The following is a 144,179-nucleotide window of genomic DNA, read 5'->3' as shown; positions in this document are numbered from 1 at the left end:
CCATGATGCATTGCACTGCCACTAAGCCCAAACCTACCACACCCACTCCAAAACACACCCAAACCCCTCCCTCCTCTATCTTCAAAAAGATTTGTGATGTCATTTCTGTCCAACCTCCTCTTTTACATTTGTCCAACCCACACTCCATGACACCCAGATAGATAGAAAGATAGATAAATAGATAGATATGGGATGGATAGATAGATACATACAGATATATCTATATATCTATGTCTATTTCCATAGATATGTCCATATCCATGTTTCTAAACCCCTTCACCCCTGGAGTTTTTTTCGTTTATCGCTCCCCTTCTTTCCAGAGCCATAATGTTTCCGTCAATATGGCCATGTGAGGGCTTATCTTTTGCGGGACAAGTTCTACTTTTGAACGACACACCATTGGTTTTACCATGTCGTGTAACAGAAAATGTGAAAAAAAGTCAAAGTGCGATGAAATTGCAAAAAAAGTGCAATCCCACACTTTTTTTTTTGCTTGGCTTTTTTGCTAGGTTCACTAAATGCTAAGGCTGTGTGCACACGTTGCGGATTTGATTGCAGATCCGCAGGGTTTTTTGCTGCACAGAATTGCATCAAATCCACATTGTAGTGCTCAACCAATGTAAGTCTATGGGAGCTGCAGACTTGTTGTGCACATGCTGCGGAAAAAGCCGCACCGAAACGCAGCTTTGTTTTTCCGCAGCATGTCCCTTTCTTTTGTGCCGAACTGCAGCGTTTCTGCACCCTTAAACTTTCATTGAGTCGGGCACATCCGCAGCAAAACCGCAGATGTAAAAAAGATCTGCAGTTTAGAAGCGGATGTGGGTCCGAGAAACGCTGCAATTCGGGAGGAGGGAAGTGTGTGGGCGGTGACGGTGTGCATGTATGTGTGTGCAGACGGGGTCTGCGGGCTGTTCGGATATGTGCGGCGCTGTGCGGGGCTGTTCAGGTGTGTGCGGGGTCTGCGGGCTGTTCGGATGTGTGCGGGTCTGTTCAGATGTGTGCGGCGCTGTACGGGACTGTTCGGGTGTGTGCGGGACTGTTCAGTTGTGTGCGGGACTGTTCAGGTGTGTGCAGGGCTGTGCAGGGGGTCTTTTGGGGTGTGTGTGCAGGCATCATCCGATGGGACTACAAGTACACTGTATCCAATCTGCAGCTAATTTGGATGTAATCCGGACAGTGGCCACACACCCTTCACTATCCATACATCTATCAATAAATATATCTATCCACATATATCTATAGATAGATATAGGAATAGATAGATGTATGCATCTATAGATCTATCTATATGTAGCTCTGTCTATCCTTTTCATCTATCATCTATATGTCTATCTATCTGTGTGTAATTGAGTGTGGGTTGGACAAATGTAAAAGAGGAGGTTGTACAATAATGACATCACAAATCTTTTTTTGTTCAATAATACATCTTTATTTAGCTTTCAAAAATGCATACAAAAACACGCAAAAACTGCACCAAAAAAAATTAAAAATGCATCAAAAGCATGCAAAAACTGCATGAAAGCCGCACCAAAAACTGTATCAAAACCGCACCAAAAACTGCATCAAAACCGCAGCAAAAACTGCATCATAATTGCACCAAAAACTGCATCAAAACCACACCAAATACTGCATCAAAACTTCACCAAAAACTGCATAAAAAAGCATAAAAAACCTGAATCAAAACCACGCAAAAAACCGCACCAAATACTGCAGCAAAAACTGAATCAATACCGCGCAAAAACCACACCAAGAACTGCATCAAAACCACACAAAAAACCTGCATCAAAACCACGCAAAAAAACGTGAAAAAATTTTGGAAAAAATGCATCAAAAACGCAGCTGCATTTTCTGCAAGGAGATGCAGATTTTGTGCAGAAAATTCTGCACCCAAATCTGCAACATGGGCATAAACAGCATAAAAATGACCTGCCATTATGATTCTCCAGGTCATTACGAGTTCATAGACACCAAACACGTCTAGGTTATATTTTATCCAAGTGGTAAAAAAAAATTCCAAACTTTGCTAAAAAGAAATAAAATAATTGCGCCATTTTCCGATACCCATAGCTTCTATATTTTCTGAGATATCGGGTCAGGTGAGGGCTAATTTTTTGCGTGCCGAGCTGACGTTTTTAATGATTCCACTTTTGTGCAGATACGTTCTTTTGATCGACTGTTACTGCATTTTAATGCAATGTCACGGCGACCAAAAAAACATAATTTTGGCTTTTGATTTTTTTTTCTCGCTATGCCGTTTAGCGATTATGTAAATTTTTTTGTTGTATTGAAAACAGCTGACATGTTGCGGCTTTGAAGTGGGCTCAACGCCGAAGCCCACCTCAAAGTGTGGGGATACTGCCAGCTGATGTACTATTCCGTCAGCTGGCAGAAAGGGGTTAATGAACAATATGTTTCAGTTAAAAAAAAACGGCGTGGGCTCCCGCGAAATCTTCTGCGCCAGAGGGGGAAAGCCGGTGGCCGGGGGCCAATATTTGTAGCCTGGGAAGGGGGTAATACCCATGGCCCCTCTCTAGGCTATGAATATCAGCCCGCAGCTGTCTGTGTAGCCTTTACTGGCTATTAAAATAGGGGAACCCCCCAAAAAATGATGTGGGGTCCCCCTATATTTTATAGCCAGAAAGGCTATGCAGACAGCTGCGGGCTGATATTCATAGCCTAGAGAGGGGCCATGGATATTGGCCTCCCCCGGCTACAAATACCAGTCCACAGCCACCCCAGAAATGGCACATCTGTGAGATGCGCCAATTCCGGCACTTAGCCCCTCTCTTCCCACTCCCGAGTAGCGGTGGGATATGGGGTAATAAGGGGTTAATGTCACCTTATTATTGCAAGGTGACATTAAGCCGGGTTAATAATGGAGAGGTGTCAATATGACGCCTATCCATTATTAATCCTATAGTAGTGAAAGAGTTAAAAAAATAAGACAAAGCCAGAAAAAAGTATTTTAATGTTCCTCATTTAACCATACTTACCATACTTCAGCGCCTGCAAAAAACGTAAAATAATAAACCGTATACTCCCTGTCTGACACAGTCCAATTAATAACGAGTGTCCAACGACGATCTCCCCTACAGAACAGTGACATCGGGTGATGTCACTGCTTTATAGGACCCTCAGTGACACACAGACAGGAGACAATGGATCCTGCAGTGCATCACTGAGAGGTTACTATAGTTCACTGGTCTCACTTTATGGCAAAAAGCTGTGTTGGAACTTTCTCACACAGCAATGCCAAAAGTGAGACTAGGGACTATTTTCTCACAGGGGCGTAGGAATACATTGTGGGGACTACATTGTGGAAGGATACCTTCCATTATTGTATTCCTGGACCCCCTGGAGAGCGGTCGCATCAGCTGATGCTGCTGCTCTCCACCTGAGATCGTGGAGGGACACTCGTTTTAATTGGATTTCTGCGAATCAGGGAGTATATTGTTTGTTTATTATTTTAATATTTTTTACAGGTGACAATGGCTTCGGGGAACAAAGTGACAAGTGATGGTGAATATGTACTCTATGTCATATGTACTGTATGTCTATATGTATGTTCTATGTATGTACTGTATGTATGTACTGTATGTGGCATGTCGCATGATGTCACATGTTGCATGTTGCATGCTGCATATCGTCGCATGGTGCATGTCGTCACATGTTGCATGTTGTTGCATGCGTCACATGTCGCATGCTGCATGTCACGTCGCATGGTACATGTCGCATGATGTAACATGTTGCATGTCGCATGCTGCATGTCGCATGCTGCATGTCGCCGCATGGCGCATGTTGTCACATGGTACAGTACTTGTCGTCGCATGTCACATGCTGCATGTTGCCACATGCTGCATGCCGCATGTTGTCACACATCACATGCTGTATGCCGCATGTTTCGCATGTCGCATGCTGCATGTCACATGTTGTCACATGTCGCATGCTGCATGTCGCATGATGTCACATGTTGCATGTTGCATGTCGCATGGTGCATGTCGCATGATGTCACATGCTGCATATCGTCGCATGGTGCATGTCGTCACATGTTGCATGTTGTCGCATGCCGTCACATGTCGCATGCTGCATGTCACATGTCGCATGTCGCATGATGTAACATGTTGCATGTCGCATGCTGCATGTCGCCGCATGGCGCATGGTGCATGTTGTCACATGGTACAGTACTTGTCGTCGCATGTCACATGCTGCATGTCGCATGTTGCCGCATGCTGCATGCCGCATGTTGTCACACATCACATGCTGCATGCCGCATGTTTCGCATGTCGCATGCTGCATGCTGCATGTTGCATGCTGCATGTTGTCACATGTTGCATGCTGCATGTCGCATGATGTCACATGTTGCATGTCGCATGTCGTCGCATGATACATGTCGTCGCATGTCGCATGGTGCATGTCGCATGATGTCACATGCTGCATATCGTCGCATGGTGCATGTCATCACATGTTGCATGTTGTCGCATGCCGTCACATGTCACATGCTGCATGTCACATGTTGCATGCTGCATGTCACATGTCGCATGGTGCATGTCGCATGATGTAACATGTTGCATATCACATGCTGCATGTCATCGCATGGCGCATGTCGCCGCATGGCGCATGTTGTCACATGGTACAGTACTTGTCGTCGCATGTCACATGCATGTCGCATGTTGCCGCATGCCGCATGTTGTCACACATCACATGCTGCATGCCGCATGTTTCGCATGTCACATGCTGCATTTTGTCACATGTCACATGCTGCATGTCACATGCTGCATGTCGCATGCTGTCACATGTTGCATGTCGCATGTCGTCGCATGGTACATGTCGTCGCATGTCGCATGTCGCACGGTGCATGTTGCATGATGACACATGTTGCATGTCACATGCTGCATGTTTTTGCATGGCACAAGTCGCCGCATGTCGCAAGGTGCATGTCATCACATCGTACATGTTGCATGTCGCATGCTGCATGTAGCATGTTGTCGCATGTTGCATGCTGCATGTCGCATGTTGTCACATGCTGCATGTCGCATGTTGTCACATGTCACATGCTGCATGTCGCATGTTGTCACATGTCGCATGCTTCATGTCACATGTCGCATGGTGCATCTCGCATGTTGTCACATGTCGCATGCTGCATGTCACATGTTGATGTCACATGGTGCATGTTGTCACATGTTGCATGTCATCGCATGTTGCATGTCGTTGCATAGTACATGTCGTCTCATATCGCATGCTGCATGTCGCATGTTGTCACATGCTGCATGTCGCATAGAGCATGTAACATGTTGTCACATGTTGCATGTTGTCGCATGTCGCCGCATGCTGCATGTTGTCGCATGCTGCATGTCGCATGTTGTCACATGTCATAGCATGTTGCATGTCATCACATGTTGCATGTCGCATGGTGCATGTTCTATGTATGTATATACAGTCATGGTCAAAAGTATTCACACCCCTGCAATTCTGTCAGATAATACTCAGTTTCTTCCTGAAAATGTTTGCAAACACACATTCTTTGTTATTATTATCTTCATTTAATTTGTCTTAAATGAAAAAAACACAAAAAGATTTGTTCTAAAGCCAAATTGGATATAATTCCACACGAAACATAAAAAAGATGGTGGACAAAAGTATTGGCACTGTTCGAAAAATCATGTAATGCTTCTCTAATTTGTGTAATTAACAGCACCTGTAACTTACCTGTGGCACCTAACAGGTGTTGGCAATAACTAAATCACACTTGCAGCCAGTTGACATGGATTAAAGTTGACTCAACCTCTGTCCTGTGTCCTTGTGTACCACATTGAACATGGAGAAAAGAAAGAAGACCAATGAACTGTCTCAGGACTTGAGAAACCAAATTGTGAAGAAGCATGAGCAATCTCAAGGCTATAAGTCCATCTCCAAAGACCTGAATGTTCCTGTGTCTACCGTGCGCAGTGTCATCAAGAAGTTTAAAGCCCATGGCACTGTGGCTAACCTCCCTAGATGTGGACGGAAAAGAAAAATTGACAAGAGATTTCAACGCAAGATTGTGCGGATGTTGGATAAAGAACCTCTACTAACATCCAAACAAGTTCAAGCTGCCCTGCAGTCCGAGGGTACCACAGTGTCAACCCTTACTATCCGTTGGCAATTTTCAAAATTTGTATTGTTATGCTCTTAAATCAGAGTGATATGTCACACAAAATAGTTAATAAATAACATTTTCCACATGTCTACTTTACATCAGCACAATTTTGGAAACAAAATTTTTTTTGTTAGCGAGTTATAAGGGTTACAAGTTGACCAGCAATTTCTCATTTTTACAACACCATTTTTTTTTAGGGACCACATCACATTTGAAGTAATTTTGAGGGGTCAATATGATAGAAAATAACCAAGTTTGACACCATTCTAAAAACTGCACCCCTCAAGGTGCTCAAAACCACATTCAAGAAGTTTATTAACCCTTTACATGATTCACAGGAACTGAAACAATGTGGAACGAAAAAATGAACATTTAACTTTTTTTGCAAACATTTTAATTCAGAACCATTTTTTTTATTTTTAAAATTGTAAAAACATAAATTTAACGATAAGTTTTGTTGTGCAATTTCTCCTGAATACACCGATAAACCACATGTGGGGGTAAACCACTGTTTGGGCGCACCGCAGAACTTGGAAGAGAAGGAGTGCCGTTTGACTTTTTCAATGCAGAATTGGCTGGAATTGACATCGGATGCCATGTAATGTTTAGAGAGCCCTTGATGTTCCTAAACATTGGAAACGCTCCACAAGTGACACCATTTTGGAAACTAGACCCTTTATGGAACTTAACTAGATGTGTGGTGAGCACTTTAAACCCCCAGGTGCTTCACGGAAGTTTATAACGTAGAGCCGTGAAAATAAAAAATCACATTTTTTCTACAAAAATGATCTTTTTGCCCCAAAATTTTTATTTTCACAAGGGTAACAGGAGAAATTAGACCACAAAAGTTGTTGTGCAATTTCTCTTGAGTACGTCAATACCCCATATGTGGGGGTAAACCACTGTTTGGGTGCACCGCAGAGCTTGGAAGAGAAGGAGTGCCATTTTACTTTTTCAATGTAGAATTGTCTGGAATTGAGATCGGACGCCATGTCGCGTTTGGAGAGCCCCTGATGTGCCTAAACAGTGCAAACCCCCCACAAATGACACCATTTTGGAAACTAGACCTGTTAAGGAACTTACAGGGGTTGGACAAAATAATGGAAACACCTAACGTTTTGGCATCATAATCTTCGAACATGTGATAAACATGCAAACCGTGACATATGGTAATGTTTTGTAGTTGATTATTTGTGTTATGTGATATGTGTATGTAAATTATTAGTTTGTTTTGCATAATTGTAAGAACATTGATGAGAACCTGATACCAATGGCAGACCTCTCAGATTTTCAAAGAGGCCAAATTGTTGGTGCTCTTATGGCAGGCGCTAGTGTAACAAAGTGCCCGATTGTTTGGCGTGTCAAGAGGTACTATCTCCAAAGTAATGACTGCATTTGAAAGAGAAGGAAAAATGTCCGCAGCAAAGCACAGGTCCGGCCGAAAGTCAAAGTTGACTGAAAGAGACCGTCGGACTGTAAAGCGAATTGTGAGAGAGGATCGCAAGACCACGGCTCCGAAAATCACTGCTGAGCTCAATGAACACCTGCAGAACCCAGTTTCCACTAAAACTGTTAGTCGGGAGCTGCACAAATCTGGATTCCATGGAAGAGCTGCAATTAGAAAACCGCTGCTCTCACTGACAAATGTTTCCAAGCGTTTAGAGTGGTGTAGAAACCTCCAGAATTGGTCCCTCGAGCAGTGGAAACATGTGATATTCTAAGACGAATCATCGTTTACCCTATTTCCGACCTCTGGCCGAATGTACGTTTGGTTTGGAGACAGCCGAAAGAAGCATTCCATCCAGATTGCCTTCTCCCAACCGTAAAACATGGTGGAGGTTTTGTGATGATCTGGGGTGCTATTTCATGGAGATCCGCTGGGCCAATGATATCCCTTTATGGAAGAATTAACAGCCGAGATTATTTAGGCATTTTGGGCAACCAAGTGCATCCAATGGTTCAAGCACTGTTCCCGGAGGGGAACGCCATCTTTCAAGATGATAATGCACCAATTCATGCAGCTAGAATCGTTAAAGCATGGCAAGAGGAACATTTTAATGAAGTTGAGCATCTCATCTGGCCCCCACAATCCCCAGACCTCAACATTATTGAGCATTTATGGTCGTATTTAGGGATTCAAGTTAGACGTTGATTTCCGCCGCCATCGTCGCTCAAAGAACTGGAGGGTGTTTTAACTCCAGAATGGGCTAAAATGCCTTTGGAAACAATTCACACCTTGTATGAATCCATACCTCGGAGAATTGAGGTTGTAATCGCCGCAAAAGGTGGACCTACACCATATTAAACTAACTTTTGTTGATGTTTCCAGGTGTTTCCATTATTTTGTCCAACCCTTGTATCTAGATGTGTGGTGAGCACTTTAAACCCCCAGGTGCTTCATGGAAGTTTATAACGTAGAGCCGTGAAAATGAAAAATCACATTTTTTTCTACATAAATGATCTTTTTGCCCCAAGATTTTTATTTTGACAAGGGTAACAGGAGAAATTAGACCACAAAACTTGTGCAATTCCTCCTGAGTACGTCAATACCCCATATGTGGGGGTAAACCACTGGTTGGGTGCTCTGCAGAGCTTGGAAGAGAAGAATTGCCATTTTACTTTTTCAATGTAGAATTGGCTGAAATTGAGATCGGACCCCATGCCACATTTGGTGAACCCCTGATGTGCCTAAACAGTGGAAACCCCTCACAAATGACACCATTTTGGAAACTAGACCCCTTAAGGAACTTATGTAGATGTGTGGTGAGCACTTTAAACCCCCAGGTGCTTCACAGAAGTTTATAACGTAGAGCCATGAAAATAAAAAAAATCACATTTTTTCTACAAAAATGATCTTTTTGCCTCAAAATTTTTATTTTGACAAGGGTAACAGGAGAAATTAGACCAAAAAAGTTGTGCAATTTCTCCTGAGTACGTCGATACCCCATATGTGGGGGTAAACAACTGTTTGGGTGCACCGCAGAGCTTGGAAGAGAAGGAGTGCCGTTTTACTTTTTCAATGTAGAATTGGCTGGAATTGAGATCGGACACCATGTCGCGTTTGGAGAGCCACTGATGTGCCTAAACATTGAAATCCCGCACAAGTGACACCATTTTGTAAACTAGACCCCTTAAGGAACTTATCTAGATGTGTGGTGAGCACATTAAACCCCAAAGTGCTTCACAAAAATTTATAACGTAGAGCCGTGAAAATAAAAAAATCCTTTTTTTCCCTCAAAAATGATTTTTTAGCCTACAATTTTTTATTTTCTCAAGGGTAAAGGAGACATTGGACCCCAAAATCTGTTGACCTGTTTGTTCTGAGTACGCTGATATCCCATATGTGGGGGGGCACTGTTTAGGTACATCAGGAGCTCTGCAAATGCAACATGACGCCCGCAGACCATCCCATCAAAGTCTGCATTCCAAGCGGCGCTCCTTGCCTTCCAAGCCCTGTTGGGTGCCCAAACAGTGCCCCTTCACATGTGGGATATCAGCGTACTCAGAATAAACCCCCCACAAGTGACCCCATTTTGGAAACTAGACCCCCCAAAGAGCTTATCTAGATGTGTGGTGAGCACTATGAACCCCCAACTGCTTCACATAAGTTTATAATGTAGCGCCATGAAAACTAAAAAAATCATATTTTTTCCACAAAAATGATCTTTTCACCCCCAAATTTTTACTTTCACAAGGGTAACAGGAGAGATTGGACCCCAAAATTTATTGTGCAATTTATGCTGAGTAGGCTAATACCCCATATGTGGGGGTAAACCACTGTTTGGGCGCATGGCAGAGCTCGGAAAGGAAGGAGCGCAGTTTTGGAATGCAGACTTTGATAGAATGGTCTGCGGGCGTTTGCAGAGCCCCCAATGTACCTAAACAGTAGAAACCCCCCCACAAGTGACCCCATTTTGGAAACCAGACCCCCCAAGGAACTTATCTAGATGTGTGGTGAGAACTTTGCATTATAAACTTCTGTGAAGCACTTTCCACAAAAAAAGATTTTTTAGCCCCCAAGTTTTTATTTTCACAAGGGTAACAGGAGAAATTGGACCCCAAAAGTTGTTGTCCAATTTATCTCGAGTACGCTGATGCCCCATATGTGGGGGTAAACCACTGTTTGGGCGCACGACAGAGCTCAGAAGGGAGGGAGCACCATTTGACTTTGAGCGCAAAATTGGCTGTGGCGTTTAGAGACCCCCTGATGTACCTAAACAGTGGAAACCCCCCAATTCTAACTCCAACACTAACCCCAACACACCCCTAACCCTAATCCCAACACGATCCATGATCCTAATAACAATCCTAACCCCCAAAACACCTCTAACCCTAATCCCAAAGCTAACCATAACCCTAATCAAAACCCTAAACCCAACACACCCCTAATCCTAATCTCAACCCTAACCTCAAAACCTAACCCTAATCCCAAACCTAACCCTAATCCCAAATGTAACCCTAATGCCAACCCTAATCCAAACCCTAATCCCAACTCTAACCCTAACTTTAGCCCAAACCCTAACTTTAGCCCTAAACCTAGCCCCAACCCTAACCCTAGCTTTAGCCCCTAACCCTAGCCCTAACTCTAACCCTAAGGCTATGTGCACACGTTGTGGATTTTTCTGCAGATCCGCAGCGTTTACGCAGCTGCGGGTTCCGCAGCAGTTTCCCATGAGTTTACAGTACAATGTAAACCTATGGGAAACCTAAAACGCTGTACCCATGTTGCGGAAGAATCCATGCCGAAACACGGCGGTTTACATTCCGCAGCATGTCACTTCTTTCTGCGGATTCCGCAGTGGTTTTACACCTGCTCCATAACAGAAAACCGCAGATGTAAAACCGCAGGGGAATCTGCACAAAAACCACGGTACATCCGTGATAAATCCGCAGAAAAAACGCAGCGTTTTGGCCCTGCGGATTTATCAAATCTGCTGCGGAAAAATCAGCAAAGAACCATTCTACGTGTTCACATATCCTAACCCTACCCCTAACCCTAACCCTACCCCTAACCCTAATTGGAAAATAGAAATACATACATTTTTTTATTATTTTTTCCCTTACGAAGGGGGTGATAAAGGGGGGGTTATTTACTATTTTTTTTATTTTGATCACTGTGATAGGATCTCACAGTGACCAAAATAAAACGAGAGGAAGAATTTTCCTCAGCCGGCCGGCAGATCATGGCGGGTGCACTGCGCATGCGCCCGCCATTTTCTTACCGGAGCAAGAAGCCAGCGGCCAGCAAAAGAAGCAGGAGGACCCAGGGGCACCGGAAAGTATAACAGGGTCCCCCGATCCCCCTATTTCTCTGTCCACTGATGTGCGATCACATCAGAGGACAGAGAATGACATCGCTTTTTTTTTTTTTTTTTTGCGGTCGCCGGTAAACAGTTAATTACTGGTGATCGTAAAAACCGACCACGATCATGTTCTTTGGGGTCTCGGCTACCCCCGGCAGCCGAGACCCCAAAGATCTTCCGGGTGTCGGGTGGCAGGCGCACTGCGCATGTGCCCGCCATTTTTTCCCAGAAAAAGATGGCAGCTCCCATCGGGAGCCACGAGGAGCACCGGAGGAGATAGGTAAGTATCGGGGGGCGATCTGGGACCCCATTTCTCTGTCCTCCGATGTGCGTTCACATCGGAGAACAGAGAAATTAAATGGCAAATCGCGTTTTTTTTGTTGTTGCGACCGCCGGTAAACAGTTAATTACCAGCGATCGCAACTCGGGGGTCAGTAAAACCCCCCCCGAATCATGTTCTCTGGGGTCTCGGCTACCCCTGGCAACCGAGACCCCAGAGAAAATCTGACTCTGGGGGCGCTATTCACTTTTTCCACAACGCCGTTAATTAATGGCGCTCTTGTTTAAGTACCCTTAACTGCCGCCGTTAAAAGGCGTATTGGCGGTCGTTAAGGGTTTAAACATCCCTTGTGTTTGAATGCTGGCGTAAGGAGGGTGATTGTAATCTAGCGTAGTGCGGCGCCGTGCTTTCAAATCCCATGTCTGGGTGGTTAGTGGCGTCCGCCAGTGCGGCACCGCATGCACTCTCGTGCTACTATATTATTATTTCTGTTACGTGTGGTAGTCCGTCATTGCTTAGCAGCAGGTTCCATCTCTGCACGGTGGACCCCGGGCTGCGAACGCACCTTCCTTTTCTCTAATTATTTGGTGCGTTCCACTAGCCCTAACATACTAGCGCCAGGGTCTGGCTAAGTAATCACGGATGAACAGCAATTGCAGGGATACATCGAGCTGCTGGAGGCCAGGTTGGCGGCTCTCGAGCGTGCGACCACAGCGGTGGATGTTACCGTAATAGCTGTTCAGGCAGCTAGCGTGGCTGCGTCAGCTTTACCCACTGCCATCTCTGTTCTGACCTTATCTCACCTACCGCTGCCAGAGAAATACTCTGGAGACAGTAAATCCTGTAGGGGATTCGTGAGCCAGTGCGGTATTCACCTCGAGCTCCTGGCTGCACGTTTTTGTCAAAGAGCGGGCAAAGGTGGGATTCATAATTTCTCTGCTGTCGAACAAGGGCATTGGAGTGGGCTACGCCACTGTGGGACGATCATGTGGTGCAGAGTGCTCCTTGGTGTTTGAGCACTCTGAAACAGGTCTTTTTAGGACCCCAAGTCACTCATGATACGGCGCTCCAACTGCTGGCATTGACTCAGGGTTCATCCATGGTCAGCCATTTTGCCATCCACTTCCGGACATTAGCGTCTGAGCTGGAATGGTTAAAGGAGGTACACTAGACACGGAGACATTTTCCTCTAAATTGTCCTTCAAGGGGAAAATTACCATAGTGTAACAATATATAGGTACTAAGGAATCTGATAGCTTGGGATAAAACCAGTCTGAGAGCAAAGCTGCAGTAAAAGATGTATTTTAACAAAACAGAAATGCAAACAGAATCAACATAGATATTTCTGCAATTGTAACGAGGTGCTCAGCACAATATGGTAAACAGAAAAGCAAACAGTACTAACACAGATATTTCTGCAATTGTAACAAGGTGCTCAGCACAATATGGTAAACAGAAAAGCAAACAGAAGTAACACAGATATTCCTGCAATTGTGACGAGATGCTCAGCACAATATAGTAAATCACAGCACAGTGGATTGCGGGACGCGACCGCTAATATGAACCAGTCCAGCAAAGATATGACGAGGGGGCAAACAAGCCACTTGACAAGGAAGTCCAGTAGATTATTAGTGGAAATGCACACAGTACTTAAACTAGGGAATCCAGCAGAAGTGAAGTAGAAATGCACACAGTACTTGATGAGGAAATCCAGCAAAACTTGATCCCACGTGCGCACAGCACTTGATTGTGGAAGTTCCATAATATGCAGCTGGTGCATTGAGCATGAAGTCCTGGTGAAAGAGGATGAAGGGAAAAAGAGGGAGAACGCTATCTAAGCGTAGTAGATAAGTACAAAACACTCTTGGTGAGAAAAGCAACACTGGAATCTTGCTCACCTGGTGTGGTTGTGCAAAGAGGCACAACACTGGGAAAAGCTTAGCAAACAAGGGAAATCCTTCCACAGGTGTGCTGCCAGTCGCAGCAGTTCCAGAGGTGAGATGCAGCTCAAAGGGGCGAGGCAGTCCCCCGACTAGTGAGCAGCTGAAGCAGGGAGTTTCCCAGACCACAGGCAGAAGCTCAGGAGCCAGCAGCACAAAATACTGAAGCACAGAACACCACATGACTCGGACTTAAATAATCAGGACAGACAGGAAGTTCCATGACAGGGTGAGATCCAAGACCCCATCTTGGATCAGGGCAAACAGGAACAAGGGAAGTCCGGAATCCTTACACATAGGCCCATCCACTCTTATGGTAGAGCTTTGCCTGGACTCCGGGGCGGAAGGCAATTTCATGTCATCTGCTTTCGCCCAGCATCACGCAATACGCCTGGTGATGCTCGCCAAACCTGTGACCGTTCGAGTGGTAAATGGGTCGACACTACCCTCACAGATTACACATCAGACCATTCCATTCACTCTTTCTATGTCTCCATCACATCAGGAGATTATCTCCCTATTAGTCATTCCTGAGGGAATTCATGAGGTCCTGTTGGGGATACCATGGCTTCGCTATCATTCTCCTCATACAGAGTGGTCCTCAGGGAAAATTTTGGGATGAAGTAAATGTGAGGGTAGATGTCAGAGGGAGTGCGTTCAGGTTGCTTCTACAGAGATACCCGCAGATCTTTCCTCTCTCCCCAAGCCCTATTGGTCCTATGCGGATGTGTTCTCCAAAAGGGCTGCGGAGACCCTTCCGCCTCACCGCCCCTATGACTGTCCTATTGACCTCTTGCCTGGTGCTGAGCCTCCCCGGGGTCGAGTCTATCCGTTATCTCTCCCGGAGACAGAGGCAATGTCCTGGTACATTAAAGAGAATCTGGCAAGAGGATTCATTAGGAAGTCAGTGTCACCTGCAGGGGCCGGGTTCTTCTTCGTGCAGAAGAAGAATGGAGAACTACGTCCATTCATAGACTTGGGTCTTGACGCCATTACCGTTAAGAATAAATACCCACTACCACTGATATTTGAGCTTTTTGATAGGCTACGGGGAGCAAGGGTATTTACTAAGTTAGATCTGCGGTGTTCTTACAACTTTATTTGCATCCATGAGGGGGACGAACGGAAGACGGCTTTTAACACCAGGGATGGGCACTTTGAATATCTGGTGATGCCCTTCGGGCTCTGTAATGCACCAGCTGTTTTCCAAGACTTTGTGAATGACATCTTCCAGGAGATGCTCACCACCTCGGTCGTAGTCTGTCTGGATGATATTCTCATCTATTCTCCAGATATCGACTCCCCTCGGAGAGATGTTCGCAAAGTCTTCGACCTCTTAGGGGCAAACTCCCTCTACGCCAAGTTGGAGAAGTGTGTGTTTGAGCAGGAGTCCTTGCCTTTCCTTGGCTATATCATCTCTGCCCAGGGATTGGCTATGCCTCATCCGTTGGTGCTGGAGTAGTCCTCTTCCAAAAGGATGCTCAATGTCGGAAGTATCCTTGCTTTTTCATCTCCAAGACCTTTTCACCAGTGGAGAGGAATTATTCCATCGGGGACAGGCAGTTGCTAGCCATGAAGTTGGCTTTCTCAGAGTGGAGACATCTCTTGGAGGGAGCTCGCTTTCCCTTCCAAGTGTTCAGAGACCACAAGAACTTGGTGTACTTACAGACAGCCCAGTGGCTGAATTCTCGCCAGGCTAGATGGTCCCTGTTCTTCTCCTGGGTCCATTTTACTCTCCATTTTCTCTCCAGTGAGAAGAACATTCGTGCCGACGCTCTCTCTCGCTCCGTAGTGTCATCTGAGGAGGAGGAGGAGCCTCGGCTTATTGTTCCTTCTGAGAGCCTGAGAACTGTGGCTCCGGTTTCGCTAGAGTCTGTGCCCCCAGGCAAGACTTTCGTTCCATCTAATTTGCGACCAGAGGTTCTCTCTTGGGCTCACTCGTCCAGGGTGCGTGGACATTTTGGGACCAAGAGGACATCTGAGCTTTTGGCGAGGACGTACTGGTGGCCGCAAATGGCCCGTGATGTCGGGGACTATATTCGGGCATGTGTCTCCTGCGCCAAGAATCGGTCTCCTCGGCAACGGCCTGCTGGGCAACTTTACCCCCTGCCGGTGGCAGACTGGCCCTGGGAGATGGTCGGGATGGACTTCGTGGTGGGCTTACCCAAGTCTCGTAACTGCACCATTATCTGGGTTGTCACCGATCATTTCTCTAAGATGGTGCACTTGGTGCCGCTTCTACGGTTACCTTCGGCACGGGCCTTGGCGGCGTTGTTCATTAAACATATTTTCCGTTTACATGGCATGCCTGATAAAATTGTCAGTGATCGGGGTCCCTAGTTCGCGTCTCTGTTTTGGAGAGAGCTCTGTCGTTTACTCAGCATAGAACTAAATCTCTCCTCGGCATATCATCCGGAGATGAATGAGTTGGTAGAGAGGGCCAACCAGACTCTGGTGACATATTTGCGACATTTTGTCTCTGCTAGGCAGGATGACTGGGCATCTTTGCTACCTTGGGCAGAATTTGCTCTGAACAATGCCGTAGCTGATTCCACTGGGCAGACTCCTTTTCTCCTTAATTACGGCCAGCATCATGTCCCTGTGGCCATGCCCATGCCCGTGTCATCCACTGATTCCAGGGTGGCAGACTGGGCAGTGGAGCCACGTGACGTTTGGGACTGCACACAGGATGCTATTCGGGCTTCCAAGGAGAGAATGAGGGTTTCTGCCGATGTTCACCGGCACCCCGCTCCGACCTTCACTCCTGGCGACTTAGTGTGGCTCTCTACCCGTAACATCAGGCTGCGAGTTGAGTCCACTAAGTTTGCGCCTCACTACATTGGTCCTTTCAAGGTTCTGGAACAAGTTAACCCTGTGGTCTACTGTTAGGCTATTCCTCCATGCCTTGGTATCACCGACACCTTCCACGTTTCCCTCTTAAAGCCCGTCTATGTGTTTTGTTTTCTGAATCATCTGCCGGGACATCGGGTTTGTCCACGGATGAGTACGAGGTGAATGCTATCATGGGGTGCAAGGTAGTACGTGGCAAAAAATACTATCTGGTGGACTGGAAGGGCCACGGTCCTGAGGACTGAACCAGGGAACCTGTAGAGCACATTCGGGCTCCGCTGCTCATTGCAGCCTTTGAGCTTAGTGAGGCCCAAGGGGGGGGGGCCCTGGGAGGGGGGTAATGTTAGGAGTCGAGTTCCCGCCGCTGCACAGGGGGAATCTCGTACCATGTCTGTTGCGGTCTCTCATTCTGCATCAGCCACAGTGGAGCCTGCTCAGCAGAGACGTTGGTCCCAGCGGCTCGCTCAGTCTGATTCTGTGCAAAGGGTTACTGTTTCCTTTCCAGGCTCTGCCATTGTAGCCTGTACTGATCAGCGGCAAGCAGACGTCTCTGGGACTAAGTCCTGCTTTTTCCCTTCTGAGCATGCCCAAAGGAAGACCTCTCAGTGGAGGTCTGGGGTCACATGCTCAGGTACTGCTGCAGCTCCTATTGGTCCTCTAGGAAGGTCTGACGTTGCTCAGTTACTGTAGCAGTTCTCATTGGTCCTCTAGGAAGGTCCTGAACTTGCGGCAGCTATAAAAGGTTTGCATGGTCGCACAGCCATGCGCTAGTATACACTTGTTTATGTGTGTGTGTGTTGTGAGTGAAAGTCGCTCTTTAAACATTTTCTCCCTTGTGTTTGAATGCTTGCGTAAGGAGGGTGATTGTAATCTAGCGCCCAACTTGTTACCAACACAAGTACACAAACAGCATCTATTGCTGTGACCGCCAGTGCGGCGCCGAGCGCTATCACCGCGCTTTCCAAACCCATGTCTGGGTGGTTAGTGGCGTCCGCCAGTGCGGCACCACATGCACTCTCGTGCTACTATATTATTATTTCTGTTATGTGTGGTACTGCGGCCCTGTGACATAAAACAGGGTTCGCTTCTTTCACACAGGGTGAAGTTAACCCGTCTGTGTATCCAAATTGTAACGCCATATAGTCCGTCATTGCTTAGCAGCAGGTTCCATCTCTGCACGGTGGACCCCAGGCTGCGAACGCACCTTATTCTTTTTCTCAAATTATTTGGTGCGTTCTGCTAGCCCTAACACAGGTGCTGTTAATTACACAAATTAGAGAAGCATCACATGATTTTTCGAACAGTGCCAATACTTTTGTCCACCCCCTTTTTTATGTTTGGTGTGAAATTATATCCAATTTGGCTTTAGGACAATTCTTTTTGTGTTTTTTCATTTAAGACAAATTAAATGAAGATAATAACGAAAAATTTGTGTTTGCAATCATTTTCAGGAAGAAATTGAGTATTATCTGACAGAATTGCAGGGGTGTCAATACTTTTGGCCACAACTGTATCTGCGTGCTCCAAGTTTGTGCATTGTACACCGGTGTACCTCTTTTTCTGCCGTGTGATACTCTAGTTCTATACCGGAGGTTTTTGCATTTTATTAAAAAAAAAACAGGCCACATATTTTACAGTGTGGTATTTCCGTGACAGCCCTCATATATCTGTGTGCTCCAAGTTTGTGCATTGTAAACCAGTGTACCTCTTTTTTTTTGCTATCTGATACTCTAATTCTATACATCAGTATTTAGTAGTGTTGAGCGATACCTCCCGATATCAGGAAATATTGAATCGGATTGGTTCGGACCGATACCACAAAAATATCGGATATCGCCGATTTCGATACCGGAGAAAACCAATGCAAGTCAATGGGATACAAATATCGCAATTAAAATAAACCCTTTCTTTCCTTGTAGGTTAATTCTACATGAAGTAAAATAACTAAGAATAATGTAGAATGTATTGGGGGAGGTAGAGGAGACATTAAAGGCATAGAGGTTTAGCCCAATCAAATGGAATAGCAGGAATTGGTTTTTTTTTTTTAGACGTTCGGAGTTACAAAGATATTGACTATCTTAAGCTTTTTTATATTTTGGCAGATATTTATGTTTCACTACTTCCATGCTCTTCACCTTTTTTACTTCTCCCACACTTTCTCCTTCATCATCTTCAGCAGCAGCAGCAGCATCTTTTTCATCAACTTCTGCTTCACCTTATTCATCTTCTTCTTCTTCACCTTCTTCCTATTATTTTTTTTTTACATTCTTCATATTCTTCTTATTCAACCATTATTCTTCTTCATATTCTACTTCTTAATCTTCTTAATATTCTTCTTCTTCATCATATTCTTATTGTGACAGGCATTCCTGTAGTTGTCATCTATAAAATTTTGAAGATTACACCTTCCGTTTTGCCTGTCACAAAAGATTTACAACAGGATTTGTCTGCGTTCAGTTTTGCCTGCAGCAGCAGGTTTTTTCCATGGGCACCACGAGGAGGAACGGACTCACCCCCATACACTGCTTAGTCTTCTTCTGCTTATAATTTACATAATATATTTTGCTCTGATTTTTAGTCTTATGCTTCATGTTCTTCTGCTTTTTGTTCTGCAGCTTCTTGTTCTTCTGCTTCTTGGTTTTCTGTCTCTTGTTCTTCTGTATCTTGGTGGTTGTCTTCTTGTTCTTTGTCTTTTTGGTCATCTTCTTCAGGGTCATCTTCTTGGTCATCTCCGGGGTCGTCATCTCCAGGGTCGTCGTCTTCTTCGGGGTGGTCTTCAGAATCATCATCTCCGGGGTCGTCGTCTCCGGGGTCGTCGTCTTCTTCGGGGTGGTCTTCAAAAACCATTTAAAAAAGCTTGAACTTGGAAATGTAGCAGAAGGTACAAGAAGGCTGAGGAACTGCCGAGAACCAGCTGACGGTACTGGAACCCGGATGGGTAGCCGAAGGTACAAGAGCCAATGGAACTACCGAGGACCAGCTGATGGTACTGGAACCCGGATACTAAGCAGGAGGCACCCATGCCAGAAAGCACTACCAAGGTCCACCAGACATTGGTGGAACTCGGATACCGAGAAAGAGGCACCTAAGCCAAAGGATCTGCCTGGAACCACCTGACGGTACTGGAACCAGGATGGGTAGCTGAAGGTGCAAGAGCCAATGGAACTAACGATGACCAGCTGATGGCACTGGAACCCGGTTACTAAGCAGGAGGTACCCGTGCTAGAAAGCACTACCAAGGACCACCAGACGTTGGTGGAACGTTGGTGGAACTCGGATACTGAGAAAGAGGCACCTAAGCCAAAGGCTCTGCCTGGAACTAGCTGACGGTACTGGAACGCGGATGGGTAGCAGAAGGTACAAGAGCCAATGGAACTAACGAGGACCAGCTGATGGTACTGGAACCCGGTTACTAAGCAGGAGGTACCCATGCCAGAAAGCACTACCAAGGACCACCAGACGTTGGTGGAACTCGGATACCGAGAAAGAGGCACCTAAGCCAAAGGCTCTGCCTGGAACGAGCTGACGGTACTGGAACCCAGTGGGGCCTATTCAAGATTGACATCCAAAGAACCAACTAATGGTGCTGGAACTCAGATAGGCAGCAGAAGGTCCAAATGAAAAAAAAATTGCAAGGTTGCGAGCCAGCTGGAGTTACCGAAAACCTACAGTCCTACAGGGGGAGCTTGTCCTATTGTCACCATGGAACCAGCCTTCATTGCCAGATCCCGCAGCCCACATAGGAAGCACCTAAATGGCAGGCAACATAGTCGGCTAACCCGACTGCAACCCGATAGAACAACGTATTGGAGGCAAAGTGACCTTGACACTACCCGGAAACAGCTGGCGTGCTTGAACCAGGCTGGGCAGGAGGGAGTATCCGTGTCAAAGACACTGCCGAGAACCAGCTGATGGTACTGGAACCCGGATGGGTAGCAGAAGGTACAAGAACCAATGGAACTAATGAGGACCAGCTGATGGTACTGGAACCCAGTTACTAAGCAGGAGGTACCCGTGCCAGAAAGCACTACCAAGGACCACCAGACGTTGGAGGTACTCAGATACCGAGAAAGAGGCACCTAAGCCAAAGGCTCTGCCTGGAACCAGCTGACAGTACTGGAACCAGGATGGGTAGCAGAAGGTACAAGAGCCAAAGACACTGCCGAGAACCAGCTGATGGTACTGGAACCCGGATGGGTAGCCGAAGGTACAAGAGCCAATGGAACTACCGAGGACCAGCTGATGGTACTGGAACCCAGTTACTAAGCAGGAGGTACCCATCCCAGAGAGCTCTACCAAGGACCACCAGACGTTGGTGGAACTCGGATACTGAGAAGGAGGCACCTAAGCCAAAGGCTCTGCCTGGAACCACCTGACGGTACTGGAACCCGGATGGGTAGCAGAAGGTACAAGAGCCAATGGAACTACCGAGGACCAGCTTACGGTACTGGAACCCAGATGGGTAGCAGAAGGTACAAGAGCCAATGGAACTAACGAGGACCAGCTGATGGTACTGGAACCCGGTTACTAAGCAGGAGGTACCCGTGCCAGAAAGCACTACCAAGGACCACCAGACGTTGGTGGAACTCGGATACCGAGAAAGAGGCACCTAAGCCAAAGGCTCTGCCTAGAACCAGCTGACGGTACTGGAACCCAGGGAGACCTATTCAAGATTGACTTCCAAAGAACCAGCTAATGCTGCTGGAACTCAGATAGGCAGCAGAAGGTCCACATGAAAAAAAATTGCAAGGTTGCGAGCCAGCCGAAGTTACCGAAAACCCACAGTCCTACAGGGGGAGCTTGTCCTATTGGCACTACGGAACCAGCCTTCATTGCCAGATCCCGCAGCCCACATAGTAAGCACCTAAACTGCAGGCAACATAGTCGGCTAACCCAACCACAACCCAATAGGACAACGTATTGGAGGAAAAGTGACCTTGAGCAAGTTTAATATCTGTACTAGTGTGTGTGGACGGAGCAGAAGAAAATGCCGGATACACATCAGGGGATCAGCTGACATCACTGAACCCCAATAACATGGCAGCAAGTGTTGACTATGCAGAGGGCACTTCTGAGCAGCAACTGGCAGTGTTGGAGCCCAGGGTCAATGCTAGAAACAGAGTGTAGCCAGAGGCCTAATTGGAGCAAGTTTAATATCTGTACTAGTGTGAGTGTGGACGGAGCAGGAGAAATTGCTGGATACACAGCAGGGGTTCAGCTGACGTTACTGAACCCCAATTACAGAGGAGCACGTGTTGACTGTGCAGAAGGCACTTCTGAGCAGTAACTGGCAGTGTTGGAGCCCAGGGTCAATGCTAGAAACAGAGTGTAGCCAGAGGCCTAATTGGAGCAAGTTTAATATCGGTACTAGTGTGAGTGTGGACAGAGCAGGAGAAATTGCCGGATAGACAGCAGGGTGTCAGCTGACGTTACTGAACCCCAATAACACGGCAGCACGTGTTGACTGTGCAGACGGCACTTCTGAGCAGCAACTGGCAGTGTTGGAGCCCAGGGTCAATGCTAGAAAAAGAGTGTAGCCAGAGGCCTAATTGGAGCAAGTTTAATATCTGTATTATTGTGAGTGTGGACGGAGCAGGAGAAAATGCCAGATACACAGCAGGGGATCAGCTGACGTTACTGAACCCCAATAACACGGCAGCAAGTGTTGACTATGCAGACGCCACTTCTGAGCTGGAACTGGTGGTGTTGGAGCCCATGGTCAAATGATATAAACAGAGTGTAGCCAGAGGCTTAATTGGAGCAAGTTTAATATCTGTACTAGTGTGAGTGTGGACGGAGCAGAAGAAATTGCCAGTTACACAGCAGGGGATCAGCTGACGTTACTGAACCCCAATAACACGGCAGCAAGTATTAACTATGCAGACGCCACTTCTGAACTGCAACTGGTGGTATTGGAGCCCATGGTCAAATGCTAGAAACAGTGTAGCCAGAGGCCTAATTGGAGCAAGTTTAATATCTGTACTATTGTGAGTGTGGACGGAGCAGGAGAAATTGCCAGATACACAGCAGAGGATCAGCTGACGGTACTGAACCCCAATATTACGGCAGAAAGTGTTGACTGTGCAGACGACACTTCTGAGCAGCAACTGGTGGTGTTGGAGCCTAGGGTCAATGATAGAAACAGAGTGTAGCCAGAGGCTTAATTGGAGCAAGTTTAATGTCTGTACCAGTGTGAGTGTGGACGGCGTCGGAGAAATTGCGGATACACAGCAGGGAATCAGCTGACGGTACTGAACCCCAATAACACGGCAGCAAGTGCTGACTGTGCAGACGGCACTTCTGAGCAGCAACTGGCAGTGTTGGAGCCCAGGGTCAATGCTAGAAACAGCGTGTAGCCAGAGGCCTAATTGGAGCAAGTTTAATATCTGTACTATTGTGAGTGTGGACGGAGCAGGAGAAATTGCCAGATACACAGCAGGGGACCAGCTGACGTTACTGAACCCCAATAACACGGCAGCAAGTGTTGACTGTGCAAACGGCACTTCTGAGCAGCAACTGGCCGTGTTGGAGCCCAGGGTCAATCTAAAAACAGAGTGTAGCCAGAGGCTCAATTGGAGCAAGTTTAATATCTGTACTAGCGTGAGTGTGGAAGGAGCAGGAGAAATTGCCGGATACACTGCAAGGGATCAGCTGACGTTACTCAACCCCAATAACATGGCAGCAAGTGTTGACTATGCAGACACCACGTCTGAGCTGCAACCGGTAGTTTTGGAGCCCAGGGTCAATGCTAGAAACAGCATGTAGCCAGAGGCTAATTGGAGCAAGTTTAATATCTGTACTAGTGTGAGTGTGGAAGGAGCAGGAGTAATTTCTAGATACACAGCAGGGGATCAGCTGACGTTACTGAACCCCAATAACAGGAGCAAGTGTTGACTGTGCAGACGGCACTTCTGAGTAGCAACTGGCGGTGTTGAAGCCCAGGGTCAATGCTAGGAACAGCGTGTAGCCAGAGGCCTAATTGGAGCAAGTTTAATATCTGTACTAGTGTGAGTGTGGACGGAGCAGTTGAAATTGCCGGATACACAGCAGGGGATCAGCTGACGTTACTGAACCCCAAAAACAGAGGAGCAAGTGTTGACTGTGCAGACGGCACTTCTGAGCAGCAATTGGCGGTGTTGAAGCCCAGGGTCAATGCTAGGAACAGCGTGTAGCAAGAGGCCTAATTGGAGCAAGTTTAATATCTGTACTAGTGTGAGTGTGGACGGAGCAGTTGAAATTGCCGGATACACAGCAGGGGATCAGCTGACGTTACTGAACCCCAATAACATGGCAGCAAGTGTTGACTGTGCAGACGGCACTTCTGAGCAGCAACTGGCAGAGTTGGAGCCCACGGTCAATGCTAGAAACAGAGTGTAGCCAGAGGCCTAATTGGAGCAAGTTTAATATCTACTAGGGTGAGTGCAGACGGAGCAGTTGAAATTGCCGGATACACAGCAGGAACCAGCTGACGTTACTGAACCCCAATAACATGGCAGCAAGTGTTGACTATGCAGACACCACTTCTGAACAGCAACCGGCGGTGTTGTAGCCCAGGGTCAAATGTTAGAAACAGAGTGTAGCCAGAGGCCTAGTTGAAGCAAGTTTAATATCTGTACTATTGTGAGTGTGGACGGAGCAGGAGAAATTGCCAGATACACAGCAGGGGATCAGCTGACGTTACAGGACACCAATAACATGGCTGCAAGTGCTGACTGTGCAGATGGCACTTCTGAGCAGCAACTGGTGGTGTTGGAGCCCAGGGTCAATGCTAGAAACAGTGTGTAGCCAGAGGCCTAATTGGAGCAAGTTTAATATCTGTACTAGTGTGACTGTGGTAGGAGCAGGAGAAATTGCTGAATACACAGCAGGGGATCAGCTGACTTTACTGAACCCCAATAACATGGCAGCAAGTGATGACTAAGCAGACGGCACTTCTGAGCAGCAACTGGCGCTGTTGGAGCCCACGGTCAATGCTAGAAACAGCGTGTAGCCAGAGGTCCAATTGGAGCAAGATTAATATCTGTACTATTGTGAGTGTGGATGGAGCAGGAGGAATTGCCAGATACACAGCAGGAGATCAGCTGACTTTACTGAACCCCAATAACATGGCAGCAAGTGATGACTAAGCAGACGGCACTTCTGAGCAGCAACTGGCGCTGTTGGAGCCCACGGTCAATGCTAGAAACAGCATGCAGGCAGAGGCCTAATTGGAGCAAGTTTAATATCTGTACTAGTGTGACTGTGGAAGGAGCAGGAGAAATTGCCGGATACACAGCAGGGGATCAGCTGATGTTACTGAACCCCAATAACAGAGGAGCAAGTGTTGACTGTGCAGACGGCACTTCTGAGCAGCAACTGGCGGTGTTGGAGCCAAGGGTCAATGCTGGAATCAGAGTGTAGCCAGAGGCTTAATTGGAGCATGTTTAATATCTGTACTAGTGTGACTGTGGAGGGAGCAGGAGAAATTGCCGGATACACAGCAGGTGATCAGCTGACGTTACTGAACCCCAATGACATGGCAGCAAGTGTTGAATGTGCAGACGCCACTTCGGAGCAGCAACCGGCGGTGTTGTAGCCCAGGGTGAAATACTAGAAACAGAGTGTAGCCAGAGGCCTAGTTGAAGCAAGTTTAATATCTGTACTACTGTAAGTGTGAACGGAGCAGGAGAAATTGCCAGATACACAGCAGGGGATCAGCTGACGTTACTGAACCCCAATAACAGAGGAGCAAGTGTTGACTGTGCAGATGGCACTTCTGAGCAGCAACTGGCGGTGTTGGAGCCAAGGGTCAATGCTAGAAACAGCATGTAGCCAGAGGCCTAATTGAAGCAAGTTTAATATCTGTACTATTGTGAGTGTGGACGGAGCAGGAGAAATTGCCAGATACACAGCAGGGGATCAGCTGACGTTACTGAACCCCAATAACAGAGGAGCACGTGTTGACTGTGCAGATGGCACTTCTGAGCAGCAACTGACAGTGTTGGAGCCCAGGGTCAATGCTAGAAACAGAGTGTAGCCAGAGGCCTAATTGCAGCAAGTTTAATATCCCTACTCCCTACTAATGTGAGTGTGGACGGAGCAGGAGAAATTGCCGGATACACAGCAATGGATCAGCTGACATTACTGAACCCCAATAACATGGCAGCAAGTGTTGACTATGCAGACGCCACTTCTGAGCTGCAACCGACGGTGTTGGAGCCCAGGGTAAATGCTAGAAACAGCGTGTAGCCACAGGCCTAATTGGAGCAAGTTTAATATCTGTACTAGTGTGACTGTGGAAGGTGAAGGAGAAATTGCCGGATACACAGCAGGGGATCAGCTGATGTTACTGAACCCCAATAACAGAGGAGCAAGTGTTGACTGTGCAGACGGCACTTCTGAGCAGCAACTGGCGGTGTTGGAGCCCACGGTCAATGCTAGAAACAGAGTGTAGCCAGAGGCCTAATTGGAGCAAGTTTAATATCTGTACTAGTGTGAGTGCAGACGGAGCAGTTGAAATTGCCGAATACACAGCAGGGGATCAGCTGACGTTACTGAACCCCAATAACATGGCAGCAAGTGTTGACTATGCAGATGCCACTTCTGAGCAGCAACTGGCGGTGTTGTAGCCCAGGGTCAAATACTAAAAACAGAGTGTAGCCAGATGCCTAGTTGGAGCAAGTTTAATATCTGTACTATTGTGAGTGTGAACGGAGCAGGAGAAATTGCCAGATACACAGCAGGGGATCAGCTGACGTTACTGAACCCCAATAACAAAGGAGCAAGTGTTGACTGTGCAGATGGCACTTCTGAGCAACTGGCGGTGTTGGAGCCCAGGGTCAATGCTAGAAACAGCGTGTAGCCACAGGCCTAATTGGAGCAAGTTTAATATCTGTACTAGTGTGAGTGTAGATGGAGATGGAGAAATTGCCAGATACACAGCAGGGGATCAGCTGACGTTACTGAACCCCAATAACAGAGGAGCAAGTGTTGACTGTGCAGATGGCATTTCTGAGCAGCAACTGTCGGTGCTGGAGCCAAGGGTCAATGCTAGAAACAGCGTGTAGCCAGATGCCTAATTGGAGCAAGTTTAATATCTGTACTATTGTGAGTGTGGACGGAGCAGGAGAAATTGCCAGACACACAGCAGGGGATCAGCTGACGTTACTGAACCTCAATAACAGAGGAGCAAGTGTTGACTGTGCAGACGGCACTTCTGAGCAGCAACTGGCAGTGTTGTAGCCCAGGGTCAATGCTAGAAACAGCGTGTAGCCAGAGGCCTAATAGGAGCAAGTTTAACCTTTTCACGACATGCGCCGTACATGTACTGCGCATGCCGTGAATCCCCTTTGATGTGGGCTCCGGCGGTGAGCCCACATGAAAGTCGCGACATGTCAGCTTTTTTGTACAGCTGACATGTGTGCGCCACAGCGGAGGGTGAAATCGCTATTCACCCGCCGCTATTAACCTGTTAAATGCCGCTGTCAAACGCAGACAGCGGCATTTAACTAAAGCTTCCGGCTGGGTGGCCGGAAATGACCTCATCGCCAACCCCTGTCACATGATTGGGGGTCAGCGATGTGTCAGGACAGTAACCATAGAGGTCCTTGAGACCTCTATGGTTACTGATGCAGGCCTGCTGTGAGCGCCCCCCTGTGGTCGGCGCTCACAGCACACTTGCATTTCAGCTACATAGCAGCGATCTGATGATCGCTGCTATGTAGCTGAGCCGATCGAGCTGTGCCAGTTTCTAGCCTCCCATGGAGGCTATTGAAGCATGGCACAGGTAAAAAAAAAATGTTTTAAAAAATATAAAAAACATAAAAGTTTAAATCACCCCCTTTCGCCCCATCCTAAATAAAACAATAAAAAAAAAAAATCAAACCTTCACGTATTTGGTATCGCCGCATTCAGAATCGCCCGATCTATGAATAAAAAAAAGCATTAACCTGATCGCTAAATAGCGTAGTGAGAAAAAAATTTGAAACGCCAGAATTACGTTTTTTTGGTCACCGCAACATTGCATTAAAATGCAATAACGGGCGATCAAAAGAACATATCTGCACAAAGGTGATATTATTAAAAATATCAGCTCGGCTAGCAAAAAATAAGCCCTCAACCGACCCCAGATCACGAAAAATGGAGACGCTTCGGGTATCGGAAAATGGCACTTTTTTTTTTTTTTTTTTTAAAGCAAAGTTTTGAATTTTTTTTCACCACTTGGATAAAAAATAACCTAGACATATTAGGTGTCTATGAACTCGAAATAACCTAGAGAATCACAGTGGCAGGTCAGTTTTAGCATTTAGTGAACCTAGCAAAAAAGCCAAACAAAAAACAAGTGTGGGATTGCCCTTTTTTTGCAATTTCACTGCACTTGGAATTTTTTTCCCATTTTCTAGTAAAAGACATGGTAAAAACAATGGTGTTTTTCAAAAGTACAACTCGTCCCGCAAAAAATAAGCCTTCACATGGACATATTGACGGAAAAATAAAAAAGTTATGGCTCTAGGAAAAAGGGGAGTGAAAAACGAAAACGCAAAAACGAAAAAGGGCCGCGACTTGAAGGGGTTAATATCTATACTATTGTGAGTGTGGACGGAGCAGGACAAATTGCGAGTTACACAGCAGGGGATTAGCTGACGTTACTGAACCCCAATAACAGAGGAGCAAGTGTTGACTGTGCAGATGGCACTTCTGAGCAGCAACTGGCAGTGTTGGAGCCCAGGGTCAATGCTAGAAACAGCGTGTAGCCAGAGGCCTAATTGGAGCAAGTTTAATTTCTATACTATTGTGAGTGTGGACGGATCAGGAGAAATTGCCAGACACACAGCAGGAATTCAGCTGTCGTTACTGAACCCCAATAACATGGCAGCAAGTGTTGACTGTGCAGACGGCATTTCTGAGCAGCAACTGGCGGTGTTGGAGCCAGGGTCAGTGCTAGAAACAGCGTGTAGCCAGAGCCTAATTGGAGCAAGTTTAATATCTGTACAATTGTGAGTGTGGACGGAGCTGGAGAAATTGCCAGATACACAGCAGGGGATCAGCTGACGTTACTGAACCCCAATAACAGAGGAGCAAGTGTTGACTGTGCAGATGGCACTTCTGAGCAGCAACTGGTGGTGTTGGAGCCCAGGGTCAAATACTAGAAACAGAGTGTAGCCAGAGGCCTAGTTGGAGCAAGTTTAATATCTGTACTATTGTGAGTGTGGACGGAGTAGGAGAAATTGCCAGATACACAGCAGGGGATCAGCTGACGTTACTGAACCCCAATAACACGGCAGCAAGTGTTGACTATGCAGACGCCACTTCTGAGCTGCAACTGGTGGTGTTGGAGCCCATGGTCAAATGCTAGAAACAGAGTGTAGCCAGAGGCTTAATTGGAGCAAGTTTAATATCTGTACTAGTGTGAGTGTGGACGGAGCAGGAGAAATTGCCGGATACACGGCAGGGGATCAGCTGACGGTACTGACCCCCAATAACAGAGGAGCAAGTGTTGACTGTGCAGACGGCACTCCTGAGCAGAAACTGGCAGTGTTGGGGCCCCGGGTCAATGCTAGAAACAGAGTGTAGCCAGAGGCCTAATTGCAGCAAGTATAATATCCGTACTAGTGTGAGTGTGGACGGAGCAGTTGAAATTGCCGGATACACAGCACGGGATCAGCTGACGTTACTGAACCCCAATAACATGGCAGCAAGTGTTGACTATGCAGACGCCACTTCTGGGCTGCAAACGGCGGTGTTGGAGCCCAGGGTCAAATGCTTGAAACAGAGTGTAGCCAGAGGCCTAATTGGAGCAAGTTTAATATCTGTACTCGTGTGACTGTGGACGGAGTAGGAGAAATTGCCAGATACACAGCAGGGGATCAGCTGATGTTACTGAACACCAATAACAGAGGAGCAAGTGTTGACTGTGCAGACGGCACTTCTGAGCAGCAACTGGTGGTGTTGGAGCCCAGGGTCAATGCTAGAAACAGCATGTAGCCAGAGGCATAATTGGAGCAAGATTAACCCCTTCACCCCCAAGGGTGGTTTGCACGTTAATGACCAGGCCAATTTTTACAATTCTGACCACTGTCCCTTTATGAGGTTATAACTCTGGAACGCTTCAACGGTTCTTGGCGATTCTGACAGTGTTTTCTTGTGACATATTGTACTTCATGATAGTGGTAAAATTTCTTCGATATATCTTGCGTTTATTTGTGAAAAAAACAGATATTTAGCAAAAATTATGAAAATTTCGCAATTTTCCAAATTTGAATTTTTATGCCCTTAAATCACAGACATATGTCACGCAAAATACTTAATAAGTAACATTTCCCACATGTCCACTTTACATCAGCACAATTTTGGAACCAAAATTTTTTTTTGTTAGGGAGTTATAAGGGTTAAAAGTTGACCAGAAATTTCTCATTTTTACAACACCATTTTTTTTTAGGGACCACATCTCATTTGAAGTCATTTTGAGGGGTCTATATGATAGAAAATACCCAAGTGTGACACCATACTAAAAACTGCACCCCTCAAGGTACTCAAAACCACTTTCAAGAAGTTTATTAACCATTCAGGTGTTTCACAGGAATTTTTGGAATGTTTAAATAAAAATGAACATTTAACTTTTTTTCACACAAAATTTATTTCAGCTCCAATTTGTTTTATTTTACCAAGGGTAACAGTTGAAAATGGACCCCAAAAGTTGTTGTACAATTTGTCCTGAGTACGCTGATACCCCATATGTGGGGGTAAACCACTGTTTGTGCGCATGGCAGAGCTCAGAAGGGAAGGAGCGCCATTTGACTTTTCAATGCAAAATTGACTGGAATTGAGATGGGACGCCATGTTGCATTTGGAGAGCCCCTGATGTGCCTAAACATTGAAACCCCCCACAAGTGACACCATTTTGGAAAGTAGACCGCCTAAGGAACTTACCTAGAGGTGTGGTGAGCACTTTGACCCACCAAGTGCTTCACAGAAGTTTATAATGCAGAGCCGTAAAAATAAAAAATCATATTTTTTCACAAAAATGATCTTTTTGCCCCCAATTTTTTATTTTCCCAAGGGTAAGAGAAGAAATTTGACCCCAAAAATTGTTGTGCAATTTGTCCTGAGTACGCTGATACCCCATATGTGGGGGTAAACCATTGTTTGGGCGCAGGGCAGAGCTTGTAAGGGAAGGAGCGCCATTTCACTTTTCAATGCAAAATTGACTGGAATTGAGATGGGACGCCATGTTGCGTTTGGAGAGCCCATGATGTGCCTAAACATTGAAACCCCCCACAAGTGACACCATTTTGGAAAGTAGACCCCTTAAGGAACTTATCTAGATGTGTGTTGAGCACTTTGACCCAACAAGTGCTTCACAGAAATTTATAATGCAGAGCCGTAAAAATAAAAAATCATATTTTTTCACAAAAATGATCTTTTCGCCCCCATTTTTTTATTTTCCCAAGGGTAAGAGAAGAAATTAGACCACAAAAGTTGTTGTGCAATTTGTCCTAAGTACGACGATACCCCATATGTGGGGGTAAACCACTGTTTGGGCGCATAGCAGAGCTCGGAAGGGAAGGAGCGCCATTTGACTTTTCAAAGCAAAATTGACTGGAATTAAGATGGGACGCCATGTTGCGTTTGGAGAGCCCCTGATGTGCCTAAACATTAAAAAAAAACCACAAGTGACACCATTTTGGAAATTAGACCCCCTAAGGAACTTATCTAGATGTATTTTGAGAGCTTTGAACCCCCAAGTGTTTCACTACAGTTTATAACGCAGAGCCGTGAAAATAAAAATTCTTTTTTTTTCACAAAAATGATTTTTTAGCCCCCAGTTTTGTATTTTCACAAGGGTATCAGGATAAATTGGACCCCAAAAGTTGTTGTCCAATTTGTCCTGAGTACGCTGATACCCCATATGTGGGGGGGAACCACTGTTTGGGTGCATGACAGAGCTCGGAAGGGAAGGAGCGCCATTTGGAATGCAGACTTAAATGGATTAATCTGCAGGCATCATGTTGCATTTGCAGAGCCCCTGATGTACCCAAACAGTACAAACCCCCCACAAGTGACCACATGTTGAAAACTAGACCCCCCAAGGAACTTATCTAGATGTGTTGTGAGAACTTTGAACCCCCAAGTGTTTCACTACAGTTTACAAAGCAGAGCTGTGAAAATAAAAAATCCTTTTTTTTCCCACAAAACTTATTTTTTAGCCCCCAGTTTTGTATTTTCCCAAGGGCAACAGGAGAAATTTGACCCCAAAACATGTTGTCCAATTTGTCCTGAGTACGCCGATACCCCATATGTTGGGGTAAACCCCTGTTTGGGCACACGGGAGAGCTCTGAAGGGAAGGAGCACTGTTTTACTTTTTCAACGCAGAATTGGCTGGAATTGAGATCGGATGCCATGTCCCGTTTGGAGAGCCCCTGATGTGCCTAAACAGTGGAACCCCCCCAATTATAACTGAAACCCTAATCCAAACACACCCCTTACCCTAATCCCAACAGTAAACCTAACCACACCTCTAACCCAGACACACCCCTAACCCTAATCCCAACCCTATTCCAAACGTAAATGTAATCCGTACCCTAACTTTAGCCCCAACCCTAACTGTAGCCTTAACCCTAGCCCCAACCCTAGCCCTAACCCTAGCCCTAACCCTAGCAATAACCCTAGCCTTAACCCTAGCCCTAGCCCTAACCCTAGCCCTAACCCTAGCCCTAACCCTAATGGGAAAATGCAGGTGATGAAGGGGGGTTTGATTTACTTTTATAGCATTTTTTATAGCAGATTTTTATGATTGGCAGCCGTCACACACTGAAAGACGCTTTTTATTGCAAAAAATATTTTTTGCGTTTCCACATTTTGAGAGCTATTTTTCCATATTTGAGTCCACGGAGTCATGTGAGGTCTTGTTCTTTGCGGGACGAGTTGATGTTTTTATTGGTAACATTTTCGGGCATGTGACATTTTTTGATCGCTTTTTATTCCGATTTTTGTGAGGCAGAATGATCAAAAACCAGTTATTCATGAATTTCTTTTGGGGGAGGCATTTATACCGTTCCGCGTTTGGTAAAATTGATAAAGCAGTTTTATTCTTCGGGTCAGTACGATTACAGCGATACCTCATTTATATAATTTTTTTTATGTTTTGGCGCTTTTATACGATAAAAATTATTTTATAGAAAAAATAATTATTTTGGTATCGCTTTATTCTCAGGACTATAACTTTTTTATTTTTTTGCTGATGATGCTGTATGGTAGCTTGTTTTTTTGCGGGACAAGATGATGTTTTCAGCGGTACCATGGTTATTTATATCTGTCTTTTTGATCGCGTGTTATTCCACCTTTTGTTCTGCGGTATGGTAATAAAGCGTTGTTTTTTGCCTCGTTTTTTTTTTTCTTACGGTGTTGACTGAAGTGGTTAGCTAATGGGGCAGTTTTATAGGTTGGGTCGTTACGGACGTGGCGATATAAAGAAATGTATTAATGGGAATAATATATATATTTTTCTCTTTATTTAGGATTTTTTTTTTTTTTTTTTACACTTGTGGAAATTTTCTTTTTTTACTTTTTTACTTTGTCCCAGTGGGGGACTTTACAGATCGGTGATCTGACAGTGTGCACAGCACTCTGTCAGATCACCGATCTGCCTCACAGCACTGCAGGCTTACCAGCGCCTGCTCTGAGCAGGCACTCGGTAAGCCACCTCCCTCCCTGCAGGACCCGGATGCCGTGGCCATCTTGGATCCGGGACCTGCAGCAAGGACGGAGGTAGGAGACCCTCAGAGCAACGCGATCACATCGCGTTGCTCTGGGGGTCTCAGGGAAGCACGCAGGGAGCCCCCTCCCTGCGCGATGCTTCCCTATACCGCCGGCACACCGGGGTGTGCCGGGGGTTAATGTGCCGGGGGCGGTCCGTGACCGCTCCTGGCACATAGTGCCGGATGTCAGCTGCGATATGCCGCGCTCTCCCCGTGAGCGCGGCCGATCGCGTATGACGTACTATCCCGTCGGTGGTCATACCCTCCGCAACAACGACCGATGGAACACATTATGAATAGCGAACGATGCTGGGAGATCCAAACGGAAAGATACAGGGTTAAGAATCTCCGAGATCCTATAAGGACCGATGAACCGAGGCTTGAACTTAGGAGAAGAGACCTTCATAGGGACAAAACGAGAAGACAACCACACCAAGTCCCCAACAAGAAGTCGGGGACCAACGCGGCGACGGCGATTAGCAAACTGCTGAGTCTTCTCCTGAGATAACTTCAAATTGTCCACCACCTGATTCCAAATGTGATGTAGCCTGTCCACCACCACGTCCACTCCAGGACAATCCGAAGACTCCACCTGACCAGAGGAAAAATGAGGATGAAACCCCGAATTACAAAAAAAAGGAGAGACCAACGTGGCCGAACTAGCCCGATTATTAAGAGCAAATTCGGCCAGTGGCAAAAAAGCAACCCAGTCATCCTGATCAGCAGAAACAAAACACCTCAAATAAGTTTCCAAGGTCTGATTAGTTCGCTCCGTCTGGCCATTCGTCTGAGGATGGAATGCAGACGAGAAAGACAAATCAATGCCCATCTTGGCACAAAACGTCCGCCAAAATCTAGACACAAACTGGGATCCCCTGTCAGAAACGATATTCTCCGGAATCCCATGCAAACGAACCACGTTCTGAAAAAACAAAGGAACGAACTCAGAGGAGGAGGGCAACTTAGGCAAGGGCACCAAATGAACCATCTTAGAAAAGCGGTCACACACAACCCAGATAACGGACATTTTCTGTGAAACCGGGAGATCAGAAATAAAATCCATGGAAATGTGCGTCCAAGGCCTCTTCGGGATGGGCAAGGATAACAACAACCCACTAGCCCGTGAACAGCAAGGCTTAGCTCGAGCACACACTTCACAAGACTGCACAAAGGTACGCACATCCCTAGACAAGGAAGGCCACCAAAAAGACCTGGCCACCAAGTCTCTTGTACCAAATATTCCAGGATGACCAGCCAACACAGAAGAATGGACCTCGGAGATGACTCTACTGGTCCAATCATCCGGAACAAACAGTCTTTCTGGTGGACATCGATCCGGTTTATCCACCTGAAACTCCTGCAATGCGCGTCGCAAGTCTGGGGATACGGCGGACAATATTACCCCATCCCTAAGGATACCAGCAGGCCCAGTGTCTCCAGGAGAGTCAGGCACAAAACTCCTGGAAAGAGCATCTGCCTTCACATTCTTTGAACCTGGCAGGTATGAAACCACGAAATTGAAACGAGAAAAAAATAACGACCAACGAGCCTGTCTAGGATTCAAACGCCTGGCAGACTCAAGGTAAGTGAGATTCTTGTGATCAGTCAAGACCACCACGCGATGTTTAGCACCCTCAAGCCAATGACGCCACTCCTCAAATGCCCACTTCATGGCCAAAAGCTCCCGATTACCCACATCATAATTGCACTCGGCGGCCGAGAATTTTCTAGAGAAGAAAGCACATGGCTTCATCACCGAGCCATTAGAACTTCTCTGTGACAAAACCGCCCCCGCTCCAATCTCGGAAGCATCAACCTCCACCTGGAAAGGAAGTGAAACATCTGGTTGACACAACACAGGAGCAGAAGAAAACCGGCGCTTAAGTTCCCGAAAGGCCTCCACGGCCGCAGGAGACCAATCAGCAACATCAGCACCCTTTTTAGTCAAATCAGTCAAAGGTTTAACAATACTGGAAAAATTAGCAATGAACCGACGATAAAAATTAGCAAACCCCAAGAACTTCTGAAGGCTCTTAACAGATGTAGGTTGTGTCCAGTCACAAATAGCCTGAACCTTAACGGGATCCATCTCAATAGTAGAAGGAGAAAAAATGTACCCCAAAAAAGAAATCTTCTGGACTCCGAAGAGACACTTTGAGCCCTTCACAAACAGAGAATTGGCCCGCAAAACTTGAAACACCTTCCTGACCTGTAGAACATGAGACTCCCAGTCATCAGAAAACACCAAAATATCATCCAAATACACAATCATAAACTTATCCAGATATTCACGGAAAATATTGTGCATAAAGGACTGAAAGACTGACGGAGCATTGGAGAGTCCAAAAGGCATTACCAAATACTCAAAATGGCCCTCAGGCGTATTAAATGCGGTTTTCCACTCATCACCCTGTTTTATCCGCACCAGATTATACGCACCACGAAGATCTATTTTAGTGAACCACCTAGCCCCCTTAATGCGAGCAAACAAATCAGTAAATAATGGCAATGGATACTGGTATTTGACTGTAATCTTATTCAGAAGGCGATAATCTATACAAGGCCTCAGGGAACCATCTTTTTTTGCCACGAAAAAAAAACCTGCTCCCAGAGGGGACGAAGATGGACGAATATGTCCCTTTTCCAAGGACTCCTTAATATAATTCCGCATAGCAGTATGCTCTGGCAGTGACAGATTAAATAAACGACCCTTAGGGAACTTACTGCCAGGAATCAATTCTATAGCACAGTTACACTCTCTATGGGGAGGGAGCGAATTGAGCTTAGGATCCTCAAAAACATCCCTATAATCCGACAAAAACGCAGGGATCTCCGAAGGAGTAGATGAAGCTATAGAAATCGGAGGTGCATCATCATGAACCCCGTGACATCCCCAGCTTAGCACAGACATTGTTTTCCAGTCCAGGACAGGATTATGAGTTTGTAACCATGGCAGACCAAGCACTAGTACATCATGTAAATTATACAGTACAAGGAAGCGAATCACCTCCTGATGAACGGGAGTCATGCGCATGGTCACTTGTGTCCAATACTGCGGTTTATTCATAGCCAATGGTGTAGAATCAATTCCTTTCAGAGGAATAGGAACTTCCAGAGGCTCTAGACTAAAACCGCAGCGTTTAGCAAATGACCAATCCATAAGACTCAGGGCAGCGCCTGAATCCACATAGGCATCGACGGAAATGGAAGACAGTGAAAAAATCAGAGTCACAGACAAAATGAACTTAGACTGCAGAGTATCAATGGCAAAAGATTTATCAACCCTTTTTGTGCGTTTAGAGCATGCTGATATAACATGAGCTGAATCACCACAATAAAAACACAAACCATTTTTCCGCCTATAATTTTGCCGTTCACTTCTGGACTGAATTCTATCACATTGCATAGTCTCAGGTGCCTGTTCAGAAGACACCGCCAACTGGTGCACGGGTTTGCGCTCCCGTAAACGCCGATCAATCTGAATGGCCATAGCCATAGACTCATTCAGACCTGTAGGCGCAGGGAACCCCACCATAATATCCTTAATGGCCTCAGAAAGACCATTTCTGAAGTTTGCAGCCAGGGCGCACTCATTCCACTGAGTAAGCACCGACCATTTCCGAAATTTCTGACAATATATTTCCGCTTCATCATGCCCCTGAGAGAGGGCTAATAAAGCCTTTTCAGCCTGAATCTCTAGGTTAGGTTCCTCATAGAGCAATCCCAATGCCAGAAAAAACGCATCCACACTTAGCAATGCAGGATCCCCTGGTGCCAATGCAAATGCCCAATTCTGAGGGTCGCCCCGTAGGAACGATATAACAATCTTGACCTGTTGAGCAGGGTCTCCAGAGGAGCGAGATTTCAAAGAGAGAAACAATTTACAATTGTTCCTGAAATTCAGGAAGGTAGATCTATCTCCAGAAAAAAACTCTGGAATAGGAATTCTAGGTTCAGACATGGGAGTGTGAACAACGAAATCCTGTATGTTTTGAACCTTTGCCGCGAGATTACTCAGGCTGGAAGCCAAACTCTGGACATCCATGATAAACAGCTAAGATCAGAGCCATTCAAGGGTTAAGAGGAGGTAAGAAGCAGCTAGACAGCAATTAAGGGCTAGGCAGCAAAACTCTGAAGGAAAAAAAAAAAAAAAAAATTTCCTTGAACACTTCTTTTTCTCCTGCTTCAGCCCAAACAATTAACACTTTGTGGGCCGGCTATACTGTCATGAATCCCCAATGGCTAGGGATAGCACAGGATGAGCAAAGTATAATAAATATCGGACGAGCTCTAGGGTGATGGAACCTGGGCTGACCGCTGCCCTACGCCAGACAAACGCAACTAGAGATAGCCAGGGAGCGTGCCTACGTTGGTTCTAGACGCCACGCACCAGCCTAAGAGCTAACTAGTACTGCAGAGAAAACAAAGACCTCACTTGCCTCCAGAGGAATTAACCCCAAAGATATAGTTGCCCCCCACATGTATTGACGGTGAAATGAGAGGAAGGCACACACATAGAGATGATGTATATAGCTTTAGCAAATAGAGGCCCGCTGAAACTAGAAAGCAGAATGACACAAAAGGGGACTGAGCGGTCAGCAAAAAACCCTAATCAAAAAAACCATCCTGAGATTACAAGAACCCATGTGCCAACTCATGGCACATGGGGAGAACCTCAGTCCACTAGAGCAACCAGCTAACAAAGAGACATTCTAAGCAAGCTGGACAAAAAAAACCAAACAACTGAAAATCAGCACTTAGCTTATCCTGAAAGATCTGGGAGCAGGTAGGCAGGAACCAAACAGAGCACATCTGAACACATTGATAGCCGGCAAGGGAAATGACAGAGAGGCCAGGTAAAATAGGAAACACCCAGCCTCTGATGGACAGATGGAAACCAAAGGCCGCAACCCACCAAAGTCACCCAGTACCAGCAGTAACCACCAGAGGGAGCCCGCAAACAGAATCCACAACAGGTGAGGTAAGTATGAAGAACTTTTTTGTTTTCTTTATAAAATAAATTTAATGGTGGGTAACTGCAAGTTATGAAGTGGGGGGTGTAAGGAGGCTGCACATGATAGAATTTGTGGGTTAAAGGAGACTGCACATGATGGAGTGAGGGGGTAAGTGGGGCTGCACATGAAGGTTGAGTGGGGCTGTACATGATGGAGTGGGGCTGCACATGATGAAGGGGAGTGGGGCTGCACATGATAGTTTAGTGGATAAAGGAGACTCCACATGATGAAGTGGGGAGAGTGGGGCTGTACATGATGGAATGGGGCAGCACATGAAGGGGGATTGTGCATGATGAAGGGGGAGTGGGGCTGCACATGAAGCGGGGGGTAAGGGGGACTGCACATGATGAAGTGGGGGGTAAGGGGGACTGCACATGAAGTGGGGGTAATGGGGACTGCACATGATAAAGTGGAGTGTAAGATGGACTGCACATGAAGTGGGGGGTAAGGGTGACTGCACATAATGAAGTGGGGGGTAAGGGGACTGCACATGATGAAGTGGGGGGTAAGGGGACTGCACATGATGAAGTGGGAGAAGGGGACTGCAGGACTGCACATGATGAAGTGTGTCTGATGTGGGACTGCTCATGATGAAATGGAAGGGGGATAGGGGGCTGCAAATGATGAAGGGTCACTGCAGATGAAGTGAGGGGGTAATCGGGGACTGCAATGAATGAAGTAAGGGGACTTCAAATTAAAGTGGGGGACTGCAAAATTATAAATTCAGTGTGAGGGACAGGGGACAGCAATTTAATTGAAGGTGGGGAGAGCAAATGATCAATTGAAGAGGGTGGGGAGAGCAAATGATGATCTAGGGGAAGAACAAATAATGAATTTTAAGGGTGGGGAAGTGAATGATGTATTGAATGTGGGGTAGAGCAGTTGATAATGAATAGAGGGTGAGAGAAAGACATGACAATGAATTGGGGTGGGAGGGGCATGTAACTATAATGAATCGGGGTTAGGGTTAGAGTGGTAGGTACATAGTGGGGGGCGTTGAGGATGAAGTGACTGGTAATGAATTGGGGGAAAGAGTACAGGTGCTAATTAATTTATATATTAAATGGGGAAAGTGGCTATTTATAGTTAGTGGGTGCACAGTGGTGGATTATAATTTATATTTGGAATGGTCAGTTAATAATAATAATTATAATAATTTTTTTTCTATAGTGCCAACACTTTACATTTTAGAGGGGACTTGTACAGACAATGGACATTAAGCATAACAATAAACACATAGATCAACAGATACCAAAAGGAATGAGGGCCCTGCTCGCAAGCTTACAATCTATGAGGTTGCATAATAACCAATTATATATTTTGTGGGTGCACCTCTGTATTCAGATGTCTAGTGTACACCATGTTCCAAATTATTATGCAAATTGGATTTAAGTGTCATAAAGATTTAATTGTTTTGTTTTTCAAATAAACTCGTGGATGGTATTGTGTCTCAGGGCTCAATGGATCACTGAAATCAATCTTAAACACATGTGATCATTAGTTTTCCAGGTGATTCTAATTAAAGAAAAACTACTTAAAAATTATGTTCCACATTATAAAGCAGACCACAGGTTTCAAGCAAAATGGGACATAAAAAGGATCTCTCTGCTGCTGAAAAGCATTAAATAGTGCAATGCCTTGGTCAAAGTATGAAAACATTAGATATTTCACGAAAACTTAAGAGTGATCATCATACTGTGAAGAGATGTGTGACTGAAACAGAGCACAGACAGAGTTCATGCAGATAAAGGCATAATGAGGAAGGTTTCTGCCAGACAAATTCATTGGATAAAGAGAGCAGCTGCCAAAATACCATTACAAAGCAGCAAACAGTTATTTGAAGCTGCTGGTGCCTCTGGAGTCCTTCGAACCTCAAGGTGTAGGATCCTTCAAAGGCTTGCTGTGGTGCATAAACCTACTATTCGGCCACCCCTAAACAGTGTTCACAAGCCGAAACGGTTGCAGTGGGCCCAGACACACATGAAGACTGATTTCCAAACAGTCTTGTTTACTGATGAGTGTCGAGCAACCCTGGGTGGTCCAGATGGATGGAGTAGTGGATGGTTGGTGGATGGCCACCATGTCCCAACAAGGCTGCAACGTCAGCAAGGAGATGGAGGAGTAATGTTTTGGGCTGGAATCATGGGGAAACAGCTGGAAGGGCCCTTTAAGATACCTGAAGGTTTGAAAATGACCTCGGCAAAGTATATAGAGTTTCTGACTGACAACTTTCTTCCATGGTATAAAAATCATCTTCATGCATGTCAATGCACCATCTCATGCTGAAAAGAATAACTCTGAGTCATTGGCTGCTATGGGCATAAAAGGAGATAAACTCATGGTATTGCCACCATCTTCCCCTGACCTCAACCCTATACAGAACCTTTGGAGTATCATCAAGCAAAAGATCTATGAGGGTGAGAGGCAGTTCACATCAAAACAGCAGTTCTGGGAGGCTATTCTGACTTCATGCAAAGAAATACAAGCAGAAACTCTCCAAATACTCACAAGTTCAATGGAGGCGAGAATTGTGAAGGTGACAACAAAGAAGGGTTCCTATGGTAACATGTGACTTGGCCTGTTAGGATGTTTTGGAGTTAAATAGCTTTTTTTTTCAGTGAATGTGACCTCCTAATGCTGCATATTCCACAAATTAGCATTTTCAGTTCTTTAAAACAGATCAAATGTTTAGAAATTCTACTGTGCCTAATAATTTGGAACAGTGCATTTTGAGTTTTTATTCATTTTGGAGATTATACTGTTATCATTGGGAGGTTTCTCCAATAAAATTCGATGTATACTCTAACGGGTGATGACTTTTATTAGACTGACTGTCATTTGCACCGACCATTTAGGAAAATCTGAGAAAAATATAATTTGCATAATAATTTGGTACATGGTGTAGAAAAAAGGGAAAACGTGGGGAATGTGGTCTGGAAGCCGTGCTCTAGGTAACTGTGTTATTTTATGCAGAGACGAGTCCTGGCTGGAAGAAGTGATGGCAGTCTGTGCTGGATGAAAATGAAAAGCAAAGATCAAGGACTTCAGCTAGAGACGTCACTAGTGAGTCAGTGTATTACCTGTACACTGACACTATACACTGTATACTATATACAAAGCTCCTATGTATAATGTCACTGGCAGTGGTGATCACTGTATTACCTGTACACTGACACCTTATACAGATCTCCTGTGCATAATGTCACCAGTGATCACTGTAATATCTTTACACTGACCGTAAATACAGAGTTCCTGTATACAATGGCACTTAGTGTTGTGCTTTTTTAAAATTAATGATCAGTATTGTAGTATACAAGTAGTAAAAGTTGTACACTCCCTGACAGAAGTAATGTCGTTTATCCATGTTATGTAAATAAAAGCTTATAACCAGAAGTTAAATTCATCCATTGGTTGCATAAATTATTCTTTTGAAAGCTGAAACCTTCCAAAATGTGGTTTAGGTTAAGAAAATAAATTGACATCAATGCAGAAATATTGATCAGTTAATGGACACAGAATGGTCAGATTTTAGCAAGACAAAAGTTTTGTCGCCTGGTCATATAATGCACCCAATCCTAGATTACATCCTCACCTGTGCTCAGTAAATGATCGGGTTTTTAGTGTGTGTGTATAAAAAGAAACCCAGCACCCCAGACCTTCATTTGCACTGCAACTTGAGCTCTTGACAACATGCCAAAAATAAACCCTGCGACCAAAGCCTGGATTATCAAGAGGCTGAAGACCAGATCCACTGCAGAGGTGGCGGGCACCTTTAATGTGTCTCAGCGTCAAGTACAAAGAATTAAAAAAAAGATTTGAAGAGACTGGATGTCACGGGGGTACTGGGTAGACTACAGCTGATTACCCGGACCCCGCAAGACAACTGCTCAGGAGGAATGTTTGTTGGTTAGAAAATCCAAAGCAAGCCCCTCTTCCACAGCAGTAGAGCTCCAACAGGTCTGGTCACCTCAAGTCCCTGTGTCAACTAGTTAAATTCACCGCACGTGACACGCCGATCATTAGCAAGGCGCGGGAGCGCCGCTTGCCATAACAGACACTGCAGGTCCACACTGCTGGACAGGATATTCCATAGGCGGACATTTAGATTACAATAGAGCTTATATTGCACCGCTGGGACTTTCCGCCTTCTCTGTGTATCACTATCTTAGCTGGAACAAGCGATTACGTGACAAAGGCTCTGGTTGAGCTGAAACGTATATAAAAAATCACAGATGCTGTAATATTCTGTTACGCTCCCAGTTTATGTATAATAAATTTATACCAGACTTTGCATAAGAAACCTAGAGAGAGTGCAGTGAATTTAACTTTTACTGTTATTCTGGGCCATTGGTCCGTTACACAAGCACCTCACCATATTAAGGCTGAGTGCACACCTAAACCTTTACCTGTGTCAACTAGAACAGTTTGTAGGATTCTGTCTCAAAATGGCCTCCATGGTCGAATCAGTGCCCAGAAGCCAGCACTAAACAAAAGGCAAATAAAAAACCGTGTGGCATTTGCAAACTCCCACAGCCTGCTAAATAGATGGACCCTGGAAAAGTGGCAGAAGATGGATTTCTCTTCAGTAGAATTACACCACAGCTGCCACAAACACTGCAGGAGACCTACTGGAGCCCGTATGGATCCAAAATACACCCAGAAGACAGTTAAATTTGGTGGTTGAAAGATCATGGTCTGGGGTTACATTCAGTATGGGGGTGTGCGAAACATTTGCAAGGTGGAAGGCAATATCAATAGCCTAAAATATCAAGAAGTATTAGCTGCCTCTTATATTCCAAATCATAAAAGAGGTCAAATTCTGCAGCAGGATGGTGCTCCATCTCATACATCCATCTCTACAACAAAGTTCCTCCAGGCAAAAAAGATCAAGGTGCTCAAGGACTGGCCAGCCCAGTCACCAGACATGAACATCATTGAGCATGTTTGGGGTAGGATGAAAGAGGAAGCTTGGAAGACAAAACCAAAGAATCTAGAGGAGCACCACAACTTCATTCACCAATGTTATGCAACATATATTTGTATTTTAAGTTAATTATTTGTCTGTGGGCAACAAAAATGTTGTCTTGCCAAAATCTGTCCATTCTGTGTCCATTAACTGATCAATATTTCTGCTTTGATAACAATTTATTTTCTTAACCTAAATCACATTTTGGAGGGTTCCAGCTTTCAAAAGAATAACTTATACAACCAATGGATGAATTTAACATCAGGTTATAAGCTTTTATTTACATAACATGGATAAGCGACATAACTTCTGTCAGGGAGTGTATGGTGGCATCATTGGTCTTTGTATAGAATGTAGTTTCATGTAGAGGTAATGGTGATATTATAATATTATGTATTCTCTGTGTAGTGGTGATAGTACTAGGCACTGTGTAGCTGTATTGTTGTATGTTTGTAAGTAAGCTCCGTTATGGCACCATATCTAAGCAATAAGCTTGGTTCTGGTACTCTATCAATGTAGTAATCTAGATTATGGTACTGTATGTATGTCGTAATCTCAGTTCTGCTCCAGTTTCTATGTAGCAGACTTGGTTCCATGTAGTAGACTTATTAAGCTCGGTTCAGCTCCCTTATCTCTGTAGTAAGCTCGGTTCTGCTCCCATATCTCTGCAGTAAGCTCGGTTCTGCTCCCATATCTCTGTAGTAAGCTCGGTTCTGCTCCCTTCTCTCTCTAGTAAGCTTGGTTCTGATCCCTTATCTCTGTAGTATGCTAGGTTCTGCTCCCATATCTCTGTAGGAAGTTTGGTTCTGCTCCCATATCTCTGTAGTAAGGTCGATTCTGTTCCCATATCTCTGTAGTAAGCTCGGTTCTGCTCCCTTCTCTCTCTAGTAAGCTTGGTTCTGATCCCTTATCTCTGTAGTATGCTAGGTTCTGCTCCCATATCTCTGTAGTAAGTTTGGTTCTGCTCCCATATCTCTGTAGTAAGGTTGATTCTGTTCCCATATCTCTGCAGTAAGCTCGGTTCTGCTCCCATTTCTCTGCACTAAGCTCGGTTCTGCTCCCATATCTCTGTAGTAAGCTTGGTTCTGCTCCCATATCTTTGCACTAAGCTCGGTTCTGCGTCCATATTTCTGTAGTAAACTCAGTTCTGTTCCCATATCTCTGTAGTAAGCTCGTTTCTGCTTCCTTATCTCTGTAGTAAGCTCGTTTCTGCTGCCATATCTCTGTAGTAAGCTCGGTTCTGTTCCCCTATCTCTGTAGTAAGCTTGGTTCTGCTCCCATATCCTTGTTGTTAGCTCGGTTCTGCTCCCATATCTCTGTAGTAAGCTCAGTTCTGCTCCCATATCTTTGCAGTAAGCTCGGTTCGGCTCCCATATCTCTGAATCTAGTAAGTTCAGTTCTGCTCCCATATCTCTATAATAAGCTCTGTTCTGCTCCCATATCTCTGTAGTAAGCTCTGTTCTGCTCACATATCTCTGTAGTAAGCTCCGTTCTGTTCCCATATCTCTGGAGTAAGCTCGATTCTGCTCCCATATCTATGCAGCAAGCTCCGTTCAGTTCCCATATCTGTGTACCAGCCTGTTTTTAAAGCCTGTTATCTCTGCTACTTTAATGCAGTGGCCAGATATAAGCAGGGAAAAGGAAGGCCACCGCAACACGAGGGCCACTGCCTTGTGATTGCCCCCCAGGCTGAAAATTGCCAGCCAGCCCCTGGGCAGCACATGAAGGGGGATTGTGCATGATGAAGGGGGAGTGGGGCTGCACATGAAGTGGGGGGTAAGGGGGACTGCACATGATGAAGTGGGGGGTAAGGGGGACTGCACATGAAGTGGGGGTAATGGGGACTGCACATGATAAAGTGGAGTGTAAGATGGACTGCACATGAAGTGGGGGGTAAGGGTGACTGCACATAATGAAGTGGGGGGTAAGGGGACTGCACATGATGAAGTGGGGGGTAAGGGGACTGCACATGATGAAGTGGGAGAAGGGGACTGCAGGACTGCACATGATGAAGTGTGTCTGATGTGGGACTGCTCATGATGAAATGGAAGGGGGATAGGGGGCTGCAAATGATGAAGGGTCACTGCAGATGAAGTGAGGGGGTAATCGGGGACTGCAATGAATGAAGTAAGGGGACTTCAAATTAAAGTGGGGGACTGCAAAATTATAAATTCAGTGTGAGGGACAGGGGACAGCAATTTAATTGAAGGTGGGGAGAGCAAATGATCAATTGAAGAGGGTGGGGAGAGCAAATGATGATCTAGGGGAAGAACAAATAATGAATTTTAAGGGTGGGGAAGTAAATGATGTATTGAATGTGGGGTAGAGCAGTTGATAATGAATAGAGGGTGAGAGAGAAAGACATGACAATGAATTGGGGTGGGAGGGGCATGTAACTATAATGAATCGGGGTTAGGGTTAGAGTGGTAGGTACATAGTGGGGGGCGTTGAGGATGAAGTGACTGGTAATGAATTGGGGGAAAGAGTACAGGTGCTAATTAATTTATATATTAAATGGGGAAAGTGGCTATTTATAGTTAGTGGGTGCACAGTGGTGGATTATAATTTATATTTGGAATGGTCAGTTAATAATAATAATTATAATAATTTTTTTTCTATAGTGCCAACACTTTACATTTTAGAGGGGACTTGTACAGACAATGGACATTAAGCATAACAATAAACACATAGATCAACAGATACCAAAAGGAATGAGGGCCCTGCTCGCAAGCTTACAATCTATGAGGTTGCATAATAACCAATTATATATTTTGTGGGTGCACCTCTGTATTCAGATGTCTAGTGTACACCATGTTCCAAATTATTATGCAAATTGGATTTAAGTGTCATAAAGATTTAATTGTTTTGTTTTTCAAATAAACTCGTGGATGGTATTGTGTCTCAGGGCTCAATGGATCACTGAAATCAATCTTAAACACATGTGATCATTAGTTTTCCAGGTGATTCTAATTAAAGAAAAACTACTTAAAAATTATGTTCCACATTATAAAGCAGACCACAGGTTTCAAGCAAAATGGGACATAAAAAGGATCTCTCTGCTGCTGAAAAGCATTAAATAGTGCAATGCCTTGGTCAAAGTATGAAAACATTAGATATTTCACGAAAACTTAAGAGTGATCATCATACTGTGAAGAGATGTGTGACTGAAACAGAGCACAGACAGAGTTCATGCAGATAAAGGCATAATGAGGAAGGTTTCTGCCAGACAAATTCATTGGATAAAGAGAGCAGCTGCCAAAATACCATTACAAAGCAGCAAACAGTTATTTGAAGCTGCTGGTGCCTCTGGAGTCCTTCGAACCTCAAGGTGTAGGATCCTTCAAAGGCTTGCTGTGGTGCATAAACCTACTATTCGGCCACCCCTAAACAGTGTTCACAAGCCGAAACGGTTGCAGTGGGCCCAGACACACATGAAGACTGATTTCCAAACAGTCTTGTTTACTGATGAGTGTCGAGCAACCCTGGGTGGTCCAGATGGATGGAGTAGTGGATGGTTGGTGGATGGCCACCATGTCCCAACAAGGCTGCAACGTCAGCAAGGAGATGGAGGAGTAATGTTTTGGGCTGGAATCATGGGGAAACAGCTGGAAGGGCCCTTTAAGATACCTGAAGGTTTGAAAATGACCTCGGCAAAGTATATAGAGTTTCTGACTGACAACTTTCTTCCATGGTATAAAAATCATCTTCATGCATGTCAATGCACCATCTCATGCTGAAAAGAATAACTCTGAGTCATTGGCTGCTATGGGCATAAAAGGAGATAAACTCATGGTATTGCCACCATCTTCCCCTGACCTCAACCCTATACAGAACCTTTGGAGTATCATCAAGCAAAAGATCTATGAGGGTGAGAGGCAGTTCACATCAAAACAGCAGTTCTGGGAGGCTATTCTGACTTCATGCAAAGAAATACAAGCAGAAACTCTCCAAATACTCACAAGTTCAATGGAGGCGAGAATTGTGAAGGTGACAACAAAGAAGGGTTCCTATGGTAACATGTGACTTGGCCTGTTAGGATGTTTTGGAGTTAAATAGCTTTTTTTTTCAGTGAATGTGACCTCCTAATGCTGCATATTCCACAAATTAGCATTTTCAGTTCTTTAAAACAGATCAAATGTTTAGAAATTCTACTGTGACTAATAATTTGGAACAGTGCATTTTGAGTTTTTATTCATTTTGGAGATTATACTGTTATCATTGGGAGGTTTCTCCAATAAAATTCGATGTATACTCTAACGGGTGATGACTTTTATTAGACTGACTGTCATTTGCACCGACCATTTAGGAAAATCTGAGAAAAATCTAATTTGCATAATAATTTGGTACATGGTGTAGAAAAAAGGGAAAAAGTGGGGAATGTGGTCTGGAAGCCGTGCTCTAGGTAACTGTGTTATTTTATGCAGAGACGAGTCCTGGCTGGAAGAAGTGATGGCAGTCTGTGCTGGATGAAAATGAAAAGCAAAGATCAAGGACTTCAGCTAGAGACGTCACTAGTGAGTCAGTGTATTACCTGTACACTGACACTATACACTGTATACTATATACAAAGCTCCTATGTATAATGTCACTGGCAGTGGTGATCACTGTATTACCTGTACACTGACACCTTATACAGATCTCCTGTGCATAATATCACCAGTGATCACTGTAATATCTTTACACTGACCGTAAATACAGAGTTCCTGTATACAATGGCACTTAGTGTTGTGCTTTTTTAAAATTAATGATCAGTATTGTAGTATACAAGTAGTAAAAGTTGTACACTCCCTGACAGAAGTAATGTCGTTTATCCATGTTATGTAAATAAAAGCTTATAACCAGAAGTTAAATTCATCCATTGGTTGCATAAATTATTCTTTTGAAAGCTGAAACCTTCCAAAATGTGGTTTAGGTTAAGAAAATAAATTGACATCAATGCAGAAATATTGATCAGTTAATGGACACAGAATGGTCAGATTTTAGCAAGACAAAAGTTTTGTCGCCTGGTCATATAATGCACCCAATCCTAGATTACATCCTCACCTGTGCTCAGTAAATGATCGGGTTTTTAGTGTGTGTGTATAAAAAGAAACCCAGCACCCCAGACCTTCATTTGCACTGCAACTTGAGCTCTTGACAACATGCCAAATATAAACCCTGCGACCAAAGCCTGGATTATCAAGAGGCTGAAGACCAGATCCACTGCAGAGGTGGCGGGCACCTTTAATGTGTCTCAGCGTCAAGTACAAAGAATTAAAAAAAAAGATTTGAAGAGACTGGATGTCACGGGGGTACTGGGTAGACTACAGCTGATTACCCGGACCCCGCAAGACAACTGCTCAGGAGGAATGTTTGTTGGTTAGAAAATCCAAAGCAAGCCCCTCTTCCACAGCAGTAGAGCTCCAACAGGTCTGGTCACCTCAAGTCCCTGTGTCAACTAGTTAAATTCACCGCACGTGACACGCCGATCATTAGCAAGGCGCGGGAGCGCCGCTTGCCATAACAGACACTGCAGGTCCACACTGCTGGACAGGATATTCCATAGGCGGACATTTAGATTACAATAGAGCTTATATTGCACCGCTGGGACTTTCCGCCTTCTCTGTGTATCACTATCTTAGCTGGAACAAGCGATTACGTGACAAAGGCTCTGGTTGAGCTGAAACGTATATAAAAAATCACAGATGCTGTAATATTCTGTTACGCTCCCAGTTTATGTATAATAAATTTATACCAGACTTTGCATAAGAAACCTAGAGAGAGTGCAGTGAATTTAACTTTTACTGTTATTCTGGGCCATTGGTCCGTTACACAAGCACCTCACCATATTAAGGCTGAGTGCACACCTAAACCTTTACCTGTGTCAACTAGAACAGTTTGTAGGATTCTGTCTCAAAATGGCCTCCATGGTCGAATCAGTGCCCAGAAGCCAGCACTAAACAAAAGGCAAATAAAAAACCGTGTGGCATTTGCAAACTCCCACAGCCTGCTAAATAGATGGACCCTGGAAAAGTGGCAGAAGATGGATTTCTCTTCAGTAGAATTACACCACAGCTGCCACAAACACTGCAGGAGACCTACTGGAGCCCGTATGGATCCAAAATACACCCAGAAGACAGTTAAATTTGGTGGTTGAAAGATCATGGTCTGGGGTTACATTCAGTATGGGGGTGTGCGAAACATTTGCAAGGTGGAAGGCAATATCAATAGCCTAAAATATCAAGAAGTATTAGCTGCCTCTTATATTCCAAATCATAAAAGAGGTCAAATTCTGCAGCAGGATGGTGCTCCATCTCATACATCCATCTCTACAACAAAGTTCCTCCAGGCAAAAAAGATCAAGGTGCTCAAGGACTGGCCAGCCCAGTCACCAGACATGAACATCATTGAGCATGTTTGGGGTAGGATGAAAGAGGAAGCTTGGAAGACAAAACCAAAGAATCTAGAGGAGCACCACAACTTCATTCACCAATGTTATGCAACATATATTTGTATTTTAAGTTAATTATTTGTCTGTGGGCAACAAAAATGTTGTCTTGCCAAAATCTGTCCATTCTGTGTCCATTAACTGATCAATATTTCTGCTTTGATAACAATTTATTTTCTTAACCTAAATCACATTTTGGAGGGTTCCAGCTTTCAAAAGAATAACTTATACAACCAATGGATGAATTTAACATCAGGTTATAAGCTTTTATTTACATAACATGGATAAGCGACATAACTTCTGTCAGGGAGTGTATGGTGGCATCATTGGTCTTTGTATAGAATGTAGTTTCATGTAGAGGTAATGGTGATATTATAATATTATGTATTCTCTGTGTAGTGGTGATAGTACTAGGCACTGTGTAGCTGTATTGTTGTATGTTTGTAAGTAAGCTCCGTTATGGCACCATATCTAAGCAATAAGCTTGGTTCTGGTACTCTATCAATGTAGTAATCTAGATTATGGTACTGTATGTATGTCGTAATCTCAGTTCTGCTCCAGTTTCTATGTAGCAGACTTGGTTCCATGTAGTAGACTTATTAAGCTCGGTTCAGCTCCCTTATCTCTGTAGTAAGCTCGGTTCTGCTCCCATATCTCTGCAGTAAGCTCGGTTCTGCTCCCATATCTCTGTAGTAAGCTCGGTTCTGCTCCCTTCTCTCTCTAGTAAGCTTGGTTCTGATCCCTTATCTCTGTAGTATGCTAGGTTCTGCTCCCATATCTCTGTAGGAAGTTTGGTTCTGCTCCCATATCTCTGTAGTAAGGTCGATTCTGTTCCCATATCTCTGTAGTAAGCTCGGTTCTGCTCCCTTCTCTCTCTAGTAAGCTTGGTTCTGATCCCTTATCTCTGTAGTATGCTAGGTTCTGCTCCCATATCTCTGTAGTAAGTTTGGTTCTGCTCCCATATCTCTGTAGTAAGGTTGATTCTGTTCCCATATCTCTGCAGTAAGCTCGGTTCTGCTCCCATTTCTCTGCACTAAGCTCGGTTCTGCTCCCATATCTCTGTAGTAAGCTTGGTTCTGCTCCCATATCTTTGCACTAAGCTCGGTTCTGCGTCCATATTTCTGTAGTAAACTCAGTTCTGTTCCCATATCTCTGTAGTAAGCTCGTTTCTGCTTCCTTATCTCTGTAGTAAGCTCGTTTCTGCTGCCATATCTCTGTAGTAAGCTCGGTTCTGTTCCCCTATCTCTGTAGTAAGCTTGGTTCTGCTCCCATATCCTTGTTGTTAGCTCGGTTCTGCTCCCATATCTCTGTAGTAAGCTCAGTTCTGCTCCCATATCTTTGCAGTAAGCTCGGTTCGGCTCCCATATCTCTGAATCTAGTAAGTTCAGTTCTGCTCCCATATCTCTATAATAAGCTCTGTTCTGCTCCCATATCTCTGTAGTAAGCTCTGTTCTGCTCACATATCTCTGTAGTAAGCTCCGTTCTGTTCCCATATCTCTGGAGTAAGCTCGATTCTGCTCCCATATCTATGCAGCAAGCTCCGTTCAGTTCCCATATCTGTGTACCAGCCTGTTTTTAAAGCCTGTTATCTCTGCTACTTTAATGCAGTGGCCAGATATAAGCAGGGAAAAGGAAGGCCACCGCAACACGAGGGCCACTGCCTTGTGATTGCCCCCCAGGCTGAAAATTGCCAGCCAGCCCCTGGTTGGAGCCCAGGGTCAATGCTAGAAATAGAGTGTAGCCAGAGGCCTAATTGGAGCAAGTTTAATATCTGTACTATTGTGAGTGTGGACAGAGCAGCAGATATTGCCAGATACACAGCAGGGGATCAGCTGACATTACTGAACCCCAATAACATGGCAGCAAGTGTTGACTGTGCAGACGGCACTTCTGAGCAGCAACTGGCAGAGTTGGAGCCCATGGTCAATGCTAGAAACAGAGTGTAGCCAGAGTCCTAATTGGAGCAAGTTGTAATAATTATAGGGGATAACTCAGGAGACTCTTTGCTTTGAACAAGACAACTACAGGACACAGTTTTATAAGTGGTAAAGTCTATATTATCACAAGGTGATTCAAACAGGTGCAGAGAGAAACTCAAGTCCACAACACTTGGTGTAATATTAAATGCAGCTTAGCAGTCTATAGGAAACTTCAGAGGAAAATACAATCAAGCAGAAAGTCTATGAAGCACAGTTATTCTTCAGGATACTTGTCACGAATAAATCCTTGTCTTAGTCCAAACACAAATAGATATGCTTATAAGGCAGTTCAAATCATATCTTAGCTCAATCAGGGAGGCCTGGTTAATAGTCTCAGGTTTTTGTAGAGCAGAAACAGCTTACATGTCCAGCAAATGAGATGGGAGTAAACACGAGCAGCAGATGAAGGAGGATTACTGGAAACTGGTGTATGCAGCAGGAACTCAGAGCAGAGTAGCAGGATCACCACACAGGTTCACAGGAGCAGGAATATAGCCAGGGAGTAATCAGAGGTCAGGAGCTGGATGCAAGGCAGAATACTCCAGCACAGACTGAAGGCTGATGTGGAGTTTTATAGCAGGAAGACACAGTGCACATGAGACAAAAGACGCCATCATGGAAAAGGGCAGTAATGCACAAAAGGTAAACAATGTTCAGAGTCGTGACACAAGTTTAATATCTGTACTAGTGTGAGTGTGGATGGAGCAGGAGAAATTGCCGAACACACAGCAGGGGATCAGCTGCCATTACTGAACCCCAATAACATGGCAGCAAGTGTTGACTGTGCAGACAGCACTTCTGAGCAACTGGCAGAGTTGGAGCCCAGGATCAATGCTAGAAACAGAGTGTAGCCAGAGGCCTAATTGGAGCAAGTTTAATATCTGTACTAGTGTGAGTGTGGACAGAGCAGGAGAAATTGCCGGATACACAGCAGGGGTTCAGCTGACTTTATTGAACCCCAATAACATGGCAGCAAGTGTTGACTGTGCAGACAGCACTTCTGAGCAGCAACTAGCGTTGTTGGAGCACAGGGTCAATGCTAGAAACAGAGTGTAGCGAGGCCTAATTGGAGCAAGTTTAATATCTGTACTAGTTTGAGTGTGGATGGAGCAGGAGATATTGCCGGATACACAGCAGGGGATCAGCTGACGTTACTGAACCCCAATAAGTGGAAAGAGGTGTGGAGAAGAAGGAGGAGGAGTAGAGAGGTGTGGAGGAGAGAGAGAGAGATAAAAAAGTGTGGAGAAAGAGGAGAGGAAAGGAGAGAGAGAGTGAAGAAAGAGGAGAGAAAGAGTGACAGAGAAAGAGGAGGATAGAGAAGAGAATTCCTCCCCCTTCTGTGCAGTCTGAGAGGGCATGGCTGGAACAATGATGCCTTCACCCTGTAGGGAGGGACGGGGTGTGCCACATACTGCGCAAATCTCCCTATACCATGGATTCTGTTGAGAGCAGACTGCACATGTCTAATATCTCCCGTCCCCATATGGGGAGGCGCTGATGGCTTAACACCTTTCCCCATCTTACATACATAAAAATCACTTCCTGGTTTGCTCAAATATCTTTCTGTACCACCTAAACGATGTAAGCTCTGCTGCTACTTTATACCAGGTATTAGCATTCAGCAATTTAACATCAACTAACTTCCCTTATTTTCCTTTCTCAATACGTAGTGCCATTCTGATGGATTTCCCACATACTTTATACCTTCTAAAATTCTTCACATACTTAACACCTTTTTGTTCTGCCACTATCTGGGGAGGGGGGGCAGTTTGTTCTCCAGGAATATAAAACAAAAAACACTCCTGTATGCCCATCTTACTCCCCATGGCAAAAACAAAAAACAAACAAGAAAGGAAAAACCAACAATAAAAACTCCAAAAAGATCGGTATATAATCAAAAAAAAGAAAAAACTGCAAAAAGATTGGTATAAAAAAAAAGAAAAGAAAACTTCAAAAAAGTTGGCACAAGAAGACAAACTTAAAATTTTGATACAGAAAGAAAAACTGCAAAAAGGAAAAACTTTAAAGAGTAAAAAGTTAAAACAGCTTTTTTAACACTTTGTCTGTGCTCAAACGCAGTCAGACACACACACTTCCCCTTTCTCATGCTGCTGTATCCAAAGTCACTGAAATCACGTATCTAAAAACAAGTAGCTCACAACAATAATGATCGATACCACTTAGATTCACTTCTTCAAAAATTGCTACGCTGTACCTATCACTTATCTCAGAATGTAGAAACAGAAAATAGCAAAAAACAGATGTGACAGTGTGATTTACAATGGATATATCTTTGCTAACAGCAAAAGGAGAAGTGCTGTAAAGAAAAAAAAACACTTTCCTTTATAACTGTATGAACTTAAAGCAACAGTACATGACATGAACAAAACAGACACAGATGTCCGAGAGAAACCGATGCCCTTTTTATTATTCTGTGGCAGGTGCTAACTGCTCTGGGAACAGACTACTGCCAATCGCACTGGGCACACCTATGCCCGGGCTGCCTGAGTGAAAAGCACAAGCGGGGATCCTACCGCCTCGGTCATCCTAACTGGCTCGCCGGCGCTACGGGAATCTGCGGTAGCCCTGTAATTTATCACTACCCGAGCCTGGAGCCTGGGACTACCTGTCCCTCCTATGCATGAGAATCCTGCAATAACTTATCGAGCAATTTGACCTCCTGCCGTCTGTTACCCAGCCACCACAAACAATCCAACTGTCTCCCGGATCTACACAAACATGGAACACATACACGGCACACAGCAGACACCTTGACTTATATCCAAGAGTTTGGATACGGGCTTGGACATTTTACACTACCTAGGAAAGTGGTGGTGACCACACCTGAATGGCAAGAGGTATAGACCTGGACCAGGCACAGGGGACTTTCAGGTAAGATGATAACATTTTCTCACCTTACTTATGGAGCTGCGCAGTCTCCGTCCCGTGAGCCAAGGCCGTGGACAACACCTTCAACTCTCCGGTCAGCAGGGTCCCCGTGCATTTCGTCCATTGCTCCGCATGCAGGTGCCAGATGTTATGGAAATTTGGCTAAATCTATCTCTGTGTGTGCTGCGGCCATTCCAAATTAGACTAAGTATTTTGATCGCTCAAGAATGAGACTGCACATCATTGTGACAATAATATTCCACCAATACTAATGATTTATTGTACATACATGGTTTTATAATTGCATATAGAAAGGAGGTGGTTAGGGGTGGTTAGTTAATTACCATATTGTCAAGCTCCTCTGTTATTGTTTATCTAAATATATATGGAATATTGTGATTAATGCACATATGGATGCTGATTAAGCAACTAAAATGTAGCTGTCTGCATCTTTCTGCATCTAGGACAAAGTTGAGACATGTGATCACCATTTAGTACATCTGGTGTTGTTCCGCTTTATGGCTGGAAATCCACAAACAGTCTATCTATCTTATATCAGTTTATGTCAGCCATTTTAAGCAATTGATTATAGTGTATATATTAGCTGTGGATATATGAGTATACATGAGTATATATAATTATATAGGAGTATATATGCAAGTGAGATCTATATGATATATATTTCCATCACAATCCCCCCCTTAGATATCACTTTCCCTAATCCTGGTCTCCTGTCCCAAAGCACTGCAACTCTTTTATGCTGCCGGTGAGATGACGCATGCCTAGAGCATACACCCCCCTCCGTACAGACTTTTCGCAAATGGGCAGTCAGGAGATCTGTCCCTAACTGGGGTTCGTTGCAATCAGTCTCTTAAGGTACCGTCACACTCAGCATCTTTGCAACGAGAACGACAACAATCCGTGACGTTGCAGCATCCTGGATAGCGATCTCGTTGTGTTTGACACGCAGCAGCGATCTGGATCCCGCTGTGCCATCGCTGGTGGGAGCTAGAAGTCCAGAACTTTATTTCGTCGCCAGGTTGTCGTGTATCATCATGTTTGACATCAAAAGCAACGACGCTAACAATGGATGTAATGGAGCTAACAACCAGCGAGAACGAGAAGTGAGTCGCCGTTACGTCACTGGATCACTCCTGCATCGTTCTGGAGTTGCTGTGTTTGACGTCTCTACAGCGACCTAAACAGCGACGCTCCAGCGATCTAGTTTAGGTCGGCTCGTTGTCTATATCGCCGCAGCGTCGCTGAGTGTGATGGTACCTTAAGTCAACAGCATGTGTAGTCAGTGGTGTGTATTCTTTATCAGGTAGGTCATCTATCCTGTCAGGCAGGGCATCAACAACATCATTCTGGCCTGGGTGTCATCCTCTGGTAGGGGAGCTTTCTTGCAATGCGGTGCATGGATCCAAGTGGGTCTTCCCTCCAATTTCACACAGGTTGGTGTCATCAGCAGCACTTGGAAAGGACCATCAAATCTGGGATCAAGTGGTGTTCTCCTTACAAACTTTTTCACCAACACCCAGTCTCCTGGCTTCAAGGAGTGCGTACCGGACACTGAATCTGGATCTGGCAAGGAAGAAAAAACCTTGAGAATGGATGTTAGCAAGTTTCTTGGTGAGTTCAATTACATAAGCAGACAAAGTATCATATTGCATAGTCAGCTGCTGAGGGAAGAATACCCCTAAACTGGGACTAGACCCAAACAAAATTTCAAATGGTGACAGCTTTTCTGGGCCTTTAGGAGTGTGCCTAACACTAAGTAGTGTGATTGGGAGTGTCTCCTGACATGGTTTGTTTGTCTCTTGGGCAACTTTCAACATCCTGTTCTTAAGTGTCCCATTCAGTCTTTCCACTTTCTCGCTACTCTGGGGATTGTAGGGAGTGTGTAGGCCTGTCTGACCCTACTGCTGACCAGATCTCCCGTGTGAGATTCGCTGTGAATGCGGGTCCCTGGTCACTCTCTATCATGTCTGGGACCCCATATCTGCATATCTCATCTCCGAGAGTAGCTTCTTTTCATTAGTCATTGCTGACTGATTCCTCACTGGGAAAACTTCTGGCCATCCTAAGAACACGTCCACGACCACAAGGGCATATTCGAATCCCCCACTTGGCGACGTCTCGATGTGGTCTATCTGGATCCTCTGGAAGGGGTACAGTGGTCTGGCAAGATGATGTGTGGGAACTTTCTCCATTCTTCCAGGGTTGCGTTTTCCGCCGGTCAAACAGCTGCTAGTGAACGTGACTGTTAGGGTGGAGATCCCTGGAGCAAACCAATAAGCACCAATCAGATCATTCATCTGTGTCTTTGATCTGTGTGTGGGCCTATGTGCCCACTGGACCACCATAGGGTACATGCTTCGGGGTAAGCAGGGTTTGTAGTCCATTGTGTATACCCTTCCTTCTTCATGTGTTGCTCCATTCTGCATCCAGCATTCCTTCTTGTCCTTTGGGGCTTGCTCTTGCAGGTTTTTGAGCAGATCCCAGGATGTAATCTGGTCAGGTTTCTTGACTTCAGTCGTCATGTAGTAGCCGTCCGGCTCTACTACCGCTCCCACTTCTCCATTTTGTCTTCCTTTGGCTCCTTCTTTGGCTGCCATATCCGCCATGTTATTGCCCCGTGCCTCTACTGTGTTCAATTTTCCATGTGCTTTGACTTTTAGTATTGCCACCATTTTTGGAAGTTGGAATGCGTCCAGCAGGTCCTTGATGGCTCCATGATCCTTCACGGTTGTTCCGCTTGCTGTGATGAAGTCCCTTGCAGCCCAGATGGGTCCAAAGTCATGTGCTATGCCATGCGAGTACCTTGAATCGGTATATATGTTCGCAGTCATGTCTTCTGCCATCTGGTAGGACTTCGTCAGCGCTACCAGTTCTGCTTCCTGGGCTGACAGATTAGGCGGCAGACTTCTGGACCACAGGATCTCTTGATTGCTAGTCACTGCATATCCTGTGTTGAATCTTCCTTCATCATCTGCAAATCTGGAGCCATCCACATAGAGGATCAACTCTGGGTTGGTCAGTGGCTCTTCTGCCACCTTGGGTAGTCCTGCTGTTTCCAGTTGCATGATGCTGAAGCAATCGTGGTCATCCATCCGGAGCAAATCCAGATTCCTGCAGAAGGTATCATGCAGATTTTGATCAGAATTTTGATCTGAGGGTCCATATCTGTATCCCCCTTGGGAGTGGGCGTAGAGTGGACGGGTTGAGGACTGTGCATCTGGAGATGGTGACATTGTCGGGCAGGAGTAGAGTGCACTGGAGGCAAAAATGCCTGGCGGTGGAGAGATGTTTTGGCTGGGTTTGTTTGAGGATTGTGTGTGCTGCAAATGCTGCTCTCATGCAGGAGGGGGCTCCCCTTGCAACAGGATCCAGGTGAGATGAAAAGTAGCCTAAAGGTCTCTGCTTTCCCCCTGAAGCTGAGTCAGGACTCCAATAGCAAGGCCTTCTTTTTCTATCAGGTAGAGACGGAATGGCTTCTCATAGTCAGGTAGGCCTAGTGATGGCACTGAGACTACAGAGCCTTGTAACTTCTTGAATGAGCTGAAGGCTGCATCTGTCAGGAGGAACGGGGTTACGTTGACGCAATCATACAGAGGCTGCATTAGGACTGAGGCATCAGGGATACAGGCTCTGCAATACGAAACTAGACCAAGGAAGGCTTGTAGCACCTTTGGAGTTGTTGGAGAAACCATCTTCTCCACTGTGGTCTTCCGGCCATCTGTTAGGTGTTTTGTATGGTGAGCAATACAGTGTCCCTGGAATGTAACTCTCTTCAGACACCACTGGACTTTGTTCTTTGAGACCTTGCAGTGCTGCTTCACCAGGTAGAGTAGGAGAGACAAGGAATGGGAATTACACGTGTCAAAGTCAACTGCACAAAGGAGTAGATTGTCCACGTATTGTAGCAGGGTTAATTCTGCATGTTCTGTGACCCAGTTGGTACTGGGACATTGCTTTGGTGAATTGTGAGGGGCTGTTCTGGGCCCCCTGGGGCATCACCGCCCATGTGTACTGCGCCCCCTGATGTGTGAAGGCAAACAGGAACTGGTCGTCTGGATGAAGGGGAACATTGAAGAAAGCATTAGCCAGGTCGAACACTGTGAACACTGTTGCTGTGGAAGGCACACTTGAGAGCAGAGTGTGCGGATTCAGCACAATTGGGGTTTCAAATACTGTAGCGTCATTCATGGCTCTTAGGTCATGCACCATTCTGAACTTGGCTGGCTCTCCTTTTACAGTCTTTTTCTTGACAGGGAAAAGCGGGGTATTGCTAAGAGACGTGCAGGGGATAACGACCCATATTTCCAGAAACACCTTCAGTTGGTCTGAGTCAGCTTGACTCTGGGCGATGGACAGGGGATACTGGGCCTAATGAGGATATGGAGTGCCTGGCTTCAGTGATACCCACACTGGGGCAACTTGAGGTTTTCCCACATCCTGGGGTCCCTTAGACCATAGACTTTCTGGTACTACGTCCAGTACCTCCTTGGGTAGGCCTCTGTCGGTTTTTTGAGGTTCTTGTAGGGCTGCCAGCATGATTCTTCTTGGGTCAGGGATGAAGAAAGTGTCACGGTCCCATCTTCCTGGAAAACTGTGGTCACCTTCAGCTTCTGCAGTAGGTCCGCTCCCAGCAGATTGAGTGGCAGGTCTCTGATACCACAAACTTGGACAGGATAGAGTGTCCTGGCTGAGTGCACACGCTCAGAGGCTTTGTAAGCTGAGAATGTCTGACTTGACCATCAATGCCCATGTGAGACACAGAGGATTCTGATAGGCAGGTGGGATCGGGGAGTTCCACAGGTCTCATCACACTTCTGGCTGCACCGGTGTGCAGAAGAAAAGATCTGACAACGCCATCCACTTTCAGGGTAATTTGAGGTATTGGTCCTGCAGATGGGGTTTTACATGTCAGGAGCGTAGTGTTTGGCGGACCTGGCTTGCTTGCCCCTGTCCTATGGATGGGGTACTCCACTGCTTTCTGTACTTCTTCCTTGACCTGTTTCTCTGGACCAACTCTTGGGTTGCATGTGTGCTCTGCACTGGTTCCGGAAATGACCAAACTTGCCACAGTTGTAACACTTGACACTTCTCTGTCCTTGTAGGGTGGTTTGCGCTTCCAGGTCAGTGGTCACCATGAGAGGGGCCGTCTTCTGTACTCCCTTTGGTTACTGTGGACAACGGCATCATGGGCACTGTAGCAGCAGCGGGGTCCGGCCTGCTGATGGAAGCTGTGGGCCCTGCGGGGCCTGGTGGTAAGATGGGGTCTGCAGGTGCATATGTGGCGAGGCCCGGGGGTGCCATGAGACTGGCAGCTGCATCCAACCCAAGGTCTTGGGGCATTACAGGGGCTGCGGCTGCATCTGCCACCACTTCTTCCCCCTGGCTTGACATAGCTTCTCCCCTTTGCTAACCTTATTGAGGTCAGTGTCTCCTCTCCAAAGTCTGCAGCAGTTCTGCCGGTGTGTTGCTCGGCACTTTGCAGCGTCTTCACTTCTGGCTCCCCTTCCGGCGTTCTCAGCAGCGCGGCACCCGTTTCCTTCTTCGTGCTCTTTCCAGCTGGCTCTACCCATGAAGGTATGTCTCTTCTTCCCTCGCGCTTTTCGTGACACTATAATGGCAGCAGTTTTGGCAGCAATTTGGCAATAAACAGTCTGTTAGGCGCACATGGCCCATTTTGCTGGGTTAGTCTACTGCTATTGACCTGTACTTGGGCCAAGCCACTATCAGTGGTTTCCTGATTGGCTGTCTTAGTCCATGCACAAAGGCCTGTGCCAACATTTGCCTGTGTATCTGGTCATGAATGGTGAAGCCCAAGTCTTGGAATACTTGCATTACTCCACCATGAAACTTCTTTACAGACTCTGTCTTGTCTTGGCTCATGTCATGAAAGCTGAGGGCTTGTCCTGCCAATCTGCCTTTAGCCCACTCTCTGAGGTGTTCAATTAGCTGTGGCCCTGACTCCCAAGCGTGTACATCTAATTCTGCTGGCAGATTGAATTGTACCTTCATGATTGGCCAGAGTGCATCACCTGCTTTTATTTCCATTTATGGCCCAGAGATCATTGCCAGGTGGCTGCATATGTTCGCTGGTTCTGCTACATTCTTCGGTAAAATGGCATGGGGTGAAGTGTACATAGTGTAATGGTGGGGCCTCTATCTGCCCCTGCATTCTTGGTGCCTGTGGGTTTCTTTTCCTAGTACTGGGCAGCATGTATGATGTTCCCTCTTCATCTTCATCAGAGGAATAGTTGTGATAGCGTGTGCTAAGGTCATACACTGGCTGATTTTTGGACTTAGAGGTTGCCTTTTTGTGTGAAGATGTCTCCCCTCTTGCTGAAGCATAGGCTTATAGTTCTATGTTGGTGTGAATGTAGGCAGCTCTGACCAGTGCTGAAGTTGTACATTATCAGCAGTTGGTGATGTCAGTCCTCCCCCCTCTGCACCCAGGGCTGAGCTGTCCGCTGCCTGATGTGTCTGGGGGTTGCCTACTGCATTGTGTGTGGGGGGATTTTCACATTCTTTCCCTGATATCACAACTGGCAATGGCTGGACTGGAAGAAGAAGAAGGAGAAGGAGAAGATGAGAGGTGTGGAGGAGAGAAGAGGAGGAGATGAGAGGTGTGGAGGAGAGAAGAGGAAGAGATGAGAGGTGTGGAGATGGATGTAGCGAAGGAAGAGCAGGAGGAGATAGGTGTGGTATGGTAGTGAAGAAGGAGGAGAGAAAAAGGGTGAGTGAAGAAAGAGGAAAGAGGTGTGGAGAAGAAAGAGGAAAGAGGTGTGGAGAAGAAAGAGGAGGAGTAGAGAGGTGTGGAGGAGAGAGATAGAGAGAGAGAAAGAAAAAAGTGAGGAGAAAGAGGAGAGAAAGAGTGACAGAGAAATAGGAGGATAAGAGAAGAGAATTCATCCCCCTTCTGTGCAGTCTGAGAGGGCATGGTTGGAACAATGATGCCTTCTCCCTGTAGGGAGGGACAGGGTGCGCCACATACTGCGCAAATCTCCCTATACCATGGATTCTGTTGAGAGGAGACTGCACATGTCTAATATCTCCCGTCCCCGTATGGGGAGGCACTGATGGCTTAATACCTTTCCCCATCTTACATACATAAAAATCACTTCCTGGTTTGCTCACATATCTTTCTGAACCACCTAAACGATGTAAGCTCTCTCTGCTGCTACTTTATACCAGGTATTAGCATTCAGCAATTTAACATTAACTAATTTCCCTTATTTTCCTTTCTCAATACGTCATGCCGTTCTGATAGATTTCCCACATACTTTATACCTTCTAAAATTCTTCACATACTTAACACTTTCTTGTTCTGCCACTGTCTGGGGGGGGGGGGGGGGGCAGTTTGCTCTCCAGGAATATAAAAAAAAAAAATCACTCCTGTATGCCCATCTTACTTGCCAAAAATTGCTACGCTGTAGCTAGCACTTATCTCAGAATGTAGAAACAGAAAATAGCAAAAAACAGATGTGACAGTGTGATTTACACTGGATATATCTTTGCTAACAGCAAAAGGAGAAGTGCTGAAAAGAAAAAAAAACACTTTCCTTTATAACTGTATGGACTTAAAGCAACAGTACATGACAAACAAAACAGATACAGATGTCCGGGAGAAACCGATGCCCTCTTTATTATTCTGTGGCAGGTGCTAACTGCTCTGGGAACAGACTACTGCCAATCCCACTAGGCACACCTGTACCCGGGCCGCCTGAGTGACAAGCACAAGCGGGGATCCTACCGCTCCGGTCAGGTCATCCTAACTGGCTCACCGGTGCTATGGGAATCTGCAGTAGCCCTCTAATTTATCACTACCTGAGCCTGGAGCCTGGGACTACCTGTCCCTCCTATGCACGAGAATCCTGCAATAACTTATCGAGCGATTTGACCTCCTGCCATCTGTTACCCAGCCACCAGAAACAATCCAACTGTCTCCCGGATCTACACAAACATGGAACACATACACGGCACACAGCGGACACCTTGACTTACATCCCAGAGTTTGGATACGGGCTTGGACTTTTTACACTACCTGGGAAAGCGGTGGTGACCACACCTGACCGGCAAGAGGTATAGACCCGGACCAGGCACAAGGGGACTTTCAGGTAAGATGATAACATTTTCTTACCTTACTTATGGAGCTGCGCAGTCTCCGTCCCGTGAGCCAAGGCCGTGGCCAACACCTCCGACTCTCCGGTCAGCAGGGTCCCAGTGCATTTCATCCATTGCTCCGTGTGCAGGCGCCAGATGTTATGGAAATTTGGTTTGGATAAATCTATCCCTGTGTGTGCTGCGGCTGTTCCCAATTAGACTGAGTATTTTGATCGGTCAAGAATGAGACTGCACACCATTGTGACAATAACATTACACCAATACTGATGATTTATTGTACATACATGGTTTTATAATTGCATATAGAAAGGAGGTGGTTAGGGGTGGTTAGTTAATTACCATATTGTCAAGCTCCTGTGTTATTGGTTATCTAAATATATATGGAATATTGTGATTAATGCACATATGAATGCTGATTAAGCAACTAAAATGTAGCTGTCTGCATCTTTCTGCATCTAGCACAAAGTTGAGACATGTGATCACCATTTAGTACATCTGGTGTTGTTCCGCTTTATGGCTAGAAATCCACAAACAGTCTGTCTAGCTTATATCAGTTTGTCAGCCATTTTAAGCAATTGATTATAGTGTATATATTAGCTGTGGATATATGAGTATACATGAGTATATATAATTATATAGGAGTATATATGCAAGTGAGATCTATATGATATATATTTCCATCACACATACAAGATTGGGGGGGAGCAGAGCTAGTGTCTGCCCCTGCCCAGGGATCAATTGTACTCGCTTCTTACAGAAGTGAGTACAATTGAGGCTCTGACTGCCCGGTCAGAGCGACATGAGCAGCGTGATCAGATCATGTGATCATGCTGCTGACGTCGCTCTCTCGCACTGCAGAGGCGAACACTGGTAGTAAGTGCTCCAGTGGAGCTGAAGACACCGAAGATTAAGTGCACGGAGGGAGGGACAATTGGAGTGGGGATGGAGGGATTTATTGTGTGTGGGGACAATTTGAGTGAGGATAGGGGGATTTATTATGTGTGGGGAGAATTGGAGTGGGGATGGGGGGATGTAATGTGTGCGGGAGATTTGAGGACACAAAATTAAAAGCAAAGGGGGAGATGGGGAAACAATACAGGGCAATGAGGGCCATGTATGATGAAACAGTACTGGGGAATGAGGGGCATGTATGAGGAAACAGTACTGGGGAATGGGGGGCATGTATGAGAAAACAATACTGGGGAATGGGGGGCATGTATGAGGAAACAGTATGGGGGAATGGGGGGCATGTATGAGGAAACAGTTCTGGGGAATGGGGGCATGTATGAGGAAACAGTACTGGGGAATGGGTGCAGACAGTATGAGGAGCGAACGGCGGAATGTATGTGGACACTGTGAGTAGAGATGTGAAAAATCTATGTAGAAAGAGTATGGGGAGTGAAGGTGATGGGATGTGTGCAGACACAGTATGTGGAGTCAGGTGAGCAGGCAGTATAGAAAGTGAGGGGGTAAATATATGTTGAGACAGTATGGTGAACAGGAGGAGTGAGAGAGGAGACAGTATGAGGGAGGGGAATAGTATGATGAGACAGTATGGGGGAGAAAAGTAAGAGGGCACAGAATAGAACCTGAGTAGTGGGGGCGTAGCATGGGGGGACAGTGTAAGGGCACAGCCAGGAGGGGACAGTATACCAAGGAGGTTGAGTGTGATGAGAGAGTACAGTATAAATACTGGGCCCTATAGGTGGGACACAGTGTGAGAGGACAGTGTGAAGAGGGGGCCGGTATGGAAAGGAGAGGTCAGTGTAAAGAGCATGTACCATAAGAGGGACAGTGTGGGGGTCATATTTTGTGCAGACAATATAGTGAGGGGCAAGTTTTTATTCAGGAGCATTATAATGACACTTGTATCTTTAAGGGCGTCATGTGGAAATTTTCTGCAAAAAAGCAGAGAAGATGGAAGTCTGCAGAGACGGCTGTGGATGAGAAAACTCATCATGGGGTCTGGACAAGATGAAGAAAAGAAGAACGACTCCAGAGACGACGTCATCTGTAAGATAACTGGATGTAAATGTTATTTGTGATACTAACTAACTCTCATGTTTTTATTTATGTCAGGAGCATTAAAGGGGATGTCCAGGTTTGTAATGTGTCTGCAGTCATTCTTTGTGACTGCAGACTTCTGAGTTCTCACAATGCGCACTGCACGCTGTCAGAATTCTCTCGTGCTGGCGATTTACATACATGCGGTCACGTGCTGACTAGACATGTGTGGCCTCACTCTATGAAAATGAACTGAGTGAGGCCGAGCACATTTAGTCAGAATGTGGCCAGAGGTATACAAATCACATGCTTGTGCTGACATGACTGTCCACTGGCAAGGGAGAATCTTAAATGTGTGCAGTGCATTAGTTGTGAGAATTCAGAAGCCTGCAATGTCAGGATTCAGCTCTGTAGGTTCCAGTAGTCGTCACATGGACACCTCACTCATATGTGACTTTCATACTTATGGTCCTGTAACAACGAGCTTCTCTTCCTGCTTCTCTCAGTTTTTCACTGAACATTGAGAGCATTAGGGTGAGGAACTCGTGGGCACATGACTAAGTGTGCAAATCGCATATGTCTGTCCTTGGTGGGGGGGGGGGGCGCTAAAATGAATTCTTGCCCCTGGAGCGCCCCCACACCGCCGCAGGGCCGAGGGGTACCCGGAGCCGGGCTTCTAGTTCTCAGTCTCGGGGTTGTCACGGTGGCTAGACCCGGTCCGTGGCCCTGTCCGTCAGTGGGGGACGTCCGGTGTAATAGGTGGTAGTAATGATAGCGGTGGAGCGGTGCAGTTGTGGGGTGTAAGTCGCGGTAAATAACGAGGACACCAGGTTGCAGTCTCTTTACCTCTTTACTGGAGATCTCTGAGTCCTCAGTCCAGAACACGGTTCACCAGGCTACGCAAGTCCGGCCGGTCCAATGGCACCTCCAGAGTTCTCCTCTCAGGTGGAAATCTGTGCCTTCCTTCTAGCGCTATGTGTTGTAGTCCTTCCCTGCTGTGCTTACGGAAAGTAACCCCACAACGGTTGTGTCTGTTTCTTAAGTTCCCTCACAACTCGATTTGATGTTCCTCTGTAATCCACCCCTTCCCTGTATTCAGGTTGGAATGGCACCCGTTTGTCAGGTAGGCCTGGAGTTCTTCCGGGACCCTAGAGTCGCCCCTCTCCCGCAATTGCCCCCCAAGACTTCATAGGTGATATGTGGTAGACAGCCCGCCTGAGACCGACTGTCCTGCCGCTGTTTGGAGTATGGCTTGAAGCTGTATTCTAATCCACTCCCTCGGCGTTCCGGCCACCGGTATTGCGCCTCAGTAGGGTGCTGCCTCTTTCAACAAAACCCCTGCTGGTATTCTCCTTCTGCTTGATCTCGTTTCTCACTCAGCACAATCTGTCTCGCTTCTAGTCCTTTCCTTGAGTCCCGCCGCTTCCAGGAGCCTGCGCGGACCCGTTACGTTCTTTCAATGCCAAGCCTCTGCCAGGATCCCACCCCTGGCAGAGACCCTACAGTCTCTCCCTTCACAACACCCCCTGCCACAGGGTGTTGCTCCGTTCAATCCCGTCAGCGTTCTCTCTAACTTTCTGCCTGACCCCCAGTTTACCCACTATGGTGGGGAGTGGCCTAATGAATAGCACCCTTAGCTCCCCCCGGAGGCCCAGCTGTGAAACATATTGGTGTCTGTGATACCTGATTGGAGGAACTCCTTCAGTGCCATCGAACGTACCATGGCTCCCCTTAGCGGCGAAGCCACAGTACTGCAACGACCAGAACTCTGGGGCGCTGCACTCCCCCCTGGTTAAACACAGTACTCCGGGACTGGGAAGAAAAACAACAATACAGATTAGTAAACAGACATACAATTTTGTTGAGTGCAAAACAATAAGTATACTTGAACAGGCTTCCCTTTATGGGAGGTGAGGACACTTTTAACGTTACAAACATGGTCAACATCATAAATTACAGGCTATGCATAACTCCTGTTACCCAACCGGGTATTCTACTTAGTGCAAATTCTGAAACAATAAATTAACATTGCCTTTAGGAAACATACACTCTTAGTTTACCAAAGGCCTTCCTATAATCACATTACAGGGTAGGTAACTTCACATTCTCCTACTTTGAACCTGCAGGACCGCCTGTCCCTATGGCACCAGACCTACTGCCTCTCCTTTCTTTTACAGGACCGCCCTGTTCATCCAGGGCCTACTGCCTTTCTCTACTATACATGGTATAGACATAACATTCCTTTCGTTTAAAGAACTCTGAGCCAGCTCTACTCGGCTCCTTTAAGGACTCACTCTCTAACCCCTACGGGTTCACTCTCTGTCCTTAGTAACAAAGTAACTTTCAATGGGGACGCGGGGTTTACCTTCTATCCTCACCTTCATTATTACTTTGCTTACTTTCAACTATGCAGACCTCTATCTCTACCCCTACGGGCTCTCTGCATCTTTTCTTTCTGCAAAACATTATTTAGACATTTCAACAAATTCAACACATATAACTTAGCATGTAAAACAGTTACATTTCTTTTCAAGGCATCATTATGGCTTTACTGTTCTGCAACAGTATCTCTCTCAAGTTCAGTTTCTCACATCCCCTTTAAGAGGAGACCAAGTCTTTCTAAGGTAGCTCGTCTTCTCAGCCTACCAGCCCACGCAAAGGTTCCGGTATGGTATCTTCGCAAAGTGTCTTTAACTAGAACCGGTAGGAAAGATATCTTCACAAAGTGTCTTTGGCTCAAACAAATAGGGCAAATATCTTCGCAAAGTGTCTTTGGCTAAAACCAGTAGGGAGCACCTTTAAGAAGGTGCAAACTATTTACAAGGGAAGTTCGAATCATGCACCGTCCATGATTTCTGCAGTTTGTATAACTTTTGTGCAACAACTTCAGAAAAGGAAAACAAACAAAGAGGATCCCGGGTCAACAGAGGGATCCATTAACCCTGGGCGGGTTTAGCAGCAACTTAAAGGAATAAAAGACAAACAGTAACTATTTACATTTTCATAAAGCAATAAAATCTTACTGGGGTTCTGCAGAAGGCGGCCTCTTATCCGGCCTCACCAGGCCAACAGATCGCCCCGGTGAGCCAGGACGCCGTTCCGGTCCCAGTAATGATAAAATCCCTCGCCGGGAGGTCCTCCTTGTCGGCAGGTGCACCCGTCCCTCCGGGGCACGGCAAGGCTGGGCTTCCCGGGGTTCCGCAGGGCCGGGCTCTGCTGCTTTCCCCACTGAATCAGCTCCTTCTGGTGTTCCGGCAGCAGCCTGGAGGGCAACGCATCGTTGGACACCTCGGGCAAACCAGCCCGTCTCGCCAGTGTCCCTCCTCCACCTCGTGTAAGTGACGGCGTCTCCCGGCTCCAGGTCACGATCGAGCCTCCCGCTGCAAGGCTCCACCTCCTCCCGATCCACGCGGACCTGCAGCGGCTCTCCAATTTCCTGAATCACCCCTCTTCCATACCGGGGGTTAAAGGCCACCACTACACCCCAGTGTGAGGACGGGATCTCTGGAGCGCTGGTCAAGTCAACCTGTTCCGCAGGCTGGGGTCGGCTCCTCCATGCGGCCATCAGACGCCGCAGATGTTCAGCATCTGGTGAAATCTTCAAGTCCGGCGTCGGTGACATGCCTCCAGCCACGGCCGGGTGGATGGCGACAGGGGACACTGGGGACAGACGAATCTCTGTGGGCTGGCCTAGCCGTGTAAGTACGTGGGCATCGGCCCTCAGCCGGCGGGCTAGCTGTCGGGCCTCGGCCGCAGCCACACGTTCTGCAGACAGCGGCAAAGGAGGTCGACCCATTGGTGGCTCTGTGAGGGTCAGGCCCCGCAGCGTTGGCATCTTGGAGGCTGTCTCGGGTTGCGCAGCCTCGGGCCGGACCGGGTCAGCTCCGCGTGGTGCTCCTGGTGTCGCCATCTTTATTTGTCCTCCAATGTCCTCTTTTCGCGGTCTCTTTCGTGGGCGGCCCCGTCCCCATGGTCTCCACCCTCCGACCAGGATCAGGAGGCGGACTTCGGCTGTTGACGGGCACGTCCTCAGGGCACAGAAATACTTAGACTGGGCGGCCATTGCTGTTCGCGCTCTCCAGCTTGTCTACGCCCACTCCACGCCCCTCTTCTCTTCCTGCGCTCTCCTCAGCGCTGCAATGGCGGCGGATTTTGGCGGCAAATGGCACAGCACAGTCTTTTCAATAAAGTACGGTTCAAGTACAGTAAATCACAGTCTCTAGGCACACATGACCTGATTCTTCAGGCTTAAGTAGATCCTGTTCGTGACGCCAAATTGGAGCGCCCCCACACCGCCGCAGGGCCGAGGGGTACCCGGAGCCGGGCTTCTAGTTCTCAGTCTCGGGGTTGTCACGGTGGCTAGACCCGGTCCGTGGCCCTGTCCGTCAGTGGGGGACGTCCGGTGTAATAGGTGGTAGTAATGATAGCGGTGGAGCGGTGCAGTTGTGGGGTGTAAGTCGCGGTAAATAACGAGGACACCAGGTTGCAGTCTCTTTACCTCTTTACTGGAGATCTCTGAGTCCTCAGTCCAGAACACGGTTCACCAGGCTACGCAAGTCCGGCCGGTCCAATGGCACCTCCAGAGTTCTCCTCTCAGGTGGAAATCTGTGCCTTCCTTCTAGCGCTATGTGTTGTAGTCCTTCCCTGCTGTGCTTACGGAAAGTAACCCCACAACGGTTGTGTCTGTTTCTTAAGTTCCCTCACAACTCGATTTGATGTTCCTCTGTAATCCACCCCTTCCCTGTATTCAGGTTGGAATGGCACCCGTTTGTCAGGTAGGCCTGGAGTTCTTCCGGGACCCTAGAGTCGCCCCTCTCCCGCAATTGCCCCCCAAGACTTCATAGGTGATATGTGGTAGACAGCCCGCCTGAGACCGACTGTCCTGCCACTGTTTGGAGTATGGCTTGAAGCTGTATTCTAATCCACTCCCTCGGCGTTCCGGCCACCGGTATTGCGCCTCAGCAGGGTGCTGCCTCTTTCAACAAAACCCCTGCTGGTATTCTCCTTCTGCTTGATCTCGTTTCTCACTCAGCACAATCTGTCTCGCTTCTAGTCCTTTCCTTGAGTCCCGCCGCTTCCAGGAGCCTGCGCGGACCCGTTACGTTCTTTCAATGCCAAGCCTCTGCCAGGATCCCACCCCTGGCAGAGACCCTACAGTCTCTCCCTTCACAACACCCCCTGCCACAGGGTGTTGCTCCGTTCAATCCCGTCAGCGTTCTCTCTAACTTTCTGCCTGACCCCCAGTTTACCCACTATGGTGGGGAGTGGCCTAATGAATAGCACCCTTAGCTCCCCCCGGAGGCCCAGCTGTGAAACATATTGGTGTCTGTGATACCTGATTGGAGGAACTCCTTCAGTGCCATCGAACGTACCATGGCTCCCCTTAGCGGCGAAGCCACAGTACTGCAACGACCAGAACTCTGGGGCGCTGCACCCCTGGTGCCAGAAACCCTAGATACACCTCTGCCGGCATGCTACTGCGAGCGGCGATTACCGGGTACGGTGGAGGGATGTCTGTGCACAGTGTAGCACAGGCAGTGAGGCAGGGACTGAGGGTGTGCACTGAGAGAGAATGGAGACCCAGATACTGCCCGTCCCTGCAACACCATAGCCTGGAGCCCTTATTATCGTAGGAATACGTCAGGTAATAAATTGTTTTTCTAAAGCTTTATAGTGTAGTTTTAGGTCAGAGGGATGGTTAGGAATGAGCTAGCAAGGTTCAGGGACAGGTAGTGATGGCTACTTGCGGACATGTGCGGCACTTGCTGTTTTGCACTTGCGGTGAGACAAAAAAACACTGCTAGCAGCATTTTTTTTTCTATTTCTGCAAGTACCGCATTTGCCGGCTCGCGGCAAAACCGCAAGTGCCGCACATGTCCACAAGTCCCATAAGGAATGAATGAGGCCGACACAGTGTTGCCGTAAGTGATCCGTTACGCGGCAAATGCAGAAAAACTGCCGGATCTGCTGCAAAAGGCTACTTTCACATCAGCGATTTTTGCTAAAGTCACTGCCGATAGTGTCATACTCACCAAAGGGGGAGGCAGCACTAAAAGTGCCTAGGGCAGCAGAAACTCTAAATACGGCCCTGTATATAGGGTGTCAAAATATGGTCATTTACAGGTGTTAGGGCCTCAAAGATAGAGTCCACTATATAGGAGGTTGTATAATATTGCTTTGAATGTTTAAAGGGCCACTGTCACCCCCTCCAGCCGTTATAAACTAAAAGAGCCACCTTGTGCAGCAGTAATGCTGCAGTCTAACAAGGTGGCTCTTTTAGTTTTTGATTCAGTTATTCCCTCAATAAAGCGTTTTAAAATTTGTACAAAATAACCTGTCCTTAGACCTGGAGGCGGTCCGAAGCTTCCTCTGTGAATCTCCCAACTGCCGTCACTCTTCTCTTCTGGGGATGTGGTCGCCGCCCCCTGCGCGCTGTTTCTTCTTAAATCCGGCGCCTGCGCTGTGCATGCCTGCCTGGGGCAGGCACAGTCTTCATTGTCCGTCATAGGTCAGATGCAGGGTGCCTGACTGCGCCTGTGCGGGCAGTGCGGCCACCCTGTTGCTGAATCCCCGCCCCGCACTGTGTTATTCATTATGCACAGTGCGGGGCTGGGGTTCCTGGGCATGCGCACTGCGCTGTTCAGACGCTCCCCCGGTCCCCCGCCTTCCAGCGTTGCCATAATATACAGGTTTCCTTGCCAGCGTTTGGAATGAAGCAGCCGCAAATAACAACGCTGGAAGGTGGGGGAGCTGGGGGAGCGTCTGAGCTGGGGGAGCGTCTGAACAGCGCAGTGCGCATGCCCAGGAACCCCAGCCCCGCACTGTGCATAATGAATAACACAGTGTGGGGCGGGGATTCAGCAACAGGGTTGCCGCACTGCCCGCACAGGCGCAGTCAGGCACCCTGCATCTGACCAATGACAGACAATGAAGACTGCGCCTGCCCCAGGCAGGCACGCACAGCGCAGGCGCCGGATTTAAGAAGAAACAGCGCACAGGGGGCGGTGACCACATCCCCAGAAGAGAAGAGTGACGGCCATTGGGAGATTCACAGAGGAAGCTTCGGACCGCCTCCAGGTCTAAGGACAGGTTATTTTGTACAAATTTTAAAACGCTTTATTGAGGGAATAACTGAATCAAAAACTAAAAGAGCCACCTTGTTAGACTGCAGCATTACTGCTGCACAAGGTGGCTCTTTTAGTTTATAACGGCTGGAGGGGGTGACAGTGGCCCTTTAATTATTATTTGTGGCGCATCTAAGTGCGGTGGGTTTATCGCATTCATGGGTTATATTTCACATGTTTGTTTTTAAATGTTTTTAGTGTTTTAGTGTGGTGTTTAATTAATAACTACTAATTTATAGGTGGTCCCTGACATTTTAGCATGTTTCTTTCTCTTTCTATATAGCATCCCTATATACAGCACAGCACCCCCCACATACAGCACAGCACCCCCACATACAGCAACCCCATATACAGCACAGGACCCCCATATACAATCCAGCAGAGTACCGCCATATATAGCACCCTGATATACAACATAGCACTGCCATATACAGCACAGCACCACCATATTCAGCATGACAGCACCCCCTAAATACAGCACAGCACCCCCATATACAGCACCTCCATATGCAGCACAGCACCCCCATATACAGCACAACACCGCCATATACGGCACCCCCATATACAGCCCCCCCATATACAGCACATCACCGCCATATAGCACCCCCATATACAGCACCCCTCATATACAGCATAGCACCACCACATACAACACATCACCCCCATATACAGCACAGCACCACATATACAATACAGCAGAGCACCACCATATACAGCACAGCCATACACAGCACCCCCATATACAGCACAGCAACCCTCATATACAGCACAGAACCCCCATATACAGCACAGAAGCCCCATATACAGCACAGAACCCCCATATACAGCACCCCCATATACAGAACAGCACCACCATATACAAAACAGCACCCCCATATACAGCACAGCACCCCCCATATACAGCACAGCACCCCCATATATAGCACAGCACCCCCATATACAATACAGCACCCCTATATACAATACAGCACACCCATATACAATAAAGACCCAAATACACAAGACCCCTCATATACTGCACAAGACACCTCATATACAGCACAGGACCCCCATATACAGCACAGCACCCCTTTATACAGCACAGGACCCCTCTATACAGCACAGGATCCCTCATATACAGCACAGCAGCCCTCATATACAGCACAGGACCCCTCATATACAGCACAAGACCCCTCATATACAGCACAGGACCCCCATATACAGCACAGCACCCCTATATACAGCACAGGACCCCTCTATACAGCACAGAACCCCTCATATACAGTACAGCACCCCCATATACACCACAGCACCCCCCATATATAGCACCTGGAGTCTGATGAACACAGACACAGTCACTTGATGCAGAGAGGTAGAACGACTCATGGATGGACCAATTATTCACACTCCCTGGCGGGAGGGGGCAGAGGAGGCAGAGTGCATTGCTTATGTATTGAAAGTGAAAGTGGTACCAGGCAGCCTCCTCCCTTTCAAGTCCAGACTGCAGCTTGTTCTTCTGACTCACTGACAACACACAGGAATGAAGGAGCAGGGCACCAAGTTATCTGACTGCAGGGGGCGGCGCCGCACTGCCACCCCGTCTTCGCAGACTCCCTGCCGCCTGAGGCAAAGTGCTCTACTGGCCTCATTATAGGTGCGCCCCTGCCTCTATGTCTTCTGATGGTAGAATCACAAACATTAACATTAAATCTGAAATTAAGGAGAGAGAGCGTACATAGGGTGATAAAAGTGATAATTTGGATGACAATACACAGTAGGTGCACTCACCTTTAGAGGTTGTGAAAAGTCACAACCCCTTGCAGAATGTGAGAAGAAACAGTGGTCGCAGAAGACTCCCGTGGATAACAATGTGACAAAAAGGAAGGAAAAGACCGGGTTTCTCAATGTATCCGCGCTGACCACACACGATGGAAATGTTCTTGAAAACTTTATAGTGTCAACGCGTTTCGTGCGAATCTGCCACTTCCTTAGGGCCAAAAATTTGGCTCTGAGGAAGTGGCAGATTGCCACGAAACGCGTTGGCACAATAAAGTTTTCAAGAACATTTCCATCATGCGTGGTCAGCGCGGATACATTGAGAAACCCGGTCTTCGCCTTCCTTGTTTGAAACATTAACATTAGTGATGGGCGAGCACTAAAATGCTCAGGTGCTCGTTGCCCGGGTCGAGCAAATTGGAATCCTCGGGTACTCGGCCAGAACAACGAGCCCAATGTAAGTTTATGGGAGACCCGGGTATTTTTACCGTGACCCCCCCGGGGGTCCTTTTAAGGTCTAAAAACATCTGAAAATGATGGAAACACTGCTCAAATGACACAGTAACCTCATGGGGATCGCCCCGGAAGCATTCCTGACTCCTAGTTCACAGCTATAATCATTTTTTTCCGAGATTCATGTCATTTTTCCCGGAGCCACAAAAACACATCAAAACAAAACCAAAACGGGTTTTGCTTGGAAATATATCAAAGTACATCCTTTGCAGGTTAATGACATGCCTGTAAGGCCAAATATTTAACCCAAGACCGAAAATTTCCTCTCCCACTTAGGCTTAGTTCAGAAGCAGCGTTTTTGAAGTGTTTTTCAACTTTAACATTTCTTTCAACCACTACAAATACATTCACTGGGAAATGTCATTGTAGCATTTAACAATCCTAGCTGGCCATGTGGTGTGTGACACATAAGCAGACCCACCTTGTTTCATTTACGAAGGAGGGACTCTTAAAGTCACAGAGCCTATTTTTACTGGTGCATCAGGCGGCATTAATCTTCTTAAAGGGCCTTTATGAAACAGTGGGTCTCCTAAGATGTTGTAGCCTATGCTGTGAGTGGATGAGCAGCCAACAATTACGACGCACCACAATACCCCTGTCATAAGATGTCCAGGGGGGACTCCTGAAAAAGTGTTGCATTGAATTCAAGGCCTGCCCTGCTACCAATTCATATGCACCCGAATAAGCCTTTGAACCCACATACTGGATGTGCCCATGAAAATCCACTTCACAATATGCATTTTGTGCTCCACACTCCTTTGTTTTACACATTGGCGGCAAGGCCAGCCCTGTTGCATAGTCAGTCATTGTCATGTCGGACGCTGTTCATACTAGGGCGTTTGACAGACAGCGGTAATTCCGCATTTGTCCACTATGCGCTCAGTGACGTCGGCTAGATTTTGTCTAGATGGTCCGGGGTTAATTTAGCTGGTGCTCGGATTGGAAGCTGGGTCACGCCCACTGCCTTTAAATTGTTCTTCTGAACATTGGGCGTCACCGATTATAGCTTCTGTCTTGTACTTGGTTATCTCGGTCTGGAGTGGTGGTCTAGGAAAAGGAGTATCGTGTCTGGTGGTGTATATTTCCCTTTGTCATATTTTCCTCCTTCCTATATTTGTATTTGTTTTGCCCTGTGCACTTATTGTGTATTCCTGAGTGACTGCGGCGTGGTGTATATTTTCCGTTATCCTTGTCTGTGCTAACTGTGGGTATTGGTTAGTGGTATCTTCACTGGGTGGTGGGTGGAGGTTTCAGCCTAGTGTTGAAACAGGAGACAGGGTGAGGGTGGAGGCCCAGACATGCACACCATCAGTGTAATCTCTGGGAGAGGGTCAGTCAGGGTTTCCCAGAGTTGAGGGAAATCGCAGGGGCCTGGGTTATTAGCTCTTGCCTACCTAGGCTTCCCATGACATTATAATTGGCCAACATTATTTGAATTCCATGGATTCCATGACTTCCGTAACCCGCCAGTTGAGGGCGCTGTTCCTACAGGTCACTGAGTTGAGGGGGGCAGTGCAGCAACAGGGACTAGCAGTATCTAATTTGCAAGCTGGAGTGGCAGGTAGAGTTGCTGAGCCTAAGTTTCCTTTGCCTGAAAGGTTTGCTGGGGAACGCAGTAAATTTGTTACTTTTCGTGAAGCTTGCAAACTTTATTTTCGTATGCGCCCGATCTCCTCAGGTAATGAGGCTTAGCGTGTGGGTCTGGTGTTGTCATTACTAAACGGGGATCCTCAAGCATGGGGGTTTTCTTTGCCTTCTGATTCTGCTGCATTTAACTCAGTGGAGAGTTTTTTTTCTGCTCTTGGAGACATTTACGATGATCCTGACAGAATGGCTCTAGCAGAATCTAAGATACGCACTATTCGACAGGGGGAGCGTGTTGCAGCGGATTTCTGTTCTGAATTTCGCCGCTGGGCGGTCGACACTCAGTGGAATGATCCCGCGCTGCGGAGTCAGTTTATTCATGGGGTTTCTGGAAGGGTTAAAGAAGCTCTCCTGATGTATAAGGCTCCTGTATCTCTGGATTCTGCTACGAGTCTTGTTGTCCGCATTGATCGCCGTTTGCGTCAGGGGGAGCCTGAGACGCCGCCTATGGGAGAAGGTGTAGGTTCACGTGAGGTTGCTGCAGGTGAGCCCATGGAGCCTAGGCAAATCGCAGGGGTGTCACATGTTAAGCATCGAGCCCCTGTGCTCAAGAAGCAGGGAGCCTGTTTTTACTGTGGTAAAACTGGTAATTTTGTTAACATTTGTCCTCTGCTGTCTAGGAAAAAATGCAACGGCGGAAAAGTTCTAAGCTCAGAAGGTGTGGAGGAGACCAATCTGAGCTTATGCATATCCTCCATGGTGGTTTCTCAATGCATGCTCCCTGCCAAAGTTATTATCGCTGGCAGAGAGCTGCCAATCACTATTTTTGTGGATAGTGGTTCTGCCACAAATCTCATTGATGAGGAGTTTGCACGCACAGCAGGTTTTAGGATCGAAAAACTGCCTCATCCTATCCGCGTGGTCACCATCAATGCAGCTCCTCTCTCACAGGGGGAGATTACTGAGTTTGTGGCTGAGGTGAAACTCCACATTGGGGTTCTACATTCCGAGCAGGTTACATGTAAGGTGCTCAGGAATCTTCCTGCACAGGTGGTTTTGGGTTTTCCATGGTTGTCTATGCACAACCCGGTTATCGATTGAAAAACTCAGGACATAATTCTGTGGAGCGAATTCTGCCAGGAGAATTGCCTGGCCACATGTGTGTCTGCTGTGACTTCAAGCGTTCCTGAGTCACTTCGGGATTTTGAGGGTATGTTCTCTCAGAAGGGTTGTTCAGAGTTGCCACCACATCGCTCCTATGACTGTACTATCAGGTTTAAACCAGGGGCCAAATTGCCTAAAGCAAGGATGTTTAACATCTCCGGTCCGGAGAGACAAGCGTTAAAGGATTACATTGCTGACAGTTTGAGCAAAGGGCACATCAGGCCTTCATCCTCGCCTGTGACAGCAGGGTTCTTCTTTGTTAAGAAGAAAGATGGCGGACTACGCCCGTGTCTGGATTTCAGGGAGTTGAACCAGATTACGGTTCGTGATCCATACCCTATGCCACTGATACCAGATTTGTTCAACCAGGTGGCAGGTGCTTAGTGGTTTACCAAGCTTGACCTCAGGGGGGCGTATAACCTCATAAGAGTCCGTCAAGGTGATGAGTGGAATACGGCTTTTAATACCCCTGAGGGTCATTTTGAAAATTTGGTGATGCCATTTGGGTTGACAAACGCACCAGCAGTGTTCCAACATTTCATAAATGATGTGTTCTCGCATGTTTTGGGGAAATTCGTTATTGTATACCTGGATGACATTCTCATATATTCTTGCGACCGTGATACTCATTTAGATCATGTCAGGCAGGTGTTACAGCTTCTCCGTGAGAATAAGCTCTATGCAAAACTTGAGAAATGTGTATTTTCGGTTCAGGAGTTGCCTTTCTTGGGTTATATTGTGTCAGCTTCTGGGTTTAAAATGGACGCCGCTAAGGTGCAAGCGGTGTTGCGTTGGTAACGGCCTGATAACCTAAAAGCACTTCAGCGGTTCCTTGGGTTTTCTAACTACTATAGGAAGTTTATCAAGGATTTTTCTATCATTGCTAAACCACTAACAGACATGACTAAAAAGGGTACCAATTTCTCTGTTTGGCCTGAGGCCGCTGTACGCGCATTTGAATTTCTTAAGAACAGTTTTGTTTCAGCCCCAATTCTTGTACAGCCAGACGTATCGAAACCTTTTGTTGTGGAAGTCGATGCGTCTGAGGTTGGTGTGGGGGCGGTGTTGTCACAAGGCTCATCCTTGAGTGATTTGCATCCTTGCGCCTATTTCTCCAAGAAACTGTCGTCTGCCGAACATAACTACGATATCGGCAACAGGGAGTTGTTGGCAATCAAGTTGGCCTTTGAGGAATGGTGACATTTCTTGGAGGGGTCGGTTCATCAGGTTACAGTAATTACCGACCATAAGAATTTGCTTTATTTGGAGTCTGCCAAGCGTCTATCTCCCAGGCAGGCTCGCTGGGCATTGTTTTTCACGCGGTTCAACTTTGTTGTTACTTACAGACCTGGGTCTAAAAACACTAAGGCGGACGCTCTGTCCAGGTGTTTTCCGGGGGGAGAACCTCGGGAAGATCCAGTACCCATCCTCCAAAAGGGTGTTGTGGTTTCGGCTCTCTCAACCGAGGTTGAGGCTGAGATTGCCGAGGCTCAGGAGGAGGTACCATCTGAGTTTCCCATCAACAAATCGTTTGTACCGCTTCATCTCCACTTAAAAGTTTTGGCGGCGCATCATGATGCTGTCCTGGCTGGCCACCCAGGGGTCAGGGGTACTTTGGAGTTGGTGTCACGTCGGTTTTGGTGGCCCAAAATCCGACAGTACGTGGTCTCATACGTATCAGCTTGCACCACATGCGCTAGGGCTAAGACGCCCCGGTCCCGTCCTGTTGGCACACTACTTCCTCTCGAGGTACCTAGTAAGCCTTGGACGGAGATCTCCATGGATTTTATCACTGACTTGCCTTCCTCAGCTGGCAACACGGTCATTTTGGTGATTGTTGATCGGTTCTCAAAAATGTCGCATTTTGTGTCTTTGCCTTCGTTGCCTAACGCTAAGACTTTGGCTCAGGTATTTGTGCAGGAGGTGGTCAGACTTCATGGGGTTCCGTCTGACATCGTTTCTGATAGAGGTACTCAGTTTGTGGCAAAATTTTGGAAAGCGTTTTGCTCACGGCTGGGGATCAAGTTGTCTCATTCTTCGGCGTTTCATCCTCAGTCGAATGGTCAGACCGAGCGTATGAACCAAAATTTGGAGCAGTACTTACGCTGCTTTGTTTCTGATAACCAGGAGGAGTGGTCGACGTTCCTTCCTTTGGCTGAGTTTGCCATCAATAATCACCGCCAGGAGTCTTCTGGGGAGTCTCCGTTTTTTTGTGTTTACGGGCTACATCCTCAATTTTGTACTTTGAGTCAGGGGGGCTCTTCCGACGTCCCGGAGGAAGACCAGTTAGGAACACAATTGTCGTCAGCCTGGAGGAGAGTTAAGCAGCGCTTGTTGAGCGTGGGTGCTAGGTACAAACGTTTGGCTGACAGTAGGCGTGTGCCAGGTCCGGATCTGAGTGTGGATGACTGGGTGTGGTTATCCACAAAAAACATAAGGCTCAAAATACCATCCCTTAAATTGGGTCCTAGGTTTATTGGTCCATTTAAGGTCACCGCTGTCATTAACCCAGTAGCTTACCGATTGGAGCTTCCTACGATGTATAAGATACAAAACGTGTTCCATAGATCGTTGCTAAAAAAGATGGTGGGTCTTGTGGACGCAACACCGATGCCTCCTCCAGTCTTGGTGGATGGTAATTTGGAATTTGAAGTCTCCAAGGTGGTTGACTCTCGTGTGGTGCGCCGCACCTTACAGTACTTGGTACACTGGCGTGGTTATGGGCCGGAGGAGAGGTCTTGGGTACCAGCCTTGGACATTCATGCGGATCGGCTGGTCAGTATGTTTCATCGCCGCCATCCGGACAAGCCGGGTCCTATAAGTCGTGAGGGCCCTGGGGTCCCTCGTAGAAGGCGGGGTACTGTCATGTCGGATGCTGTTCATACTAGGGTGTTTGACAGACAGCGGTAATTCCGCTTTTGTCCACTATGCGCTCATTGGCGTCGGCTAGATTTTCTCTAGCTGGTCCGGGGTTAATTTAGCTGGTGCACGGATTGGAAGCTGGGTCACGCCCACTGCCTTTAAATTGTTCTTCTAAACATTGGGCGTCGCCGATTATAGCTTCTGTCTTGTGCTTGGTTATCTCGGTCTGGAGTGGTGGTCTAGGAAAAGGAGTATCGTGTCTGGTGGTGTATATTTCCCTTTGTCATATTTTCCTCCTTCCTATATTTGTATTTGTTTTGCCCTGTGCACTTATTGTGTATTCCTGAGTGACTGCGGCGTGGTGCATATTTTCCGTTATCCTTGTCTGTGCTAACTGTGGGTATTGGTTAGTGGTATCTTCACTGGGTGGTGGGTGGAGGTTTCAGCCTAGGGTTGAAACAGGAGACAGGGTGAGGGTGGAGGCCCAGACATGCACACCATCAGTGTAAACTCTGGGAGAGGGTCAGTCAGGGTTTCCCAGAGTTGAGGGAAATCGCAGAGGCCTGGGTTATTAGCTCTTGCCTACCTAGGCTTCCCGTGACAGTCATATGCACCCCATTAGGCCTTGGAACCCACATACTGGATGGGAGTATGAAAATCCACTTCACAGTATGCATTTTGTGCTCCATACTCCTTTGTTTTATACATTGACAGGAAGGTGAGCCCTGCTGCATAGTCATATGCACCCCATTAGGCCTTGGAACCCACATACTGGATGTGACCATGAAAATTCACTTCACAATATGCATTTTGTACTCCTGTACTCCTTGGTTTTACACATTGGCGGCAAGGCCAGCCCTGCTGCATAGTCAGTCATATGCACCCCATTAGGCCTTGGAACCCACATTCTGGATGGGGCCATAAAAATCCACTTCACGATATGCATTTTGTGCTCCATACTCCTTTGTTTTATACATTGGCAGGAAGGCGAGCCCTGCTGCATAGTCATATGCACCCCATTAGGCCTTGGAACCCACATACTGGATGTGCCCAAGAAAATCCACTTCACAATATGCATTTTGTGCTCCATTCTCCTTTGTTTTATACATTAGCATGAAGGCGAGCCCTGCAGCATAGTCATATACACCCCATTAGGCCTTGGAACCCACATACTGGATGGGCCTAGGAAAATCCACTTCACAATATGCATTTTGTGCTCCATACTCCTTTGTTTTATACATTGGCAGCAATGCCAGCCCTGCTGCATAGTCAGTTATATGCACCCCATTAGGCCTTGGAACCCACATACTGGATGGGCCCAGGAAAATCCACTTCACAATATGCATTTTGTGCTCCGTACCCCTCTGTTTTAAAGATTGGCGGCAAGGCCAGCCCTGCTGCATAGTCAGTCATATGCACCCCATGAGGCCTTGGAACCCACATACTGGATGGGCCCAGGCAAATCCACTTCACAATATGCATTTTGTGCTCCATACTTCTTTGTTTTATACATTGGCAGGAAAGCGAGCCTTGCTGCATAGTGATATGCAACCCATTAGGCTTTGGAACCCACATACTGGATGGGCCCAGGAAAATCCACTTCACAATATGCATTTTGTGCTCCATACTCCTTTCTTTTATACATTGGCAGGAAGGCGAGCCCTGCTGCATAGTCATATGCACCCCATTAGGCCTTGGAACCCACATACTGGATGGGCCCAGGAAAATTCACTCGTATTTTTCAATGGTATGATGGTTCCCTCTTTGCACAATTATTTACAGGAAAATTTGGCAACTGTGCTTGCCATGTTTTTAACACTAAAGTTCAGATACGGTTTTAGATAAGGCTATTCCTTGCAATACAAATCAATTTCATTGCAAACTACAAAATTCAAGGAATCCAAAGATTGAATAGTTTGCGTGCGTACATTTCTGTATATGTTAACAATAACATACAAAGGTTAATAAGTTCATATAAGGATTACAGAAATATACGGATTATGTATATATGAAGATTAACTACATACAGTATAGTTAGGTCATCACCAAGAGGCTTTTAACCCCTTTACCCCCAAGGGTGGTTTGCATGTTAATGACCGGGCCAATTTTTACAATTCTGACCACTGTCCCTTTATGAGGTTATAACTCTGGAATTCTTCAACGGATCCCAGTGATTCTGACACTGTTTTCTCGTGACATATTTGGCTTCATGACAGTGGTAACTTTTTTATATATTATCTGCGTTTATTTGTGAAAAAAATGGAAATTTGGCAAAAATTTTGAAAATTTCACAATTTTCCAACTTTGAATTTTTATGCCCTTAAATCACAGAGATATGTCACACAAAATACTTAATAAGTAACATTTCGCACATGTCTACTTTACATCAGCACAATTTTGGAACCAATTTTTTTTTTGTTAGGGAGTTATAAGGGTTAAAAGTTGACCAGCAATTTCTTATTTTTACAACACCATTTTTTTTTAGGGACCACATCACATTTGAACTCATTTTGAGGGGTCTATCTGATAAAAAATAACCAAGTGTAACACCATTCCGAAAACTGCTCCCCTCAAGGTGCTTAAAACCGCATTCAAGAAGTTTATTAACCCTTCAGGTGTTTCACAGGAATTTTTGGAATGTTTAAAAAAAAATGAACATTTAACTTTTTTTCACAAAAAATTTATTTCAGCTCCAATTTGTTTTATTTTACCAAGGGCAACAGGAGAAAATGGACCCCAAAAGCTGTTGAACCATTTGTCCTGAGTACGCCGATACCCCATATGTGGGGGTAAACCACTGTTTGGGCGCATGGCAGAGCTCGGAAGGGAAGGAGCGCCATTTGACTTTTCAATGCAAAATTGACTGGAATTGAGATGGGACGCCATGTTACGTTTGGAGAGCCCCTGATGTGCCTAAACATTGAAACCCCACACAAGTGACACCATTTTGGAAAGTAGACCCCCTAAGGAACTTATCTAGATGTGTGGTGAGCACTTTGACCAACCAAGTGCTTCACAGAAGTTTATAATGCAGAGCCGTAAAAATAAAAAATCATATTTTTTCACAAAAATGATATTTTCGCCCCCAATTTTTTATTTTTCCAAGGGTAAGAGAAGAAATTGGACCCCAACAGTTGTTGTACAATTTGTCCTGAGTATGCTGATACCCCATATGTGGGGGTAAACCACTGTTTGGGTGCAAGGGAGAGATCGGAAGGGAAGGAGCGCCGTTTGACTTTTCAATGCAAAATTGACAGGAATTGAGATGGGACGCCATGTTGTGTTTGGAGAGCCCCAGACGTGCCTAAACATTGAAAACCCCCACAAGTGACACCATTTTGGAAAGTAGACCCCCTAAAGAACTTATCTAGATGTGTGGTGAGCACTTTGACCCATTAAGTGATTCACAGAAGTTTATAATGCAGAGCCGTAAAAATAAAAAATAATTTTTTCACAAAAATGATATTTTCGCCCCCAATTTTTTATTTTCCCAAGGGTAAGAGAAGAAATTGGACCCAAAAAGTTGTTGTACTATTTGTTCTGAGTACGCTGATACCCCATATGTGGGGGTAAACCACTGTTTAGGTGCAAGGGAGAGCTCGGAAGGGAAGGAGCGCCGTTTGACTTTTCAATGCAAAATTGACAGGATTTGAGATGGGACACCATGTTGCGTTTGGAGAGCCACTGATGTGCCTAAACATTGAAACCCCCCACAAGTGACACCATTTTGGAAAGTAGACCCCTAAGGAACTTATCTAGATGTGTGGTGAGCACTTTGACCCACCATGTGTGTCACAGAAGTTTATAATGTAGAGCCATAAAAATAATAAAAAATTCCCACAAAAATTATTTTTTAGCCCCCAGTTTTGTATTTTTCTAAGGGTAGCAGTTGAAATTGAACCCCAAAGGTTGTTTTCCAATTTGTCCTGAGTACGCTGATACCCAATATGTGGGGGTAACCACATGGGTGCATGGCAGAGCTCGGAAGGGAAGGAGCGCCATTTGGAATGCAAACTTAGATGATTGGTCTGCAGGTGTCACGTTGCATTCGCAGAGCCCCTGATGTAACTAAACATTGAAACCGACCACAAGTGACCCCATATTGGAAACTAGACCCCCCAAGGAACTTATTGAGATGTGTTGTGAGAACTTTGAACCCCCAGGTGTTTCACTACAGTTTATAACGCAGAGCCATGAAAATAAAAAATCTTTTTTTTTCCACAAAAATTATATTTTAGCCCCCAGTTTTGTATTTTCCAAGGGTAACAGGAGAAATTGGACCCCAAAAGTTGTTATCCAATGTGTCCGGAGTACACTGATACCCCATATGTTGGGGTAAACCCCTGTTTGGGCACACAGGAGAGCTCGGAAGGGAAGGGGCACTGTTTTACTTTTTCAACGCAGAATTGGCTGGAATTGAGATCGGACGCCATGTCGCTTTTGGAGAGCCCCTGATGTGCCTAAACAGTGGAAACTCACCAATTATAACTGAAACCCTAATCCAAACACACCCCTAACCCTAATCTCAAGGATAACCCTAACCAGACCACTAACCCTGACACAACCCTAACCCTATTCCCAACCGTAAATGTAATCCAAACCCTAATCCTAACTTTAGCCCCAACCCTAACTTTAGCCCCAACCCTAACTTTAGCCCCAACCCTAACTGTAGCCCTAATCCTAGCCCCAACCCTAACCCTAGCCCTAACCCTAACCCTAGCCCTAACCCTAATGGGAAAATGTAAATAAATACATTTTTTTAATTTTTTAATTTTTCCCTAACTAAGGGGGTGATGAAGGGGGGTTTGATTTACTTTTATTGTTGCTTTTTTAGCGGATTTTTATGATTGGCAGCCGTAACACTAAAAGACGCTTTTTATTGCAAAAAATATTTTTTGCGTTACCACATTTCGAGGGCTATAATTTTTCCATATTTTGGTCCACAGAGTCATGTGAGGTCTTCTTTTTTGCAGGACGAGTTGACGTTTTTATTTGTACCATTTTCGGGCACGTGACTTTTTTTGATCGCTTTTTATTCCGATTTTTGTGAGGCAGAATGACTAAAAAACAGCTATTTATGAATTTCTTTTGGGGGGGCGTTTATACCATTCCGCGTTTGGTAAAATGGATAAAGCAGTCTTCTTCTTTGGGTCAGTACGATTACAGCGATACCTCATTTATATCATTTTTTTATATTTTGGCGCTTTTATATGATAAAAACTATTTTATAGAAAAAATAATTATTTTTGCATCGCTTTATTCTGAGGACTATAACTTTTTTATTTTTTCGCTGATTATGCTGTATGGTGGCTCATTTTTTGCGGGACAAGATGACGTTTTCAGCGTTACCATGGTTATTTATATCCGTCTTTTTCTTCGCGTTTTATTCCACTTTTTGTTCGGCAGTATGATAATAAAGCATTGTTTTTTGCCTTGTATTTTTTTTTTTTTTTTAACGGTGTTCACTGAAGGGGTTAACTAGTGGGACATTTTTATAGGTTGGGTCCTTATGGATGCGGCGATATTAAATATGTGTACTTTTATTGTTTTTCTTTATTATTTAGATAAAGGAATGTATTTATTGGAGCAATTTTTTTTATTATTATTATTTATTTTGGAATTATTTTTTTTTTCACACATGTAATTTTTTTTTTTTTAACTTTTTTACTTTGCCCCAGGGGGGGACATCACAGTAAAGTGACAGATCGCTGATCTGACACTTTACTGTGCACTGTATCAGATCAGCGATCTGACATTCACAGCAGGGAGGCTTCCCGGTGCCTGCTTTGAGCAGGCGCTTGGTGTTATGACCCCAATGGCGAGGGTCTCAGAGATATCGGCAAGTCTGCGAAGTACAAAAATCCAGCTCATAGGGCAGTGGTAACTGGGTTGACCATATATCTACTCCTAACGCCAACACTAGAAGTAGCCGGGGAACATGCCTACGTTGGTCGCTAGATGTCTCGCGCCAGCCGGAGAGCTAACTACCCCTAGAAGAGGAAAACAAAGACCTCTCTTGCCTCCAGAGAAAAGACCCCAAAAGTTGGATACAAGCCCCCCACAAATAATAACGGTGAGGTAAGAGGAAATGACAAACACAGAGATGAACTAGGTTTAGCAAAGAGAGGCCCACTTACTAATAGCAGAATGTAGTAAGATAACTTATATGGTCAACAAAAACCCTATCAAAAATCCACACTGGAGATTCAAGAACCCCCGAACCGTCTAACGGCCCGGGGGGAGAACTCCAGCCTCCCTAGAGCTTCCAGCAAGGATAGGATGCAGATTATGTACAAGCTGGACAAAAATGCAAACAAAAACAAATAGCAAAAAGCAAGAAAGCAGACTTAGCTTAATCAAGCAGGAACCAGGATCAGAAGACAAGAGCACTACAGATTAGCTCTGATATCAACGTTGCCAGGCATTGAACTGAAGGTCCAGGGAGCTTATATAGCAACACCCCTGACCTAACGACCCAGGTGAGCATACAAGGAATGAATGACATACCCAGAGTCAAATCACTAGTAGCCACTAGAGGGAGCCAAAAGGTAAATTCACAACAGCTTGGTAAGCCACCTCCCTGCAGGACCCGGATGCAGGAGGAGGTAAGAGACCCTCGCAGCAATGCGATCACATTGCGTTGCTCCGAGGGTCTCAGGGAAGCACGCAGGGAGCCCCCTCCCTGCGCGATGCTTCCCTGTACTGCCGGAACACTGCGATCATGTTTGATCGCAGTGTGCCGGGTGTTAATGTGCCGGGAGCGGTCTGTGACCGCTCCTGGCACATAGTGCCGGATGTCATCTGCAATAGTCAGCTGACACCTGCCTGCGATCGGCCGCGCTTCCCCCGTGAGCACGGCCGATCGCTCTGGACGTACTATTCCGTCCTTGGGAAGTAAGGCCCACCCCACATGGATGGAATAGCACGTCCAATGGCAGAAAGGGGTTAAACATCATCCGTCTGGAATATCAGAGAAGCAACACCAAGACAGAGAACCCCTGGGAGATTACCTACACTGCATGGGCATCCCCAATTATGCAGGTATCAGCACACTGTACATGTACAGGTACCCCAGTTTTGGCATCTGTCTTAGTCATGTTTCTCTTGTCTTATATAGTTAATGGCACTATGTAGTAACTCTAGTTTTACCCACACCTTCAAGTGTCTACTTTTCAAGGTTGGATGAAAATGAGATCATGAAGTCATCAGACAAGGGGCCATAAACCCCTAGAAAATAAACGCCACAAGGATTTAGATCAAACCACCACCGGCATAGTTTCCCTAAACCTTAATGTTTTACAATGACAAACAGTTAACATATAGTGGCTTAGAACTGTTTGTGAAGTTAATAAACAAACATTTATCAAGATTGTGTCACTATGAGCATTGTCTGTCACATCTGTAAATGTTTTACAAGAAATGCAGCTATGTGATTGTCTGAATGCATTCAGTATACAGTCGTTAAATCTTGGCTACAAATCGCCATTTGTATATTTGCCATTTGTACATTTGAGGCAGACAAAATTAAGGCTCGCAAGTAGTGTTGAGCATTCCGATACCGCAAGTTTCGGTTATCGGCCGATACTTGCGGGTATCGGAATTCCGATACCGAGATCCGATACTTTTGTGGTATCGGGAATCGGTATCGGGATTAATATCAATGTGTAAAATAAAGAATTAAAATAAAAAATAGGGATATACTCACCTCTCCGGCGGCTCCTGGACTTTACCGCCGTAACCGGGAGCCGTTGTACCTAAGAATGCGCGCTTGCAGGGCCTTAGATGAGGTCACTGCGCTCTGATTGGTCCGTAGCGGTCGCGTGACCGCTACGCGACCAATCACAAAGCAGTGATGTCACCTAAGGTCTTTCAAGCGCTTGAAATACCTTAGAAGACGTCACTGCATTGTGATTGGTCGCGTAGCGGTCACGCGACCGCTACGCGACCAATCAGAAGCTGCAGACGTCTTCTAAGGTATTTCAAGCGCTTGAAAGACCTTAGGTGACGTCACTGCTTTGTGATTGGTCGCGTAGCGGTCACGTGACCGCTACGGACCAATCAGAGCGCAGTGACCTCATCTAAGGCCCTTCAAGCGCGCATTCTTAGGTACAACGGCTCCCGGTTACGGCGGTAAAGTCCAGGCTGCGTCGGAGGGTGAGTATATCCCTATTTTTTATTTTAATTCTTTCTTTTACACATTGATATGGATCCCAGGGCCTGAAGGAGAGTTTCCTCTCCTTCAGACCCTGGGAACCATAGGGATACCGTCCGATACTTGAGTCCCATTGACTTATATTGGTATCGGGTATCGGTATCGGATTAGATCCGATACTTTGCCGGTATCAGCCGATACTTTCCGATACCGATACTTTCAAGTATCGGACGGTATCGCTCAACACTACTCGCAAGGCGAGATACTAATATTGTGGACAAAGCTATATTTTTAATGAACTACTGAGGCTAAGTAACAGCATTGCTTTATCAAATTGATATGTATTGTGTTCAATGTTAGCAACCAGGCAACACAAAAAGGAGCTTTTCAAGTGAGCTCTTTAAGGTACACAAATGTTATGAAGTGTTTTCCAACAAGGATGTGGTTTTGCCAATGGGGGGTACCTTTTGTAAAAATAGACTAGTGCCATCACAGCCCCCCTTGACCAAACTTCACCGGCCTTTAACAGTACTGAGCACGTTCACCCTGGTGATCTAGTGGCAGGTACATTTTAGATTGCAGGAGACTGAGTTAAGAAGTAGGCCCAATGTAATGTCATGCCAAATTCCCCAATGTGTTGTCCTTTTGTTAAAATTAAATAGTGCCATCACAGCTCCCTAGCCCAAAAATCAGTGGTCTATGTTATGACCCCAATGGCGAGGGTCTCAGAGGAACGTGGAAGTCTGCAGAATACAAAAATCCAGCTCATAGGGCAGTGGTAACTGGGTTGACCATATATCTACTCCTAACGCCAACACTAGAAGTAGCCGGGGATCATTCCTACGTTGATTCTAGATGACACGCGCCAGCCGGAGAATCTAGCTACCCCTAGTAGAGGAAAACAAAGACCTTTCTTGCCTCCAGAGAAGGGGACCCCAAAGCTGGATAGAAGCCCCCCACAAATAATGACGGTGAGGTAAGAGGAAATGACAAACACAGAAATGAACCAGGTTTAGCACAGAGAGGCCCGCTTACTGATAGCAGAATAAAGAAAGGTAACTTATATGGTCAACAAAAACCCTATCAAAATCCACACTGGAAATTCAAGAACCCCCGAACTGTCTAACGGTCCGGGGGGAGAACACCAGCCCCCTAGAGCTTCCAGCAAAGGTCAGGATATAGATTTGGAACAAGCTGGACAAAAATACAAAACCAAAACAAATAGCAAAAAGCAAAAGGCAGACTTAGCTGATATAACTGGAACCAGGATCAGTAGACAAGAGCACAGCAGACTAGCTCTGATAACTACGTTGCCAGGCATTGAACTGAAGGTCCAGGGAGCTTATATAGCAACACCCCTAACTAACGACCCAGGTGCGGATAAAAGGAATGACAGAAAAACCAGAGTCAAAAAACTAGTAACCACTAGAGGGAGCAAAAAGCAAATTCACAACAGTACCCCCCCCTTAGTGAGGGGTCACCGAACCCTCACCACGACCACCAGGGCGATCAGGATGAGCGGCATGAAAGGCACGAACTAAATCGGCCGCATGAACATCAGAGGCGACCACCCAGGAATTATCCTCCTGACCATAGCCCTTCCACTTGACCAGGTACTGAAGCCTCCACCTGGAGAGGCGAGAATCCAAGATCTTCTCCACCACGTACTCCAACTCGCCCTCAACCAACACCGGAGCAGGAGGCTCAGCAGAAGGAACTACAGGCACAATGTACCGCCGCAACAAGGACCTATGAAATACATTGTGAATAGCAAACGACACAGGAAGATCCAGACGAAAAGATACAGGATTAAGGATTTCCAATATCTTGTAAGGCCCAATAAAACGAGGTTTAAATTTGGGAGAGGAGACCTTCATAGGAACAAAGCGGGAAGAAAGCCACACCAAATCCCCAACGCGTAGTCGGGGACCCACACCGCGGCGGCGGTTGGCAAAGCGCTGAGCCTTCTCCTGTGACAACTTTAAGTTGTCCACCACAGAATCCACCCCAGGACAGTCAGAAGGCTCCACATGACCCGAAGAAAAGCGAGGATGGAAACCAGAGTTGCAGAAAAAAGGCGAAACCAAGGTGGCGGAACTAGCCCGATTATTAAGGGCAAACTCAGCCAACGGCAAGAATGTCACCCAATCGTCCTGATCAGCAGAGACAAAACACCTCAAATAAGCCTCCAAAGTCTGATTGGTTCGCTCCGTCTGTCCATTAGTCTGAGGATGGAAAGCAGACGAAAACGACAAATCAATGCCCATCCTACTACAAAAGGATCGCCAGAACCTGGAAACGAACTGGGATCCTCTATCTGACACAATATTCTTCTTCCCCTTTACCTCAGAGTGGCTATGCTTGCTGCAGACATGAATGTCCAGACCTTGATTACAAGTGTGGACCAGCTGGCTACTCGTGTGCAGGGCATACAAGACTATGTTATCAGAAATCCTAGGTCAGAACCTAAAATACCGATTCCTGAACTGTTATGACCCCAATGGCGAGGGTCTCAGAGGAACGTGGAAGTCTGCAGAATACAAAAATCCAGCTCATAGGGCAGTGGTAACTGGGTTGACCATATATCTACTCCTAACGCCAACACTAGAAGTAGCCGGGGATCATTCCTACGTTGATTCTAGATGACACGCGCCAGCCGGAGAATCTAGCTACCCCTAGTAGAGGAAAACAAAGACCTTTCTTGCCTCCAGAGAAGGGGACCCCAAAGCTGGATAGAAGCCCCCCACAAATAATGACGGTGAGGTAAGAGGAAATGACAAACACAGAAATGAACCAGGTTTAGCACAGAGAGGCCCGCTTACTGATAGCAGAATAAAGAAAGGTAACTTATATGGTCAACAAAAACCCTATCAAAATCCACACTGGAAATTCAAGAACCCCCGAACCGTCTAACGGTCCGGGGGGAGAACACCAGCCCCCTAGAGCTTCCAGCAAAGGTCAGGATATAGATTTGGAACAAGCTGGACAAAAATACAAAACCAAAACAAATAGCAAAAAGCAAAAGGCAGACTTAGCTGATATAACTGGAACCAGGATCAGTAGACAAGAGCACAGCAGACTAGCTCTGATAACTACGTTGCCAGGCATTGAACTGAAGGTCCAGGGAGCTTATATAGCAACACCCCTAACTAACGACCCAGGTGCGGATAAAAGGAATGACAGAAAAACCAGAGTCAAAAAACTAGTAACCACTAGAGGGAGCAAAAAGCAAATTCACAACAGGTCTATAACAGTTCAGAGCACGCTCACCCTGGTGATCTACTGGCAGGTACAGGACAGATTGCAGGAGACAGAGTTAAGAAGTAGGCCCAATGTAATGCCACGCCCAATTCCCCAATGTGTTGTCCATTTTTAAAAAATAAGAGTGCCATCACAGCCCCCTTGGCCAGCATGCACCGTACAGAGCATGTTCACCCTGGTGATCGACTGGCAGGTACAAGACAGACTGCAGGAGACAGAGTAAAGAAGTCGGCCCAATATCATGCCATGCCCAACTCCCCAATGTAAAATTCTTGTTTTTAAAAATAAGAGTACCATCACAGGCCTCTTGGCCAACATGTGTTGTCCTTTTTTTAAAAAATTAGAGTGCCATCACAGCCTCCTTGGCCAACATGCACTGTACAGAGCATGTTCACCCTGGTGATCGACTGGCAGGAACAGGACAGATCGCAGGAGATCGAGTTAAGAAGTAGGCCCAAAGTTATGTCATGCCCAATTCCCCCGTGCCCAAAAATCACTGGCCTATAACAGTACAGAGCATGTTCACCATGGTCATCTAGTGGTTCTGTATGATGAGGATGATAAGGAGGAGGATAACAGCAAACAGACCAAATGTGGAAGCGTATACCCATGTGTGGTTGTGAAGAGGTGCATGAAAATACACCTCCCCAAAAGAGAGAATGTATTTGAGGTTATGTTTTGCTGTTTTCACTTGGTGGAGTACAGAATTCTTTTCCAATCCAGGCCTTGTTCATTTTTATAACAGTCAGCCTGTCAGCATTTCCAGTTGACAGGCAGATGCGCTTATCTGTTATAATTCCACCAGCGGCACTAAAAACCCTCTCTGACAGAACGCTAGCAGCAGGGCAGGCCAGGACCTCCAAGGCGTAGAGAGCCAGTTCATGCCACGTGTGCAGCTTGGATACCCAATAATTAAAAGGCAAAGAGGAATCACGGAGGACGTTTGTACGATCTGCAGGGTACTCCCTCACCATCTTCCCAAACATTGCACTTCTTGTGACAGCACCCCTTGCCTCTGTGCCGCCACGATGGGAGGGTCTGAGAAAACTGTCCCAGAACTTGGCCATTGTTCCTCTGCCTGAGCTGGGTTGTACTTCTCTCTCTCTCGCTTGGAGTCCTTGGTTGTTCAACAAACTCTGACGTCTGCTGCCAGCGTTCTCCCATGGGAATTTTCTAAGTAATTCCGCTACAAGTGCCCTGTGGTACTGCAACTTTTTAGTACACCTCCCTGCCTCAGGTAGAAGAGATTGAAAGTTCCCCTTGTAGCGTGGATCTAGAAGTGTCACCAACCAGTAATGAGTGTCACCCAAAATTTTGATAATCGAAGGGTCACGTAAAATGCAGCGCAACATAAAGTCTGCCATGCGTGCCAGACTGCTAAAACGCAAGACTTACGTGTCCTCACCAACAGGAAGGCTGACCATGCTGTCCTCCTACTCATCCTCCTACTCCCTGTCCTCAGGCCATCCCCGCTGAACAGAAGCTAATACAGATGTGTTTGTAGTACCGTCTATAGCGCATGAAAGTAGCTCCTGTTCTTCCTCCTCCTCCTCATTGTTTACCAATCCACATTGAGAAGACATGAGGCTGGGCTGAGTATAATCCCCTTATATGTTTCCTTGCTCCATGTCCTCATGCTCCATCTGCAATGCATTCTCTTTGATTGTGAGCAGAGAGTTTTTAAGAATGCTGAGAAGCGGGATGGTGATGTTAATTATGGCATCATCGCAGCTCACCATCTTGGTGCAGTCCTCAAAGTTTTTGAGGATGTTACATATGTCTGACATTCATGTCCACTCCTGAGGTCTTATATGTGGAGTCTGACCAGAAATTTGGTGGCTTTGTTGATGTTGGTAGTCAAAAACGGCCCTCTTCTGCTCACAAATCCTTTCCAACATATGCAGCGTAGAGTTCCAGCGTGTGGGGTCATCACACAACAGTCGGTGAGCTGGAAGCTGAAAATGCTGCTGAAGCACGGCAAGGGCGGCTGAAGCTGTATCTGACTTTTTGAAAAGGGCAGACAGATGGCGTACTTTCACTAGCAGATCCGGCAGCTCCGGGTAGCTTTTCAGAAAATGTTGAACCACGAGGTTAAGCACATGAGCCAAGCAAGGTATGTGTGTGAGCTCACTTTGCCTCAGAGCCGCCACCAGGTTATGACCATTGTCACACACGACGATGCCTGGCTGTGGGTTCAGCGGTGTCATCCAAACATCTGACTGCTCTTTCAGCGCTGTCCACAACTCTTCTGCATTGTGCAGTTTGTCACCTATGCAGATTAGCTTCAACACAGCCTGTTGCCGCTTGGCTGAGGCAATGCTGCAGTGCTTCCAGCTTATGACTGATGTGTTGATTACAGAGATGGAGGATGAAGAGGAGGAGGTGCAGGAGCTGTAGACTGTGTGGTCAACCATGATTGACGCAGGGCCAGCAATCCTCGGCGTGGGGAGGATGTGTTCCATCCCAAGGTCCGACTGGGTCCCGGCTTCCACTATGTTAACCCAGTGTGCCGTCATTGAGATGTACCATCCCTGCCCACAAGCACTTGTCCATGTGTCTGTGGTTAGGTGGACTTCCCCTGTAACAACATTGTTGAGGGCACGGGTAATGTTGTGGGACACATGCTGGTGTAATGCCGGTATGGCACACCGGAAGAAATAGTGGCGACTGGGGACCGCCGCCGCCATCAGGTTGCGGAAAGCTTCCTTCTCACCAAGCCGAAAAGGCAGCATTTCTAGCGCAAGCAGAAGAGAAATATCAGAATTGAGGGCTGTGGCCTGTGGGGCGTTGGCTGGGTATTTCCGTTTGCATTCCAAAGACTGGGTTACAGACAACTGAATGCTGTGCTGGGACAAGGACGTGGACGGGCTTGCTGATGGTGCTGCTTGACTGTGGGCCACAACAGGTGCAGGGCTAGAGGCATCTTCACATGCACGGTGTTCTGGGGATTGGCTTCTATGCAAAACAGTGGAAGAAGCAGTGGTGTAACCAGCAGGCAGTGGTCCTGGTCGGGTGCTTTGATTGCATGTGCCTGATCATGCTGGTTTTGGTCAGGCTGGTTGTTCTGCTACCCCTGCTGATGCAGGCATGGCATGTGCTGCAAATGGCCTGTTTGGGGTTATTGGCAGAGTCTTTGAAAAATAGCCAGACTCGGGAAGATCTAACAGTTTGAATGGCAACTTCCCTCATGTTGGTGTTACTGGGAACGGATGCACGCCTTCTGTCTGTGGCCACCACACTGCTTCTTCCTGCCTGTTGGGGGGATATACCTCCTTCCCCATTTGTGCTGCTGTCCTTGCTATGCATGTCCTCCTGCCAGGTTGAGTCAGTCACTATGTCATCCAACACCTCATCTTCCACATCCGCACCCTGCTCCTCCTCCTGAGTTTCTGGCAATTGTGTCTCATCATCGTCCACCTCTTGTGGCACTTTCCCACCATCGCCTTTGTGTGACCGGGGCTGGTCAAAGCTTTGGGCAGCTCTACATGCGATCTCATCTTTCCCCACTTCAAGTTGACTGGCAGAGATTTCTGAATCTTGAAATGAAAAACTGAACAGCTCTTCAGAGTGTCCAAGTGTGGGATCAGTTGTCTCAGGGAACTCGGCATGGTGGGAGGAAGGAGAATCAGGGTATGGATATATCCGGGCCACACTCACGGCTACTCAGACTTGACCGTGTGGAAGACAAGGTGGTGGTGGTGGCTAAGTGACTGGAAGCATTATCCGCTATCCAACCAACAACCGTTTCACACTGCTCTGGCTTCAATAGTGGTGTGCTGCGGTCCCCTAGAAACTGGGACAGGAAGGTCAAGCATGAAGATGTGGGTCTTTGTTGTTGCCCACTTTCACCTTGCGCACGACCTCGTCCTCTGGATGCACCATCATCATCACGTCCCTTGCCCCTTGCCTTAACCATTTTAAATGGACTACTGCACTATTTCAAATGCTCAACAGAAAAGTCTTTATTAGTAGCGAAATAATCTGTGATCGTTATGACTGCAAATCTACGATTTTTCACACCCAAACACCAGGCAGTCCTCAGCCTGACCTAACAGACTGTGTTCAATTTTTGGGGGCTTTTTTTAAAAAGTTAATTTAGGTTAAATAGTGCTGTATAGAATTTGAGTATCACACAGCCAAAAAATAAGTACACCGGCCTCCAATGCCAAAACTTGGAGCAGCGACATATGACGGCTGTAACAGAAATACCACACTGGCAAACCTTTGGTGTTTGGATTTTTTTAGGCTAAATAGCGCTGTATAGAATTTGAGTATCACACAGCCAAAAAATAAGTACACCGGCCTCCAATGCCAAAACTTGGAGCAGAGATATATTAGGACGCTCACAGAAATACCACACTGGCAAATCTGTGGCGTTTGAATTATTTTTTATGCTAAATAGTGCTGCATAGAATTTGAGTATCACACAGCCAAAAAATAAGTACACCGGCCTCCAATGACCAAACTTGGAGCAGAGATATATGAAGGCTGTCACAGAAATACCACACTGGCAAATCTGTGACGTTGGATTTTTTTTTAATGCTAAATAGTGCTGTATAGAATTTGAGTATCACACAGCCAAAAAATAAGTACACCGGCCTCCAATGCCAAAATTTGGAGCAGAGATATATGACGGCTGTAACAGAAATACCACACTGGCAAACCTGTGGCCTTTAACATTTTTTGGGGGGCTAAATAGCGCTGGGTAGAATTTGAGTATCACACAGCCACAAAGTAAGTACACCGGCCTCCAATGCCCAAACTTTGAGCACAGAGATATATGAGGCCTTTTCTGGTTAATTTAAAACACCAAAAAAAGAAAAAAAAGGGGGCACAAGGCTAGCACACGCAACTATACTACGTATGCCTGACAAACTATAACTTTTCAACAGGCCTCAGTCTGACAGAACAGACTGTATATATTTTTTTTTTGGGGGGGGGGGGGAATTTTTTGAAAAAAAAAAAAAGGTATATAGACAGTAAGTAAGCTGCAGCAGGCAGTTATGGAGCTTTGGGAAGGATGCAGTTGGACCAATGGACGCACATACAGTGCCTGCATGCCTTGCACTGATGTGGATATGCTGTGCCCTGCCTACCTAGCACTGTAATATCAGGACCCACGAATTAGCCCTATAAAGGACTTTTGGTTTCTGAGGAGTTGTGGATGTAAGAGTTGCAGACCTACACTAACTCTAAAACCACAATTCTGACCCTATCTCGGCAGCAGTTCTCCCTACTCACGCTGATGCAGGAACAGAATGCGGCGAGCAGGGCGGCGCCAGCCAATCACTGCACAACTACAACAAAGATGGCTGCGGCATTTCATGGCCTGGAAGACAATCCCTGCACCATGACTGGGTCTCTAAAATCTGCCAAAAACGCAGGGTGGAGACTGCAGTTACTGCCGAATAATCCCAGAAACGTTCGCTCATCACTAATTAACATTTACTAATGTGAGATGCCATTAGTTTCTTAGACTTTTCCTTGGGTTCCTTTGTGATCTTGCAGATTATTATAAGCCTTGCATTTAGAGTAAAGTTTCTTAGTCGATCACTCTAGGGGAGGGTAATAATAATGGTCTTGAATATCCTCCATTTGAACACAATCTGTTTTACTATGGATTGCTGGAGTCTAAACTGTTTTAAGATTGTTTGTACCCTTTTTCAGTCTGATGAGCATCAATAAGCCTGAGGCCTTCAGAAATTTCCTTTGTACCATGATACAGTTCCACAAACATGTTGATAAGATCAGAGTTTGATAGATCCCTGTTCTTTGTATCAGATCACCCATTCACATTTGATTTTCATCCCACTTATTGAAAACAGCAGACTCTAATTTTACCTATAAATTATCTTCTAATCCTAAAAGTTCATATATATTTTTGCAACTCTCAGACATGTGATATTGGATAATTTTCCTCCTTAGAAATATTCTAATGTTTCATTCATTTGCTTGATTTGGTTCTCTATCTACTTTTAGCTGTGAAAATTTAGTTTGAAGTGAAATTTATACGGAAATATGGTAACTTGTAAGTTTTCACAAACTTTCATTCAACACTTTACTTAAAAATACTGAAACAACACCGTGATTAGAATGTGGCTGTTTATTTATTTTTGTACAAGGGTTTAAATAATTAAAAGCTATGATTCTGTCAACTTCATTAAGGTGTTATTTTCACCAAATAAACTGAATAATATGAGTTAAGCAGGGCAAAATGCAACTACTGGTACTTTTCTACATTTCTTCATTATCGGATGAAATGACCATTATTTTCATACCTGGCATATATGACATTATATAATGTAAATGTTGTGTACAACTACACCTTCTTTTCTAAGCCTCCTTCCCATGCTCTCACTATATCCCACCTCCCTCTCCTGCTCTCTCTCATGCTGGTCTAATTGTGCGTGCAGAATCGGATGTGTATCCGACCAGGCGAAATAACCGTGAGCAGAGACAGCGATTAACATTACCCACTAACCTCTCACCTGCTTGGGTACCCACAGGAATAAGCGATAATCATAGAGGGGCTGACCATGTGTGACCTCCCACTCAGAAGATGATGGGTTTGTTATCCTAAACCTATTAGCAGGGCCAAAAAATACTAACCATACATCCATAACCTCCCATCATGCAAGGTCACAGGAAACAACAAAAGACACACAACACACAGATACACAATACATACACTGACAAACACACACAACACAGGAGCACACTCTCACATACTGTGTGCCCATAATCTATCATGGGACTGTCCTTATATGTCAGGCTGTACGCTCGGCTGCCACAGACTCCTGACTTCTGTGAGCCTTAGGCTGTGGATGTGACACTGGGAGAAATGAATGCATGTGATACACTCTGTATCCCTGCCAGCCTTGCACGAAATGTGACAGAGACAGTCTGTGTGTCACCATGCAGAACGCAGACTGCCAGCTGTGGAAGACAGACACCTAGGTGGATTTCTGTATACTGACATGTCCTGTGTTTTGACATCACTTAACATATATAATATCTGGGATAGATAGATAAATAGATATGAGATAGATCAATAAATAGATAAGAGATACATTAGATAGATAGATAGATAGATAGATAGATAGATAGATAGATAGATAGATAGATAGATAGATATGGGATAGATAGTTGATAGAATACCATATTATATGAAAATAATTATATATATATATATATATATATATATATATATATATATATATATATATATATATACACACACATAAGAAATGTTAGTGAGCAGTGAGTAGCAACTACTCTGTCCCCTTGGATATTCATTAATATTTCATAGCTCTATCAATTATTTCCTCCTCTACCATCATCTGTCTGCAATAAACAATGTCTGAGAGAGAGCACTCATCCCTAGCATGCTGCACTCCCACACATCCCTGTATAATGATGCTGCGTATATATCTAGCTATATCTATCAATAGTGAATATACCAGGCTGAATACTGAACCTTATAATAAACATGCTATATTATGAAAACAATCGTTTTGAAGCATCTGCAATATTTTCCTAGATGCACAAAGTCTTCATTTTAGAGTTTTCAATCTGGTCAGTCTGGCAGCTTGAGGGTTACATTTTGATCTTAAAGCTAAAATGGGATAGAATGAAATTTATGTCTAAAAATGCAGAAAAATAGGCAGAAGTTGGCAGAGAGAAACAGAAGGCAGGAGGGGAGCAGATGCAGAGAGTGGGAGAAAAACAAGGGGGGAGTATAAACATCACTTCTTTAATATATATATATGCAAATTCAATTATATATATATATATATTATATATATATATTTTTTTTTTTTTTCAGTATAGCACATGAGAAAGTATGTATATATGTCTATGTAGCACTGAAATGTTACCGCCTTTGGGTGTTTGCGTGAGGCAATATAGCTTATTTCAATTTTTTTCTTTGTTTTTTTCTTTGGGGAGGGGGCAGTGTTGCATTTAACACAAGTTTTTTTCTATCAAAATGTCGGCCTCAATGGGTCCGTCAGGCACCTCTGTTCCCATCCTGCTGCCGTTGAATTTCTATTTTTAAGCATGGTCACCCTCTCCATTGCTGTCATGTGAAAACCACCCCATTTGCATTGCTATACAAGGTATCCCCAGCCTGACAGTTTGTCACTTGTCAGCAGAGGCGTAGCTAGGGTTTTGGTCCAGAAGGGGCGAAGCTTCAGAGTGGGCCCCTAACCAGGTAACCCTGATTACAACTTGATGACGCCCCCTAATAGTGGAGGAGAACCTGAGCAGATGACCGCGCTGTTACTGAAGATAATCTCTATATAACGACCAACATGGATATTACTGCCATATGGTCAGTGGTAGATACCAGCCCTACAGAACATATAACAGATCACAGCACAGTTATAGATAATGACTTACTGTTGACGTTCTTTATGATGGAATCGTCACTTTTCCCGTCTTTTCCATCTGGCCCAGCCCGACATGACAACGTCTTCCAGCTACAACTCGTCTGCAGAGAAAACAACAAAGACACGTTTCACTTCTCACATTCCAGCCATCACAATCTATTCACAACCTGCACAAACCCCTCATCCTGCTGATACCCCAATACTGAGCCACTGCTGCCGTATGTGTCCCTATTACTGCCCCTGATACCCCAATACTGAGCTGCTGCTGTCGTATGTGTCCCTATTACTAGGGTTGAGCGACTTTTACTTTTTCAGGATCGAGTCGGGTTTCGCGAAACCCGACTTTTTCAAAAGTCGGGTCTGGTGAAATCGGCCGATTATTGCGAAAAGTCGGGGATCCGACCGAAACACGAAACCCAATGCAAGTCAATGGAGAATCAAAGTCGGCAGTGAGTGGAGGACAGGAAAACACCAACAGAGCCCATTTTAATGCCAAAAACATCAATTCTTGTTACTTAAGCTTGTCAATCTTAATTTACCTTATAATAATAGTTAGCCATTGAAAATTTGGGGGTCATTTGGCAACAGTTGTGGGGGGAGTAGGGCTGGCTCAAGTTTTTCGTGGGCCCAGGAAACGCGGACTACGTCACGGCGGTGGAGCAGGGAGAGGTAAGTATTTCAACTTTGCAAGTGCTGTGATCCTGAGCAAGCAGGGGGGGCACACTCGTTCGCATTGCCACTGGCACAGGGCCCCTCAAAGTACGGCGTTGTGATTGATGGCGGGGGCGCCTCCCACCGGCAGAGACACTTTTGCATACTATGAGGGGCCCTGTGCCAGTGACGTCGCCAACGAGTATGCCCCCCCACCTGTTGAAGGAACCTGCACTTTCATCTGCACCTTCATCTTTGTCCCCATGTAAGGTGGTATAGTATGCGGGAAGGGGAACCTGAGTTTCAGCAGGGTCAGATTCAGGCTGTGCAGAGTGCAAGGGGAATGTAGTGGTCTGTGTCAATGTACCAGCAGACTCATCTAGCAGTGGCTGGGCAATGGGCAGGAATGAGGAGGAAACACAGATATAGGCCCAAAATAAAAAAAGTAGGCTAAAAGCTGTTAAAAATTGGTAACAGGAGTAAAAAGGCGGCATTGGTTTGTTCAGTGGAGGAGAACAACAATCAGCGGCAGACACCGTTAGTAGGCCCAACCAAACAAGTAGGCCAAATGCAGTTTCATATTCTAAATATAGGCCGAAAGCCTGAAGATTGAAGCTCAGCTTTGTGTAGTAGAGGAAAACAAGAGGCAGCAGCAGACAACGTTACTAGGCCCAAACCAAGAACTAGGCCAAATGTAGTTTCATATTGTTGTTACAGGCCGAAAGCCTGAAGCTTCAAGCTCAGCTTTATTTAGTAGAGGAAAACAAGAGGCGGCAGCAGACAATGTTACTAGGCCCAACCCAACAAGTAGGCCAAATGCAGTTTAATATAAAAAATATTTAAACGAAAGCCTGAAGATTGAAGCGCAAGAAAAATAAACCAGGAGAACACCAAGGAGCAGCAGACACCGTTAGTAGGCCCCAACCCAACAAGTAGGCCAAATGCAGTTTAATATTTGAAACGGGACAACAGTTGAAGTTCAGCTTTGTTCAGTGAAGGAAAAAAAAGAAGCAGCGGCAGACACCGTTATTACGCCCAAATAATAAAGACAGTGGTAGTAGGCGCAAAGTATTAAATGGAGGCTCTGTATATTTTAACTATCATCTATCATTTCAAATAATTCGTATTGGCAGTGCCATTTAAGGTTTTAACCGCACAGACTACACAGTGGTGGAGATGGGATAGGTAATATTGCAAGTGGTAGAGCACTGTTCAAGCTGGGGGGGGAACACTCTCTTGTGGGCTGCGGTACTGGCACAGGGCCCCTCATATTACGACGGTGTAATATGAGTTGTGGTTCAGTGTCTCCCCCCAAAAAATGAGGAAGTCTGGTGGAAGAGGCCGTGGGCGGGGGTTGCCAGCTGGTACTGATGGTGCTGGTGGTGCTGCATCTGGTGGTAGTGGCAAAAGCACAGTAGCACCTAAGGCTGGAGGTGTTCAGCCTGCGTCATCGTCTGGCTACACAAGGCCTCGAAGGCTCCCTTACCTGGGAGTAGGAAAACAGCTTTTAAAGCCGGAGAAGCAGGAAAAAGTGTTGTCTTTCCTTGCTGACTCACCCTCTAGCTCTTTCGCCTCCTCTTCCCAAAGTTCTAAATGTAAGAGCAGCCAGTCATTAGTGGATGCTCCCGGTCAGGAAAAAGACGTTTCCTTGTGTCCTTCTCCCAAACCAAAAGTGAAGGATGCATCAGGCGACACTACAGGTTACTCCATGGAGCTCTTTTCACATACCGTGCCTGGGTTAGAAAGGGAAATTGTACACTGCCAATTACAAGAAGAATCGGACATGGAGTGCACTGATGCACAGCCACAGCTAGATTGTGATGCTGTTCCATTGACTCTGATCACTACATTGCCCTCGCAGTTTACTGAGCCAGAATGTGACCCTGATGAGACTATGGTGCCCTGTCCCGAATGCTATAGCACCTTACACGGTGACACTGAGGAAGGTGCACATGACATTGAGGAGGTGATAGATGACCCAGTTGTTGACCCAGATTGGCAGCCATTGGGGGAAGAGGGTGCCACTGCCACTAGCTCAGAAGCGGAGGAGGATGATCTGCAGCAGCCATCTACATTGCAACAGCTGTCATCTGGCAGGCCCGTATCAGGCCCAAAATGTTTGCGTAAAACAAAAACAGTTTTAGGAGAGCGTGGCCATTCGGTGAAAGTAGCACAGTGCACAATGCCTGAAAAGGTTTTCGATAGTAGGAAGAGTGTAGTGTAGCAATTTTTAACCAAGATCAGAATGATCAGTCAAAAGTTATCTGTAAGAAATGCTCAAAGACCTTTAGCAGAGAGAAGAATCTTCAAAATTGAAATACAACGTGCATGCTTAGACATTTAACCAGCATGCACTTGCAAGCCTGGACTAACTATCAAACGTCCCGTACCGTTGGTGCACCTGCTCAGAATGAAGGTAGTCAGCAATGCTACAGTGGTTCCTTCACTGTAAGCCCACCGGTTAGGACACCACCAGCAGCAAATGTGGAGGTATCGTCGTAAGGCCAAAGCAGTCAGGGAATCATAAGGTTATTGGTAGGAAAGACTGTATGTAGGCCAACAACAAGAATACCATAAGAAACTCTCTCTCAATCCGCCATGTCCACCACCATCACCGCTAGTTCCACCATATGCAGCTCTCCAGTCCAGCTCACCCTACAAGAGACTCTCATTAGGAAAAGAAAGTACTCATCCTCTCATCCGCGTACACAGGATTTGAACGCCCACATTGCTATACTAATCTCATTACAGATGATGCCCTACCGTTTGGTTGAAAGCAAAGCTTTCAAAGACCTGATGGCCCACGCAGTACCACGCTATGACCTACCCAGTCGCCACTTCTTTGCGAGAAAAGCCATCCCAGCCCTCCACCAGCATGTCAAAGACCGCATTGTCCATGCCTTAAGGCAATAAGTCAGTGGAAAGGTGCACCTCACAACAGATGCATGGACCAGTAGGCATGGCCGGGGACGTTACGTGTCCATCACGGCGCACTGGGTTAATGTGTAGGATGCAGGGTCTACTGGGGGCAGCTATAGTGGGACAGTTCAGCCTATCCCACAGTCTAAGGAAACAGTTGGCATAAGGCATTCGCCACTCCTCCTCCTCCTCCTCCAGAAGCGAAAGCTCGTGCACAGAGCGCAGTCGCCCTAGTACTCCATCCGCAGCTGCCAGTGTTGTACACGGGGTGTCCCATTATCGAACAGCTAGTGGTAGGCATCAGCAGGCTGTGTTTCAAATGAAGTGTTTGGGCGACAATAGACACACCGCGGAAGTACTGGTGGAGTACTTGCAGCAACAAACTCAGTCATGGCTGGGCAGTGTACATCTTGAGGCAGGCAAGGTATTCAGTGAAAACGGAAGGAATTTTATTGCTGCCATAGCCCTTTCAGAACTGAAACACATACCTTGCCTGGATCACACCTTTAACCTGGTGGTGCAGGGCTTCCTCAAAAATTATCCAAAGTTACCAGCCCTGCTCCTGAAGGTGCGAAGACTTTGCTCACACATCTGCCGGATGCCCATACACTCCAGCCGTATGCTGAACCATCAGCGATCGCTGAATCTTCCCCAACACCGCCTAATAATCGACGTTGCAACAAGGTGGAACTCCACACTGCACATGATTCAGTGGCTGTGTGAACAGAGGCGTGCTGTAATTAATTTGTGGGAGGATACACGGGCAGGCACTTGGATGGCAGACATGGAGTTGTCTGGTGTGCAGTGGTCGACGCCATCATAAGCATTAACATCCCACATATGCGTCTGCTGATGTAAAGTTTGACGCACATTAAGGAGCAGGCGTCTGCAGCCGAGGAGGAGGGAAGCCTTGATGACAGTCTGCCATTGTCTGCTCAGGGAACTGTCCAGGACGAATTGGCGGACGAAGAGGATGAGTAGGAGGACGATGGGGATGAATATGTATGGGAGGAGGATGATTCTCAGGTGGCAATAGAAACTGGTGGCATTGCAAGGTTTGGTACAGGTTTATTGTGGGACACTTGTGATGTTGATTTGCAAGAAAGTGGTCCTCAACCCAGCAGAAACAGTTAATTGACACCTGGAACATTGGCCCACATGGCTGAGTATGCCTTGCGTATCCTAAAAAGGGACCCCTACATTGTTAAAATGATGACCGATGACGACAACTGGTTGGCCTGCCTCATGGATACAACATATAAAGGAAAACTGCAAAATATCATGCCACATGAGAACCTAGGTCAAATATTGGCTACCAAACAAGCAACTCTTGTAGACCGTTTGGTTCAGGCATTCCCAGCACACAGCGGCGGTGATGGTTCTCACACGAGCTGCAGGGGGCAACATGGCAGAGGTGCTAGAGGTGCAGAAATCCGAAGTGGCGTTGGACAGAGGGGTTTTATGACAAGGTTGTGGAATGATTTCGCAATGACCGCTGACACGACAGGGACAGCTGCATCGATTCAAAGTGACAGGAGACAGCATTTGTCCAGTATGGTTACAAACTACTTTTCCGCCCTTATCGATGTTCTCCCTCACAGGTCATTCCCCTTTGATTACTGGGCATCTAAACTGGACACCTGGCCTGAATTGCCAGAATATGGATTACAGGACCTCGATTGCCCTGCTGTCAGTGTGCTTTCAGAAAGAGTGTTCAGTGCTGCTGGTTCAATACTGACCGAAAAAAGGACACGTCTGGCTACCAAAAATGTTGATTAGCAAACCTTCATTTAAATTAACCAATCATGGATTTCACATTCTTTTGCCCCACCTTCCTCTGCTGACACATAGCTTGCCTGAAAGATGACTTGCTTTTGGGGGGAGACACTGAACCCCAACTCTGGCCCTGTGGTATAACACAACACTATGAACGTGGCAGAAAGTGGCTGCCTGATATACGACGCACTAGCAGTACAGCTGAATATACACTGTGTGAGAATTTGAATCTCCATTTTTTTGGGGGAGACACTGAACCCTAACTCTGGCCCTGTGGTATAACACAACACTATGAACGTGGCAGAAAGTGGCTGCCTGATATACGACGCACTAGCAGTACAGCTGAATATACACTGTGTGAGAATTTGAATCTCCATTTTTTGGGGGGAGACACTGAACCCTAACTCTGGCCTTGTGGTATAACACAACACTATGAACGTGGCAGAAAGTGGCTGCCTGATAGACGACGCACTAGCAGTACAGCTGAATATACACTGTGTGAGAATTTGAATCTCCATTTTTTGGGGGGAGACACTGAACCCTAACTCTGGCCCTGTGGTATAACACAACACTATGAACGTGGCAGAAAGTGGCTGCCTGATATACGACACACTAGCAGTACAGCAGAATATAAACTGTGTGAGAATTACTATCTCACTTTTGGGGGGAGACACTGAACCACAACTCTGGCCCAGTGGTATAACACAACACTATGAACGTGGCAGAAAGTGGCTGCCTGATATACGACACACTAGCAGTACAGCAGAATATAAACTGTGTGAGAATTACTATCTCACTTTTGGGGGGAGACACTGAAACAAAACTCTGTCCCAGTGGTATAACAAAACACTATGAACGTGGCAGAAAGTGGCTGCCTGATATATGACACACTAGCAGTACTGCAGAATATAAACTGCGTGAGAAATACTATCTCACTTTTGGGGGGAGACACTGAACCACAGCTCTGGCCCAGTGGTATAACACAACACTATGAACGTGGCAGAAAGTGGCTGCCTGATATATGACACACTAGCAGTACTGCAGAATATAAACTGTGTGAGAAATACTATCTCACTTTTGGGGGGAGACACTGAACCACAACTCTGGCCCAGTGGTATAACACAACACTATGAATGTGGCAGAAAGTGGCTGCCTGATATACGACACACTAGCAGTACAGCAGAATATAAACTGTGTGAGAATTACTATCTCACTTTTGAGGGGAGACACTGAACCACAACTCTGGCCCAGTGGTATAACACAACACTATGAACGTGGCAGAAAGTGGCTGCCTGATATATGACGCACTAGCAGTACAGTTGAATATACACTGTGTGAGAATTTGAATCTCCATTTTTTGGGGGGAGACACTGAACCCTAACTCTGGCCCTGTGGTAAAACACAACACTATGAACGTGGCAGAAAGTGGCTGCCTGATATACGACACACTAGCAGTACAGCAGAATATAAACTGTGTGAGAATTACTATCTCACTTTTGGGGGGAGAAACTGAACCACAACTCTGGCCCAGTGGTATAACACAACACTATGAACGTGGCAGAAAGTGGCTGCCTGATATACGACACACTAGCAGTACAGCAGAATATAAACTGTGTGAGAATTACTATCTCACTTTTGGGGGAAGAAACTGAACCACAACTCTGGCACAGTGGTATAAGGCTGGTTTCACACTTGCGTTTTGATCTGCAGTGTTTTTGGAAAAAAAAACGCATGCATTTTTTTCCCCTATGTTTAACATTAAAAACGCATGCGTTTTTTTAGTTACGTGTTTGTCCGCGTTTAACGACGGCTGCATGCGGCATGTTGCAGAAATGCAACATGAAGTAATTTTCAGGGACGTTTTTTTGCCCCCAAAAAACGCATGCGTTCATTTGCGTTTGATTTGCGTCAAAAAATACATTGATGTCTATGGAAACGCATGGGTTTTTTTGTACATGCGTTTGCATGCGTTTTTGAACGCATGCGTTTCAATTAAGATAACCATGTCTAGACACTGATGAGACACCCCCTACCAACAAGGTGATAAAAGGGAGGTTGGGGGAAGTTTCAGTACACTTCTCATCAGACTCTGAAGAACACAGGACACTGGCAGGACGCATTTTGGAGGACAAGACACAGCTCAATGTGAGTATATCCTACCAATGCCTTTATTTTCTAATTTTTGGCTCTACATGTCCTAATTTCTTCCATTTCTTTCTTTCTACATGCCTCAGAATGTCTTCTTCGGAGTCTTCATCTGGTGAGGAGTTTCAGCCACGTCAGTCGGAAGTGGAGCATGTCAGTGAGGTGAGTGTTTGCCTCGTCAGATTGGTAAGTATTCACTGTACATCGACATGTGACAATTTGATTTTTCCTTTTTTTTAGAGCCCTTCTTCTGAGGCACAGACCGGGCAGGAGCAGCGGAGTCAGGGTCCGGTGGGAAGATGGCAGCGGGTATGTATACAAGGCTGACTGTCCTCATTGTAAAATTCTTGAATCTTCCTTTCTTTACACTCGTATATCTTTAAATTTTTTAGGGAATCCTTTTGTATGTTTACTATCGTATTCATGCCATTTCTCATCATCTGTTCTCTTTCTTTTCCTAATGTTACATAGTTACATAGTTATTAAGGTTGAAGGAAGACTTTAAGTCCATCTAGTTCAACTCATAGCCTAGCATGCCCTAACATGTTGATCCAGGGGAAGGCAAAAAAACCCCATGTGGTAAGAGTAAGCTCCATCATGGGGAAAAAAATTCCTTCCCGACCCCACATACGGCAATCAGACTAGTTCCCTGGATCAACGCCTTATCAAGGAATCTAATATATATACCCTGTAATATTATACTTTTCCAGAAAGGTATCCAGTCCCCTCTTAAATTGAAGCAATGAGTCACTCATTACAACATCATACGGCAGAGAGTTCCATAGTCTCACTGCTCTTACAGTAAAGAATCCGCGTCTGTTATTATGCTTAAACCTTTTTTCCTCCAGACGTAGAGGATGCCCCCTTGTCCCTGTCACCGGTCAATGATTAAAAAGATCGGCAGAAAGGTCTTTGTACTGTCCCCTCATATATTTATACATTAACATAAGATCACCCCTTAGTCTTCGTTTTTCCAAACTAAATAGCCCCAAGTGTAATAACCTATCTTGGTATGGCAGACCCCCCAGTCCTCTAATAACCTTGGTTGCTCTTCTCTGCACCCGCTCCAGTTCAGCTATGTCTTTCTTATACACCGGAGACCAGAACTGTGCACAGTATTCTAAGTGTGGTCGCACTAGTGACTTGTATAGAGGTAAAATTATGTTCTCCTCATGAGCATCTATGCCTCTTTTAATGCATCCCATTATTTGCCTTTGTAGCAGCTGCCTGACACTGGCCACTGAATATGAGTTTGTCATCCACCCATACACCCAGGTCTTTTTCATTGACGGTTTTGCCCAGAGTTTTAGAATTAAGCACATAGTTATACATCTTATTACTTCTACCCAAGAGCATTACCTTACATTTATCCCAATTAAAGCTCATTTGCCATTTATCAGCCCAAGCTTCTAGTTTACATAAATCAGCCTGTAATATAAAATTGTCCTCCCCTGTATTGATTACCCTGCAGAGTTTAGTGTCATCTGCAAATATTGAAATTGTACTCTGAATGCCCCCTACAAGGTCATTAATAAATATGTTAAAAAGAAGAGGGCCCAATACTGACCCCTGTGGTACCCCACTACTAACCGTGACCCAGTCCGAGTGTGCTCCATTAATAACCACCCTTTGTTTCCTATCCCTGAGCAAACTCTCAACCCACTTGCACATATTTTCCCCTATCCCCATTATTCTCATTTTATGTATCAACCTTTTGTGTGGCACCGTATCAAAAGCTTTTGAAAAGTCCATATACACTACATCTACTGGGTTCCCTTGGTCCAGACTGGAACTTACCTCTTCATAGAAGCTGATCAAATTAGTCTGACATGATCGGTCCCTAGTAAACCCGTGCTGATACTGGGTCATGAGGTTATTCCTCTTCAGATACTCCAGTATAGCATCCCTTAGAATGCCCTCCAGGATTTTACCCACAGTAGAGGTTAAACTTACTGGCCTATAATTTCCGAGTTCAGTTTTTGTCCCCTTTTTGAATATTGGCACCACATTTGCTATACGCCAGTCCTGTGGTACAGACCCTGTTATTATGGACTCTTTAAAGATTAAAAATAATGGTCTATCAATGACTGTACTTAATTCCTGCAGTACTCGGGGGTGTATCCCATCCGGGCCCGGAGATTTGTCAATTTTTGTGATTTTTAGACGCCGCCATACTTCCTGCTGGGTTAAGCAGGTAACATTAAATTGGGAATTATTATCACTAGTCATATTGGCTGCCATGGGATTTTCTTTTGTAAATACTGATGAAAAAAAGTCATTTAGCATATTGGCTTTTTCCTCATCCACCATTTGACCCAGACTATTTTTAAGGGGGCCAACACTATCATTTTTTAGTTTCTTACTATTTATGTAGTTAAAGAATATTTTGGGGTTATTTTTGCTCTCTCTAGCAATGAGTCTCTCTGTCTCAATCTTTGCTGCCTTGATTTGCTTTTTACATAATTTATTTAATTTTTTGTATTTATTTAATGCCTCCTCACTACCTACTTCCTTTAATTCTCTAAATGCTTTCTTTTTGTCACTTATTGCGCCCCTTACAGCTTTATTTAGCCATATTGGTTTCCTCCTATTTCTAGTATGTTAATTCCCATACGGTATATACTGTGCACAGGTCCTATCCAGGATGCTAATAAATGTCTCCCATTTTCTTTGTGTACTTTTATGTCTCAGGATATCGTCCCAGTTAATTGCACCAAGATCCTCTCTCATCTGTTGGAAATTTGCCCTCCTGAAGTTTAGTGTCCTTGTCACCCCTCTACTACACATCTTATTAAAGGAGACATGAAAACTTATTATTTTGTGATCACTATTCCCCAAGTGACCCCCAACCCTTATATTTGATATGCGGTCTGGCCTGTTGGTTAATATTAGGTCTAGCAGTGCCCCCCTTCTTGTTGGGTCCTGAACCAGTTGTGAAAGGTAATTGTCTCTCATAGTTGTCAAAAACCGATTACCTTTACTGGAACTGCAGGTTTCTGTTCCCCAATCTATTTCAGGGTAGTTGAAGTCCCCCATAATAATGACTTCTCCTTGAGTCGCAGCTTCATCTATTTGCTTTACAAGGATATTCTCCATTGCTTCCATTATTTTTGGAGATTTATAACAAACCCCTATCAGTAATTTATTATTTTTCCCCCTCCCCTTATCTCCACCCACAGGGACTCTACATTTTCATTAGATTCACCTATATTATCACGCAGGATGGGTTTTAAGGTCGATTTTACAAACAGACACACCCCACCCCCTCGCTTATCTGTACGGTCATTTCTGAAAAGGCTATAGCCCTGCAAGTTAACAGCCCAGTCATGGCTCTCATCATCATGGCTTGTGATTGAGCAAACTGTAATGATTGTCTTTAATTTTTAGGTTTCACGACGGGACGATGACCTTATTGACAACGACCTCCTAATAAGCCTGGTCCAGGAGCGAGTTCCGTTGTGGGACAGCCGGGATCCACTGCATTCGATCAACACCACTGTCAGACGTCTGTGGAATGAGGTGGCCCAAGCGTTGTGGGATGGATGGGACAATGCCACGCCACGGGTCCATAGTGCATTTGGTAAGTGTTGCACTGCAGTGTGAAGCAGCAGAGACCTTTGCCGTGCTCTCTTGACTGTGTTTTTTTTAACAGTGGACAAAGTCAGAACACGTTGGCGTTCCATGAAGGACCGCTTCAACAAGGACCTGCACCAAGAGAGTCGTGCTGCCAGTGGTTCAGGAGCAAGGATCAGACCATACAAATATCATCGCGTGCTGTCATTTTTAAGACCGGTCCTTGCCCAGAGAGCGTAAGTTTTTCTCACATGCTTTTGGTTGTATTGTATTGACATAATCTGTATTTTAAAATTCCACAGGATTTAGCATCTGGTTATTTTTTGGTATTAATTTTATGTTTCCTTTTTTCACAGCACACACAGCACGACTGTCGAGCCAGGTTCTGGAGCGGTCTTTCAGCCGGCAGCCACGGACCCGTCCCAGCCATCCAGCAGCGCAGCAGCCTTCCACACTAACTGGAGACCAGGGAGCTGGCCCGTCAGGTATTCCCCTTTCCCAGTCCTCTTCCACTGCCCCCTTTTTTTGGGGCTCATCCCGGCAGCGACAGAGGGCTTCGGACAGGTCAATCATGCCCGAGTTCTTGCACTTGAGCTCGGTTTTACACGATGCGATCAAGGCTTTGGGTGACCGAATGGATGCTTCGCATAACCTCTTAAATGGACGTATCCAGGAGGTCAGCAAAAGCCTTGATCAAGTTAAAGCCGATCTCCAGAGGCCAGCACATCATTTTTTCAACCAAATTCAGCAGGGCATGTCGGAACACCTTAGCCCTGATCTCCAGCTCAGTGTGATGCAGGCCTGCAATGCTGCTTTTGTGCAGGCTATGCAGCAGAGTCGTTATTCACAGCAGACAGTGGCGGCATATCCAACTGTGCCGTCACTGTCACGATTAACCTCCTTGCCGACCTCTGCTGCATACCAGTGCATGGCCATCTCAATTCCTTCCACAGGCGGACTCCACTACAGCGCCAACACCATGACGAGTGCAGTTGGACATCCCACCGCCACCACCGTGACCACCGCTGCTCCGGCTTGGACCTCCTCCACTGACACCACGATGCAGCAGGACCCTGGCGTGGCTTTCAGGCCCGGACCCACTATGATGCAGCAGGACCCTGGCATGTCTTTCCGGCCCGGACCCACCATGATGCAGCAGGACCCTGGCGTGTCTTTCCGGCCCGGACCCACCACGATGCAGCCGGACCCTGGCGTGTCTTTCCGGCCCGGACCCACCACGATGCAGCCGGACCCTGGCGTGTCTTTCCGGCCCGGACCCACCATGATGCAGACGGACCCTGGCGTGTCTTTCCTGCCCGGGCCCACCACGATGCAGCTGGACCCTGGCGTGTCTTTCCGGCCCGGACCCACCACGATGCAGACGGACCCTGGCGTGTCTTTCCTGCCCGGACCCACCATGATGCAGCAGGACCCTGGCATGTCTTTCCGGCCCGGACCCACCACAATGCAGCCAGACCCTGGCGTGTCTTTCTGGCCTGGACCCACCACGATGCAGCCGGACCCTGGCGTGTCTTTCCGGCCCGGACCCACCACGATGCAGCCGGACCCTGGTGGGTCTTTCCGGCCCGGACCCACCACGATGCAGCAGGACCCTGGCGTGGCTTTATGTTTCCCCCCCAACACGATGCACCAGGACTCTGGCATGAGTGAGCGCTTGACAAGCGCAATGGACTGTGAGACAGTGCAGCCGGACCCTGTCGGGTCTCCCGCCACCACGCTACAGCATATGAGCCCACCAAGACGTCCCCCTACCAGGCAAAGCCAAAAAAAAAATCAGAAAAAAAACAAACAAAAAACTCTTAGTATTCCTCCCCCTTCACCTACCGATGTGTCTGTATTGTCAGTTTTGTCTCACCCTTCCAGTGTGTCTCAAGCCTCTCATGTTTCAAGCCCCATCCCCGAACTTCCAGACCCTTCTAGTTTTATTGCCTTTTCTCCTGCCTCCTCTGCGTCGTCCACGGTTAGACAGGCCTCAGTTCTTCACACCCCCCGTTTACACCACTCAACCCCAAGCCGGCGCGGTTCAAAAAAATAATTTTTGTTATACATTGTTAACTAAATAAAAAAAGTTTTTTGCTTTGCCACAATCTTGTTTGGTTTATTGTGTCTATAGCCACCGGCAACACACACCGTGCGCCAAGAAACTTTGCCACACACTAATTTTTTGGGCCACAACGTATCTCCAGTAGATAAACATACAAGACTGCAGCTATATGTGTGTCTTTAGTATACAGATATGAGGTGGCCCCAAAAATGTAACATGTATATCCGTGAACTCTTTATTTATAAATATATATATATATATATATATATATATATATATATATATATATATTGTCATTGAGACACATATACAGTGGGGCAAAAAAGTATTTAGTCAGTCAGCAATAGTGCAAGTTCCACCACTTAAAAAGATGAGAGGCGTCTGTAATTTACATCATAGGTAGACCTCAACTATGGGAGACAAACTGAGAAATAAAAATCCAGAAAATCACATTGTCTGTTTTTTTTTATCATTTTATTTGCATATTATGGTGGAAAATAAGTATTTGGTCAGAAACAAACAATCAAGATTTCTGGCTCTCACAGACCTGTAACTTCTTCTTTAAGAGTCTCCTCTTTCCTCCACTCATTACCTGTAGTAATGGCACCTGTTTAAACTTGTTATCAGTATAAAAAGACACCTGTGCACACCCTCAAACAGTCTGACTCCAAACTCCACTATGGTGAAGACCAAAGAGCTGTCAAAGGACACCAGAAACAAAATTGTAGCCCTGCACCAGGCTGGGAAGACTGAATCTGCAATAGCCAACCAGCTTGGAGTGAAGAAATCAACAGTGGGAGCAATAATTAGAAAATGGAAGACATTCAAGACCACTGATAATCTCCCTCGATCTGGGGCTCCACGCAAAATCCCACCCCGTGGGGTCAGAATGATCACAAGAACGGTGAGCAAAAATCCCAGAACCACGCGGGGGGACCTAGTGAATGAACTGCAGAGACCTGGGACCAATGTAACAAGGCCTACCATAAGTAACACACTACGCCACCATGGACTCAGATCCTGCAGTGCCAGACGTGTCCCACTGCTTAAGCCAGTACATGTCCGGGCCCGTCTGAAGTTTGCTAGAGAGCATTTGGATGATCCAGAGGAGTTTTGGGAGAATGTCCTATGGTCTGATGAAACCAAACTGGAACTGTTTGGTAGAAACACAACTTGTCGTGTTTGGAGGAAAAAGAATACTGAGTTGCATCCATCAAACACCATACCTACTGTAAAGCATGGTGGTGGAAACATCATACTTTGGGGCTGTTTCTCTGCAAAGGGGCCAGGACGACTGATCCGGGTACATGAAAGAATGAATGGGGCCATGTATCGTGAGATATTGAGTGCAAACCTCATTCCATCAGCAAGGGCATTGAAGATGAAACGTGGCTGGGTCTTTCAACATGACAATGATCCAAAGCACACCGCCAGGGCAACGAAGGAGTGGCTTCGTAAGAAGCATTTCAAGGTCCTGGAGTGGCCTAGCCAGTCTCCAGATCTCAACCCTATAGAAAACCTTTGGAGGGAGTTGAAAGTCCGTGTTGCCAAGCAAAAAGCCAAAAACATCACTGCTCTAGAGGAGATCTGCATGGAGGAATGGGCCAACATACCAACAACAGTGTGTGGCAACCTTGTGAAGACTTACAGAAAACGTTTGACCTCTGTCATTGCCAACAAAGGATATATTACAAAGTATTGAGATGAAATTTTGTTTCTGACCAAATACTTATTTTCCACCATAATATGCAAATAAAATGATAAAAAAACAGACAATGTGATTTTCTGGATTTTTATTTCTCAGTTTGTCTCCCATAGTTGAGGTCTACCTATGATGTAAATTACAGACGCCTCTCATCTTTTTAAGTGGTGGAACTTGCACTATTGCTGAATGACTAAATACTTTTTTGCCCCACTGTATATATATACTAGCTGTACTACCCGGCTTCGCCCGGGTTAATGACTGCTGTTAGCAAAATAGAATGTGTTATCAAAAATGTATTCTGCACACAAAAACCACAAAACAAATAGATAGAAATGTAATTATTAAAAGGCAAAAACTAAGCTAATAGAAGAATTTCACAACATATATTAGCTTTGTTATACTGAGAATGTCTTTGTTGCCTATATTAACCAATCAGAGCTCAGGTTAATTAACTGTAGCAAAATAGAAGCTGAGCTGTGATTGGTTGCTATTGGCAGCCTGATAAATCCCCAGTCAACAGGAAGCCCTCCCCCCTGGCAGTATATATTAGCTCACACATACACATAATAGACAGGTCATGTGACTGGCAGCTGCCGTATTTCCTATATGGTACATTTGTTGCTCTTGTAGTTTGTCTGCTTATTAATCAGATTTTTATTTTTGAAGGACAATACCAGACTTGTGTGTGTTTTAGGGCGAGTTTCATGTGTCAAGTTGTGTGTGTTGAGTTGCGTGTGGCGACATGCATGTAGCGACTTTTGTGAGATGAGTTTTGTGTAGCGACATGCGTGTAGCAACATTTTGTGTGTCGAGTTGCATGTGACAGGTTAGTGTAGCAAGTTGTGTGCAGCAAGATTTGTGCATGGCGAGTTTTGCGCGTGGCGAGTTTTATGTGTGGTGCGTTTTGAGTATGTGCAAGTTTTGTGTGAGGCAACTTTTGCATGTGGTGCAACTTTTGTACATGTGGCAATTTTTCTGTGTGTGCAAGTTTTGCATGAGGTGAGTTTTCCATGAGGTGAGTTTTGCACGTGTGGCGAGTTTTGCGTGAGCCTAGTTTTGCATATGGCGAGTTTTGCATGTAGCGAGTTTTGCGCATTGCGAGTTTTGAGTGGTGACTTTTGTGTTTCGACTTTTATGTGGCGAGGTTGGTGTGTGTGTGGTGAAATGTGTGCTGAGGGTCGTATATGTGTTCAAGCACGTGGTAGTGTGTGGCGCATTTTGTGTTTGTGTTCATATCCCCGTGTGTGGTGAGTATCCCATGTCGGGGCCCCACCTTAGCAACTGTACGGTATATACTCTTTGGCGCCATCGCTCTCATTCAAGTCCTCATTGTTCACATCTGGCAGCTGTCAATTTTCCTCCAACACTTTTCCCTTCACTTTTTCCCCATGGTGAATTGGAACGCGCGGGGTTAAAATTTCACCTCACAACATAGCCTATGACGCTCTCGGGGTCCAGACGTGTGACTGTGCAAAATTTTGTGGCTGTAGCTGCGACGGTGCAGATGCCAATCCCGGACATACACAGATACATACATACACACATTCAGCTTTATATATTAGATTTACCTGTATGTAATCTCCTGTATATAGTATATACCTGTGTGTCATCTCACCTATATATAGTATATATCTGTGTGTCATCTCCTCCTGTATATAGTATATACCTGTATGTCATCTCCTCCTATACATAGCATATACCTGTATGTCATCTCCTCCTGTATTTACTATATACCTGTAGGTAATCTGCTCCTGTATATAGTATATACCTGTGTGTCATCTCCTCCTGTATATAGTATATACCTGTATGTCATCTCCTCCTGTATGTAGTATGTACCTGTATGTCATCTCTTCCTCTATATAGTATATACCTGTGTGTCATCTCTCCTGTATATAGTATATATCTGTGTGTCATCTCCTCCTGTATATAGTATATACCTGTGTGTCATCTCCCCTGTAAATAGTATATACCTGTGTGTCATCTCCTCCTGTATATAGTATATATCTGTATGTCATCTCCTCCTGTATTAGCCCTCGTTCACACGTTATTTGGTCAGTATTTTTACCTCAGTATTTGTAAGCTAAAATGGCAGCCTGATAAATCCCCAGCCAACAGTAAGCCCACCCCCTGGCAGTATATATTAGCTCACACATACACATAATAGACTGGTCATGTGACTGACAGCTGCCGGATTCCTATATATGGTACATTTGTTGCTCTTGTAGTTTGTCTGCTTATTAATCAGATTTTTATTTTTGAAGGATAATACCAGACTTGTGTGTGTTTTAGGGCGAGTTTCGTGTGTCAAGTTGTGTGTGTTGAGTTGCGTGTGGCGACATGCATGTAGCGACTTTTGTGAGATGAGTTTTGTGTGGCGACATGCGTGTAGCAACTTTTTGTGTGTCGAGTTGCATGTGACAGGTTAGTGTAGCAAGTTGTGTGCAGCAAGTTTTGCGCATGGCGAGTTTTGCGCGTGGCGAGTTTTATGTGTGGTGCCTTTTGAGTATGTGCAAGTTTTGTGTGAGGCAACTTTTGCATTTGTTGCAACTTTTGTGCATGTGGCAATTTTTCTGCGTGTGGCAATTTTTCTGCGTGTGCAAGTTTTGCGTGTGGCGAGTTTTCCATGAGGTGAGTTTTGCACGTGTGGCGAGTTTTGCATGTGGAGAGTTTTGCGCGTGGGGAGTTTTGAGCGGCGACTTTTGTGTTTCTACTTTTATGTGGCGAGGTTGGTGTATGTGTGGTGAAATGTGCGCTGAGGGTGGTATATGTGTTCGAGCACGTGGTAGTGTGTGGCGCATTTTGTGTGTGTGTTCATATCCCCATGGTGGTGTGGTGATTATCCCATGTTGGGGCCCCACCTTAGCAACTGTACAGTATATACTCTTTGGCGCCATCGCTGTCATTCTTTAAGTCCCCCTTGTTCACATCTGGCAGCTGTTAATTTGCCTCCAACACTTTTCCTTTCATTTTTTCCCCATTATGTAGATAGGGGCAAAATTGTTTGGTGAATTGGAAAGCACGGGGTTAAAATTTCACCTCACAACATAGCTTTGACGCTCTTGGGGTCCAGACGTGTGACTGTGCAAAATTTTGTGCCTGTAGATGCGACGCCTCCAACACTTTTCCTTTCACTTTTTCCCCATTATGTAGATAGGGGCAAAATTGTTTGGTGAATTGGAAAGCGCGGGGTTAAAATTTCACCTCACAACATAGCCTATGACGCTCTCGGGGTCCAGACGTGTGACTGTGCAAAATTTTGTGCCTGTAGCTGCGACGCCTCCAACACTTTTCCTTTCACTTTTTCCCCATTATGTAGATAGGGGCAAAATTGTTTGGTGAATTGGAAAGCGTGGGGTTAAAATTTCACCTCACAACATAGCCTATGACCAGCGTCGGACTGGGGTGTCTGGGGCCCACCAGAGGAATGGACTCTAGGGGCCCACCCTACAGCTATATGCAAATATCTGTCATTATAGTGGAGCATCAGCTGTAAAACACCGGCGGCTGCCGCACATCTACCGTGTGCCCCAATAACTGGGATGTATAATTACGGTAGTTTACATTAATGTGGTTCTTGGTAAAACAAGTTATCACTGATCCATGGGCTCCACAGGATAGGTGATCGCTTAGATCCGACCATTAGAAACTGGGGAAGTTTTATCCCTGACAGGACACTTTTATCACTATTTTAAAATGCAGCGGCAGGTGGGATTTCTGACCGCAGCTCCATTCATTCTCTTTGGGGCTTCCAGAAAAAAACAAGAGCAGCCACTGAGGGAATGAATGGATCAGTGATCTAGTCGGACATGCCACTCCAGTCTCATGGGGATAAAAAGTTCCACATTTTGCTGAATGGGTCAAAGCAATCAGACCCCCACCAATCAATATGTTATCACTTATCCTGTGGAGAGGTGATTACTTTTTTCCACAGGAAACCCCTGTAAGTGCATCTCCGCCGCTGTGTACAAAGCATTAAAACTCTAATGGAAATAAAGAATCTTCTCCTAATTAATATCAGAGAGAACAAATGACCGCCATACACAACACAATCCACTATACCAAGACCAATATTACCACATACAGGAAGAAATACCACCACACCATGACACCAGACCACATAGTGACCGAATAATACTACATACAAGGGACAAATACCACCGCACCATGTCAAGACCACATATTACCACCACTTGGTGACCAAATAGCACATACAAGGGACAAATACCACAACACCATTTCCAGACCACATATTACCACCACATAGTGAATGAATACTACAATACTGATCAGAAATAAAAAAAACCAAAAAAAAAACACAATACTATCACCATAAGGCTGCTGTCACACTAGCAGTATTTGGTCAGTATTTTACATCAGTATTTGTAAGCCAAAACCAGGAGTGGAACAATTTGAGGAAAAGTATAATAGAAACATGTGCACCACTTCTGCATTTATCACCCACTCCTGGTTTTGGCTTACAAATACTGATGTAAAATACTGACCAAATACTGAATGTGTGACGGCAGCCTAAGTGACATTATACACAGGAGATCTGTACTTAGTATGCAGTGTCTGTGTAGAGGTAATACAGAGATCACTGGTGGTATTATACACAGGAGCTCTGTATATAATGTATAGGTAATACAGTGATCACTGGTGACATTATACACAGGAGCTCTGTATATAGTATACAGTGTATAGTGTCAGTGTATAGGTAACACTGACTCACCAGTGACGTCTCTAGGTGAAGTCCTTCATCTTTCATCCAGCACAGACCGCCATCATTTCTTCCAGCCAGGACTCATTTCTGCAGGAAATAACACAGTTATCTCGAGCTCCGCTTGCAGAACACATTACTTAATTTTTCACAACTTCTACATTACACCACATGAAGAAAAAAAGGCGACATAGTGTCACTCTACACAGTAACAGGACCGCCCCCCCAATTAAAACAGTATACTCAAAAAATAAAATAAATACATCACTGCAGTAATAATATCCCTTAATTAGCCCCTATGGTAATAATATTCCCCATCCTGGCCCCGTTTATCTCATTCCTGGCTCCAGCCATATGTTCTCGCATCCTGCCCTCATGAGTATCCATTCTACCCCATATGATCTACCCATCCTGCCCCATCTGTCTCCATCGTATCCATCCTGCCCCATGATCCAATCCTGCCCCATGTCTTTCATTCTGCCCCGTGTCTCCAATCATGCCCTGTATCTACATTCTGCCCATGCCTCCAGTCCTGCCCCCAGTGTGTCCAGCAACCTGCCCCAGTATGTCCAGCATATTGCCCCAGTGTCCAGCAATCTGCCCCAGTGTGACCAGCATATTACCCCCAGTGTGTCCAACAATCTGCCCCAGTATGTCCAGCACTGCCCCCAGTGTGTCCAGCATTCTGCCCCCAGTGTGTCCAGCATTCTGCCCCCAGTGTGTCCAGCATTCTGCCCCCAGTGTGTCCAGCATTCTGCCCCCAGTTTGTCCAGCATTCTGCCCCCAGTATGTCCAGCATTCTGCCCCTAGTGTGTCCAGCACTGCCCCTAGTGTGTCCAGCACTGCCCCTAGTGTGTCCAGCACTGCCCCTAGTGTGTCCAGCACTGCACCTAGTGTGTCCAGCACTGCCCCTAGTGTGTCCAGCACTGCCCCCAGTGTCCAGCGTTCTGCCCCCAGTGTGTCCAGCGTTCTGCCCCAGTGTGTCCAGCGTTCTGCCCCCAGTGTGTCCAGCGTTCTGCCCCCAGTGTGTCCAGCGTTCTGCCCCCAGTGTGTCCAGCATTCTGCCCCCAGTGTGTCCAGCGTTCTGCCCCCAGTGTGTCCAGTGTTCTGCCCCCAGTGTGTCCAGCATTCTGCCCCCAGTGTGTCTCCAGCATTCTGCCCCAGTGTGTCTCCAGCATTCTGCCCCAGTGTGTCTCCAGCATTCTGCCCCAGTGTGTCTCCAGCATTCTGCCCCAGTGTGTCTCCAGCATTCTGCCCCAGTGTGTTTCCAGCATTCTGCCCCAGTGTGTGTCCAGCAATCTGCCCCAGTGTGTCTCCAGCATTCTGCCCCAGTGTGTCTCCAGCATTCTGCCCCAGTGTGTCTCCAGCATTCTGCCCCAGTGTGTCTCCAGCAATCTGCCCCAGTGTGTCTCCAGCATTCTGTCCCAGTGTGTCTCCAGCATTCTGCCCCAGTGTCTCCAGCATTCTGCCCCAGTGTGTGTCCAGCATTCTGCCCCAGTGTGTTTCCAGCATTTTGCCCCAGTGTGTGTCCAGCAATCTGCCCCAGTGTGTCTCCAGCAATCTGCCCCAGTGTGTCTCCAGCAATCTGCCCCAGTGTGTCTCCAGCATTCTGCCCCAGTGTGTCTCCAGCATTCTGCCCCAGTGTGTGTCCAGCATTCTGCCCCCCCAGTGTCCCCCACTGCTCCGGGGGCCCCCCCGGCCGCCACCCACCCTCCTTGAAGACGATACTCACCCTGCTGCCTGCTCCAGCGATGGTCTCGGCGTCTGCTCTGCACTGCATCTTCTTCCTGCTTGAGCTTGTGCGGTCATGTGATACTGATTAAAGTCATGAATATGCGCATATTCATGACCTTAATGAAGCGGTACCACGTGACCGCACAAGCAGGAAGAAGATGCAGTGCAGAGCAGATGCCGAGACCATCGCTGGAGCAGGGTGAGTATCGTCTTCAAGGAGGGTGGGTAGGGGGCGGCCGGGGGGGCCCCTGGAGCAGTGGGGGCCCTGCCAGCAGGTGTCAGTGCCTGGGCCCACCGGAGGATCCTCCGGTTCTCCGGTGGGCCAGTCCGAGCCTGCCTATGACGCTCTCGGGGTCCAGACGTGTGACTGTGCAAAATTTTGTGGCTGTAGCTGCGACGGTTCAGATGCCAATCCCGGACATACACACATACATACATACATACATACACACATTCAGCTTTATATTTTAGATATATATATATATACATATATACACATATATATATATACATATATATATATACATATATACATATATACATATATATATATTGTGTCATTGAGACACATATATACACATATATATATATAAACATATATATATATATATATATATATACATATATATATATCTATATATCTATATATATAATTGTCTAAGGGTTTTTCTGTCTCTCTGTCTTTCTGTCTGTCTGTCCTGGAAATCCCGTGTCTCTGATTGGTCGAGGCCGCCAGGCCTCGACCAATCAGCGACGGGCACAGTATCGATGTAGATGTCATAATGGTTGCCATGGCGACGATGATGTCATAAAGGTTGCCTCGACCAATCAGCGACGGGCACAGTCTGCCGCGAATTCTGGAATCATCATTGTCCATATACTACGGGGACATGCATATTCTAGAATACCCGATGTGTTAGAATCGGGCCACAGTCTAGTATATATATATATATAATGCAGCTGTGCTTGTGCCTGTAAACCCCGGGGACTGAAGGAAATGTAGGTCAATGACCTATAGTTACCTTCAGTCGCGGTGATGCGCCCTTGCTGGATGTCCTCATGAACTTCAGCCTGGGAACTTTTTCCCACGCTCGAGGTCATATGAGGACAACCAGCAGGGGGCGCATCACCGCGACTGAAGGTAACTATAGGTCATTGACCTACATTTCCTTCAATCGCGGTGATGCTTCCCTGCTGGCTGTCCTAATGAACTGCAGGCTGGGAACTTTTTCCCACGCTCGAGGTCATATGAGGACAACCAGCAGGGGGCACATCACCGCGACTGAAGGTAACTATAGGTCATTGACCTACATTTCCTTCAGTCCCCGGGGTTTACAGGCACGAGCACAGCTGCATTAGCAGGGCTCCTGCCTGTAAAATAGTTTAACCCCTTCAGATGGATTTACCTCGTGGGACGTGACGGATCATCAGAAGGTATGTATATTGTTGGTTTATTATTTTGCCAAGCGAGGGTCATCAGGTGGATTGAGAGAGCAATAAAATATTAAAACCACCAGTGTGTTTATTTTATTAAAATATTTTTTAATAATGTGTGTGTGTTTTTTTTAACCCTTTCATACAATTGGATTAATAATGGATAGGTGTCATATATGACGCCTCTCCATTATTAATCAGGCTTAATGTGACCTTACAATAGCAAGGTGACATTAACCCTTTATTACCCCATATCCCACCGCTACACGGGAGTGGGAAGAGAGAGGCCAAGTGCCAGAATTGGCACATCTTCCAGATGTGCCTTTTCTGGGGTGGCTGGGGGCAGATGTTTGTAGCCAGGGGGGGGCAATAACCATGGACCCTCTCTAGGCTATTAATATCTGCCCTCAGTCACTGGCTTTACCACTCTGGCGGAGAAAATTGCGCGGGAGCCCACACCAATTTTTTCCGCGATTTAACCCTTTATTTTAACAGATACAGCGCCAAAATTTTGCACATACACACTACTAACATTTGTAGTGTATAATATGCAAAAAAAAGGGGGATATGACATGGTTTAATGCACGTTTTTGGGTAACCTTGGTTTGGAGAGGAAAAAGATAGGAGACACGGTCAACACAACCAACACTAAAGTTTATTAATGTGAAACATTATTTTCATTGTAGAAAATTACTGGTACAGATAAAGATACAACAGGACATTTACACAACATTGTCCTGCCATGACACCCGTCCAATATCTGAATCAAAATAAGCAGCAAATTGGTCCCGCATGAGACCAACGGCTGCAGTTGACTGCAGCGGGTGATGCTGGAAATCAGGCAGAGGGTGTGCAACTGGTTCATCCAGTTCAATGTGGGGTCGTTCCTTAGTAATTATGTAATTGTGCAGAACCACACAGGCTTTGACCACCTCGTCAACGGTTTCCACTTTTAGATTTATGGCCGATGCAAGAATGCGCCATTTAGCGACCAGAATGCCAAAGGAGCACTCTACTGTTCTTCGGGCCCTGGTCAGTCGGTAGTTGAAGATCCTTCTAGTGTGGTCCAAGTCCTGACTGGAATAGGGCTTCAGGAGATTTTCACACATCTGGAAGGCCTCATCCCCAACCATAACAAATGGCAGCGGTGGGCCTTGAGTGTTGGGGAGAGGCTGTGGAGGGGGAAAATTAAAATTTTTACCATACACACGCCGGCCCGTATCCGAGCTTTTGAAAATCTGGGAATCGTTGCCACGGCCAAAAGCTCCAATGTCCACGGCGATGAAGCGACAGTCCGCATCAGCTATTGCCATGAGCACTACAGAAAAATATTTTTTGTAGTTGAAAAACTCCGATCCGGTTCTGGCAGGTTTGATAATGCGAATGTGCTTTCCATCCACCGCTCCTAAACAGTTAGGGAAATCACACACATTCCAGAATTTGTCAGCAATTTCACGTCACATGTCCGTGGTGGGTATTGGTATAAACTCCTCACGGAGTGCATTCCATAATGCCCGACAGGTGTCCACAACTATTCCGGACAGGGTGGATATTCCAATCCGGTATTGGAAGTGGTTGGAAGATAAACTCTCCCCTGTGGCAAGAAATCTATAAGAAAAACACAAACAAAAAACAACATTACAATCTACTCTTTTTATGGTGTGGTTAAAAATTGAAAAATCAAAAAAAAAAAAAGAAAAAAAAAAGGAAAATACCCCCCCAAAAAAGGCAGAATAAAAAATTTAGACTGTCATTGGTTTAGATTTTGAACGTACCTTAATCTCACCAGCAGACGTTCCTCGGGTGAAATCGCTCTACGGAGCTGGGTGTCCTGTCGCCGTATGGCTCCTTGGACACGAGACAGCAAATCCCGAAACGATTCTTGCGACATTCTCGTGTACTCCTGGAATTTCTCCGGGTTGGAATTCAGCTTGGCATAGAGCGTGTGATAGGCTCCACGGCTCTCACGCAATTCAATAATGGGGTGCCTCCAAAAACGCCTACGTTGTCTCCTTCTCCATCTTTTGCGGTTTCGGTCTTGCTCCCAAGCAAAAGCACAGGCCAGGAACATCTTGAAGCTGAAATCCAGGTTGAAATAAAAGCTCTCCATGCGAAGATCCATCATGACACAGGATACAGTAGCAAGCTGTTAAAATTTAAGTAGCTGTAGGGTCTAAATATAGAGTTCCCATCATATACGCCCACTGTAGTCCCATTGGTGGTGTCTGGTTATCTTGTTTTTGTTATTGTGAAATTTCTCTTCTTGTGCAAAAAAACTGCAAACGCATGCAAAACCGTATGTAAACGCGGTAAAACGCTGCGTTTTCTAAAACGCATGCAAAAACGCATGCGTCTAAAAAATGCAGCGTTTGCATGCGTTTACATGCGTTTTTCACCTCATGCGTTTTTTTAAAAAACGCTGCAGATCAAAACGCAAGTGTGAAACCAGCCTAACACAACATTATGAACGTGGCAGAAAGTGGCTGTAATTATAAAAAAAAAAAAAATTACTGCAATAACACGCTCCCTAGTCCCTACAATGATCTCAGGACAAGTATGGCAGCAATAAAAAGGACTTCAGAACAAAAAAGAATGGACAAATAAGACAGGTAACAGTGCAGAAAGGAGCAACAGGATTTTTGCTTTGAAAAAAGCAGTTGGTTTGCACAGCACCGTGCACACAGCTATGCAGCTGCTGCACTAAAATACGACCTCCACTGTCCCTGCACAAAAAGGTGGTGTGGGACAGTGAAAATCGCTCCAGCAAAAGCGGTTTGGGGGTTTATATTTCCTCCCTAACTCTGTCCCTGCTTCTGACTAACTGCAGCAAACTCTCCTTATGCTCAGATCGGCAGAAGTAAGATGGAGGTCGGCGTGCACGCCCCTTTATAGCCCCTGTGACGCCGCAGACAGCAAGCCAATCACTGCCATGTCCTTGTCTAAGATGGTGGGGAGAGAGACCTATGTCATCACGCTGCCCACACTCTGCGTCCTCCTTCATTGGATGAAAAACGGCGGTAACAGCGTCATATGAAACGCGACTTTGCCGCTCTGATCATGTACCGCATGGCCGATCCCACACTAGGATCGGTTCGGGTTTCATGAAACCCGACTTTGCCTAAAAGTCGGCGATTTCTGAAAATGACCGATCTGTTTCGCTCAACCCTACGTATTACTGCACCTGATACCCCAATACTGAGCCGCTGCTGCCGTATGTGTCCCTATTACTGGACCCGATACCCCAATACTGAGCCGCTGCTGCCATATGTGTCCCTATTACTGCACCTGATACCCCAATACTGAGCCGCTGCTGCCATATGTGTCCCTATTACTGCACCTGATACCCCAATACTGAGCCGCTGCTGCCATATGTGTCCCTATTACTGCACCTGATACCCCGACACTGAGCCGCTGCGGCCGTATGTGTCCCTATTACTGCCCCTGATACCCCAATACTGAGCCGCTGCTGCCATATGGATTACTGCACCTGATACCCCGATACTGAGCCGCTGCTGCCATATGTGTCCCTATTACTGCACCTGATACCCCAATACTGAGCCGCTGCTGCCGTATGTGTCCCTATTACTGCACCTGATATCCTGACACTGAGCCGCTGCTGCCATATGTGTCCCTATTACTGCAACTGATACCCTGACACTGAGCCGCTGCTGCCATGTGTCCCTATTACTGCACCTGATACCCCGATACTGAGCCGCTGCTGCCGTATGTGTCCCTATTATTCCACCTGATACCCCGATACTGAGCCTCTACTGCCATATGTGACCCTATTACTGCACCTATTCTGTGGTTCTCTGTACCCTCTAAATTCTAAAGCACCCCTCTATAATATAGTAATACCAGGTGAAAGTACCGTAGAAAACAGAGCCCACATTTTACCCCCTAGAAAGGAATAATGCCCTCTGTGTGCCCCTGTGATAGTCACAGTAACCTGAGTTCCCCTATTACAATAAGTGCCCACTTTACATTTAATAATGTCCTGAGTCTTCCCCCTGTACAGCTCCCCTATACACAGTATAATGCCCTCTAACTGTATAGTACCACCCACACAGTATACTGACCCCTTAGTAGCCTTCAAATTGTTTGATGGCTCCAACACTGTAATCCCCACACTGTATGATGGCCCCATAGATAACCTCCATATAGTATAATGTGTCAGATAGTCCTCAATATAGGACAAGGCAGCACCCCTATAGGCAGACACTGTAGTATAAGGCAGCACCCCCCATAGGCAGATCCTGTAGAATAAGGCAGCACCCCCCAAAGGCAGATCCGGTAGAATAAGGCAGCACCCCCCAAAGGCAGATCCTGTAGAATAAGGCAGCACTCCCCCGCATAGGCAGATCCTGTAGAATAAGACAGCACTCCCCCCATAGGCAGATCCTGTAGAATAAGGCAGCACTCCCCCTATAGGCAGATTCTGTATATAAGGCAGCACTCCCCCAATAGGCAGATACAGCAGAATAAGCCACCACTCCCCCCTATAGGCAGATACTGTAAAATAAGGCAGCACTCCCCCCTTAGGCAGATCCTGTATATAAGGCAGCACTCCCCCCTATAGGCAGATCCTGTATATAAGGCAGCACTCCCCCCATAGGCAGATACAGAAGAATAAGGCACCACTCCCCCCATAGGCAAAATACTGTAGAATAAGGCAGCCCTCCACCCTATAGGCAGATCCTGTATATAAGGCAGCACTCCCCCCTATAGGCAGATCCTGTAGAATAAGGCACCACTCCCCCTATAGGCAGATACTGTAGAATAAGGCAGCACTCCCCCCATAGGCAGATCCTGTATATAAGGGAGCACTCCCCCTTATAGGCAGATCCTGTATATAAGGCAGCACTCCCCCACATAGGCAGATCCTGTATATAAGGCAGCACTCCCCCCATAGGCAGATACAGCAGAATAAGGCACCACTCCCCCCATAGGCAAAATACTGTAGAATAAGGCAGCCCTCCACCCTATAGGCAGATCCTGTATATAAGGCAGCACTCCCCCGATAGGCAGATCTTGTATATAAGGCAGCACTCCCCCCTGTAGGCAGATACTGTAGAATAAGGCAGCACTCCCCCCCATAGGCAGATCCTGTATATAAGGGAGCACTCCCCCCCTTATAGGCAGATCCTGTATATAAGGCAGCACTCCCCCACATAGGCAGATCCTGTATATAAGGCAGCACTCCCCAGCATAGGCAGTGTAACAACCCTGCCGGCATCACTGCATGGCCTTCCATTCCCCACCTGCCTGTTACATCAACTCACTCACCCAGTGCCATGCTGTGAGATCTGTCTGCTGCCGGCTCCATGCCATGTGCTTCATGGCCGCTTGCTCTGTGTACACTTCCTGGCTGTGTGCATAGGGGGGCGGTGCCAGCCACTCCGGATTCTTATTGAGACTGTGTGCACCTCCCTAAGGTGTCCCTGGCCAATGGCCTAGAGGCCTCTGATACTTAAGGCATCCTCACCCATTGGAGGATGCCTGAGCAAACTATTTCCCTCAGTTAGCACTTGCTACTGAGCTGCCAGGTCGTGTCTGTTTCCTGTCTCAGAGGGCTGCAATTAGCAGGCCTTCATCTGTGTTCTGTTTGTATATCCGTGTCCGTTCCTGTTCCTTTTTTGTCATTTGTCATTTCCCACTCTGCTGTGTGTACCTCCGCCTTATCTTTCTGCTCTGCTTGCCACTATCAGTGGCTCTGCGTCTCTCTGCTGTTTGCCACTACCTGTGGTTCTGCGCTACTCTGCTAAGTTCTGCCACAACCTGTGGTTCTGTGCCTCTCAGCTTTCCTCGCCACAACCTGTGGTTCTGCACTCTCTGGCTCTTGGGGTTACCTCCTGCGGTTCTGGCTCTTGGCTCCGCCTCCTGCGGTTCTGGCTCTTGGCTCCGCCTCCAGCGTCTCTGCTCTTGGCTCCGCCTCCAGCGTCTCTGCTCTTGGCTCCGCCTCCAGCGTCTCTGCTCTTGGCTCCGCCTCCAGCGTCTCTGCTCTTGGCTCCGCCTCCAGCGTCTCTGCTCTTGGCTCCGCCTCCAGCGTCTCTGCTCTTGGCTCCGCCTCCAGCGTCTCTGCTCTTGGCTCCGCCTCCAGCGTCTCTGCTCTTGGCTCCGCCTCCAGCGTCTCTGCTCTTGGCTCCGCCGCCTCCAGCGTCTCTGCTCTTGGCTCCGCCTCCTGTGATTCTGCTTTGCATCCACTCTTGCTCTACCTTTATTCAGCAACTTGCCATACGGGTCTCTACCTGTTTCTTTATGTTCACCAGTCTGTACAGGTTCTTACCTGTTTCAATACATCCGCCTGTATACCAGTTCCTACCAGAGTATCAGCCCTGTCTGCCAGTGCCAGCCGTGCCCGCCTGTCTGCCTGAGTGCTAGCCGCGCCCGTCTGCCTGCCTGTATCTCCGTCAAGCCAGGGCCTCTGCCATACCCGTCCGTCAGCCAGTGTCACAGCCATGCCTGCCTGCCTGTGTCTTGTCCCCGGTGGGATCAGCATCCACAGTCCGACTCCACCCTGGAGTGGTACCTGGTAGCTTCCTATTGCACAAGTCTGACCTCACCATCAGAGGCTCCAGCAAACACCTAGGAAGCTACTTAGTTATGCCCCTTCCAGGGAAGTTTGGTCTGTGGTCCAGTGGGGCCACACCCCCATGCACCTGCGCTAACCAGTCTCGGCGCGAGCGTTACAGGCAGATCCTGTATATAAGGCAGCACTCCCCCGTATAGGCAGATACTGTAGAATAAGGCAGCACTCCCCCATAGGCAGATCCTGTATATAAGGCAGCACCCCCCCTATAGGCAGATACTGTAGAATAAGGCAGCACTCCCCCCCCCCCCCCCATAGGCAGATACTGTATATAAGGCAGCACTCCCCCCCCATAGGCAGATACTGTATATAAGGCAGCACTCCCCCCCCCATAGGCAGATCCTGTATATAAGTCAGCACTCCCCCCGCTTATAGGCAGATCCTGTATATAAGGCAGCACTCCCCACCATAGGCAGATCCTGTATATAAGGCAGCACTCTCCCCCCTCTATAGGCAGATACTGTAGAATAAGGCAGCACCCATAAAAACACAATAAATAAATGCTCACCTCTCTAACTCCTTGTTCCAGTGGTGCTTCTTGCTCCTGCTCCCGCTCATCTGACAGCGGGCGCTGGGTGGTGACGTCATCGCGCCCACTGTCAGACATGTGGGGGATGATGGGAGGAGCGCAGCGCTCCTTCCCTCACCACTGCGGTGACCTGTATCGGTCAGATGCCGATACAGCTCACCATGCGATGACGGGCGGGGGGCCCACTGCTGGCACTGGGCCCCCCCGCCTGCTCAGGGGCCCCATAGTGGCAGAGCAGGTGTAGAATGACAAATCTGCAATCATTCTGTGTGACTGTAGACTTCTGAATAGTCCCAGAAGGAGCATCATGTTTTGCCTATCAAGTACATTGACATTTTTTGATCGCTTTCTATTCCGATTTTTGTGAGACAGAATGAACAAAAACCAGCAATTCAGGAATTACTTTTTGCTTTGTTTTTTTTTTTTATACCGTTCCGCTTGTGGTAAAATTGGTAAGGCAACTTTATTCTTCGGGTCAGTACTATTACAGCGATACCCAATTTATAACTTTTTTTATGTTTTGGCGCTTTTACACAATAAAAACAATTTTATAGAAAAAATAATTATTTTTGCATCACTTTCTGAGAGCTATAACTTTTTTATTTTTCTGCTAAAGGAGCTGTATAGTGCTTGTTTTTGCAGGACAAGATAACCTTTTCAATGGTACCATTTTTATGCATCTTTTTTTATCGTGTTTTATTGCACTTTTTGTTTCGCGGTATGATGATAAAGCATTGATTTTTGCCTCATTTTAAATTTTTTTACGGTTTTCACTGAAGGGGGTTAACTAGTTGGACTGTTTTATAGAGTGGGTCATTACGGACTCAGCGAAATGAAATGTGTACTTTTATTGTCTTTTTTACATAAATATTGTAAAAATAAATAAGTATTTATTTGGGGATTAAAAAAAAATACTTTTAGGGTATGTTTCCACGGTTAGGAATGGCTCAGTATTTACTCAGGAGGTAAAATCTGCACCAAATCTGCATCTGAGGTCACTGTCAGGTCACCTGCATTTTTTATACGTTTTTTGATGCGTTTTTCATGCGGATTTGTGTGTTTTTGTAAGCTAAATAAAGATATACAAAAAAAAGAATTGTGATGTAATTTCTTGTCCAACCTCTTCTTTTACATACTCCATTGAAGAATAATGTTTACACACACAGATAGATAGATAGAAGATATATAGATGATAGATACATCTATAGTTAGTTAGATAGATTATAGATAGATGATAAATAGATAATAGATAGAGCTATAAATAGATAGATAGCTCTACTGTATCTATCGATCTATCTATCGTAGCTATTATCTATCTATCATCTATCTATCTATCTATCTATCATCTATCTATCATCTATCTATCTATAGATAGCTAAAAGATATATTGATAGACACGATAGATAGATCTGATGATATAGACAATAGATAGATATATCGATAAATACGATAGATAGATCTATAGATAGATGATAGATAATAGATAGATGAAAGATAACAGATAGATATATCTATAGATAATACCAATCCCGATGTTTAGTGATAAACATAATAAAATGGTACATAGAGAGTTAGGCTGGGATCACACGTGCGAGAAACTCAGATGAGTCTCGCATCTTAATACCCTGCACTGCCACTGGCACTTCGGGAGCGGAGCATGTGGCTGCATGTATTTTAATGCAGCTGAACGCTCTGGTCCCAGTGCCGGCGGCAGTGCAGGGTACTGAGGTGCGAGTTTCTCGCAATTGTGACCCCGGTCTTAAATGCAATATCTGTTTAATTAAAAAAATGTTTTAAAAAAAATGGTGTGGGCTCCCGCACAATTTTCTGCGCCAGGGAGGGAAAGCCAACGACTGGGGGACCGATGTTTGTAGCCTTGAAAGGTGTTAATACCCATGGATCTTCCCAGGCTATGAATATCAGCCCGCAGCTGTATATTCAGCCTTTACTGGCTATTAAAATAGGGGGACCCCCCAGAAAAATGATGTGGGGTCCCCCTATCATTTATAGCCAAAAAGGCTACGCAGACAGCTGCAGGCTGATAGCTCTCCAGGGATCACCTACACTCAAGCACTCGATGTCAGCTGACCATGAGAGCCACCTAGTATGACCGAAGGTAACCCCCTGTCACGTGCACGGCAGTTCTCGTGGTAAGCTAAGTTATCACGAGAACTACAGTGGATGCGGACTTCCGGTGGTGTGACAGGTAAGAGATTATTTAAATTAGTAGACATGCGTAGTAAGCTGCGTTTATGCAGTTACTACGCAAGTGACTAATCATTAGATGCGGATTTACCGCATCTAATGATAGTCTATGGTAAATTTACGGTGCGGCGACGGAGCATCGCCGATTTGTAAACAGACTTGCTGCGTGCTGGAAAGACGCACCGCATGTTCGTTTATGCGGGTCTGCCGCCTGAGTCTTTTAACGCATAGTGGAGATGGGATTTCATGAAATCCCCTCCACTATGCTGTAGCATCTGGACGCTGCGTGTTTGACGCTGTGGCTGTACACAGCGTCAAACATGCAGCGTTTCCTGACCGTGGAAACATACAGTGGGGCAAAAAAGTATTTAGTCAGTCAGCAATAGTGCAAGTTCCACCACTTAAAAAGATGAGAGGCGTCTGTAATTTACATCATAGGTAGACCTCAACTATGGGAGACAAACTGAGAAAAAAAAATCCAGAAAATCACATTGTCTGTTTTTTTATCATTTTATTTGCATATTATGGTGGAAAATAAGTATTTGGTCAGAAACAAACAATCAAGATTTCTGGCTCTCACAGACCTGTAACTTCTTCTTTAAGAGTCTCCTCTTTCCTCCACTCATTACCTGTAGTAATGGCACCTGTTTAAACTTGTTATCAGTATAAAAAGACACCTGTGCACACCCTCAAACAGTCTGACTCCAAACTCCACTATGGTGAAGACCAAAGAGCTGTCAAAGGACACCAGAAACAAAATTGTAGCCCTGCACCAGGCTGGGAAGACTGAATCTGCAATAGCCAACCAGCTTGGAGTGAAGAAATCAACAGTGGGAGCAATAATTAGAAAATGGAAGACATTCAAGACCACTGATAATCTCCCTCGATCTGGGGCTCCACGCAAAATCCCACCCCGTGGGGTCAGAATGATCACAAGAACGGTGAGCAAAAATCCCAGAACCACGCGGGGGGACCTAGTGAATGAACTGCAGAGAGCTAGGACCAATGTAACAAGGCCTACCATAAGTAACACACTACGCCACCATGGACTCAGATCCTGCAGTGCCAGACGTGTCCCACTGCTTAAGCCAGTACATGTCCGGGCCCGTCTGAAGTTTGCTAGAGAGCATTTGGATGATCCAGAGGAGTTTTGGGAGAATGTCCTATGGTCTGATGAAACCAAACTGGAACTGTTTGGTAGAAACACAACTTGTCGTGTTTGGAGGAAAAAGAATACTGAGTTGCATCCATCAAACACCATACCTACTGTAAAGCATGGTGGTGGAAACATCATGCTTTCGGGCTGTTTCTCTGCAAAGGGGCCAGGACGACTGATCCGGGTACATGAAAGAATGAATGGGGCCATGTATCGTGAGATTTTGAGTGCAAACCTCCTTCCATCAGCAAGGGCATTGAAGATAAAACGTGGCTGGATCTTTCAACATGACAATGATCCAAAGAACACCGCCAGGGCATCGAAGGAGTGGCTTCGTAAGAAGCATTTCAAGGTCCTGGAGTGGCCTAGCCAGTCTCCAGATCTCAACCCTATAGAAAACCTTTGGAGGGAGTTGAAAGTCCGTGTTGCCAAGCAAAAAGCCAAAAACATCACTGCTCGAGAGGAGATCTGCATGGAGGAATAGGCCAACATACCAACAACAGTGTGTGGCAACCTTGTGAAGACTTACAGAAAACGTTTGACCTCTGTCATTGCCAACAAAGGATAGATTACAAAGTATTGAGATGAAATTTTGTTTCTGACCAAATACTTATTTTCCACCATAATATGCAAATAAAATGATAAAAAAAACAGACAATGTAATTTTCTGGATTTTTTTTTCTCAGTTTGTCTCCCATAGTTGAGGTCTACCTATGATGTAAATTACAGACGCCTCTCATCTTTTTAAGTGGTGGAACTTGCACTATTGCTGACTGACTAAATACTTTTTTGCCCCACTGTACCCTTACACTTATAATTGTTTTAACTTTTTTACATTGTCCCAGTATGGGACATTCCTGTACAGTATCAGATTGCTGATTTGATGTTCTGCATTGCATCTGCTCTGCAGGGGATCAGACCAGCCTCTGACAGGCAGGGAGGAGGAGTCTTAGGTCCTACTCTGAGCAAGCACTAACATGCCACCTTTCCTGAAGGATCCCATGGCCATCTTGTGGCTGCAAGTCTCCATAGACCATCAGGACAATGCAACTGTATTGTGTTGTCCTGATAAAAGAACACAATGAATCCTTTTTTCACTACACGATGTTCCTCGATGTTGCTGTCAATGCTAACAGCAGCATCAGAGAGGTTAAATGTCCGTCATCGGTGCTAGGACTGATCGTGGACATTGCTGCGGGGTGTCAGCTCTTACATAGAGCTGACACCCGCATCCGGTTGCCGCCACACTCAGTGTGAGGCTGTGCCATCGCGCACTCTACATATACTGCTGTTTGTACGTCATATGTCAGGAAGCAGTTAACAACTGTTGTAAAACCGATCTTTTACTCTTACGCTGTACATACAATTACTACCATTTTTTTTAACTAATTTCTGTTTTTAAAACTGAAACGCAAGAAATACATCTTTGGATGTTTTAGAAAACAAGATGTGAGTGAAGTGACTTTAAGAAATAATTTTTTTCATAAAATTGCATCCCATAACTAGTGATGAGCAAATTTGTTCAGAAAACGGTCGCGAAGCATAAATTTGGCACGAATATAGCAAATTCGGATTCGTGATCAGAAACAAGAGTAAAATTTTATAAAATCGGAAAAAATCCATAACATACGGTAAAATGTGCAGGAAAATATTTGCGTTGCTGAAAGTATTTTCAGCACATTAGCAGCGATAATGGTGATGTATCATGAGCATTCGGCATGTGTTTAATGATAGGAGGGGGGGTGCAAGGCTCAGAGGGGCAGCATTCTTGTAAACAGTCTTTTTTTCCCTAACTTTATGTGGCTAGCCAGTCAGGGCATAGGAAAAATCCACAATGTCCTGACACAAGGGCTTGTGTCATTGGCCGCTGAAATTACATGTGCCTCTCCATATAAATCGCGGACATCTTGTCTTAGAGCCATTTTGACACTGTAACTGTAACAGCGCAGAGAATCTGTGTCTGACTCTGGCACTGTTAGCAGCAAGATTTTAGCTAGTTAGCTAGGCAGTTGTATATCAGATAGTGAAACTAGCAAGTGTTCAGTGTGGCTGTTAAATTTACCTTCCAGCATTTTTTTTGCCATTACTGAGGTCCACAGACAAAGCCAGCAGGTCACATGTCATACAAGTGTGTGGTGCACTGCTTCTATTGTGCTCCATGCACGAGTATTGCATTCTAATTAATACTTTTTCACTAGCTAAATGTGAAACAGCCTGCTGTATCCCACGTTGTCATTTTGTTGCAGTGGTATGAACCTGTCTGCAGACCTAATGCGCATTAAGAATTTATTTTTATTTTTCTGTTGCTGAATGTGGTACAGCCCTCCATATCCCACAATGTTTTTTGTGGCGGTAATACGAACCTGTCTGCAGATCTAACATGCATTAAAAAATATATAATTTTTTCTGTTGCTGAATATGATACAGCCTGCCATATCCCACATTGTCATTGGTGGCGGTGATATGAAGCTGTCTGCAGACCTCAAACACATTAAAAAAAAAAAAATTCTGTTGATAAACGTGATATAGCCCGCTATATCCAACCTTTTCATTTAGTGGCGTTGAAATTGTTCTGTGTGCAGAGCTGTTGCACATTAAAATTAATTTATTTTTTTTACAAACGTGATACAGCAGTCAAGATCTGAGTTTGAAATTGTTTTGAGCCGATCTTCTAGATTATGTGCATCTTTGGCATCAAATTTCTCATGGGTATCTTTTATGCCTAGCTTGAGACGCATATCTGTTACACCTATCTTCTGACGAGCATCAAATGCTCTCTTGTAATTGGTGTAACAGGCCCTCGGATCCATATTCATGTAAAAAATAAAGAATTAAAATAAAAAATATGGATATACTCACCCGTCCGGCAGCCCCTGGACCTTACCGATTTATCCGGCAGCCTCCGTTCCTAAGAATGAGGAGTTTAGGACCTTCGATGAAGTGGCGGCTTGTGATTGGTCGCGTGACCGCTCATGTGACTGCTCACGCGACCAATCACAAGCCGCGACGTCATCGCAGGTCCTAAACTCCTCATTCTTAGACATTCTCATACACTGGGAACTTCCGATTCCGATTTCCGATATCACAATCGGAATTCCGATACCGCAAGTATCGGCCGATACCCGATACTTGCGGTATCGGAATGCTCAACACTAGTAATGACACGTCGGCCATATTTCTGTGGCAAAGCTGCACCTTACCAGCAGCAAATGTAGGAAAGACAGTGTTCCAACGCCATGGATAATCTTCAAGATTATACAGGCATCATCCACAATTTTTTTTTAATGTTTCTAACTGAATACAGAAGGGGATATCTCAGTTAGAAATTGTTTTAATCATCTAGTCAATGTTATGCAGGCCACATCGACAGACCCCACAAAAATGTTTCTGTTACTAACGTAATACAGTAGGGGACATCTCACATACAAATTGTTTGTAACATGTAGTCAATGATATACAGGCCTCATCCACACAAAAAAACATTTAAAAAATCTGCTACTAATGTCATACAGTAGGCGACATCTCACTTTAAAATTTCTTTAAGCAAATCTTCTTTGTCATACAGGCCTCATTGACACTGAAACAATTCTTTCTGCTATGCGTAACGTGATTCATCATGCCACATTTTACCTTCTAATTTTGTGCCGCTGAAATTCAGCTGTGTGCAGAGGTTGTGCAGAGTAAAAAATCTAATTTTTAGTTGCTTATAGTGTGCTCCTAGCACACTATCAGAACAACATGAGTGGGAAAAAGCGAAGTCATGGAGGAAGGGGGATTAGGCTTGATGTTCAAGCTGTATGTGGAGTAGGTGTTAATGTTTCTGAAGCACTAGTAAACCACTAACGTGACATCCTATCCAAAGACAATTGACAACTTCTGTTACTGGATGTTGTAGTTTTTAGTGTGCTGCACTGTGCTTGCATAATTGCAGTCTCTGATATCTTTCGTGGGGCTTATGTGCCTGCTAATTTGTCAAAATATGAACAGTCCTACTTGGGTGTCCATCTGCTTTGTTGGGTGTAATGTAAGACCTGTCCGTCAATATTATGTTTCTACTGTGGTAAAATTGATGCCACTTTGTTGGTGTCTACTACAAATTTTTTGAAATGTGAGCAGTCCTGCTTGGATATCTATCTGCTAGGTTGGGTGTACTGAAAGACCTGTCGGTCCCTGTTATACTATTTCTACTGTGGTAAAATTTATGTCACTTTGTGTGTGCAAATACATTTTTGTAAATGTGTAGATTCCACGTTGAATTTCCTTCATGTGTGTTGCCTGTAGCAGTAGGCCAATGATACCAGCAGTCCTCTACTGTCTTTGAGTTAACTACTCATATTACTATCCTTACATTTTTCTGACAATAGTAATCTATTAAACTGGTATGTATGCCACCTGAGTGTGGCTGAGCATCACTTTAAATTTTTGGACGGTTTTTATCACTTATATAGTGGCAATAATTCAGCATTCGCTTTACAGACATTACTGGCACTGTCATCATTGGGACTCCCAATCTAAACTTACTATCTGTATGTCTTTGTAGTGTGGGTAGAAAAATAATTACTTTTGAGTAAACCCTTGAAAACATTGGTAGAACATACAAACTCTTTGCAGATGCTGTCCTTGGTGGGGTTGTAACACAGGACTACTGTGCTGCAAGACTGCTAATGTTTTTGCTTTGACAACTGAATGTTTCTGTGGTTGGAAGGCTATTACTGCGATGCAAACTGTGTGCTTCACTGCTGTATTGGGGAAAACCACTGTCAAGATTGTCTTCCAGCATATTTTGATACTGCAGCATGGGATATATTTATAGATGTGACTTAGTATTACTATGTCTTGATATGTCATCATTTAATCACGCCATTGATTATGTCATGCTTAATATACATGTCACTATGTGACATATTTCAGTAACATCACACAATCCAGGTGACTGTTCTATCTTTATAGCAGATACTGTAGTCACAAATATGTGGCTTTATATAGGAGGAGTGTGGCTTTATATAGGAGGAGTGCAGCGCCCCAGAGTCCTGGTCGTTGCAGTAATGTCGCTCTGCCACTAAGGGGAGTGATGTTACGTCTGATGGCACTAAAGGAGTTCACCTGACCAGGTATCCCACACACACTACACTTCACACTCCGGCCACCAGGGGGAGTGGTTCTATCCAGTAGGCCACTCCTCATGCTCTGGTAAAACTGGGGGTTGGACAGGAGGTGAGGGAGAAAGTAGCTGGGAAGAGCTAGAGAGAGGACCTGTCAGGGGTGGGATACTGGCAGAGTACTTGGAAGTGAGGAACGGAAATACAGCAAAGAGGAGATAATACCAGAAGGAGTCATGCCTCAAGACCAGCAACATCCTTCTGAAGCGCGTAGCCGGTGGCCGGAATGCCGAGAAAGTAAGAGACTCCACGCATTACTTTAAACTACGGCCGGGCAGTTAACCATAGGTTGGCTGTCTCACCATTACCCCTAATGAAGACAACGGAGGCAAACTGTGGGAGAGGGGCGTCCCTAGGGTCCCTATAAAATAGCTCCAGGCCTACCCCATCATACAGGTGCATCCTAGCCATATCATCTGGGGGAAGGAGAGAGAAAGAACAGAAAAATACACGACAGTTGTGAGGACTATCCCATGGTGCTCAGCAGGGAAGTACTACAACACACAGGCGCTAGAAGGTAGACACTGATTTCCACCTGCAAAGGGAACTCTGGATGTGCCTTCGGACCGGCCGTTCTCAACCAGCCCTGTTAACAGAATTCTGGATTGCGGATCCTGAAGCTTCCAGTAAAGAGCCAGAGAGACCGCAACCCTGTGTCCTCGTTATTCACCGCGACCTGCACCACCACCTACACCTTTCATTGGACACCCCTTAGCAGGGTCACGGACCGGGTCTAGCCACCGTGACAACCCCAGAACTGAGACAGAGAGGCCCGGTACCGGGTACCCTGCGGCCCTGCGTCTGGGGGCGCTCCAAACTTGGCGTCACGGACAGTATCTACTTAAGCCTGAAAAATTAGGTCATGTGTGCCTTGGAACTGTGATTTGTTGTGCTTGAACTGTGACTTATTGCAAAGACTGTGTGTTGCTATTTGCCGCCAAAATCCGCCATCGCCGCGCACGAAGGGAGGAGCTATAGCTTCATGGGCGGAGCCGGTCAAAAAGAGCGCGGAACCAGAAGACGCGGTGAAGCGACGATCCCGGAAGAGGAACACCAACTCCCAGCAGGTTAGCTGGGGGAAGGAGCGGCCATGTCTGAGTCGGGGGGAGCAGGGGCGGCGGTCGCAGCCGTAGACCCAGAGGCACCTCCGGGCCCCGCAGTAGACGCAGCCGCGGGCCTTGTACCACAGCCGTCTGCCGCAGAGCTCGCTGCCCCTATCCGCCAGCCGGAGGCTGCTGCGGCTACAACAGCCATAATGCCCTTCTCCATGCCGTACCTACCTGGAGCAGCCTGGCTCCCGCGATACTCTGGAGAGTCACACACACTAACTGACTTTAAAGAAGGGATCTGCAGCCTGCTCGAGTTCTATCCCTTGACAGAGCCCCAAAAAGTTCATATGATAACAGGCCAACTCTTTGGAGCGGCTCTGAGAGAAGTGAAGTCCTGGCCCGCCGCGGATAAGGGAACGGCACAGCAGGTCTTTGCAAAGCTTAAAGCCACCTTTGACACCCGCACCGCTACGGAAATTAAGTTGACCTTCTATGGGTGCAAACAGAGGCCGCAGGATAGCTTACGGGACTATGCCCTTAACCTCCAGGAGGCGCTACGGGCCATCAAGCAGAGTGACCCCGGCAGCATGCAAGATGAAGATAAACTCCTGAAAGAGCGGTTCATTAAAGGGCTCCTGTGCAGCCACCAAAGGGGTCAACTGCACTTCCTGGCCATGCAGAATCCAGACCTGACTTTTGCGCAATTCAAGGACAAAGCCATCCAGGCACTACAGGAGCGACAACCCAGCCGTGCAGTGCCTCCCAGACGTCAAGCTCTCACATACCACCAGGAGGTGGCGTCGGATGCCCCCGTCGCCGCCGAGGCCGATGCCCAGATCCTAGAGGACGACTCCCCCGCAGGACTCCGCCTCCAGATGCAGGAGCTGACCAAGAGCGTTGCTGCCCTAGCCCAGACCGTGCAGTCCCTACAGGAGGCCCCTAAGGAGAAGATCCAGCTGGCCTCCAGACCGGAGGATGTCCCCTGGATGTGACAGAGGAGGACTCCGCCGACCAGAGGCAGGGACGACGATCGCTTTCATCGGGAGGGGTGACCTATCTGCCGCCGCTGTCATCAGGTGGGCCACCTTGCAAGGTACTGTCATTTAAACGAGCAACCCCTGGGGCAGAGGGCCAACCCCCAGGAGTAGGACGATCCGGCCCGCAGCATTGGAGAGCCAAATACATTGGGGGCGACCAGTTCTCCCTATTGTGATCGACGGTATCCCCATGAAAGCTTTGCTGGACACCGGTTCTCAGGTGACGACTATGCCTTACGTGCTTTATTAACGGTATTGGGAGGACACCGATATTACTCGTGGCCCCGATGACGATTTCACCGTAATAGCCAGTAATGGTCAGCCATTGCCACAAGTGATGTATAAAGATGTCACCATCAAAGTGGGGCGGGTGGAATTGAAGGCCCAAGGGATTGTAATTGTTGATATTGACCGCCGTGAATGTAATCCCATGATGACCATTGGTACTAATGTTATAGAAAATTGTCTTACAGAAGTTATTGTCCTATTACAACAGGTAGCAGAAACAGCTGGCTACAGTGAACAACGTGCCCTGCAAAAAGAAATCAGGGCCCTGATGCAAAGACAGCAGGTGGAGCTGACTGGTGGTGAAATTGGTCGTGTCACAGTGAGTGATTCAAACCCCATTACGATACCCCCCAGGAGTGACATCTGGTGTCGGGCAGCCATAGGCCTCAGGGGAAAAGACTATCAGGCCCTGGTAGAGCCCGTATATTCAGATAATAGGCCTACCCTCCTGACAGCCAGAGGGGTGGTTGACATCCGCAAGGGGAGGGTGCCAGTACGTGTTCTCAATTGCGGGGAGGAAGAGGTCCAGCTAGCCAAGTATGCCACACTTGCCAAACTGTTTACTGTTAATAGTAGTGTGATACAGGCACCTGGGCCCTTGGTCCCGTCCAATCCGGCGGAGAACAACGGTCCTGCAGGGCAACCGAATGATTGGTGTCGGGAATTACACGTGGGCACTGATTCTACCCCACCTCACCAGAAACAGGGGGCCTAAAGGGTGGTTCATGAGTACGAGCGGGTCTTTAGCAAACACCCCCTAGATTTTGGGCAGGTAAAAGGGATCCAACATCATATCCCCACAGGGGATCACCGACCCATAAAAGAGAGATACCGTCCTGTACCCCCAGCTCATTATCACTGTGCCAAGGACATGTTGCGAGAGATGAAGGAGGCTGGGGTAGTGAGGGACAGTTGTAGCCCCTGGGCAGCTCCATTAGTCCTCGTTAAGAAGAAAGATGGCACAATGAGAATGTGTGTGGATTATAGGCAGTTAAATCGCATTACACATAAAGATGCATACCCACTGCCAAGGATAGAGGAGTCTCTGGCCGCTTTAAAATCTGCTAACTACTTCTCTACCTTGGATCTCACCAGTGGGTACTGGCAGGTTCCCGTGGCAGAAGCGGACAAGGAGAAGACGGCCTTCAAGACGCCGATGGGGCTCTGTGAAATCAACGACATGCCCTTCGGATTGTGCAATGCTCTGGGGACGTTCCAGAGGATGATGGAGTGCTGTCTGGGGCACAAGAACTTTGAAACTGTACTGCTGTATCTGGATGATGTCATTGTCTTCTCTAAGACCTATGAAGACCATCTGAAGCACCTGGCCGAGGTTTTTGAAGCCCTGTCCAACTTCGGCTTAAAGGTGAAACCATCCAAATGCCACCCGCTGAAACCCAAGGTACAGTATCTAGGCCATGTGGTGAGTGCCGAAGGACTGGCCCCAGACCCTGACAAGGTTACAGTGATTAAGGACTGGCCGAAACCCAGCAACCTCCATGAAGTTCGGCAGTTCCTCGGGTTGGTAGGCTATTACAGGAGGTTCATCAAGGACTTCACCAAGAAGGCCGCACCACTGCAAGATCTATTGGTGGGTCAATCCAAGAAGACCAAGGGGAAGAATCCCCCATTTGATTGGAACGAAGGACTGGAGGGATCATTCACTTGCTTGAAGCTGGCGCTGACGGGAGAAGAGGTACTGGCCTACCCTGAATATGATCAACCGTTTGTACTGTATACGGATGCCAGCAATGTAGGACTGGGAGCTGTGTTGTCCCAGATCCAGAAAGGCAAGGAGAGGGTGATCGCTTACGCCCTACGACCTACAAGTAGGATGTCATGATGGCCGTATGCTGTATCTTTGAACAACGGCCTCTCCATTAGCCTCCTGAGGAACTGTTATCATGGCAGGGAAACGCGTTGAGGCGTTCGATGATCATATGGATACCAGATAAGTTAATTTGGTCTAACTGGGGCTTTGTATACATGCTGGGTAGTGTGCAATAGGGGAGGTATATTGATGTGCAATAGGGGAGGTATATTGATGTGGAAACACAATTTGTATTAGTTATATCTACGCATTTTATAATATCCTTCAAATCTCTAGGGTACTATCCCTGGATCTTGGACCCTAGGGAATAACATATGTGAGTATATATTAAATATATGCACATCTGGAGGGTATTCGTGCAATAACCTGTTGAATATACCACTATCTTGATAATCTAAAAGCTAGTTGCACAATATATATCATGCAGTACCTCACTCGAGATATCATTGTCTGATTTGACTACATAACTGGGTTATTTTCTCCCCTGACCCACCTTTGCTGTATCTCTTATACTGTCCTAGTATTTTCTAACCCCCCACCTACACACCATTCCCTGTTGGCCTCATTGCTAGAGGGGATAGGGTAAGGGGATAGGGTTACTGAGGGGCAGCCGCCGAGAGCGGGGGCGCCACTGGCGTGTTTATTTAGGGGTGCCAACCTCCGCAGCCAGGTAGGGACAGTACACTTAGGGTTTTGTAAGGGCCAGTCAGACAAGGCCTTCTACAGCATATCATACCCATATTTCAAATTACTTACTGGTGTTCTTGTGGTTAAGTGTGTCTATTTAGGCTATCATTGGCTCCTGGTACTTTAGGCAAGACAATGACATTTGGCGTTGTGGCCTTTGATATGTAATTCCTTATCCCATATCACTCACCACCCTCCTTCTTTTCATTTTCTAGCGGCACGCTTTGTGTTAGTACGGGCTGTATCTTTTTGTCCTGTATCTATAGTAGGGCTGACTAGATTTTTCCAGGACAAGCCGTCGGTGAGTGGGGGCGCCAATTTGTGTACAAGCTAGGGTGCCAACCTCCACTGGTAGGAAGGGTTGACTAGGGAATGATAGGGGAAACTAGGAGTCTGTTTGTTATATTGTCATTTTTGTTTGTGGGGTTGCGGGTATTTGTCGAATAAGGTTTTAATACATTTTCATAATAAAGGAATTTTAGGTATTAGTCGGTTTTTGAAATAAAGTGTTAGAACACTATACCAATTTATCTATACATAAATTAATGTGATTGCTTACGCCAGCAGGAAACTTCGCCCCACGGAAAGGAACCCTGATAACTACAGTTCCTTCAAGCTGGAGTTCCTCGCCATCGTTTGGGCAGTGACGGAGAGGTTCAAGCACTACCTGGCTTCAGGAAAATTCACCGTCTTCACGGATAATAATCCGCTAACACACTTGGACACCGCCAAACTCAGGGCCTTGGAACAGCGGTGGATGGCCCGGCTGTCCAATTACGACTTCACCATCAAGTACCGGGCCGGACGCAAGAATGCGAATGCCGATGCCTTGTCCCGGATGCCCAATTTGCCAGAAACAGGGGCGGACCCGGAGGCACTTGAAGAAGTCGAGCTGCCCGCTTTCCATCGCCCCAAAGCCACTCAGTGCTCCCACCATGTGAAGAACAGGGTGGGCAGAGACCCAGGATGGTGACCCTGCGGTCCGTCGGGTGAAAGAGCTCCTGACGCAGGCAGGTTGGCATCCCAGCCCGGATGATCCACAGGAAACCCAACAGCTGTGGAAGGGGAGAAACAAACTGTTTATTCATGATGGTAAGCTGTGCCGAAGAAGTATCGACCCCCGAACTCATGAATTGGTGTGGCAGATTGTGGTTCCCAGGCAAGACGCGCCAATGGTTCTGGGAGCCTACCACGATGGGGCTGGACACTTCGGGTGGAGGAAGTTGGAGAGACTACTCCGAGGGAGATTCTATTGGATTGGCATGAAAAGGGCCATCGAGAAGTGGTGTCGGGAGTGTGGCCCGTGCAGCCTATGCAGGAAGGACCGTGACAGCCAACGGGCTCCCTTACAGCCCATCATGTTGTGAATTTGGATTCTGGGCTCCCCCGGTGGCCGCTTGTGGAATTGGACTTGTCATCCTCTTTCCTGTTTCACCTGATTCCATCAGTAGTGGGTGTCGCTA

Source organism: Ranitomeya variabilis, chromosome 3, assembly GCF_051348905.1.
Source record: "Ranitomeya variabilis isolate aRanVar5 chromosome 3, aRanVar5.hap1, whole genome shotgun sequence".
Classification (NCBI taxonomy): Eukaryota; Metazoa; Chordata; class Amphibia; order Anura; family Dendrobatidae; genus Ranitomeya; species Ranitomeya variabilis.
The sequence above is the reverse complement of the archived record's forward strand: the minus strand, read 5'-3'. Positions refer to the sequence as shown.